The sequence below is a fragment of the Pan troglodytes genome, chromosome 15 (assembly GCF_028858775.2).
Source record: "Pan troglodytes isolate AG18354 chromosome 15, NHGRI_mPanTro3-v2.0_pri, whole genome shotgun sequence".
Classification (NCBI taxonomy): Eukaryota; Metazoa; Chordata; class Mammalia; order Primates; family Hominidae; genus Pan; species Pan troglodytes.
Window position 1 is genome coordinate 61,558,167 of NC_072413.2, and position 144,179 is coordinate 61,702,345.

A 144,179-nucleotide genomic window follows, 5' to 3' on the forward strand; every position below is an offset into this window, starting at 1 on the left:
TTCCCTGGCGCTGGCAAGAAGGGGAAATAAGGAGTTGTTTGATGGGTACAGAGTTTCAGTTTTGCAGGATGAAAAATTCCAGAGATCTGTTACACAACAATGTGAATACAGTTAACATTACCTGGTTCTACATTTTAAAAATGGTGAAGTGAGTGAATTTTATATTACATGTGTTTGCCACAATTTTTTTTCTTTCTCTTTCTTTCTTTCTTTTTTTTTTTTTGAGACAGAGTCTCACTCTGTTGCCCAGGCCTGAGTGCAGTGGCGTGATCTTGGCTCACCGCAACCTCAGACTCTTGGGTTCAAGCCATTCTCCTGCCGCAGCCTCCCAAGTAGCCAGGATTACAGGCACATGCCACCACACCTGGGGCTAATTTTTGTGTTTTTAGTAGATAAATGTTTCATCATGTTGGTCAGGCTGGTCTTGAACTCCTGGCCTCAAGCGATCTGCCTGCCTCAGCCTCCCAAAGTGCTGGGATTACAGGCGTGAGCCACCGTGCCCAGCCCACAATTAAAAATAAATTTTTAAAACATACTTTAACTCCAGTGCAGTGGCTAGAGCCTGTTATCCCAGCTATTCAGGAAGATTACTTGAAGCCTGGAGTTCATGATCAGCCTGGGCAATATAGCAAGACCTTGTCACATACACACACAAAAATGAAAGTTAACATGCTCAGGAGACTGAGGCAGGTGGATTGCTTGAGCCCAAGAGTTCAAAGCCAGCTTGGGCAACATAACAAGACCCTGTCTCTTAAGAAAAGTCAGGCCGTGCGCAGTGGCTCATGCCTGTAATCCCAGCACTTTGGGAGGCTGGAGCAGGCGGATCACCTGAGATCGGAGATCGAGACCAGCCTGACCAACATGGAGAAACCCCATCTCTCCTAAAAATAAAAAATTAGCTGGGCATGGCGGCTCGTGCCTGTAATCCCAGCCACTCGGGAGGCTGAGGCAGGAGAATCACTTAAACCCGGGAGACGGAGGTTGCAGTGAGCCAAGATCGCGTCACTGCACTCCAGCCTGGGCAACAAGAGCGAAACTCCATCTCAAAAAAAAAAAAGAAAGAAAGAAAGAAAGAAAAGTCAACATAGTTAATACGGAAGCAGCTGTGGGTATGGTAGAAAGGGTGGTGAAGTGGAGTCAATTAGAAGGTCAAGGTTGCAGACCTGGCACTGCTAATTCCTAGCTGTGTGACCTCGGGCTTACATTTAACCTCTAAGCCTCCGTGTCCTTACTGGTAAAATGAAGATCATGCCTCCTACTCCAAAGAGTTTTGCAAGGGTTAAATGCAATGATGTGTGTGCAGGATTGCCAACACTAAAGCATGATTCAAAAGGAAGGCATGGTGATAACGATGGATTTCTCTATAACTTGGCTTCCCCACTGTCATGTCTGGCCATATCTTGGCATGGTGGGGCATTGGGGCATCAGCTCCAGCTTCTTCACTTTTCCGTCTGTCCTACTTTCTCAACATCAGGGCGTCAGGTTAGTTTATCAAGTTTAACTGCTGGCCGGGCATGGTGGCTCAAGCCTGTAATCCCAGCAGGCTTGGGAGGCCGAGGCAGGCGAATCACGAGGTCAGGAGTTTAAGACCAGCCTGGCCAATATTGTGAAACCCCGTCTCTACTAAAAATACAAAAAATTAGCTGGGCGTAGTGGTGGGTGGCTGTAATCCCAGCTACTCTGGAGGCTGAGGCAGGAGAATCGCTTGAACCCGGGAGGCAGAGGTTGCAGTGAGCCGAGATTGAGCCACTGCATTCCAGCCCAGGTGACAGAGTGAGACTCCATCTCAAAAAAAAAAAAAAAAAAGTTTAACTGCTAACATTTGACTTTGTTTCTCCTTTGGCCCCTCTCTCCAATATCATACTATTTAATTTAGAGGGACAGTTTCTTCTAGTGTACAGCAAATACAAATATACAAACTATTCTTGCTGTTCAATCTGCTAATTAATTTCAAATCTGAAAGAATAGATTTTGTAAGATTCAGTCACCCTACAAGTATTCATTAGTGTCAAGCATTGGCTAACAGATACAGTAATAAACAGTGGACAAGATCATTGCCCTCAAAGACCCAATCATTTTAGCAAGTGAGACAGGTATTAAACAAGTAAGCAAAAGTATAGACTGTGATCATTGCTAGGAAGGAAATAATCAGAGCAGTGTAATGGAGGATGACTTCAAAGGCAGGGGCTCCTTAGACAATAATGCAATATCAGACAGGGTGTGGTGGCTCACACACCTGTAATCTTACCATTGTGGAAGCTGAGGCTGGAGGATCACTTGAGACTAGGAGTTTGAGACCAGCCTGAACAATACAGAGAGACCCTGTCTCTACACAAAAACTAAAAATAAAAAAGAGTAGCCAGCATGGTGGTATGCTCCTGTAGTCCTAGCTGCTCAGGAGGCTGAGGCAGGAGGATCACTTGAGCCTAGGAATTTAAGGCTACAGTGAACTGGGATCATGCCACTGTACTCTAGCCTGGGCGACAGATCAAGACTGTCTCAACAACAAAAAAAAAAATATAAAAAATGTAGCTTATTTGCTAATATTGTTTAGCCTCTCAAAGAAAAATGAGGGTGGGAATGGTTACAATGTATCATCTTCCATGAATATATCCAAGTCTTTTAAATTCTACCTCGGGTTTGTATACTTGCTGTTTCCTCTGCCAAAAATGTGCTGCCTTCAACTTTTTAACTCCTTATCTTTCAGGTCTCAGTTCAAATATTGTCTCCTAAAAGCAAAGCTTCCCAAAAAGCTAGGAAGGTTTATACATACCATGCTTCTGCAGTCATGTGCCACATAATGACATTTCAATGACAGATCACATATATGGAAGTCCCGTAAGATCATAATGGGTATTTTTACTGCACCTTCTGTATGCAGTGGTGCGATCTTGGCTCACTACAACCTCCGCCTCCCAAGTTCAAGTGATTCTCCTGCCTCGGCCTCCCGAGTAGCTGGGATTACAGGCGCCTGCCACCATGCCTGGCTAATTTTTGTATTTTTGGTAGAGTTGGGGTTTCACCATGTTGGCCAGGCCGGTCTCAAACTCCTGACCTCAGGTGATCCACCTGCCTCGGCCTCCCAAAATGCTGGGATTACAGGCATTAGCCACCGAGCCCGGCCCCTTCTGTATGTTTAGATACACAGATACTTACTATTGTGTTACAATTGCCTACAGTATTCAGTGCAGTAACATGCTGTGCAGGTTTGCAGCCTAGGAGCAACTGGATATACCATATAGCCTAGGTGTGCAGTAAGCTATACCATCTAGGTGGTGTAAGTATACTCTATCATGTTCTTACAACAAAATTGCCTAATGATGCATTTCTCAAAATGTATTCCCATCATTAAGTGATGCATGGTTGTATGTCTTTTCTGGTTTTTGTTTGTTTGTTTTTTGAGACAGTGTCTTGCTGTGTCACCCAGGCTGGAGTACAGTGGCACCATCTCGGCTCACTGCAAGCTCTGCCTCTCGAGTTCAAGCGATTCTCCTGCCTCAGCCTCCTGAGTAGCTGGGATTACAGGCAGCTGCCACCACACCCAGCTAATTTTTGTGTTTTTAGTAAAGACGGGGTTTCACCATCTTGGCCAGGCTGGTCTTGAACTCCTGACCTCATGATCCACCCGCCTCGGCCTCCCAAAGTGCTGGGATTACAGACGTGAGCCACTGTGCCCCACCTTTTCTGAATATTTTTAATTGACCTGTCTTAGTCTTCTGCTGCATCTGATTAGATGTTAAATTCATCCATTGAGTTAACTTAGTGACAGAATGTCCGTTTGAATTTTTATAGATATGTTAATGTTACTGTTGAAATTATCCACCTTTTCATCTTTTTAAATGTTTCATGTTAATCAGTAATTATTTTTAAATTTTTTTTCATTCAGGAAGTTCCTAAATTATTATTTTAAGCCTTTTTCTGCAAATGCTAATATCTGGATCTCCTTTTATTGTATGTTTTTCCCTCTAGATTATCAGTCTATGGTTTTGTCTTTTTTTTTTTTTTTGAGACAGAGTTTTGCTCTTGTTGCCCAGGCTGGAGTGCAATGGCACGATCTCAGCTCACTGCAACCTCCGCCTCCTGGGTTCAAGCAATTCTCCTGCCTCAGCCTCCCGAGTAGCTGGGATTACAGGCATGTGCCACCATGCCCAGCTAATTTTGTATTTTTAGTAGAGATGGGCTTTCTCCATGTTGGTCAGGCTGGTCTTGAACTCCCGACCTCAGGTGATCCGCCTGCTTCAGCATCCCAAAGTGCTGGGATTACAGGCGTGAGCCACCACGCCCGGCCGGTTTTGTCTTTTTGCATGCCTATTTAGTATTGAATGTCAGACATTTGTGTGTATGTGTGCACACACACGTGGCCCAGATGATATTATTTTTCCCCAAAGATGATTCCTCCTTTCATGATTTTTCTTTAATTAATTTCATATTTTTTAGAGATGAAATATTGCTATGTTGCTCAGGCTGAAGTGCAGTGGTTATTACAGGTGCAGTCACATCACACTACAACCTTGAACTCCAGGCCTCAAGCGATCCTCCGATCTCAGCCTCCTGAGTAGCTGGGACTATAGGCTTGCACCACATGCCCAGCCCCTTCATGAATAATTTTAATACAATCAATTAAAGGCTTACATAAACATTGTAATTCCTAGAATATCAAATATCAGACCTACAGCACTGGAGTAGGTAGTTGTTAAGTTCTTAAGACCTTCTCCTGAATTTGTGGTAAATCTCACAGACTTCTACGAAATCATAATCTGTAGCAGCATAAAAAATAGTTCTCTAGAAGCTCAACTAGAAGCTGTCTTAAAATTCATATATGCCCAGTTATCTGCCTTTACTTGTCTTTATATAATAATGGCCTCATTTATTATTTATTTATTTATTTATTTTTTGAGATGGAGTTTTGCTCTTGTTGCCCAGGCTGGAGTACAATGGCGCCATCTTGGCTCACCGCAACCCCCGCCTCCCGGGTTCAAGCTATTCTCCCGCCTCAGCCTCTGGAGTAGCTAGGATTACAGGCATGCGCCACCACGCCGGGCTAATTTTTTTTTTTTTGTATTTTTAGTAGAGACGAGGTTTCTCCATGTTGGTCAGGCTGATCCCGAACTCCCGACCTCAGGTGATCCGTCCACCTAGGCCTCCCTAAGTGCTAGTATTACAGGCGTGAGCCACTGCACCCGGCCTATAATAGCCTCATTTCTTTTTGACCTTTCAGTACTCACATGAATGCCTCTTATTAGTAGATGTGCCAGACTAAACTGGATAGGAAAGAGGTTCTGAGAAACGCAGTTCCTAGATTCTCTGCAATGCAGAGAAACCCTTAAAATGGGGGTGTTTGTGATGCCAAGTTGACAATAAACAATTCAGCTTAAAAAAGGCATTTGATCCAATGTCAGATTTGGGGCTACAAACTTTTCTTCAGCATTTTCGTCACAGAAAACAGTTCAAATAAAATTTAGCAGTAAAACACAAAGCAAACAAAACAACTACAACCTGACGATCTGTTAGTGTAATTCAACTAGAATACCAAATTCCAAACCAAAAAGCTGTTATTTGAATTATTATTATTATTATTATTTTGAGACGGAGTCTCGTTCTGTCGCCCAGGCTGGAGTGCAGTGGTGAGATCTCAGCTCACTGCAACCTCCGCCTCCCGGGTTCAAGCAATTATTCTGCCTCAGCCTTCCGAGTAGCTGGGACTACAGCTGGGACTACAGGCGTGCGCCACCACGCCCGGCTAATTTTTTTTTTTTTTTTTTTTTTGTATTTTTAGTAGAGATGGGGTTTCACCATATTGGCCAGGCTAGTCTCGAACTCCTGACTTTGTGATTCGCCTGCCTTGGCCTTTCAAAGTGCCAGGTTTACAGGCGTGAACCACCGCGCCTGGCCTCAATTATTTTTAGTGCAATTTTCTCTTGAAATACTTAGGAGCGGAGCTTGACTCATGCCTGTAATCCTAGTACTTTGGAAGGCCTAGGCGGGTGGATTGCTTGAGATCAGGAGTTCGAGACTAGCCTTGGCAACATGTTGAAACCGTCTCTACAAAAAATACAAAAATTATCTGGGCATGGTGATGCCTGCCTGTAAATGGTGTCACTGCACTCCAGCCTGAATGACAGAGTAAAACACTGTCTTAAAAGGAGGAAGGAAGGAAGGAAAGAAGGAAGGAAGGAAGGAAGGAAAATACTTGGCTTTGGTTTTCTTTGTAATCCAGCTGGTAAGAGGCAGTTGAAAGCAAATATGTATGTAATATGTATTTATTTCTTTTTTCTTTTCTTTTCTTTTTTTTTTTTTTTTTTTTTTGAGACAAAGTCTCACTGTGTTGCCCAGGCTGGAGTGCAGTGGTGCGATCTCGGCTCACTGCAAGCTCTGCCTCCTGGGTTTACGCCATTCTCCTGCCTTAGCCTCCCAGGTAGCTGGGACTACAGGCGCCCGCCACCACACCCGGCTAATTTTTTTGTATTTTTTTTAGTAGAGACGAGGTTTCACCGTGTTAGCCAGGATGGTCTCAATCTCCTGAGCTCGTGATCCGCCTGCCTCAGCCTCCCAAAGTGCTGGGATTACAGGCATGAGCCACAGCGCCCAGCCTATTTATTTCATTTCTTATTTCTCTATGTTTTCATGTGGACCAGTCTGCTAGTACAATAATGGTGAAATAACAGTGGACCAACTAATATTTACACTATTGCTTTCAATAACTTATTGGGGAAGTCACCTAATAAAGTTGGATGAATATGTTACTCCTTTAGAGCAATGGCTGAACTTCCAGATATTGTTTTTTTTTTTTTTTGGTTTTGTTTTGAGACAACGTCTCTCCCTGTCACCCAGGCTGGAGTGCAGTGGTGTGATCACGGTGCTCTGCAGCCTCAACCTCCCAGGTCAAGTGATCCAACCACCTCGGTCTCTTGAGTAGCTGGAACCACAGATGTACACCACTACACCTGGCTAGTTTTTTGTTTTTTGTAGAGATGGGGTCTCACTATATTTCCCAGGCTAGTCGTCTCAAACTCCTGAGCTCAAGCAATCTGCCGGCATTGGCCTTCCAAAGTGCTGGAATTACATGTGTGATCCACTGCGCCCAGCCCTGAACTTCAAGTTTTTTAAAGGAAGGTAGGGTTTTCCAGTGATCAGATATTTTTTTTTTTTTTTTTTTTGAGACAGAGTCTCGCTCTGTCACCTAGGCTGGAGTGCAGTGGCACAATCTTGGCTCATTGCAACCTCCACCTGCCAGGTTCAAGCAATTCTCCTGCCTCGGCCTCCTCAGTAGCTGGGACTACAAGCACACACCACCATGTCCGGCTAATTTTTTGTATTAGTAGTAGAGATGGGGTTTCACCATGCTGGGCAGACTGGTCTCGAACTCCTGACCTTGTGATCCGCCCACCTCGGCCTCCCAAAGTGCTGGGATCACAGGCATGAGCCACCACGCCCGGCCTTTTATTTATTTATTTTTCTGAGACGGAGTCTTGCTCTGTTGCCCAGGCTGGAGTCCAGTGGCACGATCTCAGCTCACTGCAACCTCCGCCTCCCTCGTTCAAGTGATTCTCCTGCATCAGCCTCCCGAGTAGCTGGGACTACAGGCACGTGCTGCCACGCCTGGCTAATTTTTGTAATTTTAGTAGAGACAGAGTTTCAGCATGTTGGTCAGGCTGGTCTCGAACTCTTGACCTCGTGATATGCCTGCCTCCACCTCCCAAAGTGCTGGGATTACAGGCGTGAGCCACTGTGCCCGGCCGTGATCAGATCTTTAAAGAGAAAACAAATTAACAGTATAAACTCATAAAAGTAGTATCAGAGAAGAAAAAAGAGGCAGATTTTAAGTAAATAAAAATAGCAACAAATACAAAAACAACAAATAATACCTACGTGCCACTGTCCAATAGAATATGCAATCTAATAATTTCCACAGCTCAAGATCATGTTATCTTTGTTTTTGTTTTTGGGACAGGATCTGGCTCTGTCACCCAGGCTGGAGTGCAGTGGCATGATCTCAGCTGCCTGCAGCCTCTGCCTCCTGGGCTTAAGCCATCCTCCCACCTTAGCCTCCCAAGTAGCTGGGGCTACAGGTGTGCGCCACCACACCAGGCTAATTTTTGTGCATATATATATATATATATATAGACAGAGAGAGAGAGAGAGAGAGAGAGAGAGAGAGAGAGAGAGAGAGACGAGGTTTTGCTGTTTTGCCCAGGCTGGTCTCAAACTCCTGGGGTCAAGCGATCTGCCTGCCTTCGCCTCCCAAAGTACTGGGATTACAGGCATGAGCCACTGTGCCCTGCCAAGATAATGTTATCTACATCAGAGTTACCTTTAATTCTTGCTATTTTGTAGACCTTGTTTTCAGCTTCTTTCTGAATTTTCTCACTTAAAGAGAGCAAGGGAGCAGTGATGCACAGGTGTGTATACAGAAATACAGGCTCGCTAATTAGGCAAGGACATGAGTTGTTGGGGCCACTTGAGACCAGTTGGGGAAAGAGTTTGAGGCTCAGTGGTAATTGTGGTGGTAGTTGGACTAAAGCAGTGTTGAAAGTGAGTTCACAAGAGGTACAAGATTTTCTCCTGGTTGGGCACATTGGCTCACACCTGTAAACCAACACTTTGGGAGGCTGAAGCAGGAGGATCACTTGAGCCCAGGAGTTCGAGGCTGCAGTGAGCTAATTGTGCCACTGTACTCCAGCCTGGGCAACAGAATGAGACTCTGTCTAAAAAAAAAAAAAACAAGAATCATAGGCAAAGAAACAGACCCTCTTCCACTGGATGTTGTTGAATGTGGACATGATCACTGGCACTATTACAGTCATCTTATGAACTTGAAGGTAACTAGCTGACAAGCTGAAGATTTGCAGAACAAAAAAATGGAGAGCTGGGTGGGGTGGCAGTCATCTGTAGTCCCAGCTACTTGGAAAGCTGAAGTGGGAAGATCCCCCAGGCCCAGGAGTTGAAGACCAGCCTGGGCAACACAGTGAGACCCCAACTCCCCAAAAAGAAAAAAGGTGAGAATTTGGATTCTTGCTCACAACCAATCCTGGAAATGTCCTACTTCTGAACTTATGTGAGGTAATTTTTTTTGTTGTTTTTTTGAGATGGAGTCTCACTCTGTTGCCCAGGCTGGAGTGCAATGGTGCGATCTTGGCTCACTGCAACCTCCACCTCCCACGTTCAAGCAATTCTCCTGCCTCAGCCTCCTGAGTAGCTGGGATTACAGGTTCCTGCCACCACAACAAACTAATTTTTGTATTTTTAGTAGAGATGGGCTTTTGCCATGTTGGGCAGGCTGGTCTCAAACTCCTGACCTCAGGTGACCCACCTGCCTCAGCCTCCCACAGTGCTGGGATTACAGGCATGAGCCACCATGCCTCGCCGGAATTTTAAAATTTTATGTAGGAATAGGGTCTCACTATATTGCCCAGGCTGGTCACGAACTCCTGAACTCAAGTGATCCTCCTATTTCAGCCTCCCAAAGTGGTGGGGTTACAGAAGTGAGCCACTTAGTCTGGCCACATTTGTATGTTTTCTGTATGCCTATTACTAGCTCCCAAACACACCAATATTCATTCAAAGTGACTTTCTTTTCAAATTTCTTCTCTTTCTCCCTCTGTCTTCCTACCTTTTTCCTTTTATCTTCCTTTCTTTTTTTTTTTTTATTTTGAGACGGTGTCTCACTCTGCTGCCAAGGCTGGAGTACAGTGGCACCATCTCGGCTCACTGCAACCTCTGCCTCCCAGGTATAAGCAATTCTCCTGCCTCAACCTCCCGAGTAGCTGGGATTACAGGTGTGCACCACCACGCCCAGCTAATTTTTGTATTTTTAGTAGAGATGGGGTTTCATCACGTTGGCCAGGCTGGTCTTGAACTCCCAACCTCAAATGATCCGCCCAACTCCCTCCGTTTTATTTCTATACCCACTCTCATTCCCTTCTCCCCCATGCCAGGTAACCATTCTATGATGTTAATATATAAAATTGTTATGAGTTCTTGCATAAAGTGAACTGTTAGTTGTAATATTTTAATTAATATAAATGGTTTTCCCCACACATGCATTCTTACTGCTTTCACTGGGTACTATTTTTATGATTGAGCCATATGGCTAAGTGTACATCTTGTCTGTGGTTTTTAACTATTGTTACTTCATTGTGTACATCCACCACATTTTTATCTCTCTCCAGGTGTAGATATCCAGGTTGTCTCCGACCCCATGATGTCAAAAATAATTCCCAATAATGGACCTTTATGAAAATCTCTTTCGGATATTACACCAAGCAGTGCAATTGCTAGGTCAGAGAGTACATGAACACTTAGGTATGTTCTTGCTCTCCAGAATAGGTGCATCCATTTACACTTTTTTTTTTTTTTTTTTTTTTTTTTGAGACAGAGTCTCGCTCTGTTGTCCAGGCTGGAGTGCAGTGGCGCGATCTCGGCTCACTGCAAGCTCCGCCTCCTGGCTTCAAGTGATTCTCCTGCCTCAGTCTCCTGAGTAGCTGGGACTACAGGCGCCTGCCACCACACCCAGCTAATTTTTGTATTTTTAAAGTAGAGACAGTGTTTCACCATATTGGCCAGGCTGGTCTCGAACTCCCGACCTTGTGATCATCCCGCCTCGGCCTCCCAAAGTGCTGGGATTACAGGCGTGAGCCACTGTGCCCGGCCCTTCCATACAAATTTTAAAGTAAGCTTGAGTTCATCAAAAAATCCAACTGGAATTTTTATTGGGATTAATGTAATCTGCTTTTTCACATTAAATTTAGAATGTTCACTTTTATAATATTGTCATCTCATTGGAAGCACAGAATGTTTCTTAGGTTATTTTCTATGTCTTCATTAGAGTTTTTAAAGCTTTCTTCAAATAGACCTTGTGTAACCTTGGTTAATTCCTTGATATTTTACATTTTTATACCTATTGTGAAATGATATGCTTTGGATTTTCATTGGCTGATCTTATTTATAACTGGCGACCTTGCCGAATCTCTTAGGAGTTAGAATAGTTTGTTGATTGTTGAATTTTTTAGGTAGATATCATTTGCAAAGGAGAGGTTTTCTCTTCTCTTCCAATCCTTACATGCTGTAATTGTTTTTCTTTCCTTATAGTATTAATTAGGATCCATACTACTATAAGCCTCCCCAGTGAGTCGTGGTCTCAAAAGGAATGCATTTAATCTAACATTTCTCCACTAAACATAATGTTTACTGTAGGTTTTGGTGTTTGTTTTGAGACACAGTCTCACTCTGTCACCCAGGCTGGAGTGCAGTGGTGAGATCATGGCTCACTGTAGCCTCCCACCTGAGCCTCCCAAGTAACTGGGACTACAGGAACACGCCACCACACCTGGCTAACTTTTTGTGTATCTATTTTTAATTTTTGTAGTGATGGGATTTTGCCACGTTGCCTAGGCTGGTCTCAAATTCCTGGGCTGAAGCACTCTGCCTGCCTCGGCCTTCTAAAGGGCTGGGATTACAGGTGTGAGCCAGCACACCCAGTCCCTACTGTAGGTTTTTATTATATAAACTTTCACCAAGTTTAAGTACTGTATTGCTAACTTAGCCAGGCATGGTGGTGCACACCTGTAGTCCCAGCTACTTGGGAGATGAGGCAGGAGAATCGCTTGAACCCGGGAGGTAGAGGTTGCAGTGAGCTGAGATCACACCACTGCACTGCAGCCTGGGTGACAGTGAGACTCTGCCTCAAAAAAAAAAAAAATTCATTCATTTTTATGGCTGAGTAATATTCCACTGAATGGATATACCATGTTGTTTGTTTTGTTCTGTTTTGTTTTTTCACAGCCAATTTTCATACTGTTGTTTCACATTCTCACAGCCCTCAGCACAGGCCACATCCCAGCCCAGCTCTGGGACTCTGGTTCAGGGCTCAGAGCCTCTGGTCTGGGCTGATCGAAAACCTCCTTTGACCCTATGGCAGTAGGTGGACCTTGGCTCTGCTTGTCCCTACTCAGAGCTCAGGGCAGTGCCCTGTACAGCCGCCCCACTTCCACGAAGGCCTCCACGTGGTAGTCAATGTCTTCATTGTGCAATGCTGAGATCTGTATCCGGATCTGGGCCTTGCCCTTGGAGACCACAGGGTAGCTGAACCCAATAACAAAGATGCCTCTCTTCAGCATGTCATCCGCCATGTGAGGTCAGCTGGGCATCACCCAGCATCACAGGGCGGATGGGGTGACTGGCTCCTGAGACAGTGAATCCAGCAGCTTCCATCTTACTACAGAACCACTGGGTCCTGGCAGCCATAGACTGGAAGATGGTGTTGCTTTCCATGAGCAGATCTAGGGCCTTAGAGGTGCAGCCAACAACAGCAGGTGGCAGACTGTTGGAGAAGAGGTAGGGCTGGGCAGCAGCAGTGACACCAGGGGCCCAGGCCCTGTCGTGTAGCCCCCTGATGCACCACCCAGGGCCTTCCCCAGGGTGGAGCTGATGATGGTGACCTGGCCCATCACACCCAGCAGCTCATCTGTGCCCTGTCCTGTGAGTCCCAGGAAGCCACTGGCATGGCATTCATCCACAAAGACCAGGGCGCCATATCTAGAGGCAAGGCGGCAGATCTTCTGCAGGGGCACGATGTCGCCATCCATGGAAAAGGCCCCATCGGTGGCCACCAGGAACAGCCGATGCTTCTGGGCCTCCTGAAGGTTGGTTTCTAGGTCGGCCACGTCCAGGTGGCAATAGCGGTACTTGTGGGCTTTGCACAGGCAGATGCCGTGGATGATGGAGGCACAGTTCAGCTCGTCCGACAGGACTGCGTCCTCGGGTCTCAGCAGGGCCTCAAAGAGGCCGGCATTGGCGTCACAACAGCTGGGATAGAGGATGGCATCCTCCCGCTGGTGGAAGCGGGCTATTTTTGCTTCTAAATTCTTGTGGATGCTTGGGGTTCCACGGATGAAGCGGACCGAGCTAAGGCCAGCTCCAAAGAGCCTGCAGACCTGCCTGAATCACCTCGGGGTGGCTGCTCAGGCCCGGGTAGTTGTTGGCACGTTAAGTTGAGGATTCCTCCGGAGACGCCGTCCACGTGGATGTGCGGCCCCTGACGGGACATGATGACCCGCTCACTCTTCCAGGTGCCAGCTCCGCGGATCCCTTCCAGCTCGCCCTCCAGAATGCCGCGCAGCTGGGCCAGCACTGACTGCGTGCTGCGCCGCAGGGCACCCCGGAGAGCGCGGCGCGCCAGGCTTTTCCAGCCCACATTGCTCCTACCTCGCCAGAGCGCACCTGCCTGCCCGAAAGCCGTGCGCACCGCCCACATTGTTTATCCATTCATCTACTGATGAACACTTGGATTCTTTCCACCTTTTGGCTAGTATGAATGTTACTATGAACACTCAAGTACAAGTTCTTGTGTGGACATATGTTTTCAATTCTTCTGGGCATATACCTAGGAGTGGAATTGCCAGGTCAAATGGCAACTGGACAACTCCCTGAGGAACTTCTGGACTGTTTTCCAAAGCGGCTCCACCATTTTACATTCCCACCAGCAGTGTATAAAGGTTCTGATTTCTCCAGATCTTCAGAAGACACAATTTTTATTAATATTATAGCCATGCTAATGGGTGTAAAGTGTTCTGGTTTGCATTTCTCTGCTAATGATATTGAGTATCTTTGCATGTGCATACTGGCCATTTGTATATCTTCTTTCAAGAAATGTCTATCCAGATCCTTTGATCAATTTAAAAATTGGGTTGTCTTTTTAATATCGAGTTGTAAGATTTCTCCGTATGTTCTGGACACAAGTTCCTTATCTATGATTTGCCAACATTCTCTCTCATTCTATGGGTTAGTATTCTATGGGTTGGTGCAATTACTTTTGCACCAACCTTTTTAAGGGTCTCTTTTAATTGATGAGTTAAATCCACTTATACTATTTACAATGTTCTCCACATGGTCAAATGCATTGGGTAACCTGTAAGTTCAATTTTCTCCCTGGACATCTCCCTCCTGATATCCTCTGTCCTGCTCCAGTCTGGACTGAATATAGTGCTGCAAAGCTGTTATCTTGCCACAATGCTAGGTTGGTTCCCTGATTTTTGCTATCTCTGCTCTTCCTTGATTTACTTCCTTAATTTCTGTGAAGTGTATCCTTCAGCAGCCTTTGAAAAAAACGGCATGAAGAGTGAAGTTTGAGATTTTGTATGCCTGCAATGTTTTGTTTTGACATAGAGTCTCGCTCTTGTTGTCTAGGCTGGAGTGCAATGGTGCACAATTTTGGCTCACTGCAACCTCTGCCTCCCAGGCTCAAGCAATTCTTCTGCCTCAGCCTCTCAAGTAGCTGAGATTACAGGCGTGTGCCACCATGCCTAGCTCATTTTTGTATTTTTGGTAGAGACGGGGTTTCACCATGTTGGCCAGGCTGGTCTTGAACTCCTGACCTCAGGTAATCTGCCTGCCTCGGCCTCCCAAGTGCTGGGATTACAGGCGTGAGCCACCGCACCCAGCCAACCTGCAATGTTTTTAACTTCACGCGTGAAGACAGCCTGACTGGTCATAGAATTACTATTTCCTGGGTTTAGCCAATGAGAGTTTGGTTACAAACGGATACTTTATTAGCTATATCAACTTGGTTCCTGAGGTTCAGAGAACAACTAGGAAATATTCATTTGACAAGGGATATCTCAAAAAATTTATCATCTATTTGCTGCATGAGTTTGGAGAGCTGTAAATTCAAATAGGTAGGAATCTGTCCTCAGAACTCTGAAGGCATTGATCCACCATCTTTTGTCATCCAGATTTGCTAATGAGTCTAACACAACTGTAAATCTGTTCCTGAGTGATTTTTTTTTTTTCCGGACACTTGCAGGATTTTCTGTTTACTCTGGGGGTTCTGAAACTTCACAGTGCTATGCCTTGATGTGGATCTTTTTCATTCATTACACTTGACACTCTGCTGTGCCTTTCAATCTAAAGATTGAAGTTCTGGAATAGCCACTATATTAGTCCATTTTCACACTCTATAAATAACTGCCCAAGACTGGGTAATTTATAAAGGAAAGAGTGTTTAATTGACTGAAGAGTTCAGCATGGCCAGGGAGGCCTCAAGAAACTTACAATCATGGGGGAAGGCAAAGGGGAAGCAAAGCACCTCCTTCACAAGGCTTCAGGAGAAAGAGTGAGGAGTTAAAGGGGCAGAGCCCTTTATAAAACCATCAGATCTTGTGAGAACTCACCCACTATCAGGAGAACAGCGTAGGGGAAACCATCCCCATGATCCAATCACCTCCCACCAGGTCTCTCCCTAGACACGTGGGGATTATGGGGATTACAATTTGAGATGAAATTTGGGTGAGGACACAGACAAACCATACCAGCCATTTATGTTATTCCTAATAACCCACTGCCCCCATTTCTTTTTTAACTTTTTTCACTTTCTAAAACTGTTAGTCTGGTTTTGACCCCTGTATTTATCTTCTGTGGCTTTCATCTTTTCTCTTTGTCTCTTTCAGTTCTACTTTCAGGAATATTTTCTCACCCGCATCTTCCAACACAATTACTTTTGAATTTTAAATATTTTTAATTTTAAAAAGCCCTATTGTTTTAATAGTTTCACTTCCAATTGTTTTATGAATGCGATTTCTCCAGATATCTTTCAAACTAATTTTTTTATTCACTACATAGCACTGTCTTATATTTTAAAGATTCTGAAAAACACAATTTTTAACGCTTATGTAGTCCTCCATCAAAACATCAACGTACTGAAGATTTTAAGCAGTATGAGGCACCATCACGTTTTTGTTTCTTCCCCCTCATTTCCCCGCCCCTACCAGATCTGTTTTTGATGTTTAGCCTAGAAGTAGCAAGAAGGATGAACTGAACCAGATTAGAGATCGAGCTGGTAATCCAGATGAGAAATAATGAAAGTCTTCTCTAGGGTAATAGTGGTGAGGTAAAGGCAGAAGGATAGCTGACAGACGTTAGGAGGTGAAATGGCACAGGACTTGGTGAAAAACTGGTTAGGAGAAGAGGAAAGAGAAAAGTCCAGGTTATCCTCAGATTTATGATTTGGAAGAATAGCAATTTCTCCAAGTCAAGTCCTATTATAAATATTTTCATTTTTGTATTTCACTTTGAGTCTCAATTTATCAAGATAAGTTCCTTTCAATCAGCAAAACACGTTTACTACTTACTAATATTAAAGATGCAAATATTTACTAAACATATTTTTCTCACTTTACATAGATGCCTACCATTTTATTTCTAAAAAAGCTTAATTCTATTTACTCATTAAAATACTTACATTTAAATACTCCAACATAATACATTAGGTGTATTAAACATATAGATGCTCCTCAGATGAAGAATATAGTCTGATCTGGTTTTATACACAATAAAGACAATTTAAAATGTAAAAAACTGGGCTTAAAAAATGCAGCCAACCACCTGTTTTATTAAGTTTTACCAAGTATTTCCTTCTAAAAAGTCCTTATCAGAGCTATTTCTTTAAAGCCAACATTTACTACATTAACAGATGGGTTCTTTAAATGAGAAATTTTACTTTCAACTCACTGATTTTATACTTAGAGGCTTTAACATTTTTTAGAATATTTGAAGACCGGAATTAAACCATTCTCACCATATTTTTCCAGGACTGTTTGCTAACTGGCTTGTTTTTACATAAAGCTTTAAACATGTCTACCATGGGTAGTAAACAAGGACTATTTGAAACTATAAAACCTACCAAACAAAGTGCCAAATGCATTATCACTGCTTTTTCCTTCTCTTATAAGAATCATTACTATGAACTCGTACTCGTTGGTGCACAGAGGACGCTATTTTCATACTCTCTTTCTTTGTAAAGGTCTTCTCTATAGCTCCAGGTTTCCAAAGTAACAACTGTGCATCTTCTCCTCCAGTCAACAAAGAATCATCTTGCACATTCCAACAGAAAGAACGGACTGTAGCAGCATGCCCTCCCTGAAGGCTAGTCACATGGGTCAGTCCTGACATGCTGCAGTTCATCAAATGAATCCTTCCTTTGTTTGTTCCTCCAATAACATGCAATGTGTCTGTCTTTTCATGATATAGGCCACCAATCAAATAGTCCAAAGCATCTTCTTTCATGTTAACTACTTCTCTGACATCCTGGATGTTCAAACGTGTAACCGGTTCATCAGTGTCCAGATGATTAAGATCCCACCAATAAAATCCTTCATCATGTGTCATGCAGTAAATCTGTTTATAACTTTTCCCAGACCAACCAATACAGCTTACTGATGAAATTGAGTTACAGGTTGTAACCAGTGCATCCTCCTCATTATCAATATTAATATCAAATACATTTACCAGGCCATCAGATGAACCTGAGACTACCATGTTGGGATTGCTGGGATGGAAACGTACTTGAGTGACATCATCACTATGTGTCTCTGAATATGCACCAAGTGGGTCTTTAGTTGTAGATAAATTCTGAGAACTCATCCTTGCATCCCAAAACACCAACAATGCATCATCATCAACTTTTTCTGTACCAGCACAAATAATATGATCATTACAATTAATATCAAAACTGATAAAAATATTGGAAGGGTAACCCTTGAAGAGCTGAACAGGTTTTTCTCTGGCTACTCGAGCATCCCAACATTTCACAGTGCCATCAGTACATGCTGAATATACACTGTCACAGGAATTTGCAAATCTGACTCCATTAAGAAGTCCAGGATATCCACTAAATTCTCGTAGTACATTTAACCTTTCTTTATCATATATTCTGATTGATCCATTAGAACATAAAACAGCAACCAAGTTTTCCTTTCCTGCTTGGACAGTCTTTGATGTGTCTATACCAAGAAGGTAAGTGGGCTCTTTGGTTCCTAAGGAACATTTAACAATGTGCAGATTAGCAAATTGTTCCTCAATCTTTTCCATGTCAACAGCAGCATCCAAGGGTAGTAAAACTCTGTAAAAAATAATAATAATAAAAATAAAAATTAATGCTTAACAATGGAGATACATAAAAAAATTTAACTTGAAGTTTCTCTAAAATTGCAATTAAATCAAGAACATTTTCCTCTGAGGGCTGGCATGAATCAATCAATCAACAGAAATGTATTCTAATACTATAATCACTTCCTTCCTATGATGTAACTAAAACTCAGTTGCCTTCTAATTCAATCACTCTAATACTGAATTCACTACCAGGAGTGGTGGCTCACACCTGTAATCTCAGCACTTTGGGAGGCTGAGGTAGGAGGACTGCTTGAGGCCAGGCATTAGAGACCAGCCTGAGCAACATGGGGAGACCCCCCGCCATCTCTTCAAAAAATAAATTAGCAGGGCATGGTGGCCTATGCCTGTAGTCCTAGCTACTCAGGAGGCTGAGGTAGGAGGACTGAGGACTGCTTGAGACCAGGAAGTTGAGACTACAGTGATCCATGATCATGTTGCTGTCATCCAGCCTGGGGAATAAAGTGAGATCCTGCCTCAAAAAAGAAAAAAAAAATGCTGAATTTACTATATATATTTTATGCTAGTAAGAGAATAAAAAATATGTACATAACGCCACCCAGTAGTTCCTTTTAGCTCAAACCCAATTACTGGTTCTACTCAAGTCATCTTCAGGATTGGCAAGGATCTCCACTTTGGAATAATCTTCTCCTGGCCCCAGCTGCCTTACACAACTTTAGAATTTAAACATAGATATGTAGGCAAAAAAAAAGGTTTCCCAAAAATATTCATGCCTTAATCCCTGGAATCTGTGAATATGTTAGGTTACAAAGGAAAACTGAAGTTGTACATGGAATTAAGGTTGCTTATCAGCCTAATTTAAGGCTAACCTTAAAATAGGGAGATTATCCTAGATTATCTGTTATCACTGTGGCCCAATATGGTAACAACCGTCTTCAAAAGTGGAAGAGGGAGGCAGAAGAGTCAGAGGAAGAGGTTCCCATAGAAGAAAGGCAAAGACACAGAGAGATACAATGTTGCTGGTTTTGAAGACAGAGGCTGAGGGTGGCCTCTAGAAACTAAAAAGCAAGAGAAGATTTTCCTCTAAGCCTCCAAATGGAAATGCAGCCCTGTTGACATCTTAATTTTAGCCCAGTGACATCCATTTTGGACTTCAGACCTCCAGAACCGTTAAGATAATAAACTTAATGTTATTTCAAACAACTAAGTTTGCAGTAATTTGTTATAGCAGCAATAGGAAACGAATACAACAGAGGTTCCCAGTATAGAATCCTGGAGAAGTGCTTCTAAGGCAGTAGCAGCTTGTGATAGTAGAACTGGGATTTGAACCTAGGCATTCTGGCTTCAGGCTTCACGGACTGTGCTCTAAACCACCATACTAGATTGCCTCTCCAGGGGGGGCTGTATGTAGGACAAGTTCAAGGCCAGAAAAACATGCATGCCTAGTAACACTACAATAAATTCTTGACACTAGAGCAGAGTACGAGTCTGAGGCGGAGGGAGTCATGGCAGGACAAGCATTTAAGTTTCTTCCACTCTTTGACCGAGTATTGGTTGAAAGGAGTGCTGTTGAAACTGTAACCAAAGGAGGCATTATGCTTCCAGAAAAATCTCAAGGAGAAGTATTGCAAGCAACGGTAGTCGCTGTTGGATCGGGTTCTAAAGGAAAGGGTGGAGAGATTCAACCAGTTCGTGTGAAAGTTGGAGATAAAGTTCTTCTCCCATAATATGGAGGCACCAAAGTAGTTCTAGATGACAAGGATTATTTCCTATTTAGAGATGGTGACATTCTTGGAAAGTACGTAGACTGAAATAAATCACTATTGAAATGGCATCAACATGAAGCTGCCCATTCCACTGAAGTTCTGAAATCTTTCATCATATAAACAATTTCCATATTTCTCTTTTATAATAAACTAATGATAACTAATGAAAAAAATAAAATAAATTCTTCTAGTGTGCTTTCTCATCAGTGAATATTCTTTCTAGCCTGTCTAACAAATTCATTTTCATTCTTAAGATGAAATGTTTTTTCTGTTGCTTTAGTGATATCTTCTTAAGCATCTGTCTTTTCATCTTTAAAAGGAGAAATGAGTACTAACTCAAGAACTGTTAGGAGGATTAACTAATGCATGCCATGTGTTCTGCACAATGTATAGCATATCATAGTACCTACACAATAGATGTAATAGGTCAGGCGTGGTGGCTCATGCCTGTAATCCCAACACTTCTGGAGGCCGAGGCAGGGATCACTGAGGTCAGGAGTTCGAGACCAGTCTGGTCAACATGGTAAAACCCCATCTCTACTAAAAATACAAAAATTAGCTTGGTGTTGTGGTGCACACCTGTAATCCAGCTACTCGGGAGGCTGAGGCAGGAGAACTGCTTGAGGTAGAGGTTGCAATGAGCCAAGGTCTTGCCACTGCACTCACTCCAGCCTGAACAACAGAGTGAGATTCCTACTCAAAAAAAAAAAAAAAAAAAAAAAAGATGGCTGGACATGGTAGCTCACGCCTGTAATCCCAGCACTTTGGGAGGCCAAGGCGGGCGGATCACCTGAGGTCGGGAGTTCGAGACCAGTCTGACCAACATGGAAAAACCCCATCTCTATTAAAAATACAAAATTAGCCAGGCGTGGTGGCACATGCCTGTAATCCCAGCTACTCGGGAGGCTGAGGCAGGAGAATCGCTTGAACCCAGGAGGAGGAGGTTGCAGTGAGCCGAGATCGCACCATTGCACTCCATCCTGGGCAACAAGAGTGAAACTCCATCTCAAAAAAAAAAAAAAAAAAAAGATGTAATATAAAAATTACCAGTATCACCATGTAAGGGAGAATTTGGATCTATCAGAGAGCTCCAAATAGCACAATTACATCAAACAGCAAAAAATATTAGTAAGTTGGATTTGGGTTTTTTAAAATTTATTTTTTTTTTTGTATTTTTAGTGGAGATGGGGTTTCACTGTGTTAGCCAGGATGGTCTCGACCTCCTGACCTCGTGATCCGCCTGCCTCAGCCTCCCAAAGTGCTGGGATTACAGGCGTGAGCCACCACGCCCGGCCTGGATTTGGGTTTAAAATAGAAATAAGCATTCCCTCCAACTTTTAATTTTCAACATTTATTTTTACTTATTTTTCCTTTGGAGATGGCATCACAGCTCATTAATTTTCAACATTTATAAGTGCACACACACAAAAAGCTCTAATGCACACACACAGTTCACCTTCTAGGTTCACTGTTAACTTCTTGCCACATTTGCTTTCTCTCTCTACACACACACACACACACACACACACGCACCACTGCTTTTTAAAAATGAACCTTTTGATGAAAGTTAGCTGCAGACAAAGTATCACTCCATTCCTAAATACTTCACCATAACAGCATCTCTCCAACCTTCTGTTTTTCATGTCATGGAATTTTTTGAATATCCTTTTCTTCAACAACTTTCATCCAAAGAGTTCAGGATCTATTAATTGTCCTTGCCTAAATCAATGATTATGCTAGAATCTGCAAAACAGTCCTTTTCTAATTCTATCATTCTTTCTACCTTAGCAGGCATTCTTCTATAAACAAGAGCTTTTTTCCTTTCTCTGTTTCTTTGACTAGGAAATTACGATTCTTAAAAACTGTGTATCATAATCTATTGCTTTGTTGCTTTTTGATGCTCAAAGTGTCTGGACTTGGCCATTAAGACCCTTTAAGCCAGCTTCTGTAGCCTTCTGATAGGACCCCATCAGTCTGTAAGCCCTACATGAGAAACTCTGTGGAAGCATTAGGTAGCTCTAAAAATGGTGTGCTTCCTTCAACTTAAGTATTCAGACATGAAATGACCATTTTCCAGTAACGCTGGGGTAGTCACCTCCACAGCTGCTGAGGTAGCTAGCACAGTACAACTGTTCTGTGGTTTTCCCGCCAGACGAAATAGCCTTACCTCGAACACGTCAGGCTTGCTCCTGCCTCAGGACTGCAGCAACAGCTGTTTGCCTGGAGTATTCTTTCCCTGCATGTCTGCATGAGTGACTCCTTCCTGTTATTCAGGTCTCAGCATATGTCACCTGCCCAGAGAGAGTCTCTCCCCCGCCAATCAACGTGAAAAAGCCCCTGTCATTTCCTATCACATCCTTAACCTGTTTCACTAATTTAAAAATTAAAAATGATGGCCAGGTGCAGTGGCTCATTCTTGTAATCCCAGCACGTTGAGAGGCCAGGGCAGGCAGATTGCTTGAGCCCAGGGGTTCGAGACCAGCCTGGGCAACAAGGCTAAACCCCATCTCTACAAAAAAATGCAAAGATGAGGCAGGTGTGGTAGTGCACGCTTGTAGTCCCAGCTACTCAGGAGAACTGCTTGAGCTCGGGAGGTGGAGGTTGCAATGAGCCAAGATCATGCCACTGCACACCAGCCAGGACAACAGGGCAAGACCCTGTCTCAAAAAAAAAACTGACACAAAATTTAAAATGTTTAATTATGAAGTATTTCAAATGTACAAAGATGTAGAAAAAAATGTAACAGACACCCAAAGATGTACCACCTATACTTAACAAATATTAACATTTTTTACTGTATCTGCCTCAGTTTAACAAAATGGAACATGACAGACACAAGTAAAACTTCAGTCCAATAATTAAGAATTTAGAATAATGGCACCATATTTATATGTATATTTCTTGCAATTTGCTCTTTTCACTCAATATAATTTTTAAAAAGTCCTGTTTTAGTGGTGAACTTATTACCTAACTCTTTCTTGCTTATTTGTTAATAAGTGGTTTCTGAATACATTAATGCCTAACTGATTCAACTTTCACACATTAAAATCACCACGTAAGGACGCTGCGGTCAACGACAGACCACATTTATGATAGTTAAGATTATAATGGAGGCCAGGTGTGGTAACCCACGTGTGTAATCCCAGCACTTTGGGAGGCCAAGCCGGGCAGATCACTTTAGCCTAGGAGTTTGAAACCAGCCTGAGCAACATAACGAAACCCCATCTCTACACAAAAAATACAAAAATTAGCCAGGCATGGTGGTGCACGCCTATAGTCCCATCTACTGGGGAGGCTGAGGCAGGGGAATGCTTGAGCCCGGGAGGCTGAGGCTGCAGGGAGCTGTGATTGCACCACTGCACTTCAGCCTCGGCGACAGAGCAAGACACGTGCTGTCTCTCTCTCTCTCTCTCTCTCTCTCTCTCTCTCTCTCTCTATATATATATATACACACACACACACATATATATACACATACACACACACATATATACATACACACACACACACACACACACACACACACACACACATATGAGCTGGGAAAGTTCCATCATCTAATTGTGGTCCCTGCAAATTCATGGCACAATGCATTACTCATGTGTCTGTGGTGATGCGTGTATAAACAAACCTATTGCACTGCCAGTCATATAAAAGTATAGTACATACAATTATGTACCATACATAATACTTCATAAAGACAATAAAGGACTATGTTACGGGTTTATGTTACTGGTTTAAAAGTCCAATACTATATATATATATATTTTTTTTTGAGACGGAGTTTCGCTTTGTCACCCAGGCTGTAGTGCAGTGGCACCATCTCAGCTCACTGCGACCTCTGCCTCCCAGGTTCAAGAAATTCTCCTGCCTCAGCCCCCGAAGTAGCTGGGATTACAGGCATATGCCACAATGCCCAGCTAATTTTTGTGTTTTTAGTAGGGACAGGGTTTCACCACGTTGGCCAGGCTGATCTCGAACTCCTGAGCTCAAGTGATCCACCCACCTTGGTCTCCCAAAGTGCTGGGATTACAGGCATGAGCCACCATGCCTGGCAAGACTATACTTTTAATCATTATTTTAGAGTGTACTTTCTCTACTTATTAAAAGGAAGTTAACTGTGAACAGCCTCAGGCAAGTCCTTCAAAGGGTATTCCAGAACGCACTGTTCTCATAGAAGATGACAACTCCATGTGTTATTGCTCCTAAAAACCTTCCAGTGGGATAAGACATGGAGTAGAAGACCACAAAATTGATGATCCTGACCGTGTGTGGGCCTAGGCTAATGTGTGTGTCTTTTTTCTTCTTTTTTTTTTTTGGAGGCAGGGTCTTGTTCCATCACTCAGCAAAGTAGCGCCATCATGGCTCACTGCAGCCTCAACCTCCCAGGCTCAGGCCACCACATCCAGCTAATTTTTGTATTTTTGCTAGAGACAGGGTCTCACTATTTTGACCAAGCTGGTCTCAAACTTCTGGGCTCAAGCAATCTTCTTGCCTCAGCCTCCCAAAGTGGTGAGATTACAGGCATGAGCCACTGTCCCCAGCCTGTGTCTCAATTTTTAAAAAAAGAGTTTTAAAAGTAAAATTAGAAAATAATAAAATAAAAATTAAAGTAGAAATAGGCTTATGGAATAAGGATATATGAAGAAAATATTTTTGTACAGCTGTACAATGTGTTTGTGTTTTAAGCTAAGTATTATTACAAAAGAGGAAAAAGTATCACGCCAAGTGCTCTCTACAGGTATACCATTTGTTATCATTTATACCATAATTTTATTATACCTTTTTATGTTTAGATCTACAAGTATTTACCATTGTGTTACAACTGCTTAAAGTATTCAGTAGAGTAAAATGCTGTACAGTGTAGTGTAGGTCATACCGTACAGCCCAAGTATGTAGTAGGCTATACTATCTAGGTTGGGTAAGTACAGTATACTCCATGATGTTCCCAGGATGAAACTGCTTAATGACCCATTTCTCATTGTTAGGCAATGAATGACTGTAATCATAACTGGAGTTCACCAAATGCTAGGCTATGTGCTCGAAACTTCTATCCAGTTTTTAAATCCTAATCATTTAACCCTATGAGGCAGATATTATTATCACTATTTTACAAAGGAAATTGAAGCTCAGAGAGACTAATTTGCCCTTGCTCTCATAGCTACCAAGTGAACATATTGGAGGAGTCTGGTTTGAAATTCAAGTTGTAACTTCAAAACCTGTGAATCTGTGTTCATTCCAATGTTAAGCTATTGATGTTCTATGTAAGTATTAAAGTACTGCTGTCAACTTTAATCCAGGGATATGCCCATGAGGCTTTAGAGGAGGAATTACATGTAAATTCTATGTATCAGAAGAGAAAGGAAGCAGTGTATGATTGTAAAAACATGTAATAACCCAGAAAAGAGTTACAAGAAGCAATCATCCTTTACTTTTAATTTTTCATGTGATCTACTTTTCTCTTTAAAACTTTTTTTTGAGACGGAGTCTTGCTCTGTTGCCCAGGCTGGACTGCAGTGACGCCATCTCGGTTCACTGCAAGCTCTGCCTCCCGGGTTCACGCCATTCTCCTGCCTCAGCCTCCCAAGTAGCTGGGACTACAGGTGCCCACCACCATACCCGGCTAATTGTTTTGTATTTTTAGTAGAGACGGGGTTTCACCGTATTAGCCAGGATGGTCTCCATCTCCTGACCTCGTGATCTGTCCGCCTCCGCCTCTCAAAGTGCTGGGCTTACAGGCATGATAAAACTTTTTATTATGGAATGTGCATGGAGTAGAGAACAGTAACAGAAATCCCCACATGCGCATTATCCAGCACAATTATATTCCCCAAAAGTTATCAGGGATGGAGAAGTCAGTTATACATATTTTACTGAAGGGCAATTAAGAAACCCCAGGCCAGGCATGGTGGCTCACATCTGTAATCCCAGCACTTTGGGAGGCCGAGGCGGGCGGATCACCTGAGGTCGGGAGTTCGAGACCAGCCTGACCAACATGGAGAAAACCCATCTCTACTAAAAATACAAAATTAGCCAGGTGTGGTGGTGCATGCCAGTAATCCCAGCTACTTGGGAGGCTGAGGCAGGAGAATCGCTTGAACCCAGGAGGCGGAGTTTGCAGTGAGCCAAGATGGCGCCATTACACTCCAGCCTGGGCAACAAGAGCGAAAGTCTGACTCAAAAAAAAAAAAAAAAAGAAAGAAAAAGGAAAGAAACCCCAGGCCGGGCGCAGCAGTGGCTCATGCCTGTAATCCCAGCACTTAGGGAGGCCAAGAAAGGTGGATCACCTGAGGTCAGGAGTTTGAGAGCAGCCTGGCCAACATGGTGAAACCCCATCTCTACTAAAAATACAAATTTGCTGGGCGTGGTGGCGCATGCCTGTAGTTCCAGCTACTTGGGAGGCTGAGGCAGGAGAATCGCTTGAACCCAGGAGGTGGAGGTTGGAGTGAGCCAAGATCACACCATTTGCACTCCAGCCTGGGCAACAAGTGTGAGACTCTGTCTCAAAAAAAAAAAAAAGAAAAGAAAAGAAAATCCCAATGGACAAAATGATGAAACTCTTCAAATTCTTCCTTCCCAATGTCCCACTCTCGCATGTGGCGTCAATACAATTTCCGGACTGATCCCAGCTCCAGGGGCAGATCCTGATTAGCTCAAACCAATTATAGTAATCCCACCCCCTTTACCAGTTCAGAAACCTTACATTTTGGGCAATCTGGGCATGCATTCCCTTCCCAACTAAAAGTACCCAGATATGAAACACTAACTCTAAAGTGGTCCCAAGCCAACTAATGAACAGTGCTTTTACACCATATCTATGAGCTTCAACTTCTTCTGATTATTTAAGTCAGTTTGCAGCAGAACTTTTGTAAATGCAGCCAGAACCACCCTAATTAGAGATAATCAAATAAAGTCTTGGGTATATCACCAAGTACTGACTTAATGTAAGAGGCCCCTATAAATAAAGATTTAAGAAACATTTTTTAAAAAGTCAAATTTCTAGGGCCGGGAGCAGTGGCTTATGCCTGTAATCCCAGCACTTTGGGAGGCAGAGGCAGGTGGATCACAAGGTCAGGAGTTCAAGACCAGCCTGGCCAACATGGTGAAACCCTGTCTCTACTAAAAGTATAAAAAAATTAGCCAGGCGTGGTGGCAGGTGCCTGTAATCCCAGCTACTCGGGAGGCTGAGGCAGGAGAACCGCTTGGACCCTGGAGATGGAGGTTGCCATGAGCCGAGATTGTGCCATTGCACTTCACCTTGGGGGACAAGAGCAAGACTTCCTCTCAAAAAAAATAAATAAAATAAAAAATAAAGTTAAATTTCATTCACATTATTTAATTAATTTATTTGGATATAGGATCTCATCCCGTTGCCCTCACTGGAGTGGAGTGGTACAATCACAGCTCACTGCAGCCTCAGCCTTCCAGGCGCAAGTGATCCTCCTGCCTTAGCCTCCCAAGTAGCTGGGACTACAGGCACACACCACCACATCTGACCAACTTTTAAACTTTTTTTTTCTGGAAACTAGGTCTCATTATGTTGCCCAGGCTGCTCTCGAACTCCTGGGCTCAAGTGATCCAGCTTGACCTCCCAAAGTGCTGGGATTACAGGTGTGAGCCACTGCACCTGGTCTTCATTCATATTAAAAAGGGTGACTTTGGGATGGGCATGGTGACTCATGCCTGTAATTCCAGCACTGTGGGAGGCCAAGGTGGGCAGATCACTTGAGGTCAGGAGTTTGAGACCTGCCTGGCAAACATGGTGAAACCCCATCTCTATTAAAAACAGAAAAATTATACAGGTGTGGTGACGCACTCCTGTACTACTCGGGAGGCTGAGGCACAAGGATTGCTTGAACCCGGGATGTGGAGGTTGCAGTGAGCTGAGATCACACCACTGCACTCCAGCCTGGACGACAGAGCAAAACTCTGTCTCAAAAAGAAAAAAGGGAGGGGTACTTTTATCTTTTGTTCTCCCTCGCTCCCTTATTGTTTTTGTTCAAAAATAAAAAGGAAAAATGAGATACACAGAGGAACTCTCAGAAGACTCTCTACAAAAATCTATGCTCAGTAATAATGGTAGGATCCCTGATTCTAACTAAACACATCAAAAAAATAAGAAAACAAACCAGCGAAATGATCTAATTTATCTTACTTTATTTTTTGAGATGGAGTCTCACTCTCACCCAGGCTTAAGTGCAGTGGTGCGACCTTGGCTCACTGCAGCCTCTGCCTCCCAGGTTCAAATGATTCTCCTGCTTCAGCCTCCCAAGTAGCAGGCACCCACCACCATGTCTAGCTAATATTTGTATTTTGAGTAGAGACAGGGTTTCACCACGTTGGCCAAGCTGGTCTCAAACTCCTGACCTTAGGTGATCTGCCCGCCTTGGCCTCCCAAAGTATTGGGATTACAAGGCCGGGCGCAGTGGCTCATGCCTGTAATCCCAACACTTTGGGAGCCCAAGGCGGGCAGATCACGAGGTCAGGAGTTTGAGACCAGCCTGGCCAACATGGTGAAACCCCATCTCTACTAAGAATACAAAAATAAGCTGGGTGTGGTGGTGCATGCCTGTAATCCCAGCTACTCGGGAGGCTGAGGCAGAAGAATCACTTGAACCTGGGAGGCGGACGTTGCAGTGAGCTGAGATTGTGCCATTGAACTCCAGCCTGAGCAATAGAGTGAGACTCTGCCTCAAAAACAAAACAAAACAAACAAACAAACAAAAAACAACTTAATATAGAATTCCCTCTGGCTGGGCATGGTGACTTACACCTGTAATCCCAGTACTTTGGGAGACTGAGGCAGGAGGATCACTTGCAGCCAGGAGTTCAAGACAAGCCTGGGCAACAGAGTAAGTCTCTTTCTCAAAATAAATAAATAAATAAATAAATAAAAAATAAAAAAATCTGTCTAGTAAGTTTCTGTATGTTTTAATAATGTATTTATATTTTTGAATATACAACATAGTCAATGGTCCAAAATTAAAAAGGTCCCCAAACTATCTTAGAACATCTCTGTCCTCAAGTCCCTTTCCAGTCCCAGGATACTAGTTTCTTATAAATATTAATATTTTCAGAGATTGTCAATTTGGAGTACAGTGTAAATACTGCAGTGAAGTATCTCAACAAAAACCAGCCAGTGTGGTGCATGCACACACGCACGCACACACACACACACACACAAATAGGTTTAAGAAGCAAAACCCCTAGTGCTGGCAATTTGGATGAAGACCATGCCTTCTGCCTTTAAGAAGTTGAGAAACAGAAAAGTAAACAATTACAATATAGGAAGACAGGTGGCCAGGTGCGGTGCCTCGGTGGCTCACGCCTATAATCTCAGCGCTTTGGGAGGCTGAGGTGGGAGATCACGAGGTTGGGAGATCTAGGCCATCCTGGCCAACATGGTGAAACCCCATCTCTACTAAAATACAAAAAATTGGCTGGGTGTGGTGGTGCGCTTGTAGTCCCAGCTACTCAGGAGGCTGAGGCAGAGGAATGAGGAAAGGGAATCGCTTGAAGCCGGGAGGCGTAGGCTGCAGTGAGCCAAGATCGCGCCACTGCACTCCAGCCTGGCAACAGAGCAAAACTCCATCTCAAAAAAAAAAAAACCAAAAAAACAAAAACGAAGACTGGTACTAGGACAGAGGTGATAGAAACACAAAGCAGAAGTATGCAGAAGGTACAATGCTTGGCATAAAGAAAATATGCAACAAATATTAATTTCCTTCCTAATTTTCATTTCATTTGATTTAGTCATTTAAATTCATTTCACATTTTAAAAGCTACGATTCTTACAGCTGTTCAGAAACTTAACACAGTTTAGTTACTTTTATATTAACTATTTAAAAAAACAACATGCAACCTTCATGAACACAATATCAAATAAACAACTCTCAAATCTGAATAAACTACAGCCACACCAAATTGAGCCGGTGCTTTCTTAGATTTTATTTTTCATTTTATAATGAAAAATACACCTCTAAAGAGCATATGGCCGGGCGTGGTAGTTCACGCCTGTAATCCCAGCACTTCGGGAAGCCGAGGCGGGCGGATCACCTGAGCCTCAGGAGTTGGAGACCAGCCTGGCCAACATGGTGAAATCCTGTCTCTACCAAAAATACAAAAATTAGCCAAGGGTGGTGGCGCCCACCTATAATCCCAGCTACATGGGAGGCTGAGGCATGAGAATTGCTTATACCTGGAAGGTGGAGGTTACAGTGAGCCAAGATCGCGCCACTGCACTCCAGACTGGAGACAGAGAGAAACTGTCTCAACAAAAAAATAAAATAAAATAAAATAAAACAAAACCAAAAAAGCATATGAACTTCAATATGTTTCAAAAAATGACTGTGTTTCACTGCCCAAGGTTCTCAGTGAACTCTCCCAAGATTCTTATCTTAGATACCAATCAGAATGTTTAGGATTTAAACTATTAAAAACGCCCTTGAGTTCCTTGGAGAAAGAAGAGTTTAAAAGGAAAAACAAAAAGACATAGGAGCCAAGAACTCCATTGGCCAATCTAAAACAATCTTAACAACAAAATAACAATACTCATCTGAGTGCAGTGGCTCACGCCTGTAATCCCAGCTACTTGGGAGGCTGAGGCAGGAGAATCACTTGAACCTGGGAGGTGAAGGCTGCAGTGAGCCAAAGTCGCACCACTGCACTCTGGCCGGGGTGACAGAGTAAGACTCTGTCTTAAAAAAAAAACAAAAACAAAAAACAACTCTTGGATTACAATCCAAAGAATAAAATAAATATCCATGAGTCCATACTGACAAAATGAATCAGTAAATAAATAAATGAGGGAGAAGGAACAAATCTTCCTTACAGAACTCAAGTATAACATATGTAGATATACCCCCTGTAGAAAGTAGAGCTGAATTCTCCTCCCCTTGAATGTAGGCTGGACTTAGTTACCCGCATCCAAAGAATAGAGAAGAATAGAGTACAGAAAAGGTAAAAGATAGTAACCTAATTGTGGAGAAGCTCAGATGACATCACTGTGACCAACTGATCAAGGGTAACATCATCAGCAATATGTCATGTTCCTATCATGAACCCCCGGTATGATGTGATAAGAAAGGCATTTTGTTCACCTCTGTTATGTTATTCCCCACAGTCTAATCATGAGAAAACCTCAAACTAACCCAATTTGAGGGATATTCTTTTCTTTTCTTTTTTTTTTTTTGAGAGGGAGTCTCACTCTGTCACCCAGGCTGGAGTGCAGTGGTGCAATCTCGGCTCACTGCAACCTCCACCTCCTGGTTCAATAAATTCTCTCGCCTTAGCCTCCTGAGTAGCTAAGATTACAGGTATGCACCACCACACCTGGCTAATTTTTGTATTTCTAGTACAGATGGGGTTTCACCATGTTGGCCAGGCTGGTCTCGAACTCCTGACCTTGTAATTTGCCCGCCTTGGCCTCCCAAAGTGCTGGGGTTATAGGCATGAGCCACTGTGCCTGGCTAATTTGAGGGATATTCTACAAATACTTGGCCAGTACTCTTCAAAAGTTTCAAGATCAGACCAGGCACAGTGGCTCATGCCTGCAATCCTAGCACTTGGGGAGGCTGAGACAGGCAGATCTTGAGGCCAAGAGTTTGAGACCAGCCTGGCCAACGTGCTGAAACCCCATCTCTACTAAAAACACAAAAATTAGCCGGGAGTGGTGGCACACACTTGTAGTCCCAGCTACTAAGAAGGCTGAGGCATGAGAATCACTTGAACCCAGGAGGCGGAGGTTGCAGTAGACAAGATCGCGTCACTGCACTCCAGCTTGGGCAACAGAGCCAGGCCCTGTCGCAAAAAAAAAAAAAAAAAAAAAAAAAAAAAAGCTTTAAGATCATGAAAAAAAAGAAAGACCAACAAATCATCACAGATTGGGGGAGATCATGATGATGTGATGATGAAATTCAATATGGTATCCTTGATTAGATCCTGGACTAGTAAAAGGACATTCATGGAAGACCTGGTGAAATCCAAATAAAGTCTGTCATTTAGTTAATAGTATTATTCCAATGTTAATTTCTTAGTTTTGACAAATGTTCCATGGTTATGTTAACATTAGGGAGGCTGGGTGAAGGGTATACAGGAACTCTGTACTATTTTTGCAACTTTTCTGTAAACCTAACATTATCCCCCCCTCCAAAAAAATTTTTTTTTAATTTTTATTTATTTTTATTTTTTGAGACAGGGTCTGGCTCTGTCCCCCAGGCTAGAGTGCTGTGGCGCAATCTCGGCTCACTGCAACCTCTGCCTCCTGGGTTCAAGCAACTCTCCTGACTCAGCCTCCCGAGTAGCTGGGATTATAGACGCGCACCACCACATCAGGCTAATTTTTTGTATTTTTAGTAGAGATGGGGTTTCACCATGTTGCCCAGGCTGGTCTCGAACTCTTGAGCTCAAGTGATCCGCCCACCTCAGCCTCCCAAAGTGCTGGGATTACAGACATGAGCCACCGTGCCTGGCCAACAAAAAATTTTTAACATATCATTGATGTTTATAGTTCTAGACAGAAAAATATTTCTGGTACTAACACACTAGGAATGTCCCAATGCTGAAAAGCCCTTCAGTCAAACTCATCTCTAGACCTGAGATGATTCTAGCAGGCCAATCAGGACTACCACCAACAATCTCTGCCCTAGTCATGTCCCTAATCTAGCTTCATAATAAACTGGAAATTATACAGCAGAGCCAACAGAATCTCCTTCCATATGCCAATATCCCCTTCCCCAAAGCAGTATTAAGGAAAGGTAAAAATAAAATTTCAAGTTTTTTTTTTTTTTTTTGAGACGGAATCTCCTCTGTCGCCCGGGCTAGAGTGTAGTGGTGGGATCTCTGCTCACTGCAACCTCTGCCTCCCGGGTTCAAGCGATTCTCCTGCTTCAGCCTCCTGAGTAGCTGGGATTACAGGGGTGCACCACCACGCCCGACTAATTTTGTATTTTTTGTAGAGACCGGGTTTCGCCATGTTGGCCAGGCTAGTCTCAAACTCCTGACCTCAGGTGATCCATCCGCCTCGGCCTCCCAAAGTGCCCCAAAGTGTTGTAATCCCAACAAGCAAGAGCCACCATGCCTAGCCAAGTTTCAAGAATTCTCATGAATACTCCCAAATTTGGAAAGAAGCAAACTGAGGGAGTTGGTAGGCAACCTCAAAAAATCTCTCGAAAGTAGTAAGTACTCCTACTTACTACTGCAGGAGCTCAGCAAAGGAATGAAGAGTTGGTAGGGCTATTTTCTAATGTCTCCAGGCTCAGTTTGGGAAATGAGAAGCAGCCCGTAAGAGTGGAATATACCTGGGACTTGTTGGAATGGGATTTGGTATAGGACATTCAATGGGATCTCAGATGAAAGGACAGATTCCAGGTCCCCCAGCAAGGACTGTGTCAGCCCCAGTATGTCATTAGTTTTTGCCAGTGGAAGCAATTTATGCTACAGTTAGGGTAGGATTAAGAGGTAATGGGTTTTCTCCACCTTTTCTTTGCTCATCTGCTGGCTCGATGGAGAAGACTCCTTGGTCCTACAGGATGGTATAGCCATAAAATGAAAGGAGTCGCAGCCTACCAATCACCAGATGAAAGGCTATCTGCTGATCAGGAAAACCTACATTTGGCTGCATCAGTCAATCAGCGGTGAACAGATCTGAAACATGTAGTTTTAAAACTCCAAATCTGCTTGCAGAGGTGGCATCCTGTAACTTCTTAGGGGACAAGTGAGAAAAAAACCCAAAAAACTCCAAAACACAATGATTCCAACCTCTTAATGTTATTCATTGTTTTAAAAAACTTAATGTAAATTTCAAGAGCCAGAAGCTCTTGTATTAAAATACCTACATTTTAGTCATTTCTTTCATACTATTTATTTTTTGTGCATTCCAGCTCTTTTTTATACTGCTGAATTTTTTTTTTTTTTTTTTTTTTTGAGACAAGAGTCTCACTCCGTTGCCCAGACTGGAGTGCAGTGGCATGATCTCGGCTCACTGCAACCTCCACCTCCTGGATTCAAGCAATTCTCTGCCTCAGCCTCCCGAGTAGCTAGGATTACAGGTGCCCACCACCATCCCAGCTAATTTTTGTATTTTTAGTAGAGATGGGATTTCAACATCTTGGCCAGGCTGGTTTTGAACTCATGACCTTGTGATCCACCCACCTTGGCCTCCCAAAGTGCTGGGATTACAGGTGTGAGCCACCGCACTCGGTCACTGCTGAAATTTTTGAACATCTTTTTTTTTTTTTTTTTTTTAATACAAACACGGTCTCACATACTTGAACTCCTGTATGTAAGCAATCCTCCTGCTTTGGCCTCCCAAAGCGCTGGGATTATAGGCATGAACCATCACGCCCAGCCTATTACTGAAATTTTAATGATGATGACAACCTCATGACAATCCCAAAGTACTATTATATCCATTTTACTGATGAGAAAAGCACAGCTAATAAGCAGTAAATGTAGTTTCTGAATTCAGGCATTCTTATTCCAGAGCCCATGCTATTAATTCCTATACTATACTGTCTCTATATAAGCATGTAGCATATTAATCTTTTTAAGGGGGGAGTATTAGCAGAGCCACATGGAAGCAGTAGCTGCTAATGTGTAAAGTGACAAGGCCAGTGGTAAACCTGAAAAATCTACTGGCAGCCACAAAAGCTTTATACGAGACATTCAAGTAGCTTAATATTTATCAGGCATATCCTTTCTTTTCTTTTTTTCTTTTTTTTTTTTGAGACAGGGTCTCACTGTGTGGCCCAGGCTGGAGTGCAGTGGTGCAATCACAGCTCACGGCAGCCTTGACCTCCCTGGCTCAAGCAATTCTCCCACCTACCTCAGCCTCCCAAGCAGATGGGACCACAGGCACATGTCACCACACCTGGCTATATTACACATATCTGATGTCAGCTTATCTAAAGCAAAACTGCACAGGAGAATCTTAACAATCTGGTTATTAACATTTCAGAGAAAGAGGGAAGAGTAAAATAGGAACAATCACACATATGCACTACCAGTATGTCCTAGAGGAAACAATACCTTGGGATAAAAAGCATACACTGGTTTAATTTCAGGAGAATCGTTTCCAGAAAACATTTATAATTTAGAGAAATGTATGTGTATGTTTTAAACTAACACAGAATTAGCTCTAAGACAATTTGCCAAAGAGCCATTTGTTTTAAATTCAGAAGAACTGCTGAATATTTAGTGGAAGGTATGCTAAACTGACATCTGCTACAACTCTAATATAATTTTTAATTTCACATTCATTAATGACCAAGACAATGTCTCTGTAAATTAATCCTGCTTAGCTAGTCTGAATATGGTATTCTTATTCACATAAACGTCCAAGATAGTGGTTGCAGCAACATATGGCATCCCATGCATTAAATACATTAAAATTCTCAGGAAAAGCACAATTTTTAAAGTACAGGAATCTGTTACTAAGGAAAAGGGGGAGGACTGGGAGGAAATGACACATACTTTCTCATGCAGTGTGAGATTATGCTGCAGGTTCCAGATATAACATTCAAAGCATCTTTTTAAAAACAAAAACATTTTCCTCAATAACATCCTGAGATGTCCAGTTTTGCATGTAAATCTTGCATCCAAACGTCACCCTTTACGGTAATTCCACAAATGCCCAGAATCTTTCAACAAGAACAATTAACTGCCTTTTTCCTTTCCAGAACAACCAGCTGGTTAACCAAACAGAGAAACCAAATTTCCCTAAGTCACCAGATGTCTTAATTTGGAACAGTTAGAAGCAATTCGGAATAATCCAATTCTTGAATTGGTACTACATGTTTACTATTTCTTCATTTTCTAATTTTGAAAAGACGCCTTTAAGAATTAAGCAAATGCTATCTTTAATAACTGCAAAAAATGAGGAAAAACAAAAAGAACCATATCCTGTTACAGAATGATGTTAACATTATCTAAGAGCCAGCTACTTAAATATTGGATACATTATAGTTAGAAACTGATAAGCTCTAACAACATTAAATCTGCTCTAAAGTTCTTAAGAATTACCCTACTCAAGAATTCAAAAACAGCCGGGCCCAGTGGCTCATGCCTGTAGTCCCAGCACTTTGGCAGGCCGAGGCAGGCAGATCATGAGGACAGGAGTTCAAGACCAGCCTGGCCAACATGGCGAAACCTGTCTCTACTAAAAATACAAAAATTAGCCAGGTGTGGTAGTGTGTGTCTGTACTCCCAGCTACTCAGGCGGCTGAGGCAGGAGAATCACTTGAACCTCAGAGGCAGAGGTTGCAGTGAGCTGAGATGGTGCCACTGCACTCCAGCCTTGGCAACAGAGCAAGACCCTGTCTTCAAAAAAAAAAAAAAAGAATTCAAAAACAATTCTTGGCCAGGTGCGGTGGCTCACACCTATAATGCTAGCACTTTGGGAGCCTGAGGAAGGTGGATTGTTTGAGCCCAGGAGTTTGAGACCAGCTTAGGCAACATGGCTAAACTCCGTCTCTACAAAATTTAGCTAATTTTTCGTATTTTAGAGCTAAATGTACAGGGCGTGGTGGCCTGGTGGTAGTCTCAGCTACTTGAGATGCTGAGGCGGGAGAGGCACCTGAGCCCAGGGAGGTTGTGGCTGCAAGTTGAGCTGTGATTGCGCCACTGCACTCCCGCCTGGGTGACAGTGAGACTCTGTCTCAATACCAAAACCGAACCAAACAAAAAAAACAATTCTGGAAAGGTTATGACATGACAGGCCTAGAGCATAACAAATTCAGCAAAGAACAGTCATGAAGTCCCTTTCTTCATGCAGGACAAGATAGAAGGAGATAGGTGGAAATACAGCCCAATAACTAATTATAATAATAAAAATAGGAGTGTTATAAAAAATAACAACATAGGGTAAGGCAAGAAAAATGAGGCAGGAAAAGCCATTTCTATTCAATCATTAAAGGAAACTTCCCCCATGAGGTGACATTTAAGCTGAGACCAGGACAAAATGAGGGAGGCAAGGGAGTGGATTACATGGAGCAAGAGCTGCCTAGGCAGAGAGAAACAACAAGTAGGCCAGTGCAGCTAAAGTCAGAGAAAGAAAGAAGGGTGTAGAAAATGAGGCTAAAGAGGTAACTGGAGCCAGAGAAGAGCTCCATCAGTCATGGTAAGAACTTTGAATTTTATTCTCAAGTGAGAAAGAAAGCCACTGTAGGCTGAGAGCAGGTAAGAGACACTGAGAATAGGTTCCTTGGGCTGCTGCCTGGAGAACAGACTAAAGGGCAAGAGTATAAGTAGTTAGTTTAGAGGTCTGTGCAAAGTTCTGAGAAAGAGTTCTGACAGAAGTGGCTGGATGTAGGTCACAAATATGAAAGAATTTTCTGGTAAAACTGCAAGTGGTATGAGAGAAGGGCAGTCAAAAATGATTCTTGTCTCAAAAAAAAAAAAGATTCCTAGGTTTCTGGCTTAAGCAGCAAGGTAAATATGTTGTTGGTATATTATTAATACTTTAATTACAAGCTTTTTTTTTTTTTTTTTTTTTTTGAGACAGAGTTTTGCTCTTGTTGCCCAGGCTGGAGCACAATGGCGCGATCTCGGCTCACTACAACCTCCACCTCCCAGGTACAAGCGATTCTGTCTCAAGCCTCCCAAGGAGCTCGGATTACACGCATGCACCACCATGTCTGGCTATATATTTTTTGTATTTAGTAGAGATGGGGTTTCATCATGTTAGTCAGGCTGGTTGCAAACTCCTGACCTCAGGTGATCTACCAACCTCAGCCTCCCAAAGTGCTGGGATTATGGGAATGCGCCACTGTGCCTGGCCTAATTACAAGCTTTTAAGATAAGATGATTAACTGGACAATTTGATAATTATCCAGTTGTTTATACAGGCCTTACTGATAAACTGTGGTATGTTAATACAATAGAATTCTCTTTTCTTGTTGTTTTTTTGAGACCAAGTTTTGCATTGTAACCCAGGCTGCAGTGCAGTGGAATGATCTCGGCTCACTGTAACCTCCCAGGTTCAAGCGATACTCCTGCCTCAGCCTCACAAACTGCTGGAGTTACAGGCACCCACCACCACGCCCAGCTAATTTTTGTAGTTTTAGTCGAGACGAGGTTTCACTATGTTGGCCAGGCTGGTCTCAAACCCCTGGCATCAAGTGATCCGCCCACTTCGGCCTCCCAAAATGCTGGTATTGCAGGCATGAGCCACTGCGCCTGGCCTAGAATTCTACATAGCAATAAAAAACATGCAACTGGTACATGCAACAATGTGGATGAATCTCAGAATTGGTTAGATGCCTGACACAAAAAGGTACTACAGGATTTCATTTATACAAAGTTTTAAAAAAGGCAAAACAAATCTATAATGGTAGAAGTAAGAATACTACTTATTTTGGGGGGAGATAGAAACTGAGAAACAGAACAAGAATTCTAGGTGGTGATTATGCTCAGATGCATACATTTAAAAATAAAACCATGGTGCTCGCTTCTACAGCATATATACTAAAATTGGTACGATACAGATTAGCATGACCCCTGCACAAGAATGACATACCAGTTTGTGAAACATTCCATATTTTTAGAGGGGTGTGTGTGTGTGTTAGAGAGAGACAGGGTCTCACTCTCTGTCACCCAGGCTGGAGTACAATGGCACAATCTTGCCTCACTGCAATGTCAGCATCCCAGGATCAATGATCCTCTGGCCTCAGCCTACCAAGTAGCTGAGACTACAGGTATGTGCCACCATGCCTGGCTAATTTTTGTATTTCTATAAGAGATGGGGTTTTGCCATGTTGCCCAGGCTGGTCTCAAACTCCTGGACTCAAGCAATCTGCCTGCCTCAGCCTCCCAAAGTGCTGGGATTATAAGCAGGAGGCAGTGTGCCTGGCTTGTAGGTGTATTTTAACAAAGAAGAACATTCAGACAACAGGAAAGAATTATTGGAAATTAAGAATAAGAAAGCAGAAATACAAAATACACAGAAGAGCTAAAAGATATGGTTAAGGAATACTCCCAACTAAAGTAGAAGAAGAAAGAGAAAGAATGAAATCAGAGGATTGATCAATCAATCTAAGTCAAACATCCTAAAAATGAAAAGTCCAGAAAGAAAAATAGAAAAGAAAAAAACAAACAAACAAACAAAAAAAACCTGAGTCTTCAGCAAAAAGGATAGCAAAAGAAAGCCATACCAAGCCACATGTATCTTGAAATTTCATAATGCTGGGGATAAAGGAAAGATTCTACAAGTGTCCACGGAGAAAAGGGGTCTCATAAAAAATCTGAAGAATCGTAACGGCATCAGACTTCTCAATAGCAACCCTCGGGGAAAAAAGGAATAATGCCTTGAAAATTCTGAGTCAAAATTATCTCTAACCTGGAGTCTTTTTAGCCAGTCAAGTTAACAATGAAATGTGGGTCTAGGTCAAGTTAACAATGAAATGTGGGTCTAGAACAGAGATATTTTATGTGTGCGTATTTTTAAAAATCATGGAGCGAATGCCTCCCTACTTCTGCCAAGCCTTACGCTGTGGAAAGAGCACCAACGGTCGGCAGGTGGTGGGGAAGAGCATGGAGAGAAACCTCCTGTTGGGGCCTGCTGGGACTGAGTGGAGCAGCGACAAGGAGAAAACTCTCCAGCATCCCAGGCCTGACGCTAAGCACAAGATAGTAAAAGCTCATAGCTGAAGGAATTTGAAGTTTTTGGTATATAAATGTTAACTATAGTAACACCAAAACCCAAACCAGGCTAGACTGTTCAAGCCCCAACACTCACAGTCTGATAGAAGCACAGGTATCCATTTCCAAGGCTAAATGCTATTTACCTTAGTCTCTACTATTCTTCTATACATGATGTACAGAATGCAATTTTAAAGAGACAGAGAAATACCAATAAGTTATCAAGAAATGAGGCAAAAAACAGAAAAAAAACCCAGAGAACACTCAGATATATACTATACACCTACTAATAGTGTAAGTACACACTCCCACTGCTTCACTTGACAAGGCTTAAAAGCAAACAAAAAAACTAAAATAATTATGAATTGGTTATTTTTAAGCACCCCTCAAAACAGAAGACAACAAGTATTGGCAAAAATGTAAAGAAACTATAGTACAGACAAAATGGAAACCAGTATGAAGGTTCCTAAAAAAATTAAAAATAGGCTGGGCACCGTGGCTTACGGCTGTATTCCCAGCACTCTGGGAGGCCAAGGCAGGAGGATCACCTGAGGTCAGGAGTTTGAGATCAGCCTGGCCAACATAGTGAAACCCCATCTCTAGTGAAAATACAAAAATTAGCTGGACAGGGTAGCACGTGCCTATAATCCAAGCTACTCAGGAGGCTGAGGCAGGAGAATCACTTGAACCTGGGAGGCGGAGCTTGCAGTGAGCTGAGATCGTGCCACTGCACTCCAGGCTGGGTGACAGAGCGAGACTCCATCTCAAAAAAAAGAAAAAAAGAAAAAAAAGAAATCAGTATGTCAAAGAGATATCTGTACTCCCAGGTTCACTGCAGCATTTTTTCACAACAGCTAAGATATAGAATCAATCTAAGTGTTCATCAGTTGATGAATAAAGAAAATGTGGTATAAAAATACAAAAATTAGCCGAGCGTGGTGGTGTGCACCTGTCATCCCAGCTACTCGGGTACACATTTGTGTACATAAACAATAGAATACTACCTCAGCCTTAAAAAAGAACAAAATCCTGTCATTTGTGAAACAGGGATAAACTTGCAGGACATTATATTATAAACTAAAGCCAGATATAGAAAGCCAAATACCGCATGATCTCATCTAGATGTGTGTATATATACAAACGTACATATCTATATGTGAAATCTAAAACAGTCAAACCCATGGAAGCAGACAGTAGATAGGTAGTTAATCAGGGCTGGCGAGGAGGGAGAATCAGGGAGATGTCGATCAAAGGGTATAAAATTTCACTTGGAAAGAGGAGTAAGTTCAAGAGCTCTACTGTATAATATGGTGACTACAGTTAGTAACAATGTACTGTACATTTGAAAATTGCTAAGAGGGGGCAGGCACAGTGGCTCATGCCTGTAATCTCAACACTTTGGGAGGCCAAGGCAGGCGGACTGCTTGAAGTCAGGAGTTTGAGACCAACCTGGCCAATATGGTGAAGCCCCATCTCTACTAAAAATAAAAAATAAAAATAAAAAAATTAGCTGGGCATGGTGGCAAGTACCTGTAGTCTCAGCTACTCAGGAGGCTAAGGCATGAAAATTACTTGAACCTGCGAGGTGGAGGTTGCAGTGAGCTGAGACTGTGCCACTGCACTCCAGCCTGGGTGACACAGCGAGACTCCATCTCAAAAAAAAAAAAAAAAAAAAAATTGCCAAGAGTTGCTAGGAGAGTAGATTTTCAATGTTCTCACCACACCCAAAAAAATGTATGTAAGGCAGTGGGTATGTTCATTGGCTTGATCTAGTCATTCCGCAATGTATACACATATCAAAACATCTTGCTGTACTCCATAAATATATACAACTTTTATTTGTCAATTAAAAAATACATTTTTTTAAAAAAGAATGTGAAGAAACTGGAACCCTTCTATATTGCTGGTGGGAATGTAAAATGTAGCAGCCTCTGTGGAAAACACTTTAGCAGTTTCTCATAAAGCTAAACATATGTTCGTGCAAAAAAACTTATACATAAATTTCATAGTAGCATTATTATTATTGGAGACAGAGTCTCACTCCGTTGCCCAGGCTGGGGTGCAGTGGCACAATCTCGCAATCTCGGCTGGCTACAACCTCTGCCTTTTGCAGCACTTTGGGAGGCTGAGGATCACCTGAGGTCAGGAGTTCGAGACCAGCCTGACCAACATGGTGAAACCCCATCTCTACTAAAAATACATAAATTAGCTGGGTATGGTGGCAGACACCTGTAATCCCAGCTACTAGGGAGGCTAAAGCAGGAGAATCGCCTGAACCCAGGAGGTGTAGGTTGCAGTGAGATGAGATCACGCGATTGCACTGCAGCCTGAGTGGCAGAGCAAGACTCTGTCTCAAAAAAAAAAGAATTACTACAGTCTTCGCATCAAAAACTATGCAAGCCAGAGGACAAAGGAATGATAATTTTAAACACCAAAAGGACAGAAAAACCTACCAACACAAAGCTCTGTACCCAGCAAAAATGCCTTCTGAAAAAGAGTATAAAAGAAAGACTATCAGTCTGGTCCAAAGGCAATGAGTTATCCCAACTGATTGCTCACAGTCAGTTACAGGTCAAACTCCCTGTTCCACTCTTCCCCTCTTCTCACTACTGCACTTGACTAGTCTTCAAAAAGACAAACAAGAAATACGATCAGACAAACACAAACTGAGAAGATTCACTGCCAGCAAAACTGTTGCTGTTAAACTGTTATTCAGGCAGAAACAGTATGATAACAAATTGAAATCCGGATTGACATAAAGAAATAAAGAGCACTGGGAATGGTAAACATGAGGGTAAATATAAGACATTTTTTCCTTTTAAATTTTTCCTTGAAAGATAATTGCTGTCTAAAGTAAAAACTAGTGATAACAAACCAAGGGATTTATGACAGGTCAAAGTAAAGTGCATCAGCCGGATGCGGTGGCTCATGCCTGTAATCCCAGCACTTTGGAAGGCCGAGGTGGGTGGATCACCTGAGGTCAGGAGTTCAAGACTAGCCTGGCCAACAAGGTGAAACCACGTCTCTACTAAAAATACAAAAAAAGTAGCCAGGCAGCCGGGCGTGGTGGCTCATGCCTGTAATCCCAGGACTTTGGGAGGCTGAGGCGGGTGGATCACCTGAGGTCAGCAGTTCGAGACCAGCCAGGCCTACATGGTGAAAGCCCTTCTCTACAAAAATACAAAAAAATTAGCTGGGCGTGGTGGCACATGCCTATAATCCCAGCTACTTGGGAGGCTGAGACAGGAGACTCGCTTGAACCCAGGGGGTGGAGGTTGCAGTGAGCCGAGACCATGCCATTGCACTCCAGCCTGGGCAACAGAGCGAGACTTCATCTCAAAAAAACAAACAATCAAACAAAAAAAAAACCAAAAGTAGCCAGGCATGGTGGCAGGTGCCTGTAATCCCAGCTACTCGGGAGGCTGAGGCACAAGAATTGCTTGAACCTGAGAGGCAGAGGCTGCAGTGAGCTGAGATTAGCTCACAGCACTCCACCCTGGGCAACAGATCAAGACTCCATCTCTAAATAAATAAGTAAATAAATAAAATGCATGACAATAATAGTGACAGGATGAGAGGAGGGAAATGGAAGGATAATGTTGTACGATTCTTACACCATAAAATGGTATCACATTATTCGAAGCTAGATTTTAACAAGTCAAAAAGGATATAATGGGCCAGGCACAGTGGCTCACGCTGTAATCCCAGCACTTTGGGTGGCCAAGGTGGGTGGGTCACTTCGACCTAGGAGTTCGAGACCAGCTGGGCAAAATGGCAAAACTCCATCTCAACAAAAAATATAAAAATTAGCCAGGCACAGTGGCAGGTGCCTGTAGTCCCAGCTACTCAGGAGCTTAGGTGGGAGGATAACTTGAGCGTGGGAGACAGAGGTTGCAGTGAACCCAGATCGCACTATTGCACTCCAGTCTGGGTGACACAGAAAAACCAGGTCTCAAAAAAAAAAAAAAAAAAAAAAGCATATAGTAAACCCTAGACTAACCACTTCAAACAAACAAACACACAAAATATTAAACAGTAAATTCACAAACCAAAACCAATCATAGAGAAAAAGTACCCAATCAAAAAGAAAAAGATGAAAAAAGAAATAAAGAACTGATGAGAAAAACAGAAAATATAAAAACAACTGGTAAGGAGGTAGATTTAAATCCAACTATACCTGGCCGGGCATGGTGGTTCACGCCTGTAATCCCAGCACTTTGGGAGGCTGAGGTGGGTGGATCACTTGAGGTCAGGAGTCCGAGACCAGCCTGGCCAACGCGGTGAAACCCTGTCTCCACTAAAATTACAAAAATTAGCCGAGTGTGGTGGCATGTGCCTGTCATCTCAGCTACTTGGGAGGTTGGGGCAGGAGAATCTCTTGAACCCAGGAGGCGGAGGTTGCAGTTAGCTGAGCTCACACCACTGCACTCCAGCCTGGGAGACAGAGTGAGACTCTGTCTCAAAAAAAAAAAAAAAAAAAAAAAAAAAATCCAACCACACCAACAATTACATTAAATAAAAATAATATGACACCTTATTTAAAAGACAGAGATTGTCAGGATGGGGGTGGTGGGGAGAGAGAAGCAAGACCCAACTATATGCTATCTGAAAGAAACCCATTTTAAACATAAAGCCATAGATAGGTTAAAAGGAAATGGATAGAAAAAAGATATACCATGCAAATATTCATAAAAAGAAAGCTGCAATGTTTTACTAATATGAGACAAATGAGAAGTCAGAACAGAGAATATTAACGCAAAATGGATCATAGACCTAAATGTAAAAGCAAGAACTACAAAACTTATAAGAGAAAAAAGGGAATCTATGACCTTTGGTTAGGCAAAGATCTCTTAAAACACAAAAAGTACAAACCACAAAAGAAAATTTTGACTTAATTAAAATGTAAAACCTGCTTTTGAACAGTCAAGAAAATGCAAACTACAGGCCAAGCATGGTGGCTCACGCCTATAATCCCAGCACTTTGGGAGGCCTGGGAGGTGGATGGCTTGAGTCCAGGAGTTCAAGATCAGCCTGGGTGACATGGCAAAACCCCGTCTCCATCAAAAATACAAAAATTAGCCAGGCATGGTGGCGCATGCCCATAGTCCCAGCTATTCAGGAGGCTGAGATGAAGAGGTCACTTTAGCCCGGGAGGTGGAGCTTGCAGTGAGCCGAGACTGCATCACTGCCACTTCAGCCTGGGTCACAGAGTGAGACCCTGTCAAAAAAAAAAAAAAAAAAACCACAACAAAACAAAAAACAAAAAGAAATATTAAAAAAAAAAAAGAAAATGCCAACTACAGACTGGGAGACCATATTTGCAAATCACCATCTGATAAAGTTGCTATATCCAGAATATATAAAGAATTCTTGCAACCAAATTATAAGACAAATAATTCAATTAAAACATGGGAAAATATTTGAACAGACACTTCACCAAAGAAGATATATGAATGACAAATAAGCACGAGGAGCCCAATAATATTAGTCATCAGGGATATGCAAATTATATTAATAATTACACATTTGCTAAAATGCCTACAATTAAAAAGAACTAACAATACCAAGTTCTGGCAAAAATGCAAAAGCAACAGGAACTTTCATACACTGATGGTAAAATGTTACAGCCACTTTGGAAACTGGTTTGGCAGTTTGTTTAAAAGTTAAATACATACTTACCCAGCAAGCCCACTTTTAGGTATTTACTCAAGAGAAATGACAACTTATGTCCGTACAAACACCTGTACACGTGTTCATCACTATTTTATTTATAACAGCCAAATACCTAGAAAAAACCAGAAATATGGGTAAGCTTAAGCACAAAAAAATAAACAACAAAGACTCTCCCTCCCCCAGAAATATCTGTCATCTGCTGAAGGGAAAAACAAATTGTGGCATACATATATAATGGAATCTGACTCTGCAAGAAAAAAGGAACTAGAGATATATGTAACATAAAAGCGTATATATTGTATGATTCCATTTAAATAACATTCTGGAAAAAGCAAAATGATAGGAACTGGTTGTTAGGGGCTGAGGTTGTGGGGAGGCCATTGATTATTAAGGGGCACAAGGAAACTTTTTGGGTGATGAAAATATTCTATATCTTAATCAGGGTGCTGGTTACACAACTGTGTAGGTACATACCCATGTCAATTCATCAAACTACATACTTACAAAGTTTAAAAAGGTAAATTTTATGGAATGTAAATTACACTTTAACAAACCTGATCTCCCATGCCCAAAGGCAAACAAAACATAAAAAGTCATAGGCAAAACTAATGTATGATGATGGAAATTAGAATGGTGGTTATCTTTAGTGGGAATGACTGGGAAGGGGCATCCAAGAGGTTTCTTGGGTGCTGGTACCGATTTGAGTGTTGGTGGCACAGATGTCTTCTGTTTGTAAAAGTTCACTGAGCTCTACCCTACATTTGTAGACCTTACAGTAGTTATATTTTAATAAATAAGTACAAATAAATAATAATTAGTGCTATTTTAACTGCTCATTGTAGAAAATGTGGAAAATCACATTTTAAACACAAAGAAGCAAAACATACAATTTTGGAGTAGAAGAGGACTTTTTTTTTTTTTGAGACAGTCTAGCTCTGTCACCAGGCTCGAGAGCAGCAGCGTGATCTCAGCTCACTGCAACCTCTGCCTCCCGGGTTCAAGCGATTCTCCTGCCTCAGCCTCCCAAGTAGCTGGGATTACAGGCATGCACTGCCACACCCAGCTAATTTTTGTATCTTTAGTAGAGATGGGGTTTCACCATGTTGGCCAGGATGGTCTCAATCTCCTGACCTCGTGATCCGCCGACCTCAGCCTCCCAAAGTGCTAGGATTACAGGTGTGAGCCACCACACCCACCCATGAAGGCAAAAAGTGAGAGATCTGATTAGACAAAAACATAACTAAAATAAGGTAAAATGTATTAAAAATATAGTTAAAATTGAAATTGGAAGAAAATTTTCATAACACACTATCAAAGGTTAATACCCTTACTATGCAAGAAATTTATCCAAACAAAAAATAGTAGCTAAAAGAAGCAGTAAGTCATAAAAGGGAAAATTCTAATGAACAAGAAACGTAAAAAGATGTTCAACCTCAGCCGGGCGTGGTGCCTAATGCCTGTAATCCCAGCGCTTTGGGAGGCCAAGGTGGGCAGAACATGATCACATGAGCTCAAGAGTTTGAGACCAGCCTGGCCAACATGGCAAAATCCCATCTCTACTAAAAATACAAAAATGAGCTAGGTGTGGTGGTGCATGCCTGTAATCCCAGCTGCTTAGCAGGCTGAGAGGCATGAGAACGGCTTGAGCCCGGGAGGCAGAGGTTGCAGTGAGCCAAGATCACACCACTGCATTCCAGCCTGGGCTACACAGTGAGACTGTCTCAAAAAAAAAAAAAAGTTCAGTCTTACTAACAGTTGAGGAAATAAGATGCATTTTCACCTATCAGGTTGGCAAAAATTAAAAACACTGATAACATCAAGGCTGATGGGGTGTCGGGAAATGGGCATCTGTAAACATTCTAGGTTGGGCACAGTGGCTCACACCTGTAATCCCAGCACTTTGGGAGGCCAAGGCAGGAGGATCACTTTGAGACCAGGAGTCTGAGACCAGCCTGGGTATCACAAAGAGACCCCGTCCTTACAAAAAAAATACAAAAATTAGCTCGGTGTAATGGCGTATACCTGTAGTCCCAGCCACCCAAGAAACTGAGGTCAGAGGATCACTTGAGGCTAGGAGTTCCAGGCTGCAGTGAGCAATGACTGTGTCAACGCACTCTAGCTTAGGTGACAGAATAAGACTTTGTCTCTAAACACACACACACACACACACACTCTCACTCTCTCTCTCTCTCTCTCTCTCTCTCTCCTCTCTAAATGTTAAACTTTTTGACAAGTATTCTGGTACTATATAATGAAACTAGAAGTATGTGTCTCCTTGAATCCAACAATCTCCCATAAGCATCTATCCAAAATTAAATATATGCGTATGTAAGGAAGGATATTTATTAAAGAATTGTAATAACAAAAAAACCTAACAGCCTGAATATCCATTAATTGGGAAGTGGTCAAACTAGAGTATTGCCACATAAAACAACATTAAGTAGCTTTTATTAAAAAATTAAAGTCCATAGTTTACCTTAGGGTTCACTTTTTGTTTTGTACAGTTCTATAGGTTTTGACAAATACATGTAATGAATCCATCATTATATAACTGTTTCACCACCCTAAAAATCCTGTGTTCTGCCTATTCATCCCTCTGCTCATCCTGAACCTTTATCAACCATTTATCTTTTTACTCTCTCTCTAGTTTTGCCTTTTCCAGAATGTCAAATGGTTAGAATCATAAAGCAAGTGGCTTTTTCTGGTTTCCTTCACGAAGGAATAAACACATGGAGTTCCTCTATGTCTTTCAGTGTCTTAAAAGCTCATTTCTTCTTATAACTGAGTATCACTGAATTAAATTTCACTGTATGAAAAAAAAAAAATTCAGCTGGGTATGGTGGTACATGCCTGTAGTCCCAGCTACCAGAAAGGTGAGGTAGGAGGATCGCTTGAGCACAGGAGGTCGAGTAGAGAAAGTTATTTCAATACTTGACTGGAAATTTTAGTAACTTTTTTGATTAAATTTCTCTAATAGGCTGAGCACAGTGGCTCACGCCTGTAAGCCTAGCACCTTGGGAGGCTGAAGTGGGAAGCTCCCTTGAGCCCAGGAGTTTGAGACCAGGCCAGGCAACATAGCGAGATCCCATTCTCTACAAAAAGTTTAAAAATCAGCCGAACGTGGTGGTGTGCACCTGCAATCTCAGCTACTTGGGGGAGCTGAGGAGGGAGGATTGCTTAAGCCTGGGAGGTTGAGGCTATGCGATCGATCAGGTGAACCATGATCACTCCAGTCCAGGCAACAGAGCAAGACCTTGTCTCAAAAAAAAATCTAAAATAGTTTAAAAACTTAAAGTTTCTTTTTTAGAATTTATAACTGTACTCATAAAATATCTGATGAGAATTTTCGCTGACCAAAGAAATGCTATAATTTTGTTCTAACAGTTTTACTGAGTTGACTGTTATTCTTAGGCTGCAACATTCATTCATCATTTCAACTCAGCTATAAAGAAATAAATATATAACAAGAAAATTGGCAAGCTCTATGAAGAAAAATAAACCAGAATTTAAGGTATGTAACGTGATGAGAATAGATGAGATGGGGTCAAGATCTTTTAGATATGATGGCTAGGACAGACCCTAGAGATGTAACATTTGGGGAGACAACCTAATTTAAAAAGTGAGCAATGCAAATCTCTGGAGAAGTAGCTGTGATCCTAGCAATTTGATGTCAACCTTAAGAAAAAGAAAAAAATAATAATAAAGGCCACTGGCCGGGTGCGGTGGCTCACGCCTGTGATCCCAGCACTTTGGGAGGCCAAGGCAGGAGGACTGCCTCAGCCTAGGAGTTTGAGACCAGCCTGGGCAACATGGTGAAACCCTATCCCTACCAAAAGTACAAAAAATTAGCCAGGCATGGTGACGTGCATGCCTGTGGTCCCAGCAACTTCAGAGGCTAAGGTGGGAGGATTGCTTGAGTCTGGGGGCACCTATACTCCAGCAGCCTGGGTGACAATGTGAGACTCTGTCTCAAAAAAAAAAAAAAAAAAAAAAAAAAAAAGATGTTTGCCTGTAGTAAGGACTTTACACAAACTCTTATTAGTCAAAGTTTGAAATACCAACTCTCCATCCCTGGTGATGTCCTAAAATGTTCTTCCCTTTATCACTTTCTTGGGTTGCCTTCTCCTTGAATCCCACTGCAACCCAAGCTTAGTAGAATGTTTAATAATTAAACATCAGTGTTAGGCACTCTTCTAGGTGCTAGAGGGACGGTGATAACTAGAACTTGATTCTGCCCTCAAAGCATTAGTGGATTTAAGCAGAACATTTGTCCCTTTCCATTTTCAAATGTTAATTTTGCATATACCGGATCAAGTCTTTAGTATAATCACTTCCAGATCTTTAACTCCAAACTTCATCTCTTTATTCTCTTTCTGAAGCTCTTGTATTCTTAAATGCTTGCTACATGTGCTGCCAGAACTTAAAATTCAGATTATGCAAAATTTACTTCATTAGCTTCTCTCTTCAACCCATGCTCCCAATTTCCATGAATGATAGCAAAGTCTGACAATCAGTGGTTCTTCCTTTCTCCCTCAGTAACAGTTTACTTTCTTGACTTAGCATTCAGGATCTTCCACAGTCCACAATGTCTGTTACTCATGTCTGGTCACTGAACATTTTAATATGTTGAATATGAGGACAGACAAGCATGAAAAATACTGGAAGCAAGGGAAGAAGAGAAAGTTTAGTATTGCTGATCATAATGTGTGATGTTGGATGGGAAAGGAGACGACATTGAAGCAAGCAGCAGGGCAGGTCTTAGAGTTGTCTATCTTGTATACCCAACTAAAACGTCAAACTTTACTTTTTTTATTTCTTCTCACAGAACCAATTCGGTAAGGAGTTAGAACATTCAGTGGGTTATAGGGAATGACTAAAGCAGTATCTTATTTTTACCTAGAGCAGCTACGTTAAACTATTTGAATAAATAAATGAATTGGAAGGGGTCGGTAGCAAAAATATTACATATTCAGAGTCATACACACATTTTTCTTGAGATGGAGTCTCGCCTTGTCACCCAGGCTGGAGTGCAATGGCGTGATCTTGGCTCACTGCAACTGCTGCCTCCCAGGTTGAAGCGATTTTCCTGTCTCAACCTCCCAAGTAGCTGGGACTATAGGCATATGCCACCATGCCCGGCTAATTTTTATATTTTTGGTAGAGACAGGGTTTCCCCATGTTGGCCAGGCTGGTCTCGAACTCCTGACATCAGGTGGTCCACCTGCCTCGGCCTCCCAAAGTGCTGGGATTACAGGCGTGAGCCACTGCACTCAACCCAGAGTCACATATTAAATTGCTCACATTTACAATGTAGAAGATGGATTTAAATAGGGAGAGGTAAGGCTGAAGGCTGGGAGACCATAGAGGCCATTAAAAAGTCCAGACAAGAGGCTGGGCGCGGTGGCTCACGCCTGTAATCACAGCACTTTGGGAGGCCAAGGCGGGAGGATCACCTGAGGTCAGGAGTTCGAGACCAGCCTGGCCAACATGGTGAAACCCCGTCTCTACTAAAAATTACAAAAATTAGCCGGGATGGTGGCCCACGCCTGTAATCCCAACTACTCGGGACGCTGAGGCAGAAGAATTGCTTGAGCCCAGGAGGTGGAGGTTGCAGTGAGCCGAGATTGTGTCATTGCACTCCAGCCTGGCCGACAGGGCGAGACTCTGTCTCAAAAAAAAAAAAAAAAAAAAAAAAAGTCCAGACAAGGATACGGAGTGCTTGCTTTGGCAGCACACATACTAAAATCAGAAGGCCACAGAGATGAGCATGGCCCTTGCACACGGATGACATGAAAATTCATGAAGTATTCCATATTTTTAAATGTATTGTCCTTTTTTTTTTTTTTTTGTGAGACACAGTCTTGCACTGTTGTCCAGGATACAGTGTAGTGGCACAAACACAGCTCATTGCAGTCTTAATCCTCCCACCCCAGCCTCCTGAGTACCTGGGACTACAGGTGATGCCACCATGCCCCAGCTAATTTTTTAATATTTTTTTTTGTAGACACAAGGTCTCACTATGTTGCCAGACCTGGTCTTAAAAAATCCTCTGGCCTTAGCCTCCCAAGTGCTGGGATTATAGGTGGGAACCACTGGGCCCAGCCTGTACTGTCTATTTCAAAATAGATAGAAGAGGACTGTTGCATGTTCTCACCACAAAGTGATCAACATGTGAGATGACGGAGACACTAATTAACTTGATTTGATCATTACATGAAGTATACGTATATCAAAACATCACACTATATCCCAGAAATATGTACATTATGTGTCAACTAAAAATCAAACTAAAAGAGATAATGGAGTTCCCAACAGTAGGAATGGAGAAAAAAGGCGAATTTGAGAAATATTTTTCTTTTCTTTCTTTTTGCTTCTATTCACTGTGAATACTGTATTATAGTTTGACTATTTATTTATTTATTTGCACAGAGTCTTAACTCTGTGGCCCAGACTGGAGTGCAGTGGTGCAACTGCCACTCACTGCAGGCTCAATCTCCCAGGCTCAAGCAATCATGCCACCTCAGCCTTCCAAATAGCTGAAAATACAGGCGCACACAACCACGCCTGGCCAATTAAAAAAAAAATTTTTTTTTAAAAATTTTTAGTAGAGACGAGGTCTTGCTATGTTGCTCAGGCTGTTCCTGAACTCCTGAGCTCAAGTGATTCTCTTGCCTCAACCTCCCAGTCTCTTGTACCTGGGATTACAAATGTGAGCCACCACACCTGGCCAGAGAAATATTCAGCAAGTTAACATTAGTGAAGCTTGGCACTGACTCGATTTGGAAGCATGGGGGAGGAGCAGGTGCAGAAGGAATCCAGGCTGATTCTTGCATTGGATGATCAAGCGGAGTTGAGTCAGAAAGTAAATCCAGGCCAGGCGCGGTGGTTCACGCCTGTAATCCCAGCACTTTGGGAGGCCTAGGCAGGCAGATCACCTGAGGCCAGGAGTTTGAGACCAGCCTGGCCAACCTGGCGAAAACCCGTCTCTACTAAAAACAGAAAAATTAGCCAGACGTGATGGGACACGCCTGTAATCCCAGCTACTTGGGAGGCTAAGACAGGAGAACTGCTTGAACCTGGGAGGTGAAGGCTGCAGTGAGCCGAGAGTGCGCCACTGCACTCCAGCCTGAGCAACAGAGGGAGACTCTGCCTCAAAAAACAAACAAACAAACAAAAACCTAAAAACAAAAAAAAGTAAATCCAAAAATCAAGAAAATGGGGGGAAAAAAAACAAAGAAATGCCCTTAGTTTTACTCATATAAGCCTGAGGGACTTCTGGGGATGGCCAAGGACAAACATTTGTATACATCAGTCTACAACTCAGAGGGAAAGTACGGGATTCTGTTATCAGACTATAGGAAGTAGCAGCACTTAAAAACTAGGAAAGTAGGCCGGGCATGGTGGCTCCTGCCCCTTATCCCAGCACCTTGGGAGGCTGAGGTGGGTGGATCATCTGAGGCCAGGAGTTCAAGACCAGCCTGGCCAACATGGTGAAACCCGTCTCTACTTAAAAAAATACAAAAATTAGCCAGGCATGGTGATGCAAACCTGTAGTCTCAGCTACTAGGGAGGCTAAGGCACGAGAATCAATTGAACCCGGGAGGTGGAGGTTGCAGTGAGCTGTGATCACACCACTGCACTCCAGCATGGATGATAGAGCAAGACTCTGTCTCAAACAAACAAACAAACAAACAAAAACCCAAACTAGGAAACTGGATGAATTATACAGATGAATTATACAGAATGATAGCAGATGAATTATACAGAATGATGGCAAGCAGCAGGCCAAGCATCCTATAATAGAGAAAAATGAAAAAAGAATGGGAAGAAAACCAGAAAAGTAGCCAAATGACAGCTAATATTAACTGATCATTACCATTCTCGGTTACCATGTCAGCCTCTGCACATGAATTGCTTCACTGAACCCTCCCAATAATCCTAAAATAGTCCTTTTATTACAGTGTTTTAGATGAGGAAGCTGAGACAGGTATTGCATGATAGCTGAGAATGGGTATAGAGTCAGACTGCCAGAGCGCAAATCCTGGCTTTACTAACTATATGTTTCAGTTTCCTGTAGTTTAAACAGGAGATAGCAATATCAATGCCATAGGGTTTCATATATTAATTACCACGTTAAATGGTGCCTGGCACAAAAGCAGCACTCATATACCACTAGGTGGGAGTATAGAGAATGTTAATGAAATGCAATATGTAATGTCAAATGATAACCTGCAGAATAAACTAGTATTTGACAGGATTTCCACCCCTTTTATGTATAAATATGTGTGTAAGTATATATATATATTTATGTATGTATATAGACTAGATGCTTCTAAGGTGAATTCACAATACAAATGTTCCCCTAAAAATGCCACCCTAATTCATCAAGCAGAAAGACACTTTAACATATTAATGATTTTTAAAATTTCCATGTTAATTGGTAGATGAAATAAGATTAAGCCAGAATGAGGCTTTTCCTGACACTGGATAGTTTATAATCATGTAAACATATCTCTCAGACAATAAAGCAATATTTTATAAATATTTATTGACAGCTACAGACTTTGTTTTGCATTTTGAGGTTGATTCACTATTTAATTTTCCAAATTAGGAGACCATTCAAAAGGACTACGTTGAAATAGAAATCAAAACACATCCCTAAATGTAAATATTTATAGCTTGTATAATATTCATGTAAAGATATAGCAGAACTAGTTCTTTTAACCACTTTGGTGTTATAATGAGGGAAGATCAGAATCTACTAAGTTCTAAACTCATTTCCTCTCTACTGAACACAGTAAAAGACCCTGATATCAGAGAAATAACAAACAAAAGCCATAATTATTGAACTATCCGGAAAAAAACGGATATTAAGAGGATAAAAAGTTCACATGTGCTTCGTAGATCAGATGTGAAGGATAAAAAGAACTGAAAATCATGTACGGTCAGTTGTAACTTCACTAAACATAAGAATTAGACTTAAGCTATCAAACCGTTTTAAAAGTTTCCTTCCTGGCCCTTGGCATTGATTACTACTGCCATCTAGCAGGAGGTCCAAAAATTAAAATTACGAGAACTGTAAAAAATCATCAGGACATAATTCCAATCTCCAAATAGAAAGATGTTTACCATATTAATAATTACTTAAATTTCAGGCTGGGCACAGTGGCTCACACCTATAAACCCAACACTTTGGGAGGCCGAGGCAGGTGTATCACTTCAGTCCAGTTCGAGACCAGCTTGGCCAACATGGCGAAACCCTGTCTCTACTAAAAACACAAAAACTGGCCAGGCGCGGTGGCTCACACTCGTAATCCCAGCACTTTGGGAGCCCAAGGCGGGGATCACCTGACGTCAGGAGCTCGTTACCAGCCTGACCAACACGGTGAAACCCCTTCTCTACTAAAAATACAAAAATTAGCTGGGCCTGGTGGTGGGTGCCTGTAATCCCAGCTACTCAGAGGGATGAGACAGGGAGAACTACTTGAACCAGGAGGCAGAGGTTGCAGAGAGCCAAGATCGTGCCACTGCACTCCAGCCTGGGCGACAGAGCGAGACTCCCTCTCAAAAAAAAAAAAAAAAAAAGAGAAGTGAAGGGAGAAATATTCAGGGAAATAGACAGCTTAAAGAAAAAACAAGGCTGGGCACAGTGGCTCACGCCTGTAATCCCAACACTTTCGGAGGCTGAGGCAGGCAGATCACCTAAGATCAGGAGTTCGAGACCAGCCTGGCCAACATGGTGAAACCCCATCTCTAACAAAAATACAAAAAAATCAGTCAGGCGTGGTAGTGCACACCTGTAGTCCCAGCTACTTGGGAGGCTCAGGCAGGAGAACTGCTCAAACCCGGGAGGTGGAGGTTGCAGTGAGCCAGAGCAAGGCTCTATCTCAAAAAAGAAAGAAGAAGAAAAAAAGAATATACCTAACAAAGGAGTCAAAAGACCTCTACAAGGAAAACTACAAAACACTGCTGAAAGAAATCATAGACAACACAAATGGAAACACATCCCATGTTCATGGGTAGAATCAGTATTGTGAAAATGACCATGCTGCCAAAAGCAATGTGCAAATTCAATGCAATTCCCATCAAAATACCACCATCATTCTTCACAGAACTAGAAAAAACAATCCTAAAATTCATATGGAACCAAAAAGGAGCCCGCATAGCCAAAGCATGACTAAGCAAAAAGAACAAATCTGGAGGCATCACACTAACTGATTTCAAACTATACCATAAGGCCATAGTCACCAAAACAGCATGGTACTGGTATAAAAATAGGCACACAGACCAATGGAACAGAATAGAGAACCCAGAAATAAACCCAAATACTTACAGCCAACTGATCTTCGACAAAGCAAACAAAAACATAAAGTGGGGAAAGGACACCCTTTTCAACAAATGGTGCTGGGATAATTGGCTAGCCACATGTAGGAAAAATGAAACTGGATCCTCATCTCTCACCTTATACAAAAATAAACTCAAGATGGATTAAGGACTTAAACCTAAGACCTGAAACTAAGAATTCTAGAAGACAACATTGGAAAAACCCTTCTAGACGTTGGCTTAGGCAAGGATTTCATGACCAAGAACCCAAAAGCAAATGCAATAAAAACAAAGATAAATAGCTGGGACATAATTAAACTAAAGAGCTTTTGCACAGCAAAAGGAATAGTCAACAGAGTCAATAGACAACAACAGAGTGGGAGAAAATCTTCACAATCTATACATCTGACAAAGGACTAATATCCAGCATCTGCAACAAACTCAAATCAGTAAGAAAAAAACAAACAAGCCCATCACAATGTGGGCTAAGGACATGAAGAGACAATTCTCAAAAGAAGATATACAAATGGCCAACAAACCTATGAAAAAACGCTCAACATCACTAATGATCAGGGAAATGCAAATCGAAACCACAATGTGATACCACCACACTCCTGCAAGAATGGCCGTAAGTGAAGAATAAAAAAACAAGAGATGCTGGCGTGGATGTGGTAAACAGGGAACACTTCCACACTGCTGGTGGGAATGTAAACTAGTGCAACCACTATGGAAAACAGTGTGGAGATTCCTTAAAGAATTAAAAAGCAGAACTAACATTTGATCCAGCAATCCCACTACTGGGTATCTACCCAGAAGAAAAGTCATTATTTGAAAAAGATACTTGCACATGCATGTTTATAGCAGCACAATTCACAACTGCATAATCGTGGAACCAATCCAAATGCCCATCAATCAACAAGTGGATAAAGACACTGTGGTGGGTGTGTGTGTGTGTGTATATATATATGTGTGTGTATATGTGTGTATATATATAATGGAATACTACGCAGCCATAAAAAGAAATGAATTAACAGCATTTGCCATGACCTGGATGAGACTGGAGACTATTATTCTAAGTGAAGTAACTCAGGAATAGAAAACCAAACATCATATATTCTCACTGATATGTGGGAGCTAAGCTATGAGGACACAAAGGCATAAGAATGATACAATGGACTTTGGGGACTTGGCCAGGGGATGGGGGGCAAGGGATTAAAAGACTACAAATATGGTGTAGTGTATACTACTCAGGTGATATGTGCACCAAAATCTCACAAATCATCACTAAAGAACTTACTCATATAACCAAATACCACCTGTACCCCAATAACTTACGAAAAAATAATTTTTTTTTTCAAAACAGTCTCGCTCTGTTACCCAGGCTGGAGTGCAGTGGCACGATCTTGGCTCACTGCAACCTCTGCCTCCCAGGTTCAAGTGATCCTCCTGCTTCAGCCCCCCAGTAGCTGGGACTACAGGCACGCACCATCATCCCCGGCTAATTTTTGTATTTTTAGTAAAGACGGGGTTTTGCCATGTTAGCCGGGCTGGTCTCAAACTCCTGACCTCAGGTAATCCACCCGCCTCGGCCTCCCAAAGTGCTGGGATTACAGGCATGAGCCACCGTTCTTGGCCAAAAAATAATTAAAAAAAAAAAGTCACTGCCCCCCCAAAAAAGAAAATTACAAGAAGCTACATTAGCTGGGCACTGGGTTGCATGCCTATAGTCCCAGCTAGGAGGCTTACGTGGGAACATCAGTTGAGCCCAAGAGTTTGAGTCCAGCATAGGCAACATAGTGAGACCCCCATCTCTAAAAATAAATTTAAAAGTAAAACAATAATGAAACTACAGAACAAAGTCTTTTCTCTAGAACAGCAATGCTTAAATATAATTCAAAACAGCATCAACCATGAACATATAAAACTGAATGCAAAAGTCACATAAAATTTTAAATTATAAGATTAGAATTCAAAGAAATTTTACTCTTCTAAAGCATTAATTCAGGCTTTGTTTCCAAATATCACAGGAATATTCATTTACCTTTGCTATTAAAGATATTCCAGTGGAAAAGTTGGCGAAGCTCCAACCTGTGGTGCCTTAGGTTATTTTCACAGTAATAAGAAAGTCTAACTCAGCAACCATTTACTGTGAATTTGTTTTTCTCTTATAGTCCCTGTGAGACTTTATGGGATAGGATATTTTACTCTTCTTTATACCTTCCTGTGGTAGGCTGAACACTGGCCCTCAAAGATACAAAGGTCTTAATTCCTGGAATCTATGACTGTTTCATTATATGACAAAAGGGACTTTACAAAGTATCTTGAGATGGAGAGAGTATCCTTGTTTATCTGGGGGGGTCCTTAATATAATCACAAATGTCCTCGTAAGAGAGGCAGAGGGAGACGTGACTACAGATGAGAAAGTGGTATGATGATAGCATGATGTCCTGTGCAGAAAAGAGCCACAAGCCAAGGAAGACAGGCAGCCACTACAAGCTGAAAAAGGTAAGGAAATGGATTTTCTTCTCACAGCCTCCAGAAGGAATTGGGCCTGCAACACTTTGACTTTAGTCCAGTGAAACTGATTTCATACTTCTGACCTCCAGAACTAAAAGACAATAAATGAGGCTGAGCATGGTGGCTCATGCCAGTAATGCCAGAACTTTGGGAGGCCAAGGTGGGAGGACTGCTTGAGCCCAGGAGTTTGAGACCCACCTGGGCAACATAGCAAGACCTCATCTCTACCAAAAAAAAAAAAAAAAAAAAAGGAAGAGGTGACTCTCTTGAGTACATCTGCACTCCCCTTTCTTAAGTGTGTACTTTTCACCAAAGGAAAAAAAAGAGAGAGAAAGAAACAAAGGCAGAAAGAATAAATGTGTGTTATTCGAAGTCACTAAATCTGTTGTAATTTGTTACAGTAGCTATATGAACAAAATACACCCTTTTGACAGTTTGGCGAAAATCTGTACATAATCTGCCCTAAAATATTGAACAGAATTAACATAAAGACCATTCCAGTTCAGATTTATCAAAATTCTCTTGTATTTTCTACCAAGTAAATGAAAATATCTTAAATACATGGAAATCATTGAAAATGTAGTTCTTTAAAGCACATAGGGAAAAAGTAAAAAAGCAGTTGCATCTTCAGTCGTATTTGCAGCTCATAGTGTCAGTTGCAGAAAAAGTAGTCATGACTTTAGTACAAAAGTACAACTCAAAAACTTCACGGGTTTGGCACAGTGGCTCGTGTGTAATCCCTGCCACTTGGGAGGCTGAGGCAGGAGGATCACTTGAGCCCAGAAGTTCGAGGCTGCAGTGAGCTAAGACTGTGCCACCGCACTCCTGTCTGGAAAAACACCCTGTATTTACAAAGTGAGAGAAAATAACCCAAAAAGTAGTTAGATGGGCTTGATCTTACTTTTGCTTTACAATAGCTACAACAGTCTAAGGTAAGAATACAAACCAGGTAAGTAACATAGCTGCATTCACAGGAAAGTATTCCTGAATACTAAACAGGGAGATAAGCAGTCCATAGACGTTTCAGAGGATTTCTCACTTAAATGGTACTTGACTGCAAGTTACCACTGTTTTACTCGGCCATAGGTTGCAGTGCAGTCCAGGCTCCACAAGAAAGAATTTGAAAAGCAGAAACAGTCACGTGGCTTTCATCGGTAACATATTTTGTAACTATTAAATTATTTAACCCTCAGAACTCTAAGTAGTCAAGTTTGGTATTTATTTCAATTATACAGGTGAAAAAGCTGATGCTGACTTGTCCAGTCAAAGGTCAGTAACTGGTGCCTACTGCGATGTCTTTCCTCTAAATCATTTTACCTTGGTAACAATCGATTAATTCACTTCTAGGTGTGTTTTATTGACTTTCTTTTTTCTTTTTTTTGAGACGTTGTCTCACTCTGTCGCCCAGGCTGGAGTGCAGTAGCACGATCTTGGCTCACTGCAACCTCTGCCTCCCGGGTTCAAGCGATTCTCCTGCCTCAGCCTCCCGAGTAGCTGGGACTACAGGCGCCCGCCACATTTTTGCATTGGTAGTAGAGACGGGGGGGGGGGGGGGTTCACCATGTTGACCAGGCTGGTCTCGAACTCCTGACCTCGTGATCCGCCCGCCTCGGCCTCCCAAAGTGCTGAGATTACTGGCGTGAGCCACCGCGCCCAGGCTTTTATTGACTTTTTAAATAATTTCAAATTAATAAAGAAAACGGCCGGGCACGGTGGCTCACGCCTGTAATCCTAGCACTTTGGGAGGCAGAGGCGAGTGGATCACCAGAAGTCAGGAGTTCGAGACCGGCCTGACCAGTATGGTGAAATCCCGTCTCTACTAAAAATACAAAAATTAGCTGGGCGTGGTGCCAGGCGCCTATAATCCTGGCTACTCGGGAGGCTGAGGCTGGAGAATCGCTTGAACCCGGAAGGCGGAGGTTGCAGTAAGCCGAGATCGCCCCACTGCACTCCAGCCTGCGCGACAGACTAAGACTCCATCTCAAAAAAAAAAAAGAAAAAGAAAAAGAAAAGGAAAAAAGAAAACAGGAGCAACATTTTACAAATTATACCATCTTTTAATTTTACATCCGTGGAAGCTGAATGCCACAATTTGTCAGAGACAAGCTAAAGAAAACACAAGAATGAGTAATGTCTAACACTGCTTCTTCGCGTGAAAATGAGAACACTCACAGTACCTACCTCTTTAGATAGCCATGTGGTTTAAATGATATAACAGACCAGTTGCTGGTATCATACCACATCCCATACTACGGGTCGTCTCTTCCCAAGTGAGAATCTGCTTTCTGGCCTACAAAAGGATTTTACTAAACCCTTTTAGTGGTGGGGAGAGTATCCGTGGAGAAGAAAGAGCAGGAGGAAACAGGTCTTTCCCTGAAAATGAGCAACGGCGTTTGGCTTTTATTGAAAAACGCCCCAGAGGAAGTACTGGGAACGGCACCGGCAACAGCAGCCTGACCCGCAGAAGGTTCTTTGGCCAGGGCCAGCACAGGTTTGACCCGGTGGCTCCGACCGCGGAGCGAGACTGCCAACACGTGCACACTCCGTCCAGACCTCCCACTTCCCTCCGCGCTCCCGCGATAGCTGTCCAGCAAGTCTAGCTTTCTAGACTCAACCACGGCGTCGCCGCTCGTCGAGAGGGCTGCCCACCCCGGGGACCCGCCCAGCCTGGCCCAGCAAAATGTACCTTAGTAGCCTCAACCTGTACCGGAGAAAACGCAGGCTGCGCGGCGGCTTAGAGCGGTCAAGGGGAAACCCGCCTCGACCTCTCTGATTGGGTAATGCGCACAAGAAAATCAAGAGGATTGGTCGGCTGCAGAGAGGCGGCCCGTAACGTGACGCGAAAGAAGTGGGGCATAGTGGCCCGGGGAATTCTTGCTAGCTTCCGATTGGACGAAAGCAGAACGCCTGCCCCTTCGTAGACCCAGCGTACGTACAACGCTCAAACCACCAGGCCGTACGCTGCGTTAGCGGAAGTTTAATGGCCCCATTGGTGGGATGCGTGGCCAATAAAGGGCAAGAATAAGGCGGATTCCGGCTTCCTCGTGGCTGACTGGATGCATCTGCTGGTACTGATGTACGTGAGTTTCAGCATTTAGACGTTCCGAGTTTCCACCGAGCCAGAGTTGGGTAGAGAGTTATTAAGATGACTAGGAGACTAATGCGGGGAGAAATAATTTAGTAGTTAGACTCAGGCCCTGAAACTACCACTCGTGTTCAGAAAGTCCACGTAATACCTTATTGTTTTCACGCGAAGAAACCAGCCCTTCAGGCCGGGCTGAATGTGGTTTAGGGATTCTCTGGCTGTCATTGGGTGAAAAAGCGATCAGTTTGAAGGTAGCTCCGCCTGGGCTCTAGGGAACTCTGGGATTTGTAGTCCGGAACTTTCGAGTCCTGTAGCTTTAAATGTGGTTGTTGCTATTGAGTTTTTTCATATTGTTAATAACACCCGTTGACATTTATTGTGGTTTGTTGGACTTTTTTATCCTTTCGTTTATCAGCAGCATTAAAGACAACATTTAAGAAATGTGTAAACACTGCATGTATGTTCGTAAACAATAAATGTTAGTGTTTCCAACAATTTACTGCTGTGCCTAGCTCTATACTGTATGTTCATGATTACTGTACTAAGTAGATACTAAAATTATTTGCTTCTAAAACTTTTGCTGTTACAACAAAACAGTCTGATTTTCATGTTAGTGTCCATTTACGATTATTTGAACCCTACATTTAGCAATTATGTGTACTGTGATGGCATGGGTAGCAGCTGCTTACATGAATCAAGTGTTGTTATGACATGAAGCAGAACTGGCTGCTGTCTTGACAGGAAAATAGGGCTATGCTTAAAATGTCAAGCAAGACCACCATCAGGAGGAATACACATTGTATATTATTAAAGACTGTATTATAATGTCTATTTTCAGCCTTTATTAAAACAGTTTTAGGACAGGCTTTTCCTGAGTCTATAGAATCCTGAACTCTTCTGTGAGCTAATTTAGCGGTATTTCATTTTTGTGTCTAGCAAAAGTAAAACCATTAATAAATACCAAAAACTTGCTGAGTAGACTTTTCGCTTTCGAAAAATTTTAATATTTTTTTCCTATTTTACATGTAATACAAACTTTCGACTGTAGAAGAAAAAAACATGATTTCGGATGTATGTAATACTTCTACACTTCTAGATTAAAATTAAGTACACTTTACAGAATTAAAGCTAAGCAAAAACTGCTTTCATTACTGATGCTTGTAATTATTGCATTTTTGTTTAAAATATCGAATTATTTTTGTCATTTTTGTATCTTATTTCTAAATGATTAGAGAAGGTTTCAGGTTGTTTGTAAAGGAAACATTACCGATTTAGCTCTTTGTTTTGTTTTGTTTTGGAGACAGGGTCGCTCTGTCATCCAGGCTGGAGTGCACTGGCAGGAGGTGGGATCATGGTTCACTGCAGCCTCGACGTCCTGGGCTCAAGTGAGCCTGCCACCTCAGCCTCCTGAATTGCTGAGACTACTGGCACACGCCACCAAGCCCAGATTTTTTTTTTTTTTTTTTTTTTTTGAGATGGAGTCTCGCTCTGTCGCCCAGGCTGGAGTGCAGTGGCGCGATCTCAGCTCACTGCAACCTCCGCCTCCCGGGTTCAAGAGATTCTCCTGCCTCAGCCTCCCAAGTAGCTGGGACTACAGGCACGTGCCACCATGCCCGGCTAATCTTTTGTATTTTTAGTAGTGACGGGGTTTCACTGTGTTAGCCAGGATGGTCTCAAACTCCTTAGCTTGTGATCCACCTGCCTCGGCCTCCCAAAGTGCTAGGATTACAGGCGTGAGCCACCGCGCCCGGCCATATTTTTTGTGTAGACAGAGATTCGCTATGTTGCCCAGGCTGGTCTCGAACTCCTGAGTTCAAACGAGGCTCCTGCCTCGGCTTCCCAAAGTGCTGGGATTACAAGCTCATGCTCGTTTTTATTCCCAATAAATGAAGAGCGAAATTGGGTGTAAATCATCGATATATTTATCCTTGTAATATTCTATATGATGTAGTAGGTGAAACGTATGGATGGGTGAAGATGACTCTGTGGCAAAAATGCAGAATTACATTTTTAATGCTTTTCATTAGCTAGCATTTTAATGGTATTTTCCTTTTGCCTCTTATTTTAAATCAGTAGTTCATTTAACATGTTAATTAAATGTCATATAACTAAGAGTAAACACCATTAAAAACTGAATCAAGGCTACTGTGGTTAGCGCTGTTTAGCTGAATGATAGATTAGCTGAGTGACTAAACTGTGGCCACATTTGGCTGATTTAAATTCTAAGTGTTCTCTCAGCACTTTTGGAAGCTTCTAAAATGTTTCATTTGTTTATTTTTGAGACAGAGTCTCCCTCTGTCACCCAGGCTGGAGTGCAGTGGCACAATCTCGGCTTATTGCAATCTCCATCTCCCAGGTTCAAGCAATTCTCATGCTTCAGCCTCCCGAATAGCAGGGATTACAGGCGCGTGCCACCACACCCAGCTAATTTTTTCTATTTTCAGCAGACACTGGGTTTTGCTATGTTGGCCAGGCTGGTCTTGAGCTCCTGGCCTCAAGAGATCCGCCTGTCTTGGCCTCCCAAAGTGCTGGGATTACAGGTGTGAACCACTGAGCCGGCCAAAATGTTCTATTTAAAAAAAAAAAAAATTATTATGTTGAGAATTTTAAAAACATATTTAAACAGGCACCATTACTACCTTTAACAGTGTGAACCTGTGAATCATCTTTGTACTCTGTTGGGAAATAGTTTAAGAAGTGAACTCAGGCTGGGTATGGTAGTGCACACCTGTAATCCCAGCAGTTTGGGAGGCTGAAATGGGAGGATTGCTTCAGCCCAGGAGACAGAGGTTACAATGAATCATCATCTCAACACTGCACTCCAGCCTGGATGACAGAGTGAGACCCTGTCTAAAACAAAACTAAACAAAAAAAAGAACCAAGTAAACTCAAAGTGAGATGAATGAAACGACTCTTGAGATGCAGGAAGAGAATATTAGAACCCTTATTTGTATGTCCTTTTTATTCTCAACATTTTTCTTTACATTTCTGTGTTTTTAAATTTTTTACATATAACAATATAAGCTTTTTTAAAAATCTTTTTTTGTTTGTTTGTTTTTTGTTTTATTTTGAGACAGAGTTTCGCTGTTGTTGCCCACGCTGGAGTGCAGTGGTGTGATCTGGCTCACCACAACCTCTGCCTCCGGATTCAAGCGATTCTCCTGCCTCAGCCTCCCCAGTAGCTGGGATTACAGGCATTCACCACTATGCCTGGCTAATTGTATTTTGAGTAGAGATGGAGTTTCTCTGTGTTGGTCAGGCTGGTCTCCGAAGTCCCGATCTCAGGTGAGCCACCATGCCTGGCCCTTTTTTTTTTTTCTTTAATAGGGGCAGGGTCTCACTATGTTGGCCAGGCTGGTCTCAAACTCCTGACCCCAAGTGGATCGTTCCACCTCGGCCTCCAAAGAGCCAAGATTACAGACATGAGCCACTAAGCCTGGCCATTTTTGCAATGTATATGTAAAAATATATATGTATTGAGTAAGGGGTAAAATTTTTTTGAGAAATATGTGATCAAAACCATATTTGGAGGTCAGTGATTTGGGACATGACAACTGCAATTTGAAGATCTTGTGGGGAGAGAAGTCAAAGAAAAAAACACAAATGTTTTAGTTAGTATCTAATATGAAAGAATGGTATTGGCCAGTTAGCTCAGGTGGTTAGAACTGTGAAAAAATAATCTCAGGACCCCAAAATCACTAAGCCAAAAGGAAAAGTCAAGCTGGGAACTGTGTCGGGCAAACCTGCCTCCCATTCTATTCCTCAATGAGATAGCTGCAAGGATAAAACAACTGCTTACCTCCTTCATCACAATTTGCCACAAGGAAATTCCTTGTGGACTTCCTCCCTACTTCAAGTTATTCCACCTTTCCAGACTGAACCAATGTACATTACATATATTAATTGATGTCTCGTCTCCCTAAAATGTATACAACCCAGCTGTGCCCTGAACACCTTGGGCACATGTCCTCAGGACCTCTGGAGGCTGCCGTGGGCACATTCTTGACCTTGGCAAAGTAAACTTCCTAAATTGATGAGGCTTGTCTCAGATACTCTTTGGTTTGCAGAATGTATTGCTGATATGAAGGAAAACTTGAGTTCTTATATCTAAAGTAGAAAAAAAAATAGGCTGAATGCTATTCTTTAATTTGTCACTTAAGAGCTACTTAGAAAAAAAAAAAAAAACTTTTTATCTGAAGAATGCAAGCCCTGGCCGGGCATGATGGCTCACGCCTGTAATCCCAGCACTTTGGGAGGCCGAGGTGGGTGGATCATGAGGTCAGCAGTTCGAGACCAGCCTGACCAACATGGTGAAATCCCGTCTGTACTAAAAATACAAAAATTAGCCAGGTGTGGTGGCGGCTGCCTGTATTCCCAGCTACTGGGGAGGCTGAGGCAGGAGAATCGCTTGAACGTGGGAGGCAGAGGTTGCAGTAAGCCAAGACTGTGCCATTGCACTCCAGCCTGGGCAACAGAGTGAGACTCTGTCTCAAAAGAAAAAAAAAATAAAAACAGAATGCAAGCCCCTTTAAATTATCAGGCCCAGGGAGGCATTTGCAATGTAACAGCATTCTTGTCTCACTCTCTGTTGAACTAAATAATTACTCTTGAAGCCATTTGTTATATAGTCTCTAGACTGACGCCAAGTAGCCATACAATGCCATGCATCCTGTAGCTAAAGAGTGTATAGCCAATCACTAGCCAATGTTATTTCTGTAAACCAATGAGAATTCCTAATGAACAAGTTTTTTAATTGTCCCTTCTCCTGATTCATCCTATTTTCTTCAAAAACTTGAGCCTCTCTCTGTTTTGTTCTCTGGAGCACTGAAGGCAACTTGGAAGTGTCCTGAAATGCAGTCCTCAAGCTTAGCCCCCTCAAAAGTTACTTTTGCCTCAACTTCTTCCTTTTAGGTTGATACTACCATGAAAAAAAATGTAAAGAAATGGTTTTAAATTGCAGCGTTAAGGGTTTAAGTCATTAAGAAACGATTTACCATTAAAAATTATATATACCCACACATACACTCATATATATTGTTAAAATATGCCATGAAGTCCAAATTATACACAATACTTTTAAATAAATAACTAATGAGCTGGGTGCAGTGGTGCACCCTTGTAATCCCAGCTACTTGGGAAGCTGAAGCAAGAGGATCACTTGAGCCCAGAAGTTCAAGACCAGCCTGAGCAATATAGCAAGACCCTGTCTTAAAAAAAAAAAAAAAAAAAAAAAGTTGTATGTCATACTACTTGCAAGTTCTCATGCCCAGTCACTGTATCAGGGCTCCATCAGGAAAATAAAATCAATAGGTGACATATATTAAGGGTTTTTTTGGCAAGGAGTTGACATACAGTTGTGGCAGCTCCCTAGGTAAATCTAAAATCGGCAGAGCAAGCCATCAGGAAAGGCAGGCTGGAACTCAGGCATGAGCTGAAGCTGCAGTCTAAAGCAGAATTTTGGCTGGACGTGGTTGCTCATGCCTGTAATCCCAGCACTTTCGGAGGCTGAGGCAGGAGCATTACTTGATCCCAGGAGTTCAAGGCTGCAGTGAGTTAACGATCACATCACTCCATCCTGGGCAACAGTGAGACTCCATCTCAAAAAAAAAAGAGAAGGAACAGCAACTCAGAGCAGCCTAAGCTATGTGAAGTATGCAAAACTTGTTAGGCTTACAGAGACATGACTTTTGAGACCTCAGTCATCCCCCACCCACACCAACCCACACTGTAACTGCCCAGTGGATTCACCTTCCCCGCTGCCTAGACAGAGCTGATTTATCAAGACAGGGGAATTGCATGGAGAAAGTAATTCACATAGAACTGGCTGTGTGGGAGACAAGTATTATTACTCAAATCAGTATCCTTGAGCTTGATCAGAGTTTTTAAAGACAATTTGACAAGTAGGGGCTTGGGAAGGGGGAAGTACTGATTGGTCAGGTTGGGGATGGAATCATAGGGGGTCGAAGTGAGTTTTTCTTGCTGTCTTCTGTTCCTGGGTGGGATGGCAGAACTGGTTGAGCCAGATTACTGATCTGGGTCTGGGTGATGTCAGCTGATCCACTGAGTGCAGGGTCTGCAAAATATCTCAAGCACTGATCTTAGGTTTTACAAAAGTGATGTTATCTCCAGGAGCAATTTGAAGAGGTTCAGAGGAGCCAGAGGTTGCATGGTTGCATGACCCGTAAACTAATTTCTAATCTTTTTTTTTTTTTGAGACGGAGTTTTGCTCTTGTTGCCCAGGCTGGAGTACAATGGCACGATTTCAGCTCTCTGCAACCTCCGGCTCCCGGGTTCAAGCGATTCTCCTGCCTCGGCCTCCTGAGTAGTTGGGATTACAGGTGCCCACCACCAAGCCCAGCTAATTTTGTATTTTTAGTAGAGAGGGGGGGTTTGTCCATGTTGGTCAGGCTGGTCTCGAACTCCCGAACTCAGGTGATCCGCCCACCTTGGCCTCCCAAAGTGCTGATATTACAGGTGTGAGCCACCCTGCCCGGCCCTGTAATTTCTAATCTCATAGCTAATTTGTTAGTCCTGCAAAGGCAGACTGGTCCCCAGGCAAGAAGGGGGTCTTTATGGGAAAGGGCTGTTATCAGTTTATCAGTTTATTTGATTTGATTTTTTGAGACAGAGTCTTTCTCTGTCACTCAGGCTAGAGTGCAGTGGTGTGATCTCGGCTCACTGCAATGTCCACCTCCTGGGTTCAGGTGATTCTCCTGCCTCAGCCTCCTGAGCAGCTGGCATTACAGGTGCCTGCCACCATGCCCAGATAATTTTTGTATTTTTAGTAGAGACAGGGTTTCACCATGTTGGCCAGGCTAGTCTTGAACTCCTGACCTCAAATAATCTGCCTGCTTCATCCTTCCAAAGTGCTGGGATTACAGGCGTGAGCCACCGCGCCTGGCCATGTCATCAATTTTGTTTCATAGTCAAACCATGAACTGAATTCCTTCCCAAAGTTAGCTTGGCCTACGTGCAGGAATGAACAAGGACAGCTTAAAGGCTAGAAGCAAGATGGAGTCAATTAGGTCTGATTTATTTCACTGTCGTAATTTCCTCAGGTATAATTTTGTCAGTTGTAATTTTGCAAAGGCTGTTTCAATACCCAGGGGCAACTGTTTAAAGACATTTTATTCTGTCCGGGTGTGGCGGCTCACGCCTATGATCCCAGCACTTTGGGAGGCGAGGCACATGGATCACTTGAGGCCAGGAGTTCTGAGACCAGCCTGACCAACATGGTAAAACCCCATCTCTACTAAAAATACAAAAATTAGCCAGGCATGGTGGCGCGTTCCTGTAATCCCAGCTACTCGGGCGGCTGAGGCAGGAGAATCCGCTTGAACCAAGGAGGCGGAGCTTGCAGTGAGTCAAGATCACACCACTGCACTCCAGCCTGGGCAACAGAGTGAGGCTCTGTCATCACGACGCTCTGTCACAGCGATGACAGCGTGAGGCTTGACACAGCGATATATATATATATATATATATATATATATATATACATGTATATATATCATATATGTATATAATATGTACATATGTGTATCATATGTATACATATATATATGATAAAGACATTTTATTCTTTCTTTCCCTGTAGTTGCCAGACTAGCTGATAAATTACCTAAAATGTTGTTAAAGTTGCAGAGTAGGACCCTCACCCATTATCGTCATGTTCCTGGAATTTGTGATACAAGGAACAGTGTATTGCCAATCAATAGCTTATATTATTTGAATGAACCAATATAAGAACTGCCCCACTTTTTAAAACCCACCTGAATATATGCTGCTAATCAGAGCATATATTCAAGGCAACTTGAATCTGTGTCTCCCAGGTTGCAGTCCTCAAATTCGACCTAAATAAACTCTACTTATATTAATTTTTGCCTCACTTTCTTTAGGTTGACAGTCTTATATTTGTGGGAGTGAGTCAGTATAAGCATACAAGATGTACAAACTAATCCTATTTTCCCCTCTTTTTGTTTGTTTGTTGTTGTGGCAGGGTCTTGCTCCATAGCTCAGTCTGGAATGCAGTGGTCCAATCTTGGCTGAGTATTCCCCCTCTGTTAAAATACATTTAAAAGGAACAGCCCTAACCTCACACTCCATTCCAGCCTGGCTCTCTAACTTTCTGCCTCATTCCACTGGCTAGTCCTTAAGACCCTGACCTAATACTCTCTTTTTGAAGTCTCTGGCTCCGATCTTAAGCACCATATTCTTTTGCCCAAATCTGGAATCCCAGGGCCTCTTGAAGGTTTCCCAATACATGTAAGGCCCACTCCTAGGCATGCATGCATGCCTCTACTACGTAAGGAGTACTTCTGGAAGCCACCAGCTCTAGAGTTTCTGAAAATGTCAACAAGACTGCCTTTGAAACCAGAGGGTGGGTGGTGGTGAGAACATCCTGTGAAGGGTGCCAGCTGGTTTATACCAGTCAGTGTGCCAAACTGCTCTTCTAAAGATAAGAGGTGGTGCTGTTTTAATTCCTTCAGTTTTAAGATGCACTTTACTATTACCCTTTTTAGTTTAGAAAGAAGAAAGTTGAGGAAGAGGCAGGGCTAGCTCTGAAACCGATAATTATGTTAATCAAAAATCCCACCCACCTCCAGAAAACCTTTTCACAGAGCTGCCAAAAGTGGTGAATTGATTGGTTTAAGCTGTATGTTCTCTTCATGCCACTTTCTTTTTTTTCTTTTTCTTTTTCTTCCTGCCACTTTCAAGCTAAAAGAGTGAACAAATAGTAAAATAGCTACACTAAATGGAGTTAAGAGGAGAAAAAAGGAAGGCCAGACTATCTGACAAACCAGTGTCTGGGTCTTCTATTTAAGAATTAGAGGCCAGAATTCCAGCACTTTAGGAGGCCAAGGTGGGTGGATCACCTGAGGTCAGGAGTTCAAGGCCAGCCTGGCCAACATGGTGAAAGCCTGTCTCTACTAAAAATACAAAACTTAGCCTGGCATGGTGGCAGGCACCTGTAATCCTAGCTACTTGGGAGGCTGAGGCAGGAGAATCACTTGAACCCTGGAGGCAGAGGTTGCAGTGAGCCAAGATTGCGTCATTGCACTCCAGCCTGGGCAACAAGAGAGAGACTCCGTCCCAAAAAAATAAATAAAAAATGAGAATTAGGACCATACTTTTATTTTATTTTATTATTTTTTAGACAGGAACCACTCAGACTGCATCCTTTCTTACTCTCCTGCAGGAAGAGAATGATCATGAAGGGCAAATGGCAGTGAAGCAAGAAGAGCTGGCTTCAGGCTCAGAAGAGAATGCTGTGCCTCTTCCTCATGGTTTGCGGTGCCCTGCATGTTCAGAGAAACTTCTCTAGTAATGAATGAACTATAGAAATGATCCCTGAAAATATGGTCTTGATACTTTATTTTTGTGGTGGTTTTTTTTTGTTTTGTTCTGTTTTTGATGGAATTTTGCTCTTGTTGCCCAGGCTGGAGTGCAATGGCACGATCTCCACTCACTGCAACCTCCACCTCCCGGGTTCAAGCAATTCTCCTGCCTCAGCCTCCCAAGTAGCTGGGATTATAGGCATGTGCCACCATGCCCAGCTAATTTTGTATTTTTAGTAGAGACGGTTTCTCCGTGTTGGTCAGGCTGGTCTCGAACTCCCTACCTCAGGTGATCCACCCGCCTCGGCCTCCCAAAGTGCTGGGATTACAGGGGTGAGCCACTGCGCCAGGCCAGGGCCAAAAGGAGCAGCTTGGGATCCTTATTCTGTGAAAAGAAGTTCACTTCTTTCTTAATTAAGATTTTATGCTGGGCAAGGTGGCTCACGCCTTTAATCCCAACACTTTGAGAGGCCAAGGTGGGCAGATCACTTGAGGTCAGGAGTTCGAGATCAGCCTGGCCAACATGATGAAAACCCGTCTCTACTAAAAATACAAAAATTAGCTGGGCATGGTGGTGCACACCTGTAGTCCCAGCCACTCAGGAGGCTGAGGCACAGGAATCCCTTGAACCCAGGAGGCAGAGGTTGCAGTGAGCCGAGATTGTGCCACTGCACCCCAGCCTGGGCGACAGAGCAAGACTCCATCTCAGACAAAAAAAAAAAAAAAGATTTTAAAATACCTATTTGCCAATTCATATGTAGTTGATTTGGAGCATGTACTAAAAGATTGGTTCTAAATATACATAAATTAAGAGCTAAGAAAGTTATTGCTAAGCTAAATTCAACCAATTACACTGTTTTTTTCTGCTCTCTCCTTTCACTTATTTTATTCTAATTCTGTTTGTCAGGCTACTTACTTTTATAATCTATTTTAGTGTGGAAACAGTAGAAAAAAGGTAAAGAAAAATGATATCATGAACACTTGTTTTTAATTTAAAAAATTTTTTTAAATAGAGACGAGGTCTCACTATGTTGCTCAGGTTGATCTCAAACTCCTGAGCTCAAGCAATCCTCCCTCTTTGGCCACCCAAGGTGGCGGGATTACAGATATGAGCCATCACAGCAGGCCCAAAGCAGATGTTGTAATAAGCACTATTACTCAAAGCTAGATATGTGATTTTGAGCAAGGTATTTTATTTTCCTCTAAACTCCAAATTACTCATCAAGTGACAATGTCGCTTGTTCAGGGGTTTTATGAAAATTAAGTAACAATAAAAGTAAGATAGCACAGTGTAGGCATTCAGGAATTATAAGTTGAAGTTCCAACTCTTCCTCTACCTATACCCCTTACTTTGTGAGATTACAGGAAGGATGACAAAAAAGGATATGTTGGGGGTTTTTTTGTTTTTTGTTTTTTTTTTGAGACAGAGTTTCACTCTTGTTGCCCAGGCTGGAGTACAATGGTGTGATCTCAGCTCACTGCACCCTCCACTTCCCAGTTTCAAGTGATTCTCCTGTCTCAGCCTCCCGAGTAGCTGGGATTACAGGTGCATGCCACCACGCACAGCTAATTTTTGTATTTTTAGTAGAGTTTCATCATATTGGTCAGACTGGTCTCGAACTCCTGACCTCAGGTGATTCACCTGCCTCAGCCTCCCAAAGTGCTGGGATTACAGGAATGAGCCACCACGCCTGGCCTTTGTTGTTTTTTTTGAGACAGAGTCTCCCTTTGTTGCCCAGGCTGGATGGAGTGCAGTGGCACTATCTCGGCTCCCTGCAACCTCTGCCTCCCAGGTTCAAGTGATTCTCCTACCTCAGCCTCCTGAGTAGCTGGCATTACAGGTGCGCTATCACACCCAGCTAATTTTTGTATTTTTAGTAGAGACGAGGTTTCGCCATGTTGGCCAGGCTGGTCTCATACTCCTGACCTCAAGTGATCCACCCACCTCGGACTCCCAAAGTGCTGGGATTACAGGTGTGAGTCACCGCACCCAGCCCAAAAAAGGATATGTTTGCTGAGTCCTTTAATTGTTGAAAATGAACCTTGAAAAAAAGAAAAATTAATGATAGGACTAGGAATGTATACCAGCCAGGAGGTAGAATTAAGAAAGTTTAAATGCAATAGATGAAAACTATATGCAGGCTGGGCCCAGTGGCTCATGCCTGTAATCATAACACTTAGGGAGGCTGAGGCTGATGGATCACTTGAGCTCAGGAGTTTGAGACCAGCCCGAGCAACATAGTGAAACCCTATCTCTACAAAAAAAATACAAAAATTAGCAGGGCATGGTGGCTCATGCCTTTACTCCCAGCTACTTGGGGGATGAGGCAGGAGGATTGCTTGAGCCCAGGAGGCGGAGGTTGCAGTGAGCCCAGATCTCTCCACTGTACTCCAGTCTGGGCGACAGAGTCAGATCCTGTCTCAAAACAAAAAAGAAGAAAATTATAGGCAAAGAAATGTAGATTTCTTTTATTTAATATTTAAAAGAGAGTTGTTGTGAAGTTGATATGAATTTATGTGAAATAAGACTACCAAGGCCGGGCGCTTGGCTCATACCTGTAATCCCAGCACTTTGGGAGGCCAAGGTGGGAGGATCACTTGTGGTCAGGAGTTCGAGACTAGCCTGGCCAACATGGCGAAACCTCGTCTCTACTAAAAATACAAAAATTAACTGGGTGTGGTAGCGCACCTGTAATGCCAGCTACTCAGGAGGCTGAGGCAGAAGAATCGCTTGAAACCGGGAGGTGGAGGTTGCAGTGAACTGAGACTGCACCACTGCACTCCAGCCTGGGCAACAGAGCAAAACTCCATCTCAAAAAAAAAAAAAAAAAAAAGACTACCAGACTGATGTGGTATTTTTAGGATTTTTTTTTTCCTTTTTTTTTTTTTTGAGATGGCCCGACCTCTTCTTTTTTATCATATGATCTCTAACTGATGTATGTGACACAATAATACAAAACTATTTGAGCTATAAAAGAAATATGAAAGGCTTCTGTTTTCTTTTGTAGGCCTTCTGGAACTTTTGCCTCAGACTCAAATACCAATGACTCCTAATCATACCAATATCCCTACTCATTGCCTACTTGTTTCTGGATTTACATATTATTTGACTCTCTCATCTCATATCCTAGAGAAGTATTTAGTAAGAGTTGGATCTGGCCAGGTAGGGTGGCTAACGCCTGTAATCCTAGCACTTTGGGAGGCTGAGGCGGGTGGATCACCTAAGGACAGGAGTTGGAGAGCAGCCTGGCCAACATGGTGAAACCCCGTCTCTACTAAAAATACAAAGATTAGCTGGGTGTGGTCGTGGGCACCTGTAATCCCAGCTACTTGGGAGGCTGAGGCAGGAGAATTGCTTGAACCCTGGGGGCGGAGTTTGCAGTGAGCCAAGATCGTGCCACTGCACTCCAGCCTGGGCAACAGAGTGAGACTCCATCACAAAAAAAAAAAAAAAAAAAAAGTTGGATTTAATTTTCTAAGCATTAGGTTAAAATATTTTTGCTAGATAACACGGTGTCCTAAGATAAGCCAAGCATTATAAAGATGGCTCTGATGATTGCCAGGAACGTATTATGTATGCAGTAACAATAACACATTGCAATAAAGCCATGTTTTCTCCCATTTTTAAAAACATGTTTTGATGATGAAGGATATAAAATACAGAGTCACAGTGAAAGCCTGCAGCTTGAGTACGTTTGTAGTCAGTTGATTACAGATGATTGCTATGAGGCTAATGAAGTGAAATTTACTCCTAGGTTTGAGAGTAGATGATAAAAGGAACATTAAGGAGATTATAGTCTCAATCATGAACATATTCACCTAATTAACATTTTCCTACCTTTGAATTTAAATATCAAAAGTAGATACGTGATAGTTGTTGATTTGTAATACAAAATTTACTACTTTTGATAGTCATTTCTCACTTAAGCTTGTAGCATGTAATAATTTTTTTTCCCACAAATCTTTTCCTACATTAAAAAAATATACATAAAAAACTTGGCTGGGCATGGTGGCTCTCGCCTGTAATCCCAGCACTTTGGGAGGCCGAGGTGGGCAGATCACCTGAGGTCATGAGTTCAAGACTGGCCTGGCCAACATGGCTAAACCCCATCTCTACTAAAAATACAAAAATTAGCCAGGCGTGGTGCCGCATGCCTGTAGTACTAGCTACTCAGAAGGCTGAGGCAGGCTGAGAAGGCTGAGGCAGGCTGCAGTGAGCCAAGATCATGCCACTGCACTCCAGCCTAGGCAACAGGGCGAGACTCCGTCTTAAGGAAAAAAAAAGCTTATTTGGGTTGGGCACAGTGGCTCACGCCTATAATCCCAGCACGTTGGGAGGCCATGGTGGGCGGATCACTTGAGGTCAGGAGTTTGAGACCATCCTGGGCGAAATGGTGAAACCCAGTCTCAACAAAAAATACAAAAAACTAGCTAGGTGTGGTGGCGCTTGCCTGTAGTCCCAGCTACTGGGGAAGCTGAGGCATGATCACTTGAGCCTAGGAGGCAGAAGCTGCAGTGAGCAGAGATTGCAGGATTACACCACTGCACTCCAGCCTGGGCAACAGAGTGAAACTCTGTCTCTAAAACAAACAAACAAACAAAAAACCTTATTTGACTACTTCTTGAAGCAAAATGCGCAGTGAAAAGAAAACTGTTTCTTTCAAAAAACAAAATCATAAATATATACCTAGTATAAGCGGGATAAATTATACCCTTTGTCCTCAGCCCCTGCGAGAATGCTCAGGGCAGAAGATAAATCTCCCTCTTTCCCCATACAGATGCCTTAACTACCTATTTGATCAGCTAAGATAAGGAAAAGCAAGGATTTCAAAGCCTTGCTGGGTCCTTGAGTATTAGATGATAGCCCTGCAGGTAGAAGACTCTGTAACATGAAACTATCATTATGGTTCTCATTCCTTATGTGCAAGTAGGCCTCTGGGCGTGATTAGGAAATTGGAGGATAAAAAATGAGGAACAGAAACCACTCTGCACAAATAACAAAGTACTACATTACATGGAATGTGTTTTATTTAGAAAAATATTTCTCTTTAACGTGATTCACTCAAGAGATGTTATTCATCACCTATTATGCGCCAGGTATATTCTGAGTCCTGGAGAGACAACATTTAACAAAGTCCCTGTCCCCATGTAGTTTATTTTCTCGTGGGCAAACAGACAATATCTATTATTTTTATTAAAAACAATGTAAGGTAATTTCAGCCAATGATAAGTATGCTGCTGGGTGGGATATTCAAAATATTTAACACAGGTATGGCCAGCTTGGTGTCACATCTTCATGTTCTCTCTTGTATTTGCTGTCTTCCTTCCTGCCTCACTTTCCTTTCCTGCTCACTCCAACTTCCTTGACATTGAACTTCCCAAAAAAGTGTTAGTATATAAGCTTTAGTTTGTGATTGTGTTCCCATATACTCCCCATCTTACCCCCACATCACCTCCAATTAGAACATAGGCCAACCTTAGCTTCTTGTGACAAGTGTTATACTTTTAGTTGCTGGATCTTGGGAAGGTCTAGGAGATGCTGGGATAGCAAGATCAGGGGATGTCTTGGGAAATACCACACCATCCTCTAGTTCTCCTCCATCCCAGTTCTCTTTCAGTCCCTTTGATTCTCCTGAATGTAAGTGTCCCAAAGTCCACAAAAAACTTCTGTGTTCCCTCTTTTAGTGGCTTCACCGTCCCAGTCAACCACACTAAAAGACTTAACATCACTTTTGACGCTCAACCTAATCCTCTGCGCTTAGTCACACATTCATAGCACTGTGTGGCGAAGAAAAAGCGTTTTCATGCACTCTTGCTCTCCCTCTGGATAACACCCTAATTCGGCCTGTCATTATGATTTATTTGGATTTTGCAATGGCTTGAAACCAACTTTGCATGCCTCCATTTTCCACCTCTTCCAGCCCTTTGTATTAATAGCACCAATGTTTTAGTGCCTTAAAATATCCGGCAGATCACTTGATGTCAGGAGTTCAAGACCAGCCTGGCCAACATGGTAAAACCCCACCTGTACTAAAAATAAAAAAATTAGCTGAGTGTGGTGGTGTGCGCCTGTAGTCCAAGTTACTCAGGAAGCTGAGGCAGGAGAATCGCTTGAACCCGGGAGGCAGAGGTTGCAGTGAGCCGAGATCGCGCTAGTGCACTCCAGCCTGGATGACAAAAGTAAGACTCTGTCTCAAAAAATAATAATAATAAATAATAAATAAATAAATAAAAAGACGAAATCCTTAACTCTCCTACAATGAACTTTTGGTTTAAATAGTGGAGTGCCATAAGAGCGTCTCACTTCTTTCTCCCATTTTATTTTTTCTTTTCTTTTCTTTTTAGATGGAGTCTCACTCAGTCACCCAGGCTGGAGTGCAGGGGCATGATCTTGGCTCACTGCAGCCTCCCTCTCGGATTCAAGCAATTCTTTCACCTCAGCCTCCCGAGTAGTAGAAACAGGGTTTCACTATGTTGGCCAGGCTGGTCTCGAACTCCTGACCTCAAGTGATCTGCCCAACTCAGCCTCCCAAAGTGCTGGGATTACAGGTGTAAGCCACTGTGCCCGGCTTTTCTCCCATTTTCTTATTTATTTATTTATTTATTTTAAATTATTTTTCATTTTTGTGAGACGGAGTCTCGCTCTTTCGCCAGGCTGGAGTGTAGTGGCACGATCTCGGCTCACTGCAGCCTCCGCCTCCCGGGTTCAAGCAATTCTTCTGCCTCAGCCTCCTGAGTGGCTGGGACTACAGGCAAGTACCACCAGGCCCAGCTAATTTTTGTATTTTTAGTAGAGATGCGGTTTTACCATGTTGGCCAGGATGGTCCCGATCTCTTGACCTCGTGATCTGCCTGCCTCGGCCTCCCAAAGTGCTGGGATTACAGGTGTGAGCCATCGCACCCGGCCTTTTTTTTTTTTTTTTGAGATGGAGTCTCATTCTGTCGCCCAGGCTGGAGTATAATGGTGCGATCTTGGTTCACTGCAACCTCTGCTTCCCGGGTTCAAGCGATTCTCCTGCCTCAGTCTTCTGAGTAGCTGGGATTACAGGTGTCCGCCACCATGCCCAGCTAATTTTTGTACTTTTAGTAGAGACAGGGTTTCATCATGTTGGCCAGGCTGGTCTCAAACTCCTGACCTTGTGATCTGCCCACCTGGGCTTCCCAAAGTGCTGAGAACACAGGTGTGAGCCACTGCACCCGGCCTTTTCTCCCATTTTCTAAGGTGGCCATAAAAAATTTTCTTTTCTTTTTTCTTTTGAGACAGGGTTTCACTGTGTTGCCCAGGCTGGAGTTCAGCGGCACAATCTGGGCTCACTGCACACTCCACCTTTGGGGCTCAAGCGATCCTCCCACCTTACCTCTCAAGTAGCTGGGACTAGAGGTAGGCAACACCACGCCCAGCTATTTTTTTGTATTTTTAGTAGAGGCGGGGTTTCACCATGTTGGCCAGGCTGGTCTCAATCTCCTGACCTTGTGATCTGCCCGCCGCAGCCTCCCAAAGTGCTGGGATTACAGGCGTGAGCCACTGCACCCGGCCTGTATTATGTCTTTTTAAAAATTTAAACATGTATTACCTTGGGAAAAAATTAATATTAATAAGAAGAAACCTTTAGACTGTACTTTCAGGGATCATTTCTGTAATTCGTTACTAGAGAAATTTCTCTGAATGTGTAGAGCAGTTTTTTTTTTATTATTTTAAATAAAATTAAAAAAAAAAAAAAAAACTGGCCGGGTGCCGTGGCTCATGCCTGTAATCCCAGCACTTTGGGAGGCCAAGGCAGGCGGATCACGAGGTCAAGAGATCGAGACCATCCTGGCCAACATGGTGAAACCCCCGTCTCTACTAAAAATACAAAAATTAACTGGGCGTGGTGGCTCATGCCTGTAGTCCCAGCTACTCGGGAGGCTGAAGCAGGAGAATCACCTGAACCCGGGAGGTAGAGGTTGCAGTGAGCCGAGATTGCACCACTGCACTCCAGCCTGGTGACAGAGCGAGACTCCATCTCAAAAAAAAAAAAAAAGAAACTTTCTAGCTTCCCTGTTCCCTTTTGCCTACATGACAAGGCTTAAATCGCCACATCGCGCTCTTTTAAATCGGGCCTCAGCCTGCCTTCTGAGCTCATCTGACAGCCTTCTCCCCAGCTTCGCCCATGCCAGTCACACATTTCTTTAAGGAAATATATTGAGCACCTACGGTATGCTAGTGGGTATAGAAACATGAATAAGACATCCTTAGTTCCTCAATGAATTATCTAATGGCAGAAACAGATGCATAAAAAGTAAATACACTTCAGTGGATTCGATGCTGAAATAAAAGCAAAGACGATGGCCTCTTCTATGGAAAGGCAAAAAGCAACACTTTGCCCCAGTTTGTCTGTCATTTCTGGCTCCAGGCCCTTGATAATGCTGGTTTGTTTGGTTGAGGTTTTGTGTGTGGGTGGCTGTACAGAAGGACAACATGACATTTTCTCTTACCAGTCCTGCCCTCTCCCTCCCGCAAGAAACAAAGGCTTTTTCTTCCTTGCTCACCAATCAGTTTGTCCATTATGCTGTGATTCTATTTCAGTCAGGATGCGTTATGAGACAGTAATTAAGAAGGCCAGGCCGGGCACAGTGGCTTACGCCTGTAATCCCAGCACTCTGGGAGACTGAGATGGGTGGATCACCTGAGGTCAGGAGTTTGAGACCAACCTGGCCAACATGGTGAAACCCCGTCTCTACTAAAAATACAAAAATTAGCCGGCTGTGGTGGTGGGTGCCTGTAATCCCAGCTAGTTGGGAGGCTGAGGCAGGAGAATTGCTTGAACCCGGGAGGTGGAGGTTGCAGTGAGCCGAGATTGTGCCACTGCAGTCCAGCCTAGGCAATACAGTGAGACTCTGTCTCAAAAAAAAAAAAAAAAAGGTAATTCAAGAATATTTCATGGAGACTTTGGGACCTGAACGGGGGTTAAAGGATGGATAACAGCCAGATGGCAGGAGTGGCCAGTGCAAAAAATTTATCTTTGGGAAAGAGCACATGCATGGGGACTAGTGAAGCAGTCAGCCTGGCTGCAGAGGTGTTGCTAGTTAATGGGAGATAAGGTTGGTACATGGGATAAAGTTATGGGCATGAACACAGGCACAGGTGTTTATATCTGAAGTAAACAGGGACTCTGTAGGCTCTTGAGCAAAAATAACATGATAAAATCAATACTTGAACATTAGTGTGAAAGTTAGCAGGATGCAAAATGAATTCCTGGTGTGCCTCCTTCCCAAACTCTCCACACTGGATTAGCCACCACACTTGGCATGGAGCTAAATGAAGACTATCCCTCTAAGTTTTAGCAACGAAAGGGAAAAAAGAGTCAATGGCTGCCTATAAAGAGCAGCAGGGTTAAACAAAGATAAATTTGAAAAGAAGAGCAGATTTGGAAGAAAACAGCAATATTCAGTTTTTAATTCACCAAATATTTATTGAGCCTCTAGTACATGCAAAACACTGCTAAGTACTGTGCTGAATATACACTTCCTCTTTTCAAGGAGAGAGTAATACAGGTACACAGCTCTATCATGGAATGCAAGAATGCTGGGAGAATAGGAAGAGAGTATTCTAGACAAGTGGCTCTCAAACTTTTTGGTCTCAGGACCCCTCCATACTCTTAAAAATTATTGAAGGCCTCAAAGAGCTTTTGTTTATGTGGGTTTTGTCTATCTATCGATATTTTCAATATTAGAAATTAAAACAAAAATCTGGCCGGGAGCGGTGGCTCATGCCTGTAATCCCAGCACTTTGGGAGGCCAAGGCAGGCAGATCATGAGGTCAAGAGATCGAGACTATCCTGGCCAACATGGTGAAACCCTGTTTCTACTAAAAATACAAAAATTAGCCGGGCATGGTGGCACGCGCTTATAGTCCCAGCTACTTGGGAGGCTGAGGCAGGAGAATCGCTTGAACCCATGAGGTGGAGGTTGCAGTGAGCCGAGATTGAGCCACTGCACTCCAGCCTGAGCAACAGACCAAGACTCTGACTCAAAAAAAAAAAAAAAAAAAACCCAAAGTCTAAAAAGATGTATTTACCCATTTTTGAGTAACGATATTAAACCCATTACATGTTATCATAAACATTTTAAGAAAAATATATTTTCTAAAACAAAGAAAAATAGGTACAACAAAGAGTTATTCTGTTTAATGTATTTGCAGATCTCCTTACTGTCTGGCATATAGAAGAAACCTGGATTCTCATATCTGACTCTGCCTTCAAACTATTGTGATTTTTTTTTTAAGTATTTGAAGCAAACCTGTCCTCATACAGACATGGAGTAGGAAAAGGCAGGAATTTTCAGACCCCTTGAAAGAGTATTAGGTACCCCCAGGAGTCTTTGGTTCACATTTTGAGAACCCCTTTTTTAAACTATAATTAGTTATATAATCCTCCAGTAGGATTTATTTGTCAAAAAAACTCCCTGCATTCCCAACACTAATGAGAGCTAATAGAATGGGAATGACACTTGTCAGTTTTTTTGTTTGTTTTTTTGCCCAGGCTGGAGCGCAATGGCGCGATCTCGGCTCAAGAGATTCTCCTGCCTCAGCCTCACGAGTAGCTGAGATTACAGGCGCATGCCATCACACCTGGCTAATTTTTGTATTTTTTGTAGAGATGGGGTTTCACCATGTTGCCCAGGCTAGTCTCAAACTCCTGAGCTCAAGTGATCTACCTGCTTCGACCTCCCAAAATGCTGGGATTACAGGTGTGAACCACCGTGCCTGGCCTAAATTGTTTTTTGTAATCTAAAAAGAGGAAACTAAATTTTACTAATTGTTGTGCCAAACCCCTATTAACCTCTGTAAGGAAGGCACCAGGTTCAAGAGGCCAAAGGAGAGACCCAGAACCAGCAAATAAGACCTGGGGTTTTATTAGGGGATTACATACATGGAAGAGAATCCAGTGGCAGCAGGCTGGACAGGGGAATTGCCTTAATTATAGAAATGGTCCAGTGGCAGTGGGATGGACAAGATATCTGTCTTACCTGCAATCCAATGGTGGCAGGTTGGACAACATGTCCCCCTTCCTATAGTCCAGGGCTGGTGCACTGGACATCACAGCCACATGGCCCAGTGACGGCTGGCTGCGCAGAAAAACCACAATCATTTGCAAATAGTATGCAATTAATATAGCATTTTCACCTAACACCCTCCCTCTAACAACCTCCACTTGGCAAGCTGCATCCAACCCAAAACTCAGGGCCTTAATCCCCTGTATGGCCCCTGTTCCACTGTGTTATGGGATCCTTGGGGGTGTTGCTTTTCCAGCCGGAAACCTCTGTGGCCAGTGGTGCCTTTGCCTGAGTTTTGCTCAGGCCCATTGGGCCGAATCAGCCTGTCAGGCTGTGCTCAGCTCATGCTACCTGCCAAGATCCCACACCTTCTGAGATGAGTGGAGTGGAGTGGTGACAGGTGTGTGAGCAAGTGAGCATGGGGTCCAGCCACTGCAAACAGCCAGGCACATCGGCTGCAGTAGGGCAGGCAGCTCCAGGCACCACCATGGGCACTGGCTCCCTGCGAAGCTGCAGCTGAACCAGGTGTACCACAAGTAGCTTCCACAGCTGGCACTGGGGAACGTGGTGCCGCCCAGAAGCTTGGAGATGCCAGGAAATGCAGTGTCAAAGAGTATGTCACAGCCTTGGCTTGGGGAGCTTCTAGGTCTGAGCTCATCAAAGGGCCACAGCTCTTCTCTCCTTGTCTCCTGCAATGTGGCAAGCAAGGGGTGTGTTTCAGCCCTGTTTGTGTTACAGCTCTTTTAGACCCGCCATGTGGCAGGTCCTGAGTTCTCGTCCTGTGTCCAGAAAGAATGAGGTACGTGGACAAGTGGAGGGTGAGCAAGGCGAAGAAGAGCTTTACTGAGCAACAGAACAGCTCAGAGACCCACAGTGGGTAGCTCCTCTTTGAAGGGAGGGTGTCCCATCAAGTGTTCGGCTCTCAGCAGAGAGGAGACCCTGGGGTGGGTAGCTCCTCTCCATAGCTGGTCATCCTGTCATCTCCCTGAGTCTGGCTGAGTCGGGTTTTTATCAGCAAGGAAGTGCTTGCTGATTGGTCCACAGGCAGCCATGGGCGGGCCCAGAAAAAAGCACAAATTCCCACTCTGGTCTGCAGGGCTGGCAGCCTGGTCCCCAGGCTTCACGCCTTCCCCAGCTTGAAGGCGGGGCTTCACCAGGGACCTTCCCCTTTCCATCCAGGAGCCTGCCTGCCTCCTGCCACTGTTCATGGTGCCCAGGCTGCTCTTGCAGAGGGGTGCCTGCAGCCCAGCGCTGAGCTGCCCTCAGACCCCACTCAGCCTCCCTCCCATGCTTGTTTGTGCCCAAAGCCCGGAGAGGGTCAAGGCGGCAGGGGGCTGGCATGTCAGCACTGCCCCAAGCATGAGCACACCTGGCTGGATTGCAACAGCACCTTGGCTTGGCCTCAACTTTGCACCAAGATCTGATTGGGCTCCAGGAGTAAGGAGAGGCCAGGCAGCGGGAGCAGGCATTTCTGACCCTGCAGCTGCAGCTTGGGTGGCTGCAGCTGCATCCAGGAGGGTGGGGATCCTGCCTGCTCCATGGAATACACAGCCCCAGCCGCGCCTCCCGGCTGCAGCCAGCATTGTCGGAGAGGCTGCTCCAGATGGGCTGCCACTGCCATGAACAGGGCAGGACAGGGGTTCAGATGTTCATCATTGATAAGGAAAAAATGTCCAGGTTGGCCACTCCCAGATTCCCTAGCTTAGAACACACATTCAGATGCATCTACCATACAGGGTCATTCTCAGGGTAGGCTTCAGTTATTGCTCTCAGGTGTGTTTACACTACACTAATATTAGTGTGTAGGTTGACATTTGCATCTTCACCAGTCTGAAGGCCTGATGGTCACATCAGGTAGGGAGTATCAGGGACAAGAGCAAGAATTCCCTAAGTGTCACTCTCACTTGTTTGTTCATTTTCAGCTGACACACTGTACAATGGTTAAGTAAAAGATTTACCAATTATAATATTTAGTCTTAAGTAACTTCAAAAAATGGGTGTTGGTTCCCTGCCCAGATTCTACTTACTGGTCATGGTCCCCATTCCCTACATGCTGTGACTCTTGGCTGCTACCAGTTCATACCTTTATCTTTCTGTGAAGAACTGACCATAAATGATGGATGCTACCTAATCAGGAACATCACACTCTGCCACCACCCTCCTGCACTAACTCCAGGCAGCCCATAGCCCATGACTGAATAATACAGGAATACTAAAGCTTGCTTCCTTGCCTCAAGAAGAGACAAGTCCATGGTGCCATCCACACTCCAGAGCTGCTCATGGGATCAAAATGAAGATAGATTTCAGCTGAACCCATGTCTTTGCCTAGCTTCTTCCTCTGTCCTATTCTGTTTCTCTCACTCCCTTACAGGTTTCAGCTGACATCACTCTCTCAAAAGAATCGCTGGCACAGGAATCTTCATCTCAAGTTCTACTTCTTGAGAACATAGCCTAAAACAAGCATATGATTTTAAAACAATCATGCAAAGAAGACAAGGATTGAAAAGATCAATAATGAAGATAAAAGCAACAACAACAAAATGGCAGAACTAGTTCTTTTCCTACTTCTGGTATAATTTCTTCTTAGCCAAAATATGTGATAAAAATGACAGTTTAATAAAACCTAACAAGATGTCAGTTAAAAGAGAACTACAAAGAGGACTATGTGAAATAAAAATTTCTATCCACTTTTTTTTTCGAGATGGAGTCTTGCTCTGTCACCCGGCCTGGGCAACAGAGTGAGACCTTGTCTCAAAAAATTTTTAAAAAGGCAGTATCTTCTGATATTAAGGAAGATGGGTATTTCTAGTGGAATTTCAATAAAAATTTTTCTATAAATAGGGTATAGGACTAAAAAATGAGTATCCTGATTTTTTACTACTTCTTTGAATCTTGGCATCTTTTTCAGTTATGTTTCTCATCTATGATAGATATTAAAACCAAGAATTAAAATAAATTGAATGTAAACCCATACCTCCTCAGCAGATCTGTAGAACTTATGTAAAAAAATAAAAATACAAAATAAATAAAACCAGACCTTCAAGCATCTTTATTTCCATGATATTAAACCAAGATTTAAAAAAAAAATCTAATGATGGCTGGCACAGTGGCTCACACCTGAAATCTCAGTGCTTGGGAGGTTGAGGCAGGAGGGTCACTTGAGGCCATTGGAGTTCAAGGTTGCAGTGAGCTATGATAATGCCACTGCATTCCAGCCTGGGTGACAGAGTGAGACATTGTTTCTTAAGTAAATAACTTTAATGATTACTATTTATAATGGTAGCAAAATATTTAAAAGTTATTAATAAATAAAGTAGTTGGAGTCTCCCTTACTTGCTGACTATAATAGAGAGTCAAAAGAGAAATGCCACATTGAGCCTTGGCCTTTCACATATTAATTCCACTCAATACAGAAAGATGACTTAGTGGATGTCATATTCTCACCATTTCACCAAACAGGTACGTCATCAGGATCTATATCCTACAGCAAAAAAAAATAAAAAAATAAACAATAAAAACAGGTAAATCACTCTTGTACACACAGAGGTGGGGAGAAGACAGCAGCTTCCCCCTTCAAACTTCCAAGAGGGCAGAAGTTTTGACAGATATTCCTAACTTATTAGCTGAAGCAAAAATGTACGAGAATGAGAGAATGGGTTCCCTCAAAAACAAGAAAATCCTAAAGGTAGCTGGTTACATATATAATATACAAAAATCAATAGCTTTCCCATAAATAAAAAAAATGGTTAAAAATAAAATGAATACAAGAGCTCTTACATTATTACAAGAAAAAAGATTATATACCCAGGGACAAACCAAAGAAATATGCAGAGCCTGTATGGAGCCAAATGGAGGCTATTTAAGATGACTTGAGTGTATTTTCCCAGAGTCAGCTCAGTTCTTACTTCAGGGAAGACTGCCCAGACACCCCACCCCCCGCAATTAGATAAAATCACTTATTATAAGCTCACCATATTACCACATCTCTCTCCTCCTTAGCACTTCACAACTTTACATTTATTTGTGCAATTATTTGCTTGATCTCTATCTCCTCTTTTGGATTTCTTAAGATCCATGATTACAGATACATTACTTTAGTTACATTTATATCTCTAATGCTTAGCAGAGTTCCTGGTGTAATAAGTACTCAATAAATTTTGAGTGAATGAATGAGAGGAAAATATATGCCTGTAATCCCAGCACTTTGGAAGGCTGAGGCAGGCGGATCACCTGAGGTCGGGAGTTTGAGACCAGCCTGACCAACATGGAGAAACCCCGTCTCTACTAAAAATACAAAATTAGCTAGGCATGGTGGTGCATGCCTGTAATTCCAGTGACACGGGGAGGCTGAGGCAGGAGAATCGCTTGAACCCAGGAGGTGGAGGTTGCAGTAAGCCGAGATCATGCCATTGTACTCCAGCCTGGACAACAAAAGCAAAACTCTATCTAAAAAATATATATATATACACAATATATATTATATATAGTATATTATATATAGTGTATATTATATATAGTATATATAGTATATTATATATAGTATATATATAATATATAGTATATATATAATATATAGTATATTATAGTATATACTATATATTATATATATACACACACACTGTGCTTCATAGGAAGACAATATTGTAAAAGTTATATCTACGTAAATTAATCTGTACATGGATTATAATGACAATCAGAATAGCAACATAGCAACAGCAGTTTTTGTTTTGTTTCTGAGACGGAATCTTGCCCGTGGCCCAGGCTGGAGTGCAATGGCGCAATCTCGGCTCACTGCAACCTCCGCCTCTTGGGTTCAAGCAATTCTCCTGCCTCGGTCTTCCATGTAGCTGGGATTACAGGCGCCCGCCACCATACCTGGCTACTTTTTTTGTATTTTTAGTAGAGACAGTGTTTCACCATGTTGACCAGGCTGGTTTCGAACTCCTGACCTCAAATGATCTGCCCGCCTCAGCCTCCCAAAGTGCTAGGATTACAGACGTGAGCCACCGTGCCTGGCCAACAGCAGTATTTTTTGAAACTTGACAAAATGTTAGTATTAGGATTTATCTAGATCCCAGAGTTGCAAATAGTTGCACAACAATGTGAATGCACTTAATGCCACAAAACAGCATATGTAAAATAGTTAAGATGGTAATTTTTTTTTTTTTTTTTTGGACAGTCTCTCTCTGTCGCCCAACCTGGAGTGCAATGTCGCAATCTCGGCTCGCTGTAACCTCCGCCTCCCAGGTTCAAGCGATTCTCCCTGCCTCAGCCTCCCGAGTAGCTGGGATTACAGGCACCCACCACCACGCCTGGCTAATTTTTGTATTTTTAGTAGAGATGGGGTTTCTCCATGTTGACTAGGCTGGTCTCGAACTCCTGACCTCAGGTGATCCACCCGCTTTGGCCTCCCAAAGTGCTGGGATTACAGGTGTGAGCCACCGCGCCTGGCTGAAGATGGTAAATTTTATGCTATATAAATTTTACCACAATAAAAAAATCTGGCTGGCAAAAAAATTTATCTAGAAACATGAGAATAACCCAAAAAACACTTAAAGAGAAATAAAAGATGCCTTGTTAGAAATTAAAACATATTATAAAGCTACTTGAAACACTTTGTAGCCAGATAATAAATCAATGAAGCTGAATAAAAAGTCCGGAAGTAGATTAATATTTATATGGGAATTTAGTATATAATAAGGATGACACTTCAATTCAATGGGTAAAAGATGGATTATTCAACAAGTTTTGGGGAAACAAGAGCACCATTTTTAAAAGGCTGAATTTGAATTATCAATTTCTTTAGAAAACTGGAGAAACAAGTCCTCTCATATGCCATTAGTGATACTATAAATTGATACAATCTATCTAAAGGGCAATTTGACGATATTGATCAACATTAAAAAATCCACTAAAGCTTTGACTAATCAATTTCACTTCCCACAAATGCATAAAGATGTATATGCAAGGATGTCACTCTGTCACTGTAACTTTTATTTTTAATGTATTTCTAGAGAGAGAGAGAGACAGGGTCTTGCTCTGTCACCCAGGCTAAAGTACACTTGTGTGATCTCAGCCCACGGCAGCCTTAACATCCTGGGATCAAGCAATCCTCCCACCTTAGCCTCTAAGTAGCTGGGACCACAGGGGTGGCCACCATGCCTGGCTATTTTTTTGAATTTTTTGTAGAGATAGGGTTTCACCATGTTGCCCAGGCTGATCTTGAATTCCTAGGCTCAAGTAATCCGCCTGTCTCGGCCTCCCAAAGTGTTGGGAATACAGGTTTGAGACACTGAACCTGGCCCAGAATCTATATTCTTTGACACATAAGAATTGCACATATTTATGGCGTACAATGTGGTATTTTTATAGTATACAATGCATAATAATCAAGTCAGGGTAATTAGTATATGCATCACCTCAAACCTTTACCATATCTTTATGTTGAGAACATTCAAAATCCTCTTTTCTAGCAATTTGAAAATATGAATAAATTATTTTTAACTATATTCACTCTACAGTGCTATAGAACACTAGAATTTATTCCTCCTAACTGTAATTTTGTACCTGTTAACCAGCTTCTCCCTATTCCTCTCCTCCCCCTATCCATCCCAGCCTCTAGTTACCACTGTTCCACTCTCTACTTCTATTTGGTCAACTTTTTAGCTCACTGTAAATTTCAATACCTTGCAATATCATTTTGAAAAAGAAAAGAGTGAAAAAAGAAAGAAAAAACCCTTGCAGTGTCCTAAATATACAAATAGAATACTAGCTAAAATGTCTAACAAGAATACTATAATATGCTGGGTGCGGTGGCTCACGCCTGTAATCCCAACACTTCGGGAGGCCGAGGCGGGCGGATCACCAGGTCAAGCGATCAAGACCATCCTGGCCAACACGGTGAAACCCCGTCTCTACTAAACATACAAAAATTAGCCGGGCGTGGTGGCACATGCCTGTAGTCCCAGCTACTTGGGAGGCTGAGGCAGGAGAATCGCTTGAACCCGGGAGGCAGAGGCTGCAGTGAGCCAAGATTGTGCCACTGCACTCTAGCCTGGCGACACAGTGAGTCACTGTCTCAAAAAGAATACAATAATATACAGCTATTAAAATTAGGTAGATCCTTCAGATACATTTCTAAGTGAGAAAAACTACAGAGCCATATATATAGCTCACTTTTATTTAAACTAGCTTTTAAAAGGACATATACGTATATATGTGTGTGTATATATATATACATGTGTATATGTGTATACACACACATATACACATATACATGTATGTATATATACATATATATACTTATATAATACATATATATGTCACTTTATGTATTTTTAAAAAGTCTACAGAAGAACTGGTTAACAGTGGTTACCTGGGAGGAGTGAGATTATTTGACTTGGGGGGTGGAAATTGTAGTTTTCTTTTTCACCTCTCAGTTCTGTTTTAATTTTATTTAACTATGAGTAAGTTTTATTAATTTATGATAAAGTTTTAAAGTATTAATACATCAAAATGGCCACATAAAACAGCTACATGAAAATGTCATGTACCCATTCAGAAATCTTTGCTGCAGTCCCCCTTTACAAAAAAACTGCCTCTAAACTCTGAGAGCAGGGTCTCTGAACAGAATAAATACCACATAAAAACTTGTTGTTTCAGGTATCAACTGTAAGGAGACATTAGACTCTCCATTGTCTAAAGAAAATTAAAGTCTACTTACAAAGTTGTGAAGTATTTATGTGTAAATTTAAAAAGACTTCCATCAAAAGGGGCTTCCTTTTTAATACTCAACTAATTAAAAAATAAATCAAATACTTAATCTCAAAGCATTTGGTTAATTTTAATTGATATTTAACTATATATCAATACACTTTAATGTGTAAATTAGTTTTTTTTTCCCCTGGGGAAAACTACTATTCCTCTCTTTTGTGCTTACACATATTACTAATTTTTCCAAAAATAAATGTAGGTTTCATTCTACTGAGAACACTCTTTATAAAAATATCAGACTCCTATTCTAGAAATACCATATAGAGAAATGGGACAATCTTTTTTAAAAAGTGCCAACCTCTATCAACAGAATTTGTATTGAGCATTTGTGAAACATTTATATATTGAGAGCTTTGAAAAAGGCAGGTTATGTAGGTTAAGATCCATCAATATTCCTATTGATGCCTTGGGAGGTAATATTGGAAATACCTATAAAGTATTAGTCATGCCCTCTTTCAAGCAAGAAGAACTGTGGAAGTCTGGCAACAAAAGTTAATTTCCAAGCTGGTAATATGTAATACATTTCAGACTGTTATAGTTTGCACTGGTAATTAATAATTAACAATTGGAAAGTCTTCATCCTCTTGCTATTGATTTTAGACCCGGAAAAACATTCTTCACCTCTGCTCAGTCCTTGAGCAGATGAGATTCCTCATGGGAATCTTAAGCTCCAATAGCATGAGAGTTGTGCATTTCTTTCCAGCTGTTCACCTTTATAATTATTATGGCACGAATTAGTGGGGTTTTATTCTGCAAAAAAAAGAAATGTCTTTTTTTTTTTTGAGGCAGAGTCTCGCTCTGTCACCCAGGCTGGAGTGCAGTGGTGTGATCTCGGCTCACTGCAACCTCTGCCTCCTGGGTTCAAGCGATTCTCCTGCCTCAGCCTCCCGAGTAGCTGGGAATACAGACACACCACCACGCCCGGCTAATTTTTGTATTTTTTAGTACAGATGGGGTTTCACCATGTTGGCCAGGCTGGTCTTGAACTCCTGACCTCAAGTGATCCGCCAGCCTCAGCTTCCCAAAGTGCCTCTCTCCTTTTAAACCAAATTATTTGTAAGGAGTATTTTTGAGAAAGGAGAAGTTATTGTTTTATATTGGCAGTGCCTCAGTAAAACACTGTCAATTTAAATGTTGATAAACATTTAGATTATTTGGAACGTGGTAGTTTATGCTATTGTACAATTATTAATTACCATTAGTGATGTGTGATTTTTCAGCATTAATTAAAATTTGGATTTAGGAAAGAAAAAGAATAATGCGCCTGCCTTTTATTGGTGGCAATAAATTTAAAACACATTAGAAAATTAAAAATGAATTACAAATATGTTAAACACATGAATTTAAAACTGAATCATAAACACCATCAACCATTTCAAAGTTACATGATAATTCTTAAGCATGGGTCATTTAGAAAGTCATACAGTTACAAGACTAAAGAAAGTAAATTTAGGAGAAGGAACTAAGATGTCACTCTTAAGAGTGTAAAAAATGCTTTGAAACTGATGGTGCAGATGTTTATTAAACCAGTACTATGATTTTCATTATAAATAAAATGTTGATTACTAAAGAGCATTTTCAATTTTTATCTTAAAAAAAAGAAAAATCAATGATCTTGGCCAGTTATACCAACACAAAATCACACAATTATTGATCTAAATGGTGGGGTCTTAGACCTTCACTTGCCGATACAATGTTGACAAATGCAAAGCTGGCACTTCCAGCTTCGTGCCCATAGCACAGACTAGTGGAAATTACAAGGACCAAATCACAGTCAGCAGAGAAGGTAAGGGAGGGCCTTGGGTAGCGAGCACAGGTTCAGCCAAGTCAGCCCTATGACATGTAAATACTGGCTAAATAGCCTGTTTTCTGACCCTGCATTGATATTATACAAAGAGGCTAGATTTTACTTACTTTAGGTTAAGACCTTAAACAGTCACAAGACTGAAAGGGAGAACTCAGCAAGCAGTAGCATGCTTTCTAGGTGAAGGGATCTTTTTAAGGGATCTGATTAGTTTGAAATGCAGTGTAATATGTAATGGAGCAATGTAAGAGATGTACAAATAAACTTCTTTTAAAAAGAGAAGATTTTTATTTATTTATTTTGCAGGGCAGGTGCTGCAAATGGGAAGTGAGCCAAAAATTAACAAAACTGTTCCTCACAAATATGTCATAAATTACTGTGTGCAGTTTTGACATGTTAGGCATTGGCTCTGCATGCCTGAGACTTCTGAGTTCAAGTCATAGAGAGGAGGTCCTCTCACTTGTGGGGATTGCTGATTTCAAAGGGAATTTTTAGATCCTCGACGTGAAAAAATGGTATTTTTTCCAGCTCAAATGTTTTTTAATAGATCACAGCTGGCCAGTCTGGTCCTCAATACCCTTAAAAGACTGTTAGTCTACCCCGACCACTTGAAAGGGTTTAGCATTAGAGAATCTAGGTCAGGCCAACGAAGTGGATTAGTAACTTAATAACTATGTGGTTTATTTAATGAGAAACTGGTGTTACAAGACATTAACTTGAGTGTGCATCTGAATGACCTAGCGGGCTTGTTAAACAAATTGCTTGGTCTTTGGCCCCCACGTTTTTGATTCAGTAAGCCTGAGATGGGGCCCAGGAGTCTGCATTCCTAACAAGTTCCCAGGTGATGCTGATGATGCATATTAAGAATCACTGCTCCAGGTAGTTCAGCTAATTCCCTTGCCATGGTTCCCTAATATCCTTGTTGTTTGACAAATGCGAGATAAAAAGTAGATTAATGACTGGGTGCACTGGCTCATGCCTGTAATCCCAGCACCTTGGGAGGCTGAGGCAGGCAGGTCGCTTTAGCCCAGGAGTTCAAGAGCAGCCTGTGCAACATGGTGAAACACTGTCTCCACTAAAAATACAAAAATTAGCTGGCCGTAGTGGCGTGCGTCTGTAATCCCAGCTACTTGGGAGGCTGAGATGGGAGGATGGCTTGAGGTGGAGGCTGCAGTGAGCTGAGATTGCATCACTGCACTCCAGTCTGGGCAACAGTGACATCCTATCTCGAATGAATGAATGAATGAATGAATGAATGAATGAATGAAAAGAAGAAAAAGATTAATGGTACTAAAATTTATTACTTAAGATTAGGTGCTACAGTCATTTGGGAGTTACTATTCACCTTAGGTTTTACATTCTTCTTGATTCAGACAGTCTGATCTTAGATTCAATGAGAATTAAAAACTGTATATAATAAAATTCCTTCTAGCATGTACTATCTACCTATTTCATAAATCTTAACCTTGGATATGTACTTATCATCTCATTCGCTAATTCCTTTTTCCCTTTATTCGTTACAATCTGACTACTGCCACTACCACATACACCATTGAAATTGTTCTCTTAAAGGTAAACCAGAAACTCATGTAAGATGTCTGCCTTCAGCCTGAATCTCTCTACTAGTATTTGATATTGTTTATTGATCACTTTGTTCTGAAAACTCTCTTCTCCCTACCATTGTGGATTTTAGGGACCTTTTCATTGGCTCCGTCGTCTTCTATCTCCTCTCCCCCTTTCCCTAGGCAGACATCATTAACTGATCGTGGCACTCCTAGGGCTTCACAGCATAACCCAGCAGGAAAACGCTCTTAGTTGATTGGTGTTTGTCAGTCAGATGAAACGTGTTGTGAAGGCTCCAAACTATCTCCAGGCCAGGCACTGTGACTCACACCTGTAATCCCAGCACTTTGAGAGGCCAAGGTGGGGAGACCACCTGAGGTCAGGAGTTTAAGACCAACCTGGCCTACATGGTGAAACCCCATCTCTACTAAAAATACAAAAATTGGCTGGGCCTCGTGGCACGTGCCTGTAGCCTCAGCTACCAGGGAGGGAGGCTGAGGCACGAGAATTTCCTGAACCCGGGAGGTGGAAGTTGCAGTGAGCTGAGATTGTGCCACCACATTCCAGCCTGGGTGACAAGAGGGAGACTTCATCTCAGAAAAAAAAAAAAAAACAAAAAAAAAACAAGAAGTAGAGGAGAACAGAGAATGGGAGTAGAGCATGTCTGTGTGCTGTTAGGAGTGATTTAGCAGACTGGGAAAAGTTGATGTTTCAGGATAAAGATAACTCCAGGAGAGAAATCCTATATGAACTCCAAGAGATATCACTAATTAAAAAAAAAGGGGGGGAGTGTGGGGGTGTGGGGAGGGGACTTGCAGAATATGTACAATATATTTTTAAAAACCTAAACTTTATATAACACAATTATATATTTCAACATACGTAAACATATAAACACACACACACACACAGAATATATACTCCAAACTGGCAACAGTAGTTACTTCTGAGAGGAGAATACAATTATAGTGGGCAAAGGAGGACTTCTTTTCCCAAGTATATAATATATTGCTATTAACTATAGTCATCATGAGTTAAAATAGATCTCTTGCACTTATTCCTCTTGTCTGAAATTTTCTTTCCGCTCATTCATTGATGGACACTTAGGCTACTGTAAGTAATGCTGCAATAAACTTGAGAGTGCAGATATTTCTTTGATATACTGATTTCAAATCCTTAGAATATATATTCAGCAGTGAGATTACCGGATCGTATGGTAGTTCTATTCTTAGTTTTTAAATATCTCCACACTGTTTTCCATAATGGTTATACTAAAAAGAGGATTTTTGCTGTTCTTGCCATTTGAATTAAAAAAAAATAACCCAGCAATGTATCTATAGATATCTTGTGTAATTTTTCGTAGCAAGTAACTTCTCATTTCCATGAAATAATTTCACTATATAAGAAAACAGCTGACATTCAAGAATAACCTCATGTTTTCTAGCAGAATTTCTTATGAAATTAAAAAAAGACTTTCTGCAATAGGCACTGTTACATTCTAGAAATGTTCTAATAAAGGTACTGATTTTTTGTTCTTTTTTTTTTCTTTTTTTTTTTTTGAGACAGAGTCTTGCTGTTGCCCAGGTTGGAGTGCAGTGGTGTGATCTCGGCTCACCACAACCTCTGTCTCCCAGGTTCAAGCAATTCTCCTGCCTCAGCCTCCTGAGTAGCTGGGATTACAGGCATGTACCACCACAACCGGCTAATTTTTGTATTTTTAGTAGAGACAGGGTTTCACCACGTTGTTTAGGCTGGTCTCGAACTCCTTACCTCAGGTGATCCACCCGCCTCAGCCTCCCAACGTTCTGCTTATTTTTAAAAAACCTTTATGAATAATGTGATTTGCAATTTAAAAATGTATTACAAGGATCTCATTTTCCAAAATATGATTCTGTAAAGTTCATATGAGATTTATGAGGTAGTTTTACATTCTTTTTCCAGTTTCTCTTTTCTTAGTTCTGAATGAGATTTCTAGAGGAGAGATTTTCTTCTCTTTTTCCTTTACATATCCATGTCTGTAGCTGGCAAGATTTGTTGAATGAATTCTAGAATTACTGAGGTCTTTGGGGTCTAATCTGTCCCTCTCCCCCTCCCCCACTTTTTTTTTTAAACAAAGAACTATCCGTTTAGAGCCACTTCAGCTCAGAACTACTTAGATAGTAGGTTGGATTAGGTTACTTAGGTAAAGTGACCTATTAGTTACTTTAAACCTTGTGATTTAAACAAAAGTTATGACTCTTCTAAAGCAATTACCTCACTGTCTTTCTTTGGTGAAACTTGTTAATTTCCTTAGAGGGGTATATATACAAACTTTTTAGACAGGAAAAGAGGGGAAGGTTGCTTCAGTGACAAGACATGCTCTCCCAACTCTATTCCCTCAGTGAAGGTGCATTAAAATTCTTTTTGTTAAATTCCAGAATCCTAATAGAAACAAAAATACTCCATTTCTTTTTGCACACTTGATCTAACAGAGTTTATTAAATTTTAATAGTGAAAGGGCTCTTAGAGAACATCAAGTCTTACCTCTTCATTTTATCTGTGAGGAAATCATTTATCATTCTGGTGCTAGTACCTAGTTGAAGGAACTTACAATTATAGTTCAAGACAAAACGAAGTCAAAACAAAAATCCTGGTCCTCTGACTTCAGTTAAACACTTTTTTTTTTTGAGACAGGTTTTCACTTCTGTCACCCAGGCTGGAGTGCAGTGGTGTGATCTGGACTCACTGCAACTCTGCCTCCTGGGCGCAAGGGATTCTACTGCCTCAGTATCCCGCGTAGCTGGGACTACAGGCATGTGCCACCATGTCCAGCTAATTTTTGTATTTTTAGTACAGCCAGATTTTCACTGTGTCACCCGGGCTGGCCCTGAACTCCTGGATTCAAGCGATCCATCCTCCTTGGCCTTCCAAAGTGCTGGGATTGCAGGTATGAGCCACCACACCCAGCCTCAGGAAAAAAAAAAAAAAAAGACACAGAATGGGAACATGAAAGTCAGTACAGGTTTGGCACCAGCATCTTCACAAAGAATAGAATTCAATGCAAACATTTTCACAGTAAGTCAATAAAGTGGTACGTCAGGATTTGGGAAATGCCACTGTTTGCAAGCACAAATCTAAAGTCTGTTTTATGACAGACTTGCAAGGGCAAGAATATGGTATAACATATCATGACTTGGAAAAGCTTAAAGCCTCTCAAAGACAGAAATCTGTAATCTTTCCCCCCTACTTAGGAAACTATCGCATGGAAGAGTCACCAAAGTTTTCTTTGAAATGGGAGTTTCAGGTTGATACATAAGGAATGGCTATCTTTACAGATCGGCAATGGCTAGTGACATGTTTGTGGGCCAATTATAAGGTAAATGTAAGTCAGTGTGGTCATCATGTCTTTTTTTATAGGTAATAGACAAACTAATGAGGAAGCCATTAGCCTCTCTGGAATAATACCGAGTCAGGAAGAAAGTAGGTGGTTATGGGTGTATTGTAGATTACCTTACAGATGCAGAACATATTCAGGGTATCTCTGTGATTGTTAGAAAACACTCTTCCTACACCCATGCCACAATCTTCACCAACAGTTGAGATTAGCCAGATGTGTGGTCAGGTCTGATCTCAACGCATAAAGGGAATCTCATGATCTCTTAAGTATGGTGGGATGAGAAATAAGTTCAAGAATACAGTTCCATAGTGAGCAGCAGGTATATTCAAACCTACCCCTAAAGCCCAAAGAATAAGGCTGACAAATCCAATTTCTCGGAAAGAAAATATTTCACAGAGATTTGAAAACATAAGCAGTATCTCGGACAACTGCGAGATGGTGGATCCTCACACCCGTCCTCCAGAAATTATCCTTTAGAAAGCAAGACTTGGGCCAGGCGCGGTGGCTCACCGCTGTAATCCCAGCACTTTGGGAGGCTGAGGTGGGCGGATCACTGGAGGTCAAGAGTTCGAGACCAGCCTGGCCAACATGGTGAAACCCTGTCTCTACTAAAAATACAAAAATTAGACAGCCATGGTGGCACATGCCTGTAATCCCAGCTATTCATGTAGGCCGAGGCATGAGAATCACTTGAATCTGGAAGGCGGAGGTTGCAGTGAACTGAAATCATGCCACTGCACTCCACCCTTGGTGACAGAGCAAGACCCTGTCTCAAAAAAAAAAAAAAAGAAAAAAGAAAAAAAAGTCTTTAGGATAAAGACATGTGCAGCTGTTACTTTCTTGTGGAAACTTGTGACCACTGGGGAGGTCAGATAAGCATCTTTATGAGGGTTGTTACAGGCATTGTTTAGAGAACTTGCTGCAGAACACTTTGGCATGCAGAGTCAAACATTAGTCATTACGGAGATTTCACTTCAAGATGGTATCACTCTTGCCATGCAACAGGCTATTTTCCTACAAACACCAACTTTATTCCCAGAGCATACCTGCAAATCCTAGATGGAGTATCTTGGAAGCTCGTCTTCCTTGTAGAACACATTGTAAACTCCTGGTCTGTAATAAAAGTAGCTAGGTCTGCAGACTCTTAACCTAATGACGTCAATCCTCATGGCCTGTGTGTAGGTTTCCAGGTAAGTCATTAATTTGTTATACAACCTTCTTGTGAGGGCTTGGAAGGTGAGGGGAGTATAGCTTCACATCCAAAGTTCTCCTAACTTCCTGGGGACTCCTCTTCTAAATAACAGCAATTATAGCAGTCATGATACCATGTCACCAAAATTCACACCTTTGGGATTTTTCATATAAAATCTAGGATTAATATAAAAATTGCCTTTTTCTCCTCTTAATAAGTAAACATGTAATTGTCTTCTGCTATCACAGATTTTAAAAAACAAAAAACCAAACACTTAATAATGAAGTATATATCAAAAAATATTTTTGATTACCTTCTCATTAGGTGTAATTTCACTCATGAGCTAAGTGAGTAATAGTGCAGCCCTTCTACTGGCAAAGAAAGACACCACTTCACCACACCTATTGTTTACTGGATATTTTAACAAGCTCTTCAACTTTACTCTTACTACTCCCTTGTAGGTACCCTGATGCTCCAGACAAACTACTATTTGTTTGCCAAACATGTCTAACACATTCCCATCTCCATGCTTTGGTTCATCCAATTTCTTTTTCTTTTTTGAGATGGAGTTTTGCTCTTGTTATCCAGGCTGCAGTGCAATGGCGTGATCTCGGCTCACTGCAACCTCTGCCTCCTGGGTCCAAGTGATTCTCCTGCCTCAGCCTCCCAACTAGCTAGGACTACAGGCACCCACCACCACGCCCGGCTAATTTTTGTATATTTAGTAGAGACGGGGTTTCACCATGTTAGCCAGGCTGGTCTCGAACTCCTGACCTTGTGATCTGCCCACCTCAGCCTCCCAAAGTGCTGGGATTACAGGCGTGAGCCACTGTGCCCGGCCAAATCAATTTGTTATTTTAAAAATGTACAACCTTTGTTCATGAATACTTTACAAAAGATTTTGAGAATATACTGCTAAGAAGCAAATATTTAAAAATTCTTATTTGTAAAGCTATTTAAAACATTTTATGGTGACAAATGTTGCAGATTATTCAGTTTTTTTTACTTTTAATACTGTTATCACAGATTTCAACCAGTGTATTAGTCTGTTCCTGCATTGCTATTAAAAACTACCAGAGGCCAGGTGCGGTGGCTCACACCTGTAATTCCAGCACTTTGGGAGGCTGAGGTGGTTGGATCTGCTGAGGTCAGGAGTTCGAGACCAGCCTGGCCAACGTGGTGAAACCCTGTCTCTACTAAAAATACAAAAATTAGCTGGGAATGGTGGCATGCACCTATAGTTCCAGCTGTTCAGGAGGCTGAGGCAGGAGATTCACTTGAACTTGGGAGGCAGAGGTTGCAGTGAGCCAAGATCATGCCACTGCACTCCAGCCTGGGTGATGGCAAGACTCCATCTCAAAAGAAAAAAAAAAAGAACCTACTGGAGACTGGGTAATTTATTTAAGAAAAAAAAAAAAAAAAGAGGTTTAATTGGCTCATAGTTCTACCAGTGGTACAGGAGGCCTGGCTGGGAAGCCCTCAGGAAACTTACAATCATAGCAGAAGGTAAAGGGGAAGCTGGCACATCTTACATAGCTGGAGCAGGAGGAAGAGAAGGTGAAGGGGGAGGTGCCACACTCTTTTAGATAACCAGATCTTTTTTTTTTTTTTTTTTTTTTTTTTGAGATGGAGTTTCGCTCTTATTGCCCAGGCTGGAGTGCAGTGGTGCAATCTTGGCTCACTGCAATCTCCACCTCCCGGGTTCGAGTGATTCTCCTGCCTCAGCCTCCCGAGTAGCTGGGATTACAGGCATGCGCCACCATGCCCGGCTAATTTTGTATTTTCAGTAGAGACGAGGTCTCACTATGTTGGTCAGGCTGGTCTCAAATTCCTGACCTTAGGTGATCCGCCTACCTCGGCTTCCCAAAGTGCTGGGACTACAGGCGTGAGCCACCATGCCCGGTCAACAACCAGACCTTATGAAAACTCACTATCAGGAGAACAGCCAGAAAGATATCTGCTCCCATGATCCAATCACCTCCCATCAGACTCCTCCTCCAACACTGGGATTACAATTTGACATGAGATTGGGTAGGGACACAAATCCAAACCATATCAACCAAAAATGAGCAAAAATACTGTGCATTAAAATGAGTTTGGTGAATGCTTCCCCTTAAATTAACCCAGATGAAAAAGGAGAAAAACTCTTAAATAGTAGGAAAATTATAATCCATCTTATTGTCACCAACCCCACTGATCCTCTGAATTTGGGCCTGGAGATCTTTGGAGACCAGGGTAGCCTTTCACTTCACTGAAGTAAAAAAAACACTTGATATTTAAGCTCTGAATATATTTAATCTAGATTTTAATTATAAACATCACTTAAAATTTTTAAATGTAGTTGGTTTTATGAAAAATTAAAGATCAATTGTAAAAAATAATATTCTCGGGAACACAATTATTTATTACTAGAAACTAAAAGTTATATCCCTGTATATACAGAATATTTTCTTTTCAGATTTGATTTCAAGTTTAAAAAAAACAAAATCTTAAAACTAATTTGAGTACAAATCACATTCATACAATGGGGTACTGTAGTAATTACATACAAAGCTTTCCTAGAATTAAATTATTAGCCCTTCAATATTTGCATGAAAAGTGACAAAATCCTTACTAAACTGGAAGCATTCATTTACAACCTAAACTTTTAAAACAGGTAGACTATTAAGCAATATTAAAATTTTTAGATAATTAATCTCTTTAAGAATCTGATGAATGCTGTAGAAATTTTCCCCAGAAAAATGCACATATTGAAGCCTAAGGACTGAATAATCGTGTAATTCATTCAACATATCCTAATTGAATGCCTACTGTGTCCCAGGGATCCAGAAGTAAAAAGATGCATAAGGTCTTTTTCCTCATGAAGCTTACATCATAGGGATAATGACAGAAAACGTAAAAAGTAAACAATACATAATTACAGATTGTGATTGATATGCTTTGCCTTTGTGTCCCCACCCAAATCTCACCTTGAATTGTAATAATCCCCACAAGTCAAGGGCAAGACTAGGTAGAGATACTTGAATCATGGGGGCAATTCCCCCATGCTCTTCTCATGATAGTGAGTGAGATCTCATGAGATCTGATGGTTTTATAAGGGGCTTCCCACTTCGCTCGCCACTCACTCTTACTGCATCCTACCGCCCTGTGAAGAGGTGCCTTCTGCCATGATTTTAAGTTTCCTGAGGCCTCCCCAGCCATGCAGAACTGTGGGTCAATTAAACCTCTTTCCTTTATAAATTACTCAGTCTTGGGCAGTTCTTTATAGCAGCATGAGAATGGACTAATACAGAGGTAGATTTCACTGATAGATACAATAGATATCAGTTAAGAGGACTCCTAATTTAGGACAAAGGATAAACCTCAACTCTGAGGAATTTTTAAAAAAATCCTTATCTAGTAAGCATTTCGTCACTTTTCTTGCAAATATTGAGGGGCTAATAATTTACTTCTATTGTGAGAATTTTTTTTTAAAAAAAGAGAATCCATTTTATATCTCCTAAGAAAATGTCATCATACAAAAAATAAAATATTTAAAATTAATTTTTAGAAAACAGGAAAAAAAATCTTAAAAAAAATATTATCATATCCTGTTGCTTGCTGTACCAGAGAATGAGCTTTCTAGACATCCAAGGAGAATGCAACAAAACTAAAAATGATGAAAGGAAAAAAAAATACTCTCTTAGGGGCTCTGGAGCAATGAAAGAATCTGGTTTTCATATTTATAGGCAAGAAAGCTTTCACAATCACTAAGGGTTTTTAGCATGAACAGTCAGTACAATAGTTATCAAAGTATATTTTATTCTGCTTATAGACTGCTGCTATCAGATGTAGAATCCCATATTTGGGAGAGAAAGAAAGCAAGGGAAGGGCAAATTAGGAAAAGCCAGCTAGTTGAGATTTAAGAATTAACATTTCTAGCCTGGCACAGTGGCTCACCTACAATACCAGCACTTTGGGTGGCTGAGGTGGGAGGACTGCTTCAGCCCAGGAGTTCAAGACCAGTCTAGGCAACATAGTGAGGCCCCATCTCTATAAAAATAGAAAAATTAGCCAGACATGGTGGTACATGCCTGTGGTCTCAGCTACTTGGGAGGTTGAGGCAGGAGGATGGATTAAGCCCAGGAGGTAGAGGCTGTAGTGAGCAGTGATCATGCCATTGCACCCCAGCCTGCATGAGAAAGCAAGACCCTATCTCTAAATAAACAAATAAACACATTTATTTCCTTAAACACTTTTATTTTTTTAAAAGTTTATTTTTCTTTGAATTTTCCCTCCTGTGTGTCTCACAAGGAAGGCTTGTTTCCTTATAAAGAGATCTGGTGGGCTTAAAATGAAGAGCTTTCTAAAAGTCCTTCAAAATTAGCATGTTAAAATTTTTATTGTGCTATGTATAACTTATTATAACCACAACCAGAATTGAAGTGTAAAAGTTTTTTTTTTCTTTGAGATGGAGTCTCACTTTGTCACCCAGACTGGAGTGCAGTGGTGTGATCTCAGCTCACTACAATCTCCACCTCCTGGGTTAAAGCAATCCTCCCATCTCAGCTTCCCGAGTAGCTGAGACTACAGGCATGTGCCACCATGCTCGGCTAATGTTTTTGTCTTTTTTTTTTTCAGTAGAGACTGGGTTCACCATGTTAGCCAGGCTGGTCTCAAACTCTTGACCTCAAGTGATCTGCCCGCCTCAGCCTCCCAAAGTGTTGGATTACAGGCGTGAGCCACCGCGACTGGCCAAGTTTTTTCTTTTTAACTTACATATATATTTCAAAAGGAATGGAAGAACTTGATCAAATAACGAGAAAATACCCAGCACAGTAATATCTACTAATTACTTTTTCTCAAACTGCTACCTCTTCCCTTTCTTAAAAAACCTTATCAAACAACAAAAACCCTCTTCAGAAAATCTAATGCAGCTATAAAGTAAAATGTTAAAAACTGATCCTTACTGATGTCCAGATTAAACATTTTACTGGCCGGCTGGGATTACAGGCATGAACCACCACACTTGGCCACATGTTAGGTTTTAAATCTAGAATAAACATTCCTTGTTAACGAGAATAAAATTGTTTACCAATAAAAAATCTTTGTCATATAAAATTGTGTGATCATATCTTTCTCCACGCCCACTGCTTCACTTGAGTAGCCTTTAAAAATTTTTGTGATTATATATTTTAAAAAACCACTTTAGTACTTACTTATCTTTATTGAATGCTCTGTTAAAATTTGCCTTTAAGGGAATGAATGACAGGGAGGGTGAGGGAAAATTTGCTTTTAAATTCTATTCATTTCACTGAATTCATTTTTATGTTGTCCTTGAAATATATATTTAATAAACACTACTTCTAAAGAAAGCTACAAAATAAAATAAAAATAATTGTGTCAATCTTGAAGTGGCATTGTTTTATATTAGGTCATATAATTAGTTTCTGGCAGACCTGGTTTTTGCAGTTCACACATCATGGCATTTTAAAATTACAAAATAAAATGTCCATATGTTTTATTCTGCTTAAAAAACCACCTGTTCCTAGTTTTATGATTAATCCTTGACATTCATGGAAAAGCAGTAAACTACCTACAATACTATTAGTCACATTTTACTGAAACATTTTTGTGCATAAGCTTTTTAAAAGAAATATGAAACTTTTTACTAAAAGTACAATGTTAGAAATAATCATAAATGGAACCAAAGCCAGTTTGTACCTCAAAGAACTTCTTCAATGTCTTCTATTGCCAAAACAGCACTTTGATTTTGGACAAAACGCTTCAGAGGAAATATGTGCTAGAATGAAAATCCAAGACATATTTTTAAAATCTCTACCAGATAAAACAGAAACAATTGCTCGGAAGGCAAACAAAACAAAGCAAAACCTTCAATCTTCAATTTGGCTTTTATTTTAAAATACATTTAGCATAGAACTGTCATAGGACAGAAAATAATAAAACACAAATGGAACATTTTCAAATACCTTTTAAGCTAGACATAAAAATCAACAGGATAGCATAGGCCCAAATTATGGGAAACGGTCCCTAAAATTCAATTCATTAAACATACATTTTGAAAGTAAAGCTCTTTTCACATTTTCCAACGTACCAATATTTTCCTACATGCCTTGGTTTCCTTTTAACTAATAAGTAAAGGGTAAATTTAGTTGCTTTACTTAAAATTACCAGCTTCAGTTTTGGTAAAAATTACCATGCCCCTAAATTCTCAATCAGAATTATAAAAATATGAGCTCAAATAGTTATGGTGCCCAAAATAGAAACATCTGAAGTAATAGTTCTGGATAATCATACAGATATTGCACTAAAATCAGTAATTTCATACCTGGTATTTATTTATATGGAAAGTTAATCCTCTTCTTTATGAAAAACTTTCTACAAATACACTTACTGTTAACGTAAGTACAACCACACTTCAAAATATAAAGGCAGACAGAAAAAAGAATAGCTTAATACTATACGCAAATTTTCCACTGTGAAAATAATAGAAAGTTGAAAAAATAATAGGATCTAAAATACTGATACTAATTTTAGGTTTTATAATTTACCTTAAATAGCCAATAAATGGGTATTAAAAGTTAACGGTGCTAAATCCAATCCTTTCCAAATTATTTAGAAAAATGCTTTGTTTACATATGAAGTATGTGCATTGTCCCATCTATAAATTTCAACGTTTCCATTCACTGGAAATACCTACCTACAGTATAAACAATCAAGACAATGTACAAAAAATATGTCCTGTTCCTATAACTTACAATGCACAGAAAAATATCTACAAAAAGGGAAGTATTTATCCATTTAGCTTTCTAATAAATTGGTGAGAAAGTTTAGCCCATTCCACATTTCTTTCTAAATAAAGGCTAAAGAGTTAAGGGTAATTTACTTTTATGCCTGTCACCCTGACATACATTTTTAAAAATATTTGCTTGATTATATGTAACTTAAGATAAAATTAATGTCTTATTTTTACATCACAGTATACATAGCATTTCTTAATTTAGCAACGGAAAGGCACAATTAACAAGCAATAAAATTCAGTACCTGAATTATTAAACTGACGTCCAGAATAGCTGCAAATAAAGTTCATTCAAAACAGTATACAGAACTTAAAAAAAAATCCAAAAACTAATTTTTCTAAAAATTTGGTCCATTAAAAATGCCTCCCATGTTCAACATCATGGATAACATGAAAGGTAATGGCAGTGTAAAAACAGGCAGTAAATCAATGTATAGTAGCATATGCATTCTGGTCTAGTAATTACGCAATTCAATTAGGAAATGGCTCCCATAGTAAATAAATGTTAAATATATCTGTTAATAACAACATACCTGTATGTAGTTCAAATACACAGGCACAACTGTTTGCATATTATTATTGATTTTATAATACACTCCCATAGTTTAGAAAAACACTTAGGTATATTATTTTATATATAATATATATCAGATATATAATTGCATATTATGTACCTTATATATATTATATATAAGTTGAATCCATAATACAAAACTCTCCAAACATTACATGAACATTCTAAATGGATACTTATCATTTTCTCAGTAACGAAATAGCTCAGCTCACCTAAAACAGTATCTGGATGTGCAATGATAAAATGCACTGACTCTTATGAATTTACTTAAATAATTATTTAAGTTAAATTCCTGCAAAAGCCTAATTCTGACCTGGCTTTACCTGGAATATATTTTTGGATATCAGTAACTGATACCCTCCTTTCTTATCATAAACAATACTTCTCCATCAAGAGATGCCAATAAAGAAAAATAAGTAAGGAACAAAAAATGTGATGGAGAAACCAACCATTCCATAGGTAATATACCGATAAGGAAGTTCAACTTCCATGTGCTGTCTTGCTTTTCGAATATCATCACACGGTATATTGAAGATTTTGCAGGCTAAAGGAATGGTGATCTTTTTCATTACATCTCTGACTATTAGTACAAATACCATCCCTATGAGGATCCGCAATATGGCTTTTCCAAACAGAGTCATAGTAATGGGGGGCCCAGCTAAAGGTAATGTATCTAGAGAAGGATCTAATACTAGACCCATGTTATAAGTAACATGAGATCCACATGCAATTCCAGCACCACTTCCTAGTATCTCAGCTGTGTCTCCTCGGGATGTGCTCCAGGTGTCAAGAGTGAAAGAAAAGATCCCCAAAGCTAAATGAAGCCCGATGATGATGAATGGAGCATATTTGTGAGTTTGGTTGAAGTTGTCAATCAGGTCCACAAATGGATAGAAGACAGCTAAGATTAAAATGGTATATAGGAATCCAGCAATAATATCCTAGGAAAAGATAAAAGTATCATTGTTTAGTATAATACTGAATATTTTTGGCATTTAAAAAATAATTTATATTTGACATTTCAAATGTTGAATATACATAAATTTTTTAAAGTTGTCAAATTCTCAAAGTAAACCTTATTAACTGACCATATAAGAGGCACTAAAAACTGTATTAATAATAAAATGATTTATATTTTCATAATTCTACCCTTCTATAAATTAACTACATATATAATATCCACAAATTTATATTCAAATTCTGAACAACAAACTATGCTAAAATTGTGTAGTTTTGATTTCTGGGGAAAAGTACACTTATTATTCAAAGAAATGGTTTTCATTTTCATATGTTTATGTATGTAATTATCTCCATGACCACACAGGATATACATCCTAGGTAATTTTCTTTTCTCATTCATTCATTCATTGAACAAATATTTATGAGTACCAACCCCTATTTTAGGGGTTGAGGATACATTGCTTTAAAAAATGACAAGAATGTGGCTGGGCAAGGTAGCTCATGCCTGTAATCCCATCCCTTTGGGAGGCTCAGGTGGGTGGTTCACTTGAGGCCAGGAGTTCAAGACCAGCCTGGGTAACATAGTGAATCCCTGTCTCTACTAAAAATGCAAAAATTAGCCAGGTATGGTGGCTCCAGCCTGTGGTCCCAGCTACTTGGGGATGGAGGCATGAGAATCGCTTGAACCCAGGAAGTGGAGGTTGCAGTGAGCCAAGATCATGCCATTGCACTCCAGCCCGAATAACAGAGCAAGACTGTTGATAACCACATAAGAAAGCAGATAAATATTACAATTTCAGATTGTTATGAATCTTATGAAGAAACTAAAACAGGACAACAGAATAGTATGATGAAGGACCCGATTAGAGTACTGACTGATTAAGGAAGCCTGTCTGAGGGTGGTGACACTTGAGCACAGATCTGATTCTAAAGGGAGCCTATATTTAGAGGCAGAGGAAATGTGTACCAGGTAGAAGGAATATCAAGTGCAAAGGCTTTTGTAGGCTACGTAAGAGAGTAGATTTTATTTCAAAAGTGATAGGAGCTGGGTGCAGTGGCTCATGCCTATAATCCCAACACTTTGTCGAAACTGCTTGAGCCCAGGAGTTGGAGACCAGGCTGGGCAACACAGGGAGACTTCATCTCTTAAGAATAAAAAGTGAGGCCGGGTGCAGTGGCTCACACCTGCAATCCCAGCACTTTCGGAGGCCGAGGCAGGTGGATCACCTGAGGTCAAGAGTTCAAGACCAGCCTGGCCAACATGGTGAAACCCTGTCTCTACCAGAAATACAAAAGAAAATTAGCTGTGTGTGGTGGCACACACCGATAATCCCAACTACTTGGGAGGCTGAGACAGGAGAATTGCTTGAACCCGGGAGGCAGAGTTTGGGGTGAGTCGAGATCGCACCATTGCACTCCAGCCTGGGCAACAAGAGTGAAACTCCAACTCAAAAATAAATAAATAAATAAATACATACATACATACAAAAATTAGCCGGGCATGGTGGTACGCGTTTGTAATCCCAGCTACTCGGGAGGCTGAGGCAGGAGAAATGCCTGAACCCGGGAGGCGGAGGTTGCAGTGAGCCGAGATGGCGCCATTGCACTCCAGCCTGGGTGACAGAGCAAGACTCTGTCTCAAAAAAAAAAAAAAAAAAAAAAAAATTTTAAAAAAGAACTGACAACTGTAACTTGATGATGGATTGAATGTGAGAAACAGCAAGAAGAAAGAGAGGAATCAAAGATGGTTCCTAGTTTTAGGTAGGAGCAATTGTGTAGACTTGATAGAAGATGGTTTACTTGAGGAAACAAAGCTATTAAATAACTTTCTGAATCATTCCTGACAACATACAAAAATGTTCCGTATTTCTACCTTACAACAAAACAAAACCCTATGATCTACTATTACTGAAAAACTTATCAATGTTTATATTCACTGTCTCCACTTCCTCACCTCCGATTTTTCTCTAAACTCACCACTACACTGAAACCACTTTTTTCATGGATACTAGAGGTCTTCAAAAACAACCGTCATTTCTTTTTTTTTTTTTTTTTTGAGATGGAGTCTCGCTCTGTTGCCCAGGCTGGAGTGCACTGGCGTGATCTCGGCTCTCTGCAACCTCCGCCTCCCAGATTCACGCCATTCTCCTGCCTCAGCCTCCCGAGTAGCTGGGACTACAGGCACCCGCCACCATGCCCGACTAATTTTTTGTATTTTTAGTAGAGACGGGGTTTCACCGTGTTATCCAGGATGGTCTCTATCTCTTGACCTCGTGATCCGCCCGCCTCAGTCTCCCAAAGTGCTGGGATTACAGGCGTGAGCCACCGCATCTGGCCAGGTCATTTCTTAACAATATTCAATACAGTTAAGCAACAGACTAGTTGCTTGATGTTTTTGTCTTAAAATTTTTTATTATATAGGATTTGATACATAGCAAAATACATGTACAGTGTATATGAAACTATAAAGTTCATATCTATGAAATCACTTCCCAACAAAAGAACTATAATATTACAAGAATTGTCAAATCTACTGTTGTGCTGTTTCTCAACCTATCACTCTGCATTCCTCCCTGGAGGCAATTTGCAAGCATGAATTTTAGCTTCATAAATACCTGGGATTTTTTGTTTGTTTGTTTTGTTTTGTTTGTAGATACCAGGTTTCACCAGGTTGCCCAGACTGGTCTTGAACTCCTGGGCTCAAGTGATCCACCCACCTTGGCCTCCCAAAGAGTTAGGATTACAGGTATCAGCCACCGGGCCTGGCCATAAATACCTATTTTTTCAAATCGTTTTACCACATATCTTCAAGCAAAATATTATCTAGTTTGGCCCGGGGGCGGTGGCTCATGCCTGTAATCCCAGCACTTTGGGAGGCCAAGGTGGGAGGATCACCTGAGGTCAGGAGTTCGAGACCAGCCTGGCCAACATGGTGAAACCCTATCTCTATTAAAAATACAAAATTAGCCGGGTGTGGTGGCACATGCCTGTAATCCCAGCTGCTGTGGAAGCTGAGGCAGGAGAATTGCTTAGAACCCCGGAGGTGGAGGTTGCAGTGAGCTGAAATTACGCCACTGCACTCTAGCCTTGGTGACAGAGCAACACTCTGTCTCAAAAAAAAAAAAAAAAAAAATTATCTAGTTTTGCTTCTTTCTGAGCTTTGCTAAAATGTTACAGCAGTCTCTTTTGAACTGCTTTTTACACTTAACATTAAGATTCATTCATTATATGTAGTTATCGGTCATTCACTTTCACAATCATGTAATATTTTGCTGCATCATTATACAATTTATCGGTTTTCCCACTTATGGTCATTTAAGCTGTTTTTGGGTTTTGGATTAGTTAATTGATTACAGTTGAACTTGAATGCTTCTCTGTTTTTTGTTTTGTTTTGTTTTTTGAGACAGGGTCTGTCGCCCAGGCTGGACTTTGGTGGCACAATCTCAGCTCACTGCAACCTCCACCTCAAGTTGTCCTCCCCACTTCAGCCTCCTGAGTAACTGGGACTACAAGCGTCCATCACCATGCCCGGCTAGGCTAATTTTTGTATTTTTTGTAGACAAGGTTTTGTAATGTTGCCAAGGCTGGTTTCCAACTTCTGAGCTCAAGCAATCCACCTGCCTCAGCCTCCCACAGTGTTGGGATTACAGGTGTGAGCCACTGTGACCAGCTGGGCTATTTCTTTTCTATGCAATAAAAATTGTGTCATGAAATGACAGGGTCCGCAGTTGCAGTGCTTGAAGCCATTGTTCTAAAAGAGATATAACTCCAAATCAGAACACTTTGGAATATAAGAATAGCTGGAGAAGAAGATACAGATAATTATGAAAGAGAATACAGTTGAACATTCAACTATAAAATGGTAGGGAAATAGACTATGTTTTGTTCAACCTCAAATATTTTTTGGATGGATGAATGAATGAATAAACAAATCCTTCACATGAATTTGTTTTGTCTAGCAGAATCTACCAAATTACTTGTAAATGAATATCTTTCCTCTCTTTAAATGATGTACTACATGATAGATATAAGAAAATATTTTATTTATTTATATGAGACTGAGTGTCACTCTGTTCCCCAGGCTGGAGTACAGTGGCACCATCTAAGCTCACTGCAACCTCTACCTCCTGGCTTCAAGCAATTCTCCTGTCTCAGCCTCCCAAGTAGCTGGGGTTACAGGTGTGCGCCACCAACCACACTCAGATAATTTTTGTATTTTTAGTACAGACAGGGTTTCACCATGTTGGGCAGGCTGGTCTCGAACTCCTGACCTCAGGTAATCTGTCCACCTTGGTCTCCCAAAGTGCTGGGGTTACAGGTGTAAGCCACCATGCCCAGCCATGAAAAACATTTTAAAAATTTTATTTAAATATAAAACATATTTTGGCTGATAGTCTCCTATTGTACAATAGTAAGTAAATAAAGTTGCTTAAAATTATAATTGTATTCTCTTTATTTAAATAAGTGATTCCTTTTATAACAGGTCAATGAAAGATATTACACAACCAATTAACAAAATGTTTACGCTCGATCTTAGCCAAAAGGCTGAGAGGTGATCAATTAACAAAATGTTTAGGAAAGTGTCAACTAAGGCAATAAATATCATGTATGCATTCCAACTCTTAGAAGGACATATAAAGCATTTCATAACTGAGTTTTTGTCTATCATTAAGTTTCATTTAATGCCAGATCCCAAAATGAATTTATAGACTATTTCTTCTTGTCTTAGAATCATCTTTCCTACCTATATTTCAGGCAAACTATTATATATTCTTTGAGATTCTCCTCAGGCAACTACCTCCTCCATAAACTTTCTTCTCGTACACTGTAATAAGAAATTTTCTCCTCTTTGATTCCACTGCATCCTCCACATACCTGCTATGACTGTTTTCCATTCTTTGCTTGTCTGTTTCTCCAGGAAACCAAAAGTTCATAACCCTTGCTGTAGATTAAAATCAAGTGGAGAACTTGATAAAAATACTGATGCCTGGGACAATATTCAGAGATTATGATTGAACTGAAGTGGGGGTAGGGCATCAGTATTTTTTTAAAATCTCCCCAGTGATTCTGATGTACACCCCTGGTTGAAAACAATTGCACTACACTGTTTTATTACATACTGCATATTTAGACAATGACTACTCAAAGGCAAAGACTTTACCTTATTTATACATATATTTTCAGTGCATGAAAAATAAGTAAGCAGGAAATAAATGTTTGGTTAGTTAAATTAAGACAGTTAAGGTAATTCTTTAAAAATAAAAATAAAAAACAAAAAGAGAAAGAAAAAAAGAAGAAAGGAAGAAAGAAAAAGAGTTAAGGTATTCTTTAGACTCATCACATTGACTACATAATCCTGCCTGACAAGAGCTCTATAAGAGAAGCAGATGATATATAATTTATTGAACCAGGCCTAAGACATTTTTGGAGAATAATAACATTCTGTACTAAAAACACTGCTTCAATACTTTACAATTATTGTCACATTTAACCATAACAACCAATATGAAACAGCTTGCCTCGACGAGTCCCATTTTGCTCTTGTCCCCTGGACAGGTACTAAAAGCACCTTTTTCCCTTTCAAAAGTGTGCAAATTTGATGGAAATTTATGGTTACCTTAATCAACCAGTTTTTAAATAATGAAAACTGGAGTAAGGTCACACAGCTGCTTATTTAACCTCTTACACTGAAGGTACTTGACACAGTTGTTATAAAAATTAACATTTTGAGAATCAGAAATTAAATATTGGGAGTGAAGAGAAACTAAATGTTCAACTTCCTTTTTTTTTTTTTTTGGAGACAGGTCTTGCTGTGTCATTCAGCCTGTAGTGTAGTGGCGGGTCATAGCTCACTGCAGCCTCAACCCCCTGGGCTCAATTGATCCTCCCACCTCAGCTTCCCAAGTAGCTGGGACTACAGGCGCAAGCCACCAGGCCTGGCTAATATTTTGTATTTTTTTGTAGAGACAGGCTTTCCCTATGTTGCTCAGGCTGGTCTTGAACTCCTGGGCTCAAGTGATTCACCCACCTCAGCTTCCCAAAGTGTTGGAATTATAGGCATTATCCACCACATCCAGCCTCAACACCTTTTTTTTTTTGAACAGGATTTCTTCTGAGAAAACTCACTGATACATACTAAAAATTACGAAGGAATTCTGATCAGCTGGATTTTATTTCAGTTACTCAAAGATTCCACAAGTGACTCAAACTCTGACCATGTATTTGGATAAGGAGATCTCAAATGATGTGACTGTCAAACGTCTATTCTTCATATTTCTTTTTTTGAGAGAGGATCTCACTCTATGGCCATGGCCTAGGCTGGAGGGGAGATCATGGCTCACCACAGCCTCAACTTCCTGGGCTCAAGCAATCCTCCCACCTCCCAAGTAGCTGGGACCACAGGCACACACCACCACACCTGGCTAACTTTTTGTATTTTTTTTTATAAAGACGGGGTTTTGCCATGTTGCCCAGGTTGATCCAGATATCCTGGGCTCAAGTGATCCACCCGCCTCGGCCTCCCAAAGTGTTGGGATTACAAGTGTTGGCCACTGCACCTGGCCAATTCTTCATATTTCAGAGCACAAATTGCCAAAATAATTTCACCTTATGAGGTAACATTCCCTTTGTTTGCTATCTTACCCTTACTTCCCTACCTTGTAATTAAAGGCACAAGTCTTGGTAAATACCCATAGGATTTTGGCTACAAAAATAAAAGCTGTTGCTTTACTTTTTATCTTAAATTTCATGAGTGATTTAGAATTTCATGTTATATGCTAAAGTGTATATATTCTAAACTTTGTACTTTTCACATAGAATTTATATCAAGTCAGATGTTTCAGACAAATGACAACTGATAAGTTATTTATATAAAGCCATACATATTTACTCTAAGGTTAAGTGAAATGAAGGGTTAACAGCTCTGAAGTTAGCTTTTTATTAATTATTTTTATTTTTATTTTTAGATAGGATCTTGCTCTGTTGCCCAGGCTGGAGTACAGTGGCAAAATCACAGCTTATTGCAGCCTCAATCTTCCTGGCTCAAGCAATCCTCCCACCTTGACCTCGTTGAGTAGCTGGGACTACAGGTACAAGCCACCATGACCAACTTATTTTTTAATTTTTTATAGAGACGAAGTCTCCCTACATTGCCCAGGTTGGTCTTGAACTCCTCCCACCTTGGCCTTGCAAATTGTTGGGATTATAGGCATGGGCTGCTGTGCCCAGCCAGGTATTTTTTTAAATTATGTATTTTTTCATAATAGATATAAGCATATGTTCAATCCTGTAAAATGTTTCTTTTATAGTACCTTAAAAAATTAAAAAACTGGCCAGGCACAGTGGCTCATGCCTGTAATCCCAGCACATTGAGAGGTCAGGGCGAGTGGATCGCTTGAGCTCAGGAGTTCAAAAGCAGCCTGGGCAACATGGCCAAACCCTGTCTCTTCCAAAAAGAAAAAATAGAAAAATCAGCAGGGCATGGTGGTCCCAGCTACTTGGGAGGCTGAGGTGGGAAGATCGCTTGAGCCCAGGAGGCAAAGGTTGCAGTGAGCAGAGATTACGCCACTGCACTCCAGCCTGGGTAACAGAAGGAGACCCTGTCTCAGAAAAGAAAAGAAAAAAAAAAAAAAAGAAAAAATTCATTAAATGTCTTTAAATTGTTATGTTTGATCTCCTTAACGTTAAGAATTCTTTAAAATAATAACTTCTCATGTATCAATTGACATAAAAAATCCAGTATTTGTTGTCCTCTACTTTTTGTGTATAGCTGCACGAGTATTAAACTTAGATTGTTGCACACCTTGTCTGACCAGGAAAAAAAAAACAAAACAAAACTTAGATTGCTACGAAACTAGACAAATCTGCTTCCTTTTCTGTTTGAGTTTTAAATTGTTTATATTTCCCTAGATAGGGTATATTGAACTCCTATCCAATAGAATCAGAAAAAGAAACATTCAAATTTACAGCATAACCATGTTGGCTATCATTTTGATATCAATATAATGGATAACATTAAAATGTATAACTAAGTGGTTTTAAGTGTTAGAGCACAAAGTATGCAATAAAGAACAATTAATGTTAAAGGTAACAAAGAGCTCAAAGTAGCAAATGTTCTAAAAGGAAATTTAGCAAATAATTTTAGCTATTTATTATTATAAATAACTCTTATACCCCAAAATTTGTTAATTACACATCTAAATGGAATACTCCAGGTTATCATCAATTTATGGTAGATGATATTAAATACCATACATTTAATGAAGATTTATTAGGTATTAAATTTGAAAATTTTTTTCATTTATACTGATCAAACCTAGAGAGGATAGTGATTTGCTGAGACTGAAATTCAGGTCTCCTATCTCATAATGGCTTTTTTGTTTTTATTTATTTTATTTTATTTTTTATTTTTTGAGAGGGAGTCTTGCTCTGTCGCCCAGGCTGGAGTGCAGTGACGCAATCTCTGCTCACTGCAAGCTCCGCCTCCCGGGTTCACACCATTCTCCTGCCTCAGCCTCCCCAGTAGCTGGGACTACAGGCGCCTGCCACCACGCCCGGCTAATTTTTTGTATTTTTAGTAGAGACGGGGTTTCACCGTGTTAGCCAGGATGGTCTCCATCTTCTGACCTCATGATCCGTCCGCCTCTGCCTCCCAAAGTGCTGGGATTACAGGCGTGAGCCACCACGCCCGGCCTTTTGTTTTTATTTTAACTACAATATATTTCAGGTGTCCTGGATCCAGTTTAAATATGACAATGATGACAACAGAGTTTCTGACAACAAAATGTATTGTTATAATGCATTGTTTTTGATTATAAAAGCTATGATTAGGGATGACTTTTGAAGTATCTATCTTCTTTCATTAAAATACACATTTAATACATGCTCACTACACAAAAAGTAAAAATTATAGATAAACAATAACGAACAGTTTTTAACCTAACAATAACCATTGTTAAAACTCCTAGTGTTAGGCTGGATATAGTGGCTCACATCTGTAATCCCAGCACCTTGAGAGGTTGAGGTGGAATGATCACTTGAACCAGGAGTTTGATATCAGCCTGGGCAGCATAGCTAGACCCTATCTCTACAAAAAATTTAAAAATTAGCTGGGCATTATAGTACATGTTTGTAGTCCTAGACACCCGGGAGGGTAAGGTGGGAGGATCACTTGAGCCCAGGAGTTTGAGATTGCAGTGAGCTATGTTTGCACCATCACACTCCAGCCTGGGTGACAGAGCAAGACCTTATCTCTAAAAAGGCAAACAAACAAAAAAGAACAGATGTTGTCCATCCTGGATATTTGACTAACCCAACTAAACATTTCATTTTTTAAAAAGAACAGTATCAGCCAGGCATGGTGGCTCACACCTGTAATCCCAGCACTTTGGGAGGCCGAGGTGGGTGGATCACTTGAGGTCAGGAGTTCGAGACCAGCCTGGCCAACATGGTGAAACCCTGTTTCTACTAAAAATACAAAAATTATCAGGGCATGGTGGCATGCACCTGTAATCTCAGCTACTTGGAAGAATCCCTTGAACCTGGGAGGCAGAAGTTGCAGTGAGCTGAGATCACGCATCTGCACTTCAGCCTGGGTGACAGAGCAAGACTCCATCTCAAAAACAAACAAGCAAACAAAACCAGTATCTTTGAGATTATATATCCGATGTAATCACATAGATTCTTTTTCTTCCTTGTATGATGATAATGAGTCAAGGGATATTATCTAATATCTTTTTCTCCAAGAAATACCAGGAATTCACTTTTTATCACTAAAGATGCATAACCATTTGGTAGTTTTTTCAGAAGTAGTGATGCTAACTTTTAGGGGTGGAACAGAATAACTCTAAAAAGACACAGAAGATAGAAAACATTTTCTTGTAACAAGTATTTGATTTTGCATAAAAATATGATACTTAATCTGATTACAAAATTAGGAGAGATTAGTCAGAAAGAAGTGTATGCAAATTCACAATTCATATTAAATACAAATAATTATAAAAAGTCAAACACAAATAATTTGTTTATTAAAATAGTGTTTAGGGCTGGGCGCAGTGGCTCACATCTGTAATCCCAGCACTTTGGGAGGCCAAGGCAGGTGGATTACCTGAGGTCAGGAGTCTGAGACCAGCCTGGCCAACATGGTGAAACCCTGTCTCTACTAAAAATACAAAAATTAGCCGGGTGTGATGGTACATGTCTGTAATCCCAGCTACTCAGGAGGTTGAGGCACAAGAATCGCTTGAACCTGGGAGGCAGAAGCTGCAGTGAGCCGAGATTGCACCACTGCCCTCCAGCTTGGACAACAGAGCAAGACTCTGTCTCAAAAAGAAAAAAAAGTGTTTGGTAGGGACTTCAAAAGGAGAGAGGGAGAGCGGGGGGAGGAAAGGGCTGCAAAACTTCCTATTGGGTACTATGTTCACCATCTGGGTCACAGGATCAATAGACGCCCAAATCTTGGTAGCACACAATATACCTTTGCAAACAAATCTGCTTATGTACCCCTTGAATCTAAAATTAAAATTTAAAAAAACCTAGAAACAATGACCAACCCCAAAATTACAGCACACACTGCCTCCCAACAAAATAAAATAGTGTTTGGGACTTCTGGAAATTTATCTGTGAAGGAGCAGGTGCTGGAAGCAAGAAATTTGAGATAGAAACCAACATTTCTATAACTAAGAAATAAGAGAATGAAATAATATGAGAAAAAAATTCTAAAAATGGTAAGCTGTTAAGGACAAGAAAAAAACTGACATGACCCATTAGAAACTAGAATTCCATGAATTCTTCCACCTTTTTTTGTGATACTTTATCTCCATGATAATACATAATTCATTCATAGATGCCTCATGAGACACCATGTTGGATGCTAAAGGTAGAGTTAAAACACACAGTTGCTGTTCTCAAGGAACTTGGAGTCTAGTATACTTGACAGATAAGGAAAAAAGCAATTGCACTTTAGGATAAGTGGGGAAGGGTCACCTCACAAGTCTTGAGAAAGAGAAGATGGGGAAGGTAATAAGGCTTTGAGGGGTTAAGAATATCTATAGTGAGTCTTGAAGAATGAATGGGATAGTTAAGGTAAAGAAAGTGAAAGGGGCATTCCAAGTAAATGTTACAGCATTTGTAAAGTTATGGAGGTAAGAAACCCTTTGCATTGGAGGAAACCTAATAATTCAGTATAGCATCGTATTTGTGTTTTGGAAAGTCTACTAAACAGCTGAATACTAGTGGAGCAGTGTCAAACTGGAAGTTGGCTACTAATTAAGACGCTATCACAGTAATCTGCTCAAGATATGTTGCAGGCCAGAGCTAAGGGGGTGTCAATAGGGATAGCGAGGAGGGAAAGTGAATGGGTGTGGCTGCAAATAGTACAGGGTCCCTGTGCTGCTGCTTTGGGAACCGAATTGCATTCTCAAAACACAATGTCCACTGTGAGTCCTAACATACTGATGGGAAAGAGAAGAAAAGTAGAGTTTAAGATGTAAACACAAATGGCCCCTGGAAAGTTTAAGTTCACATAGTTTCTAGTCACTAGTTCTTCAACAATACTTAGGAGCTCTCCTTGGTTTCTGTAGTCACATTGCTGGTTTTGACTCAGTGATAAGAGAGACACAGAAAAGACTGCAAAGGAAAATAAAAGTGAGATTGGAAGGGGGAAGAAATGTTATCTTGATTATAATACCTGGCTATTGTGATTGCTGGAAACTGTTTCTATGAAATATGTGACTACTACATTAATACTTCATAAACCATCATGTTGATATTTTTGCAAAACAAAGTTAGACGACTTACAATATTTTCTCATTTAGGCTTCAGGTAAGTTTGCAAATGATTAAAAATTTAAAAATTTCCTGTCAATGTCATAAAAAAAAAGACAACATTTTCCTTACCAGAATGGAGTGCATTCCCATGTAAATTCTACTTAGGCAAACTAGAGAACACCAGCAGGGAATAAGAATCAGTCCATATATAAGAGGGTACTAAAGGGGAAAAAAAGTAAAATTAGTTAAACAAATTTAAGTTAGATATAAACAAACAAATAAAAGACAAATCAAATCACTATTCTATAAAGTCCACTAAAACAAGAAATTTGTTTTTACTCCCCATTGTATTTCCAGCACCTAACCCTGAGTATGGCACATGGCAGACATTCAAGAAATACTTTTCCACAAATGAACAAATGAATGAAATCTCATGTGTCTACATTCTTTATTGTGGGAACTGGCTCACTTCTGCTTCTACAATGAAGATTCAATCACTAGCATGGTATAGGAGGAGGAGGACAGGTAAGAGACATACTTTTAATATGGCCACCAAAATGAAAGGGCCTCTGGAATAGTACCTGAATCTGGTCCATGTAAATGTCTTCAGTTGTCTGGGGAGGAGGATTGGCATTATCTCCCTCTCACTTCATCAGTGACTGCTATCTGCAATTTATATTGCTATTCCCCTACCTTGCATTCAGTATTCAACACTTTGTACTTAGTTTTTCACTTCCACCCCATTGACTAAAATTTCAAATGGTCCCCTTACTGAGAAAAATTTTCATGGAATACTAGGAGCACAAATCATAAAAGGGAAAAAGCATAAACAGAAAGTGCAGACAATTCTTGGTATCAATGGCACTAGTGGAAGAGTTGGCTGTGAATGTCCTGAGATTGGAGGGAAAGAGGAAAGGATGGATGGGCATGGTGGTAAGTTTGTAAAGGGAAGAAGGGAGGGCACATTTGGGGCTGTTTATGCCTGATGACTTCAAATTTCTCAATGAAATTGAAGCCAAGGTGGTTAGGGAAGTTGGGTTGAAATAAAGGAGCAAGGGACTTAAGTAAGCTTGTAAGAAGAGTAGAAAATATTTAGTACAAAATTGTTGTTTTTTGGTGGTTTGTTTTGTTCTGTTTTTTTAGAAAGACAGGGTCTCACTATGTTGCTCAGGCTGGAGTACTGAGGCTATTCCCAGGTGTGATAATAGCATACTAACACCTTGAACTCCTGGGCCCAAGTGATCCTCCTGCCTTAGCCTCCTGAGTAGCTGGAACTACAGGCAGAGTTGTTTTTTTTGTTGTTTTTTGTTTTGTTGTTTTTAACATATCTACTACATTTAACATGGTCCCTCACTTTCTCCTTAAAACTCTAAATACCCTTGATAGTCATAGCTTCATACTCTCCTGGTTCACCTTTCACCATTTATTTTTTGCTGCATTTCCCACACAAGAGCGTATCTTCCTCTTTTTGTTCTTTAAACATTAGTATAAAGAAGGATTCTGTCCTTAGTAGTTACTGACAGTCTTACCTTTTCCTTTTTTTTTTGAGACAGGGTCTTACTCTGTCACCAAGGCTGATGTGTGGCAGCACAATCATGGCTCACTGCAGTCTCAACCTCCCAGGCTCAAGCAATCCTCCTGCCTTAGCCTCCCGAGCAACTAGGACTACAGATGGGTATCTCAAACTCCTGAGTTCAAGCGATCCACACACCTTGGCCTCGCAAAGTGCTAAGATTACAGGTGCAGTGAGCCAATGCACCTGGCCCCCTTTCTTATTTTTTTAACTACTTCTAGACTAGGCATGCTGAAGACCTACCCATTTCCCCGGGTTTAAGAACCATATATCCAACTCTGCACATATTTCCACCTTGAGGTCCCTATGGCAGTAAACCCACTATACCTCAAACCAAACTCATCATCATATCACCCACACTTGTTCCTCCTCTGATATTCCCTATTTCATTTGGAAACACCAAAAACCAAGTAATCCAAATGAGAAACATGAATTATCCTTAATTATTTCCTTAGCCGTTGTATTCAATGAATAATCAAGTTTTACTAATTTTATATTCTAAATATTCCTTGGGAGAATAATTATATTCTTTTCTGGGAGTATAAGTTCCTATTCTTGCTGGAGGAGGCACTAAACAGTAAACACAAAAGCATGCAAATGATATGATATGTAAATATGTATGTTATATAAAATATATAAATCATATAATAAAACCTGATGGGTAACATGGAGAAAATAAAAAGAGAACATGTGTTGAAGAAATAGTAATGCTCATTAATATTCCTTGTGCTCCTCCTACATTTTGGATTCACTTACATTAGGGTCATGCAACTAATTTTGGCCAGTGAGCTGGGGAAAAAAGTGACTTATGCCACTTTCAATCTTCCTTTGAACTCTCTCTTTCCTATAGATGTGACCCTGGGAAACTACATGTTGAGATGCATCACGAGACGGGCAAGCTTCCATCAGCCTAGGTCCTTGAGGGTCAAAGTGGACAAAGCTGTTTGCTAACGCATAATGGATTTGTAACACAAGATTTTTTTTTTTTTGAGATAGGGTCTCGCTCTGTTGCCCAGGCTGGAGTGCAGTGGCATGATCTCGGCTCACTGCAACCTCCACCTCTCAGACTCAAGCGACTCTCCTACCTCAGCCTCCAGAGTAGCTGGGACTAGAGGTGTGCCACCACATCCAGCTGATTTTTTAAAAAATATTTTGCAGAGACAGGGTCTCGCCATGTTGCCCATGACTGGTCTTAAATTCCCGGGCTCAAGCAATTCACCCGCCTTGGCCTCCCACAGTACTGAGATGAGAGGCATGAGCCACCACTCCTGGACAAGATACAAGATTTTGTTACGTGTTAAGTCATTGCAATTTTGGGATTAAGTCATTGCCACAGTATCAACAAGTCTATCTTAACTAAAACAGATATAAAAATAGGGTCATGAGTTTCAGAGTGTAAATGGGGCAGGTTACAGTATTAAATAGAAAATAGTCAGTGTAGGCTTTATTGAGAAGTTGAGATTTGAGGCAAGACGGAATGGAGGTGAGGTGAGTATACTTGCCAAGCAGATTATCTGTGGGAATAGCATATACTAGGCAGGTGAATCAGTGAGCAAAGTTTCTGATCACCAAGTATGACTGGCAAGGAGGCTAGCTGTGGCCATAGTAGAGAGAGCAAGTAGAAGAGGTTAGGGAGGTAATGGGGGGCCAGATCAAGTAGAGCCTGGGAGGCCACCATAAGAAAACTGGCTTCTATTGTGAATCAAATGGGGAGCCACTGCAGGGTTTTGAGTAAAGCTGCTATGTAGAGATTAAATTTTAAGAGAGTAAGGCAAAAACAGGAAGACCAGTTAGGAGGCTGTTGGTATAATCTAGGTAAGAGATAACAGTGGTGTCTGTCTCTACAGCGGGGACTTGACCTTTAAAGTCTTTAAAAACCTTTAAAGTCTAATTTTTAAAAAGCTGTTGACAGCAAAAAAAAAAAAAAGAACCAAAAGAAGTAAAAAAAAAAAAAAAGTCAAGTTTAAAAAAAATCTTTCTGCACTTCCTTCTCTTTTTTAACTTGGACCCTATAAGGAAGTAAAAATGTACAAAATTACTGATAAGAGTTCTTTATACACAACAAACTGAAGAAAAAATCACCTATAGAGTCTCAGAAGCTAGAGGTGAAGGTAGGAAGGGGAAGGGTAGAGATTTTAAATAGGAGCAATGAAACCAAGTATGACTTAACCCACATTTATTCAATTTTACGATGTCCAAGGTGTTTAAAAAGGAGAGACGGAATGTTATCAAGCCAGATGCAGAGGCTAAAGAAGCTATGAGGCTTTCCTTTTCTCTGCTCCATGGCACCTTCAGATTTCACTGGGATGAGGTGACTAAAGAAAACAAAATAAAGTCATTTTTATTGACCGACTTTTTTTGGTCACTACTCTCCACCTTTATGATATGTTCTCTAGATTTTTTTATGGAAAAAAAATATTTTGGGGCCAAGCACGGTGGCTCATGCCTGTAATCCCAGCAGCACTTTGGAAGGTCGAGGCAGGCAGATCACTTGAGATCAGGAGTTTGAGACCAGCCTGGCCAACAGGATGAAACCTTGTCTCTACTAAAAATACAAAAATTAGCCAGGTGTAGTGGCACGCACCTGTAGTCCAAGCTACTTGGGAGGCTGAGGCATGAGAATCGCTTGAACCTGGGAGGCAGAGGTTGCAGTGAGCTGAGATCGCGCCACTGCACTACAGCCTGGGTGACGAAGTGAGACTCTGTCTAAAAAAACATAAAAAAAAAAACATTTTGGGGAACACTTGATCCAGTTCTGACTACATGATGACTTTCATATTTACTCCCCATTGAATAACAGAATTCTGAACTTCTAAGTGTCAAAGTAAAAAAGAATTTCATCAGTAAGCAGACAAAAAAGACTACAGATCTTAATGGCTAAAGGAAATAACAAATTAGATAGAGTGATTTTTTTTTACTGTGCCTAATTTATAAATTAAACTTTATCATAGATACATATGTACAGGAAAGAAACAGTATATATAGCGTTGAGTACTATCCACAGTTTCAGGCACCCACTGGGGGTCGTGGAACATATCCTCTGCTGATGAGCGGGGCTACTATATCCCTAATCACAGATGAAGTGATCCTAAAGATAGAAAATCCCAAATAATCCATGAAGAAAACATATTAGAATTAATAAATGAATTCAGCAAAGTTGCAGGGTGTAAGATCAACACTCACATATCAGCTGTGTTTCTACATACCAGCAATTAAAAAAAAACCCTAAAATGAAAGTAAGAAAAATAATTCCACTTTCAATAGCATCCTAAAGAATAAAATACCCATACCTAGGAATAAACTTAACTAAGGAAGTGAAACATTTGTCCATTGAAAACTATAAAACATTACTGAAAGAAAGTAAAGACCTAATTAAGGCCAGGCGCAGTGGCTCATGCCTATAATCCCAGCACTTTGGGAAGCTGAGGTGGGCGGATCACAAGGTCAAGAGATCAAGACCATCCTGGCCAACATGGTGAAACCCTGTCTCCACTAAAAATACAAAAATTAGCTGGGCGTGGTGGCGCCTGCCTGTAGTCCCAGCTACTTGGGAGGCTGAAGCAAGAGAATTGCTTGAACCCGGGAGGCAGAGGTTGCAGTGAGCTGAGATTGCACCCCGGCACTCCAGCCTGGCAACAGAGCAAGAGAGACTCCATCTCAAAAAAAAAAAAAAAAAAAGACCTAATTAATGAAAAGATATCCCATGTTTATGGATTAGAAGACTTAATACATTAAAACTTAATATGTTAAAATGGCACTATTATCTAAAGTGATCTATAGTCAATGTAATCCCTATTTAAGTTTGTTTTTTTTTTTTTTTTTTTTGGCGGCGGGTGGGGAGTGGAGTCTCGCTTTATCACCCAGGCTGGAGTGCAATCTAGCAGTGGTTCAATCATAGTTCACCATAGCCTCCAACTCCTGGACTCATGTGATCCTCCCAATGCAGCCTCCCATGTAGCTGGGACTACAGGTGTGCACCACCATACCCTGCTAATCTTTTAATGTTTTATAGAGGTGGGGGTCTCACTATGTTGCCCAGGCTGGTCTCAAACTCCTGGGCTCAAGTGATTCTCCCATTTTAGCCTCCCAAAGCACTGGAATTACAGGCCTAAGCCACCATGCCCAGCCCTTCTGTCAAAGTTCTAATTGCATTTTTGCAGATACTGAAAAGCTGATCCTCAAATTTATATGGAATTGCAAAAGGTCCTGAAGAGCCAAAACAATACTAAAAAAGAAGAACAATGTGGAAGGACTCATATTTTCCAATTTCAAAATTTACTACAGTATTCAAAACAGTGTGGTACTGACATAAGGTCAGACATATAGACCAGTGAAATAGAATCGTGGGCCCCAAACTAAACCCATATACATATGGTTAACTGATTTTCAATAAGAATGCCAAGACCATTAAATAGGTAAAGAATAGTCTCTTTAACAAATAGTGCTAGGACGTCTGAATACCTACATGCAAAATGATGAAGTTGGACTCCTATCTCATACCATATATACACTCAAAATGGGCCAACAACTTAAATATAACAGCTAAAAACTTTTAGAAGAAATCATAGGGGCCGGGTGTAGTGACTCACACCTGTAATTCTAGCACTTTGGGAGGCCAAGGCAGAAGGATCGCTTGAGCCCACGTGTTCAAGACCAGCCTAGACAACACAGTAAGACCCTGTCTCAATAAAGAAAGAAACTCTTTAAAAAATTTTTTAAAAAAAACATAGGGATAAATCTTTATGACTCTGGATTAGGCAACAGATTCTTAACTATGACACCAAAAGCATGTGTAACAAAAGAAAAACATAGGTAAACTGGAATTTTATCAAAATTTACAACTTGGCCGGGTGTGGCGGCTCAGGCCTGTCATCTCAGCACTTTGGGACGCCTAGGCAGGAAGATCACTTGAGGTCAGGAATTTGAGACCAGCCTGGCCAACATCATGAGACCCTGTCTCTATGAAAAATACAAAAAATTAGTCAGGCATGGTGATGTGTGCCTGAAGTCCCAGCTACTTGGGAGGCTGAGGTGGGAGACTCGCTTGAACCCGGGAGGTGGGGGTTGCAGTGAGCCGAGATCGTACAATTGCACTCCAGCGTGGGTGACAGGGCGAGACTCTGTCTTTAAAAAAAAACAAAAAAAAAAAAACAAAACACTCATGTACATCAAAGGAAATTATCAAGAAAGTGAAAAGATAGTTTATTAAATGGGAGAAAGTATTTGCAAATGATATATTTAATAAGGATCTAGTATGCAGAATTTGTAAAGAACTCTTACAACTCAAAAACAAAAAGACAACACAATTGAAAAATGGGCAAAGGACTTGAATAGACATTTCTCCAAAGAAGATATACAAATGGCCAACAAGCACATGAAAATATGCTCGCCTGGCATGGTAGCTCACACTTGTAATCCCAGCACTTTGGGGGGCCGAGGTGGGCAGATTGCTTGAGCCCAGGAGTTTGAGATGAGCCTGGGCAACATGGCGAAACCCCACCTCTAACAAAAATACAAAAATTAGCCAGGCATGGTGACATGCACTTGTGGTCCCAGGTACTTGGGAGGCTGAGGTAGGTGGATCACTTGAGCCTGGGAGGTAAAGGTTGCCATGAGCCAAGATCATGCCATTGCGTTCTAGCCTGGGTGACAAAGTGAAACTCTGTCTCAAAAAATGGGAAATGAAAATGAAAAATGAAAATCAAAATCACAGTGGGGTACAACTTCATACTCCACTAGGATAGCTATAATAATTAACAGAAAGAAAAAAGACAGGAAAGTAACAAGTATTGGTGAGTATGTGGGGAAATTGGAAGCTTTGTACATTGCTGTTGGGATGTAAAATGAAGCAGCTGCTATGAAAAGCAGTTTAGCAGTTCCTCAAAAAGTTAAACACAGAATTACCATATGACCCACACATTTCCAATTTTAACTATATCCCCCAAAGAAATGAAAACCAGTACTCAAATACATTTATACATATGTTCATACCAGTACTATTCACAATAACCAAAAGGCGGGCATAGCCCAAATGTTCATCAACAGATGAATGGGTAAATTATTTGTGGTATATACAAACAATGGAATAGTAGTCAACACAAAAGGAATGAAGTACTGATGCATGCTACAACATGGATGAACTTTAAAAACATTATGTTAAGTGAATGAAGCCAGACACCAAAGGTCACATATTATACAATTTCATTTATATGAAATATCCAAAATAGGTAAACCTATACAGCCACAACATGGATGGTTGCCAGAAGTCAGGGGGAGAGAGAAACGGGAAGCAAATGCTTAATGGGTAGAGGGTTCCCTTTTGGGGTGATGAAAGTGTTTTGGAACTAGATAGAAACAACGGTTGTACGACATTGTGAATGTACTAGAGCTGAATTATTCACTTCAAAATTATTAATTTTATGTAAGTTTTACCTCGTTAAAAAAAAAAAAACCAAAAATAAACATATCCAGAATGTGACCACTTCTACCTCTACCATTATTACGTGCTGTAAGCCACCAGCAATTCTCTCCTGCCTGTATTACTATAATATGTGTCTGGCACATAGTGGGCAGTCAATTAATACTTGTTGAACAAAGTAAACATAAGCCTTCAGCCACCAGCCTTACCATATTATATTCATGAAAACATGTGTCAAAGGCCATAGTATCATTCAGTTCCTGGCCTCAAACATGGGCTGTGTTAACCCTTAGTTCTAAGAGCATCTGTGAAAACCACCATAATAAATTGCAATCTGAAAATCCTTTTGAGTAAACTTAAGAAACAGAATCCCAGCACTTTGGGAGGCTGAGATGGGTGGATCACCTGAGGTCAAGAGTTTGAGACCTGCCTGGCTAATGTGGCGAAACCTTGTCTCTACTAAAAATACAAAAATTAGCTGGGCCTGGTAGCATGCGCCTGTAGTCCTAGCTACTCAGGAGGCTGAGGTGGGAGAATCACTTGAACATGGAGGCAGAGGTAGCAATAAGTGAGATCATGCCACTGCACTCCAGCCTGGGAGACAGAGTGAGACTCTGTCCCAAAAAAAAAAACAAAAAAAAACTGACCCATATATAATCATTTAATGTACACATTAAATGAGAAAAATATAATTTAAAACATTCTCAATCTATGGTTTTGACCTATTTGCATCTAATGTCAGTGTTATTACTGTTTCTCTTTTGAACTCTTAAGTTACAAAGAATCAATTTAGCAACTGAACTCACCACATACACATTATAATTAAAAATATATTTTATATCAAAAACCACAGTAAGGGAAGTGCTATTTGCTACCATACTAGTTGATATAATCTTACGTTAAAAAAACAGGATCCGTGTTCCAGTTCCTATTAAGGAAAGAATCTGTGAAGAAAGAGTAGGGCTACATGTTATAGCTTGTAACATGTCAGAGCTGCAGGAAGGCCCCAGCATTCCAGATGATGAGGAAGAAATTCCTGATTGCCTCTCCAGAAACCAATAAATATAGACTTCCAGGCAGTTTCCAAGTCATTAGTACTTCTTCATTATCTACTGATTTTTTTTTTTTTTTTTTTGAGATGGAGTTTCTCTCTTGTTGCCCAGGCTGGAGTGCAATGGCGTGATCTCGGCTCACCACAACCTCCGCCTCCTGGGTTCAAGCAATTCTCCTGCTGGTCAGGCTGGTCTTGAACTGCCAACCTCATGTGATCCACCTATCTCGGCCTCCCAAAGTGCTGGGATTACAGGCGTGAGCCACTGCACCAAGCCCTTATTAAGTACTTTTTTTATGTCTTGGATAATCCAGCCTCATCTGCTTCGAGGCTCCAGAAAACTTCTCCAGTGTCTTGTGTGGATTCTGTGCAGATTTTTTTTTAAAATCCCTATTCAAACCTCCAGGGTTGAGAACAAATCTAGTCTGTGGTGACAATAGTTGTATAGCTGCCTCGGCACTCAGGAAAAAGTGAGTGTGGTAGGCTCATTAAGTACAATAATTTTCAAAATGCAAAACGCATTACAATGGCAAACTCAAATTCTGTCTTTTCCACATTAGTAAATTTAGCAATTCTGTAAGAGCTTAGTTTCTATCTTATAAAAAGTCAGAACTAGGGGGACTATCTCTTCCCCCATTCCTCAGTCACAGCAATCTAACTGACCTTTCTCTTGTTTCTGATACATATTTGTGGTATCGTCCTCCACTCTCTCCACTTCTTTTCTATTCCTACCTAACCCAATCTTTCTTTTTTTCTTGGCACTCACTGGCTATAGCAGCAATCCTTTTTTTTTTTTTGAGATGGAGTTTCACTCTTGTCTCCCAGACTGGAGTGCAATGCCCCATCTCGGTTTACTGCAACCTCCGCCTCCTGGGTTCAAATAATTCTCCTGCCTCAGCCTCCCAAGTAGCTGGGATTACAGGTGGCCACCACCATGCCCAGCTATTTTTTTTTTTTTTTTTGTATTTTTAGTAGAGATGGGGTTTTGCCATATTGGCCAGGCTTGTCTCAAACTCCTGACCTCAGATGATCTGCTAGCCTCGGCCTCTCAAAGTGCTGGGATTACAGGCATGAGCCACTGTGCCCAGCCAGTAATCCTTTATTTCTGACCGTTAATTTGGCTAGACTTTTTAAAGCCAAAATTCAATTCTAGGCAGACATTAGGAGAAATAAATATGAATTTATTATTTACTGAGAGGTTAATAATTTTTATTTGACATACAATTTACTACATACCAGGTGCTACTCTAAGAGCTTTACAAATATTAACCCATGTAATCATCAGAACCACCATATGGCGTAGCTATTCTAATTCACCTCATTTTATAGATGAAACTGAGGCACAGCAGGGTCAAATTTTTGCCCTAAGTCAACCAGCTATCAGGTTATGGATCTGTGATTCAAGCACAGGAAGTCTGATTCCTGAGTCTGAGCTCTTAACTACTACACTATGCTGCCCTTCATATATAAAGTTGTTCAAAGTGTGTTGTTTAATTTCTTTTATCCTTAGGATCAAGTAGAATATCACTCAAATATATTTTAAGTTTTTCTTAGAATGAAGGCTAAATAAAAATTTCATTTAATTAGAGGTAGAAGAGAGCTTAGATATTAATTCTGGCTGGGCGTCGTGGGTCACACCTATAATCCCAGTACTTTGGGAGAGGCCAAGGTGGGTGGATCACCTGAGGTCAGGAGATCGTGACCAGCTTGGCCAACATAGTGAAACTCCGTCTCTACTAAAAACACAAAATTAGCCGGGTGTGGTGGTGGGGGCCTGTAATCCCAGCTACTCGGGAGGCTGAGGCAGGAGAATCGCTTGAACCCAGGTGGCAGAGGTTGCAGTGAGCTGAAACTATGCCATTGCACTCCAGCCTGGGCAACAAGAGCAAGACTCTGTCTCAAAAAAAAAAAAAAAACCATTAATTCTATCCCTCTCTCTTTACAGTTAAAGAACAGACCTATGGATGCTAAGTAACATTCAGTATTATACTCTAGTGACCTATTCTAATTCCTTTTCCAATTTATCATTGCTTCTTACTTTATATTTTTATCATTACACAAATGGGTAACAATTTTAAATTTGGCAGGGGTTTCCTGGCTTCTGTTTTCATTTTCATAGAGAATGTTGAGCTGTATCTGCGGCATTTATGTATTTCCTCTAATAAGAATGTTTTTACTGAAATTAAATCTTTAGGTCTTATAGAGTAGAAAGTAAAAATTACAAGTCCTTCACATTATTTTCAAATACATAAAAATGTAAAAATGTACCAAACCCAAAACAGATCACATGACATCCTAGATGTTTTTAATTTCATACCACTATCTAATCTTTTCACTGCACATCCCTGATCACAAGAAAATTTATCTAAACGTTTCCCTCAATTATTCTACCAAACGGCTTTTTTCTTTCTGATATACTTTCTCACTATTATACATAATAAGAATTATTTTGTATATTTTGGCATGTTCCATTTACATTCATTGAAGGTAGTAAATTAAGTCAATAAAATCACTTGCAATTAAAACAATTACAAAAACTGTCTTTAATACAATTTAAATTTTTCAGAGTAACTTAAATATGGAAGGCAGGCACAGGAAAGAATTTCTGTTCAATTCTAGGAATGAATAGTATACATGTAAACAGATGACAATAATGGCACATTAAAGATAGACATGCCTTGTTCTCATACATTACTAGTGTAATGAAAACTGATACAACCTTTCTGGAAAGCATTTTGTCAATACACAGAAGAGCTCTAAATGTTCATATATATTGACCCAGCAATCCTAGAATTCTATACTAAGGACATAGAAATGTGGGTAAGGATTCATATTTTTAAATGTTTGTCATAAAATTATTGATAACATACAATAATTATAAACCAAATTTATTGGTTATAATGAAGTAGTTAAAAATATGAGTTTATAGAGCTATATAGACCTATCACTATTTACTTCATGCATTATATTGGAACTCCAAACATGTAAATAACAGAAACCAATTTAGATTATTTTAAGAAGAAAAAAAGGAGATGCATTAAAAGGACAGACAGCGTCTCACAGAACCCTAAGGTGGAATGAGGCTAAGCTTGGAGAAGAAACCACAACTATAAACAGAACAGTCACAGGATCATCTTTTCTTTCTATATTTCCGCTTCATTTTTCCTTTTCTACAGACCAGCTTCTCTGCCTTTCAGTCCACATGACAGACAAAGGCTTCTGAATTTATTTCCTCATTGAGAAAACCAGCCCAGACTCTGTACCTGTTCTCAAATCCTAAGGGACGCGATCATGTAAAGAAAATATAGCTTCCCTATAGGTAAGGGAGCTTTTAGAGAGTTATAAACTAGGCAGACACCCCAAAAGCTACTTCTTCAGTTGTAGGACCATGGGCTAGGGCTAGCCACATAATCTCTTTACATCTCAGTTTCCTCATCTATAAATGGGGATACTAAGACCTATAATAATCATAACCCTACAGTATAAAAACTATTTCATAGGAATATTTTTAAAATTTCATTCATTAAGATTGTTTTCTTTCTTTTTTTTTTTTTTTTTTTTGAGACAGAGTTTCACTCTTGCTGCCCAGGCTGGAGTGAAATGGCGCGATCTTGGCTCACTGCAACCTCTGCCTCCCGGGTTCAAGCGATTCTCCTGCCTCAGCCTCCCGAGTAGCTGGGATTACAGGTGTCCACCACCACGCCCAGCTAATTTTTTGTAATTTTAGTAGAGACGGGGTTTCGCCATGTTGGCCAGGTTGGTCTTGAACTCCTGACCTCAGGTGATCCGCCCACCTCGGTCTCCCAAACTGCTGGGATTACAGGCGTGAGCCACTGCACCTGGCCATTAAGATTGTTTTCTAGGGATTTATATTGGTGGGAAAATTCTTTACATAATATATTACTCAGGGTTCTCCAGAGAAACAGAACCAACAGGATATGTATATCCACATATACAAAGAAAAGTTTATTTTAAGGATTGGTCATGCAGTTGTAGAGGCTGGCAAGTCCAAAATCTGCAGGGCAGGCCAACAGGCTGAAGACCCAGGGAAGAGTTAATGTGTAGCTCAAGTCTGAAACCATTCTGTTGGCAGAATTCACTCTTCTTTGGGGGAGGTCAGTCTTCTCTTAAGGCCTTCATTTAATTGGATAAGACCTACTCACATTATGGAGGATAATCTGCTTTACTCAAAGTCCACTGATTTAAATGTTAAACTTGTCTAAAAACTACTTTCAGAAAAACATCTGGATGTTTTGATCATTTTTGATCAAAAGCTGAGTACTTTGGCTGGCCATGGTGGTCAAGGCCTGTAATCCCAGGAAGGCCAAGGCAGGCAGATCACTTGAGGTCAGGAGTTCCAGACCAGCCTGGCCAACATGGCAAAACCACATCTCTACTAAAAATATAAAACTTAGCTAGGCGTGGTGGTAGGCACCTGTAATCCCAGCTACTGGGGAGGCTGAGGCAGGAGAATCGCTTGAACCTGGGAGGCGGAGGTTGCAGCGAGCCAAGATTGCACCACTGCACTCCAGCCTGGGCAACAGAGCAAGACTCCAACTCAAAAAAAAAAAAAAAATCTGAGTACCTTTATTCAAATAAACTGATACATAAAATTAATAATCGCATATAATATTAAATAAAAAGAATAAACTCCACATATAATATGGTCCCAACTATTTTCAAATTGTAAGGAAATAAAAATTAACATTAGCTTTTTCTTTTTTTTAATTTATTTTCTAAGTCTTCTATAAATTTCAGTACTTATCTTGCTTGTTCTCTTAGCAGAATAACAATGTTAACTACTTTTCTTTTCTAGAAACACCCTCTCTCTTACTTTCACTTCTGGCTTCCCTCTGTACTACATTCATTTTATGATACTGTCCAATCTACACCCCTCTCTTCTGAAAACTTCCCCCACTTGGACCCAGCAGTGTGGCCCTGGAGACATGCTCATCTCCTGTGATCCTGCTCCCTTGACCACAGCTACTTGGATCAGGAATGAACACTTGGCCCTAGGGAAGCAAAACCATTGGCTGTGCTGAGCCAGTCAGATTCTTTTTTCTAAAAGTAGCTGCAAATAAAGTCAGAGAGTCTCTACTGTGTGCTTGAATTTATAAAAATAAAACTATGAGTGAGGCAGACATGTGCGTATGAAAACAGAACATTTTTAATTTTTTTGTATTTTTTACTTATTTTTTGTTTGTTTGTTTTTTTGAGGGAGGGTCTTGCTCTGTTGCCCAGGCTGGAGTACAATGGCACCGTTACAGTTCACTGCAGCCTCAACCACCTGGACTCAAGTGATCCTCCTGAGTAGCTGGGACTATAATCCCAGCTACTTGGGAGGCTGAGGCAGGAGAATTGCTTGAGCCTGTGAGGCGGAGGTTGCAGTGAGCCGAGATCGTGCCATTGTACTCCAGCCTGGGCAACAAGAGCAAAACTCTGTCTCAAAAAAAAAAAAAAAAATGGCATTTCACCATGTTGCCCAAGCTGGTCTCGAGCTCCTGGGCTCAAGCAATCCACCATTCTCAGCCTCCCAAAGTTCTGGGATTACAGACATGCACCACTGTGCCCAGCAGACCCTCTCTTCTTCTGTGTGTACTCATTTTGCACCTATATGCTGATGACAAGAAACTGGTCCTGATCTTCATGTATAGAACCATCTCCTGGACAGCTCCAGATGACTTATAGACACTTCAAACTCGAAACACCTAAAACTGAAGTCATCTCCATGCCGTTGCCACTTTCCCCAAATCTGACCCACTTTCATTATTTGCTATTTCTATAAACCAAACTACTACTTCTCAGCTTGCCAAGCAGGAAACCTCAGAACAATACTTTTTTTCCTTCTTACTGATATATCCAATTAGTCACCATGTTTTGTCAATTCTACCTCTTAATATCTATCAAATTCACCCATTTCTCTCTACTGCCATTGACACTAAGTCAGGGACTGGCAAAGCTTTTTGTAAAGAGCCTGATAGCAACTATTTAGGCTCTGTGGCCTAAACAGTCTATGTCAGAACTGGTGTCAGTCATAATCCTAAAAGATACAATCCTGAATGTTGAAATCCCAAAAGATCAAAATCTCTAAAGTCTAAAATCTCTAATATCTAAAATCCTGAAAATTACAAACCCAAAATATTAAAATCCTGGAATTTGAAAGCCAAAATCTAGGGAAGAAATTTAGCACATTTTTGGTTGTATGTGGGGTAGCCGTATTATGTTAGGTGAAGTATTTTCTTGCTATTGTCTTTACATGGAAATTATATACAGTTTATACATATGGGTGTGAAGTTGACAAGGTTTGAATTTGTGGACTTAATTTTAGGTGTCAGCTTGACTGGATTAAGAAATATCTAGAAATCTGGTAAAGCATCATTTTGGGTGTGTCTGTGAGCATGTTTCCAGAGGAGATTAGTGTATGAGTCACAGTGGACTAGATGGGAAAGATCTGCCCTCAATGTTGGCATGCACCATCTAATCTGCAGGAGGCCCAGACAGAACATGTCCAGAAGGTTAACTGGATTCTTTGGGAGCTGGGACAGACTTTTCTTCTGCTGCCTTGGATGTTAGAACTCCAGGCTCACCAGCCTTGGGATTCCAGCACATACTTACACCAGCAACCACCCAGATCCTGAGGCTTTCAGCCTTGGACTGGGAGTTACACCATCAACTTCCCTGGTTCACAAGGTAAAAATGTAGAAACTTAATAAATGAAGTGATGTACATCTGCATTTGTGAAAGATAAAATTTCTTGAGATCTTGACTCTTTGGGTGCCTGCACATGTGGTAGCTGGCCCATGTGGTTTTTGATGGATCTCATCAAAAGGCTCAGATTGTCTATCATGGTATTTCAGATAACCACAGTTAATAAAGTGGAGTGCACACAATTACCAGCCATAGTGATAAATGTTTGTACTTCACTTTTTTAACTCTTTATTTTTTTTAATTTTCATTTTTTACTAATGGAGTCTCGTTCTATCTCCCAGGCTAAGACACAGTGGCATGATTATAGTTCGCTGCAGCCTCCAACTCCTGGGCTCAAGTGATCCTCCCACCTCAGCTTTCCAAGTATCTGGGACTACAAGTACATACCACCACACCTGGCTAATTTTTAAATTTTGTGTAGAGAAAGGGTCTTGATTTGTTGCCCAGGCTGGTCTCGAACTCCTGGCCTCAAGTGATCCTCCTGCTTTGGCTTTCCAAAGTGCTGGGATTACAGGCATGTGCCACCATGCCCAGCCTTGACCTCCTTCTATTTTTTTTTCTTTTTTTTGAGACAGGGTCTCACTGAGTTGCCCAAGCTGGAGTATAGTGATGTGGTTACAGCTCACTGCAGCCTCAGGTGATTTTTCCCCACCTTAGCCTCCAGAGTAGCTGGGACCACAGGCACACACCACCACGCCTGGCTAACTTTCTATATTTTTTGTAGCGATGGAGTTTCACCATGTTGCCCAGGCTGGTATCCTGAGCTGAAGCGATCCTCCTGCCTCAGCCTCCTAAAGTGCTGGGATTACAGGCATGAGCCACTGTTCCCAGCCGACCTTTTTTTTTTTTTTTTTTGAGATGGAGTGTTGCTCTTGTTGCTCATGCTGTGATCTTGGCTCACTGCAACCGCTGCCTCCCGAGTTCAAGTGATTCTCCGCCTCAGCCTACCGAGTAGTTGGGATTACAGGTGCCTGCCACCACGCCCAGCTAATTGTTTGTATTTTTAGTAGAGACAGGGTTTCACCACGTTGGCCAGGCTGGTCTCGAACTCCTGACCTCAGGTGATCCGCCCACCTCGGCTTCCCAAAGTGCTGGGATTACAGGCATAATCCACCGCGCCCAGCCAATGACCTTATGAATACAGTTCATCTGCTCATAACTGTTGTACCTGTGCAACTGTCATTAGTATACCTGAGTATGCTTATAAAAATATGTGTGTTATTATTGTCTATTTTATTGTTTAAAGTGACTTATGAAGCATTCTGTCGTGTGTTTATATGTTGTTCGAATAAATCTCCCTTTTTTCTGAGCCGGAGTTTCACTCTTGTGAAACTCAGATCCATGAGAAAAGGGAAACAAATGAGCCCTGTGATTGCATTATCCTGCTGCTAGAGGCAGTTTCCAGGCTGTAGCACAGGAGGAAGAATCAAAACTGAGTCCAGCAGTTTCCCTGAGTTAAGGGGAGAAAGACTAGTATCCTCAGAAGCCAAAGAGGCTGTAATTTGCAGGACAGAGTACTGGAGAGACAAATCTCAGAGACTGAGCCCTGGAGATATGTAGAGGGAACTCATGAAGTTGCTGGCTGAGTACTAATCTGTGCATGCATGGGGAGAAATCCACCAGACTGTAGAAAAAACTACTGTGGAGAGGAGCAGGCCAAACAATTCCCAAAGCTCATATAAGCTTGCAATTGCTTTCCCATCAAGCAGTGAAGAGGGAATTGGGTAGAATGGTTAGAAGGTTATCATGTAAGTAGTGAGGCTAAATTAGCCTTAGCCTACGATTATTCTGGACCATCCTATCAAACCTAGAAGGATTTAAACTGACAAGTAATTTAACTGCACACCAGAACAAACTCCAAGACTATGTAAAGAAATACAACAAAATCCAAAACTCTGTAAAAATTACCAAGCAAGGAATTAGGAAAATATGATCTATAACCAGGAGAAATAATAGAAACACACAAAGATGACAAAGATGATGGAATTAGAAGATAAACACCTTAAGATTGCTATAAAACATCTTATAAATTGGCTGGGAAAGGTACTGTAATCCCAGCACTTTGGGAAATGGGGGTGAGAGGATAGTATGAGCCCAGGAGTTCAAGACCAGCCTGGCCAACATGGTGAAACCCCATCTCTACTAAAAATACAAAAATTACCTGGGTGTGGTGGCGAGCGCCTATAATCCCAGGTACTTGGGAGGCTGAGGCAGGAGAATCGCTTGAATCCGGGGGGTGGAGGTTGCAGTGAGCCAATATCACACCTCTGCACTCTAGCCTGGGCAACAGAGCAAGATTCAGTCTCAAAAAAACAAACAAAAAAATTAAAAATATAAAATTAAAAAATTAAAAAAATTAGCCGGGCATGGTGGCACACACCTGCAGTCCTAGCTACTCTGGATGCTGAGGTAGGAGGTTCCCTTAAACCCAAGAGTTCGAGGCTCTTGGGTTTAAGATCTCACAATTGCACCCCAGCCTGGGTGACAGTGAGTCTCTGTACCCAATAATAATTTTTTTTTTTTGAGATAGAGTCTCACGCTGTCACCCAGGCTGGAGTGCAGTGGCACAATCTCAGCTCACAGCAACCTCTGCCTCCTGGGTTCAAGCAATTCTCCTGCCTCAGCCTCCCAAGTAGCTGGGATTACAGGCGCCCACCAACATGCCAGCTAATTTTTGTATTTTTAGTAGAGAGGAGGTTTCTGCATGTTGGCCAGGCTGGTCTCAAACTCCTGACCTCAGCTGATCCGCCTGTCTTGGCCTCCCAAAGTGCTGGGATTACAGGCGTGAACCACCGTGCCCAGCACCCAACTGCAATTTTTAAAAATCTTCTGAACTTACTCAAGAATATAGAAATATAATGAGCTGAGAAATTGAAGATTTTTTAAAAGACCCAAATGCAATTTCTAGATATAAACTACACAGAATCTGAAATTATACCCTATCCTACTTGATAAAATTACCAGAAAATTAGAGATTGCAAAAGAACAGGTAAGTGAACTTAAAGCCATAGCCAACAGAAACTGTAAAAAAGGAAGCAGGGAAAGCAAAAATGCTTAAAAAAAAAAAAAAAAAGAATAGAGCTTCAGTGACCTGTGAATGAACAGTTTAAAACACATGAAATTGGAATTTCTCTTTTTTTTTTTTTTTGAGACGGAGTCTCACTCTGTCGCTCAGGCTGGAGTGCTGTGGCATGATATCCGTTATCAGCTCACTGCAAGCTCCGCCTCCCAGGTTCACGCCATTCTCCTGCCTCAACCTCCCGAGTAGCTGGGACTACAGGCACCCGCCATCATGCCTGGCTAATTTTTTTTATTTTTAGTAGAGCTGGGGTTTCACCGTGTTAGCCAGAATGGTCTCGATCTCCTGACCTCGTGATCCGCCAGCCTCGGCCTCCCAAAGTGCTGGGATTACAGGCATGAGCCACCACACCCGTACTGAAATTGGAATTTCCAAAGAACAGAATGGAAGTGGGGAAGGGAGAGGAAAAAAATTCTAAAAATAATGCTGAAGATCTTCCAAATATAATGAAAACTACAAACCCATGGATTCAAGCTCAATGACCTCAAAGCAGAAGAAATACAAAGAAAAAGCATGTTAAGGCACATCATTTTTAAATTGCTCAAAACTAGAGAAAAAGAGAAAATTTTAAAACCAGCCAGAATAAAAAATACATATTAAGTACTGGGGATCACAAATAAGAATTTCAGCAGATATTTTGTCAAAAACTATGCAAGCCAGAAGGCAATGGTACAACATAGTACTAAAAGTGCCAAAAGTAGCCGGGCACAGTGGTTTACAACTGTAATCCCAACACTTTGGGAGGCTGAGGCAGGCAGATTACTTGAGGTTAGGAGTTTGAGACCTGCCTGGCCAACACAGTGAAACCCTATCTCTACTAAAATTACAAAAAAATTAGCCAGGCACGTTGGTGCTCGCCTGCAGTCCCAGCTACTTGGTAGGCTGTGGCAGGAGAACTGCTTGAACCCAGGAGGTGGAGGTTGCAGTGAGCCAAGATTGAGCCACTGTATGCCATCCTGGGGAACAGCGCAAGACTCCATCTCAAAAAAAAAAAAAAAAAAAAAAAAAGAAGTGCCAAGAGAAAAAACAAAACTATCAACCTAGAATTCTGAATTCTGTATCTTTATTTTTGGATTCTGTATCTCATGAAAATATTTTTCCAAAATTAATTCAATATATTTTTCAAATAAAAGAGCTAAGGAAATGTTATCACCAGCAGATCTATAGTAGAAAAAATGTGAAAAGAGGCTCTTTAGGTAGGAGAAAAATTATACCAGTTCCAAAACCATATTGGGACATTCTATATCATATATTGGAACATTATACAAAAATAATAACGATGAATTGTGAGCCTTAGGACATATATGGATATAAATGCATGACAAAGAGGGGGCAGGGATAAGTGGAAATATACTGTTGCAAGGTTCTGATGCTATACTTGAACTAATGTAATATTATTTTAAGGTGAAGCAACCACTAAAAAAAGATACAGTTTTTAAAAATCAACATGTGCCCTATAAATATATGCCTACTAGGTACCCATAGAAATAAAAAAAAATAAAAATCTGTAAAGATCAGTAAGTAAAATACCAATAATCTAAGTGAAAAAAAATAAAAGAAATGCTTTGAATAGACAGCTCACAGAAAAGGAAACATAAGTGGTCAATAAACCTATGGAAAGTTCTTCAACTTTACTGATAAGACTAATTCAAATTAAATACAATGTTAAAATTACTTTGTCGTCTGTAAAATTAGGATAGTAAAAATTCATATATATGTATATACATATATATATATATATATATATATTTTTTTTTTTTTTTTTTGACATGGAGTTTAGCTCCTGTCATCCAAGCTGGAGTGCAGTGGCACGATCTTGGCTCACTGCAACCTACGCCTCCCAGGTTCAAGCGATTCTCCTGCCTCAGCTCCCAAGTAGCTGGGATTACAGGTGCTTGTCACCACACCCGGCTAATTTTTGTATTTTTAGTAGAGACAGGGCTTCTCCATGTCTGACCTCGGCTGATCCGCCCACCTCAGCCTCCCAAAGTGCTATGATTACAGGTGTGAGCCACCACGCCTGGCCACATAAAAATTATTTTTTTTTAATTTAAGAAAAATTATTTTGAGGAAGATCAATAAATTTGATAACGTACTGCAACACTGAGAGCACAGGAAACCAGATACTCTCATACATTTCCAGGATGAATGTAAATTAGTACAATCTTTATGACAGGCAACTTTACGTTATCTGTTAAAATTTAAATGCCTACATTCTTTGACATAGTAATGTGTTCCAGTAAACAGTCACTGTGTCATTACACTAGCAAACGATTGGAAAACTAAAGGTATTGGAATATTTCTTGAGGGGAGCGCTGGGAAAATAAATAAATAAATAAATGTATAGAAATAGTCAACTTATTAAATTATGTCATATTAATATATTGGAACAGCATGCAAATGTGAAAAAAATTAGATAGCGCTTTCTCTCTCCTTCTGTTTGCCTCTCTCCCTCTCTCTCTCTATATATATAGAATTAATTTATGTAAGGCATTTTAAAAAATCATAGACACATAATTAGTATTCATTAATTGTTGGACTTAAAAAAAAAAAGAAGGCCAGGCACGGTGGCTCATGCCTGTAATCCCAGAACTTTGGGAGGCAGAGGCGGGCGGATCACCAAAGGTCAGGAATTCGAGACCAGCCTGTCCAATACGGTGAAACCCCATCTCTACTGAAAATACAAAAAAAAAAAAAAAAATTAGCTGGACATGGTGGTAGGTGCCAGTAATCCCAGCTATTCGGGAGGCTGGGGCAGGAGAATTGCTTGAACCCAGGAGGCGGAGGTTGCAGTGAGCAAAGATGGCACCACTGCACTCCAGCTGGGCGACAGAGGGAGCCTGCATCTCACAAAAAAAAAAAAAAAAAAAAAAAAAAAACCATGCTGGGCATGGTGGCTCATGCCTGTAATCCCAGCACTTTGGCAGGCTGAGGCAGGAGGATCATTTGAGCCCAGGAGATTGAGACCGACCTTGGCAACATGGTGAAACCTATGTAAAAACAAAAATGGTACGAAAAACAGAATAGAAAAAAAGGAAGGAAGGATGGGAAGGAAAGAGAAAAAGGAGAAGAAGGATGGATGGATGGAAGGAAGGAAGAAAGAGAGGGAGGGAGGGGAAGGAAGGTCTTTGCAATATATTACTAAGTGATAAAAGCAAGATCCAGAACAGTACAGTACGTTACCTTGTGTATGAATAATAAACTATATAGGCCGGGTGCGGTGGCTCATGCCTGTAATCCCAGCACTTTGGGAGGTCGAGGCGGGTGGATCACCTGAGGTCAAGAGTTCAAGACCAGCCTGGCCAACATGCTGAAACCCCATTTCTACTAAAAATTAAAAAAATTAGCCAGGCGTGATGGTGGACGCCTGTAATCCCAGCTAGTTAGGAGGCTGAGGCAGGAGAATCACTTGAACCTGGGAGCCGGAGGTTGCGGTGAGCCAAGGTCGCGCCATTGCACTGCACTCCAGCCTGGGCAACAAGAGCAAAACTCCGTCTCAAAACAAACAAACAACTATATAAATGTATGTCTGCAAAAGTAGAGACTACCTCTGGGAAGCTAAACAAGAGATGTCTAACACTGAATCCTTCAGAAAAAAAGACCCTAGAAGCTGTGGGACAGAGAAAGAAATGTACTCTTCTTTTCATGTTTCTTTTTTTGAGACAGAGTCTTGTTCTGTCAGCAGGGTTCAAGCAACCTCTGCCTCCCAGGTTCAAGCAATTCTCCTATCTCAGCCTCCCAAGTAGTTGGGACTACAGGCACCTGCCACCACACCCAGCTAATTTTTGTATTTTTAATAGACACGGAGTTTCACCATATTGGTCGGGCTGGTCTTGAACTCCTGACCTCAGGTGATCCGTTCATCTCGGCCTTCAAAAGTGCTGGGATTACAGGCGTGAGCCACAGCACCCAGCCTAATTTCTGTATTTTTAGTAGAGGCAGGCATGGTGGTGGGTGAGCCAAGATCGTGCCACTGCACTCCAGGCTGGGCAACAGAGCAAGACGCCATCTCAAAATAAATACAAAATTAGCCGGGTGTGGTGGCACACACCTGTCATCCCAGCTACCCAGGAGGCTGAGGTAGAAGAATCACTTGAACACAGGAGGCGGAGGTTGTAGTGAGCCACGATCACGCCACTGCACTCCAGCCTGGTGACAAGAACAAGACTTCGTATCCAGAAAAAAAAAAAGGAATTAGTAATAAGGACTTATAAACTCAGGAAAACGTGAATTTCAAACACAAGTATCGTGCTCCATAAAAAAGAGGCAAACCAATTCAATTTTTTAATAAACTGTGTTTCTTTCCAGAATTACCATAGTGATCAATTTTTCTTGGATCTTGCAGCCTCCTCTGGTCTTTACTATGACCTACTTTTGTAACTCTTACTTTTTGCCTTTCTTCCATTTATCTTTTCATGACCTCACAGATATCTTCTTCTATTATTTACAGTAAACAACATTTTGACAGAATATTCCTATGTGTCTTTCTTTTCCAAAGCTCTATGTTTATCAAATTTTTTATTTATATTAGGTGACAAATCAGCATTTGATTTCAGTCAACATCTTCATACATGTTTAAAACACAAATATTTGTGGATGTTGCATATGTATGTACATACACAAGCACAAATTATCTTCTCAAGGTATATAAAAGCTATTCTCGTATTTTAAGAATACAATCATATATTTCAAAAATAATATTACTGCAAGCATACCTTAAAAATCACACACAAAGTGTGATTTAAAATGAATTTTCTATATAAGCTGCTGAGTCAGTCTGAGCCCCTGACACTTACTGGCTAGGTTACTTTGCTTAAGTTATATAATATAACCTCCCTGAACCTCAGTTTCCTCATCTGTAAACCCATGCTAGTAATAGGAACATTGGGGTATTATAGAAGAGTAAATGAGATAAAAGACATTTCAAACAACGTCTGATTCATAGTAAGTGCTTAAAAATATATATTAACAGCTGGGCGCAGTGGCTCATGCCTGTAATCCCAACACTTTAGGAGTCCAAGGTGGGCAGATCACAAGGTCAGGAGTTAGAGGCTAGCCTGACCAACATGGTGAAACCCTGTCTCTATTGAAAAAAAAAAAAAAAAAAATAGCCGGGCGTGGTGGTGCGTGCCTGTAATCCCAGCTACTCAGGAGGCTGAAGCAGGAGAACTGCTTGAACCCAGGAGGCAGAGGTTGCAGTGAGCCAATATCACACCACTGCACTCCAGCCTGGGCAACAGAGTGAGACTCCATCTCAAAAAATAAAAAATAAAAAATAAAAATATTAACAATGCTATAACATTATTATTATAAAATATAATAATTTATTATAATAAAAAGTAGTAAAAGCACATAAAATGAAAGACTAGTTGGCAATGAGTTGTCTATAAAGTAAGTGCTACAGCTAATTTTTAGCAGGGCAAGGTGGCTGACGCCTGTAATACCAGCACTTTGGGAGGCCGAGGTGGGAGGATCACTTGTGCCCAGGAGTTCAAGACCAGCCTAAGCAACATGGCAAAACCCCGTCTCTATAACAAACAAACAAACAAACAAAATTAGCTGATGGTAGTGTGTGCCTGTGGTCCCAGCTACTTGGGAGGCTGAGGTGGGAGGATCACTTAAGCCTGGGAGGTCGAGGCTGCAGTGAGCCGGAATCGTGCCACTGCACTCCAGTCTGAGCGACACAGTAAGACCCTGTCTCAAAAAAAAAAAAAAATTAATCTAAAACCTTCTAATTAAATAAAGTATACAGTTAAAACTGATTACATTCCATATTATTTAAAAATTAAATTAATTCAAGTCAAACAGAGCTTTAAAAATTAAGAAATTTTATTTTTGAAAAGAACATGCAAACATAAATGGAAAAGGAACGTCATATTGTTTATCTTATTCTTCAAAGGACTATTTATTGTCTTTATATCAGATGCTCCTTATTTCTTAATTTTTTTTCCAATTCAGGCTACAAAAAATTCCAATGAATAATATGAGAGCAATAACCATTATCCTAGGCAATGGATCTCAAGTTATTTAATCCTTGGGAAAAGGTCATAACATTTTCTATCCTCCATCACCATAAAATATATATACAAAACTCTTTAAGTAATTACTTGGAGCTATACTATTCCAATCTCTCCTTTGTCTTATAACGTACCTTAAAAAAATTCAGGCAGGGTGCAGTGACTCACGTCTGTAATCCCAGCACTTTGGGAGGCTGAGGGGAGTGGATCACGAGGTCAAGAGATCGAGACCATCCTGGCCAACATGGTGAAACCCCGTCTCTACTAAAAATACAAACATTAGCCGGGGATGGTGGTGTGCGCCTGTAGTCCCAGCTACTGAGGAGGCTGAGGCAGGAGAATCGCTTGAACCGGGGAGGCAGAGTTTGCAGTGAAACAAGATCACACCACCACACTCCAGCCTGGGTGACAAAGAGAGATTTCGTCTCAAAAAAAAAAAAAAAAAAATTCAAAGACTGGAATTTCAAAGAAGCTGAGACAGCAATCTTGAAGAAATACAACTCACTCCTCACTTATCTAATGGGTCAGAATCTCTGGGAAACTTACCCTGGGAAATGTAGAAATCTGCATTTTTAAACAACCCCCGAGTTTGTACACTGTCTTTTTTTTTTTGAGATAGGGTCTTGCCCTGTCATCTAGGCTGAAGTGCAGTGGTGCAATCACAGCTCACTGCAGCCTCAACCTCCCAGGCTCAAGTGATGCTCCCACCTCAGCCTCCCTAGTAGCTAGAACTACAGGCATGTGCCACCATGCCCAGCTGATTTTTGATTTTTTTTCGCAGAGACAGGGTCTCGCTATATTGCCCAGGCTGGTCTCCAACTCCTGGGCTCAAGGGATCCTTCCGCCTCAGCCTCCCAAAGTGCTAGGATTACAGGGATGAACCACTACACCTGGCCATATACTGTCATTTTTAAGTGTAAGTGAGGAATAATGAAACAGAAAGGATTACTTTAAAATGCTCTGGGTGGCGAAACTTGAGCAAATTTCAATGAGGGCAGAAACATTAAGTAGTAGGTAGTAGTGAAGTAGTAAAGCCAAGACAAAGGAATGGTATAGAACTCAGTTTCAAGAGATGTTTCAGCACTCTAGGCATATATAAGTAACCATACCTGTCCCAAATAAGCAGCTGAGGCACAGCAGATAGGCAAGACTGCCAACCAAAACTTATCAGAAAAACACCAGGCTTTCATTATTTAATTCTTCCCCCAGTTTCTAGGGGAAAGGCTTTCTATATAAGCCTCCAATGCAGTACAATACTAATTCACAGAGTAGAGGACCCAAACAGCTGAAGCAAAGGAAGGTACTTTCGTTTTCAATAGATAACAAGGATCTTTAAAAAAAAAAAAAAAAAAAAGGAAAAGGAGGCCAGGCGCGGTGGCTCACGCCTGTAATGCCAGCACTCTGGGAGGCCAGTGGGGGGGAGGCCGATGAGCAGGGGGCGGCTAATATTTTGTATTTTTTAGTAGAGACGGGGTTTCACTGTGTTAGCCAGGATGGTCTCAATCTCCTGATTGAGATCAGGAGATTGCAGAGAGCCGAGATTGCGCCACAGCACTACAGCCTGGGCGACAGAGCGAGACTCCGTCTTAAAAAAAAAAAAAAAGAAAAAGAAAAGAAAAGGAAAAGCTGGCACTTGGGAGGCCAAGGAGGGAGGATAACTTGAGCCCAGGAGTTCGAGACCAGCCTAGGCAATATAGTGAGACCCCGACTCTTAGGGAAAAAAAAAAAGGAAAAAGGTTAAAAAGCCATCTTGTTTTTTGTACTGGATTATTAGTCAAACATTTATAAACACAGAACTTTCATATAAAGGAGGCTTAGGCCAGGCGCAGTGGCTCACGCCTGTAATCCCAGCACTTTGGGAGGCCGAGATGGGTGGATCCCCTGAGGTCAGGAGTTCAAGACCAGCTTGGCCAAAACGGTGAAACCACGTCTCTACTAAAAATCCTTAAAAAATTAGCTGGTGTGGTGGTGGGTGCCTGTAATCCCAGCTACTCGGGAGGCTGAGGCAGAGAATTGCTTGAACCTGGGAGGCGGAGGCTGCAGTGAGCCGAGACTGCACCACTGCACTCCAGCCTGGGCAACAGAGCAAGACTCCGTCAGGAGGCTTTCTTTCAGAACAACTAACCGAAAAATTATGCAAATTTAGAGTGAAAAAATGTAAAATAAGAAATTTAAAGCATTACAAGATTAATTTTAATGTAACTGGTCAGTTTGCACATCTGTAAAATGACAGTTTGAAACTAAGTGATTTCTAA

General features: G+C 41.2%; 2 protein-coding genes, 1 long non-coding RNA gene, 2 other non-coding genes and 4 pseudogenes across 9 annotated transcripts in view; 5 read left to right on the forward strand and 4 right to left on the reverse strand.

Annotated features, from left to right (window-relative positions):
- Positions 1-5,400: 5,400 nt before the first annotated feature.
- Positions 5,401-14,878, reverse strand: LOC129137075 (2-amino-3-ketobutyrate coenzyme A ligase, mitochondrial-like; annotated as a pseudogene).
- A 98-nt stretch (positions 14,879-14,976) lies between these two features.
- Positions 14,977-60,630, reverse strand: WDR89 (WD repeat domain 89). Of its 4 annotated transcripts, none has more exons than XM_016926196.4 (4): positions 60,502-60,630; positions 44,982-45,087; positions 41,756-41,789; positions 14,977-17,893 (listed from the first exon to the last, which is right to left on the reverse strand). In XM_016926196.4, exon 4 carries the CDS (start codon positions 17,860-17,862, stop codon positions 16,699-16,701), a length of 1,164 nt encoding a protein of 387 aa, XP_016781685.1. In that variant the 5' UTR covers positions 17,863-17,893; positions 41,756-41,789; positions 44,982-45,087; positions 60,502-60,630; the 3' UTR covers positions 14,977-16,698. The 4 variants fall into 4 exon arrangements, with proteins under 4 accessions (XP_016781685.1, XP_063649592.1, XP_001169293.1 ...); XM_063793522.1 differs by lacking the exon at positions 60,502-60,630 and adding an exon at positions 59,997-60,339; XM_001169293.7 differs by lacking the exon at positions 41,756-41,789 and having other exon boundaries at positions 60,502-60,625.
- LOC746495 (10 kDa heat shock protein, mitochondrial-like) lies at positions 19,375-19,839 on the forward strand (annotated as a pseudogene).
- Positions 38,106-38,207, forward strand: LOC112205544 (U6 spliceosomal RNA). The gene has a single exon (XR_002939482.1). It is a non-coding gene; the product is annotated as a U6 spliceosomal RNA (small nuclear RNA).
- LOC112205407 (U6 spliceosomal RNA) lies at positions 50,691-50,794 on the forward strand. Its single transcript, XR_002939374.1, has one exon. It is a non-coding gene; the product is annotated as a U6 spliceosomal RNA (small nuclear RNA).
- Positions 60,631-60,738: 108 nt separating the features above from the next.
- LOC107968182 (uncharacterized) lies at positions 60,739-70,276 on the forward strand. The gene is made up of 2 exons (XR_001709192.3): positions 60,739-60,891; positions 70,100-70,276. It is a non-coding gene; the product is annotated as an uncharacterized LOC107968182 (long non-coding RNA).
- On the reverse strand, positions 70,064-70,267 carry LOC112205519 (small nucleolar RNA U3; annotated as a pseudogene).
- Positions 70,277-77,848: 7,572 nt separating the features above from the next.
- LOC112205522 (small nucleolar RNA U3) lies at positions 77,849-77,921 on the forward strand (annotated as a pseudogene).
- A 24,931-nt stretch (positions 77,922-102,852) lies between these two features.
- Positions 102,853-144,179, reverse strand: part of SGPP1 (sphingosine-1-phosphate phosphatase 1) — a 43,890-nt gene continuing 2,563 nt past the window's right edge. Inside the window, exons 2-3 of one of the 2 annotated variants that reach the window (XM_522876.8) lie at positions 117,208-117,297; positions 102,853-105,294 (exon numbers count right to left, since the gene is read on the reverse strand). In XM_522876.8, coding sequence (XP_522876.3) covers positions 104,743-105,294; positions 117,208-117,297 — 642 coding nt within the window. In that variant the 3' untranslated portion in view covers positions 102,853-104,742. The remainder of the gene's footprint in view (positions 105,295-117,207; positions 117,298-144,179) is intronic. The other variant, XM_016926197.3, reaches the window with a different exon arrangement.

Bases quoted from the DNA above. Each gene is read 5' to 3' on its own strand.
- WDR89 (XM_016926196.4), bottom strand. From the start codon at position 17,862: ATGGAAAAGATTGAGGAACAATTTGCTAATCTGCACATTGTTAAATGT.